Here is a 144,179-nt window from a genome sequence, read left to right on the forward strand (position 1 = left end):
ATAGTATTCAATTAGGCAAAATGATGTACAAAACTATTTGTTGCAAAAATGATGCAACAATTTCTGCTTATTATAAAGTAGAACTGAACAAATCGATTTTAAAATTAAAATATCAACACACAACCGAATTTTTCAATTCTACAAAACAAATATTTACTAGTTAGCACTTATGTTGAAAATCAATGGAAAAAAAGATCAAAACAACAGAATAAACGGCAATATCAGTAACTGACAAAATAAAGTATTTAATAAACTTTAACAGAATTACACCAATAATTCTATTATAAAGTTGATAGTCCCTGGGCATAGCACCTTGTTTCTCATCAAATAGTCCATGCAATAAAGCTGCAGAGCAATCCTGAAAGCATGGTAAAAGTAAAAAGCAACTGAAAATCTAGATTGCAACAGTGGGGATATAGTCAACCAGGCTTTCATGCAGGTTTTAATCTCCTAATGTTTAATTTGTTTGTGTTTTTCTATTTTTTTTAGTAAACAAGAAAACAAGTAATACATGTCAGTAACTTAACAAAATACACATAATAATCTGTTGTTGCTATAGAAACTAAAAACATTTATTTTCCTTAGAATAGATTGAATTCCCAAAGCCTTATTTTAACCTAAGTAATTTACATAGTTCGTAAGAGGTAAATAATCAGCCCACTAAAATATGATAGTCAATGGACTCTTTCACCACAACAAGGATTTTAAATTGGATTCTAGATTTACTCCTTGATAAACACTGTCAGAATATATACTTCCATTACCACTAAAACAGAAGAGCTCCATTCCAATAATCAGCTGGTTGACAATACTGTACTCCTTAGAAGAATATTTATATCAATGCCACAAAAATAAAGGATAAATACGTAAGTAAAGTTTGGAATACAGCTCTTCATTCACTGAATCTTTCTGCTGACTAATCACTCAGAACGTTGTTGATAATAGCAACTCGCCAGGGTAGATGATGTATTAACGGTCTACAACAAGCCATAATTACGTCTGTGCAGTAGTGGCATTGTTAGGTAGGGGAGATATGCTTGGGGTCAGCACTGGAGAACTTGACATACCCACAGAACTGCTTACCGGTTGACCTGAAGGCATGAAGGAAAGCAGTCAGTAAATATAAAAGAATTTCCACAACCTTCTCTATACTTTTGTACTTGTATGATTATAATTTTCATATAAAGATAGGATTTCATAAAAAAAAACAAAAAAAAAATACAAATAAGGATGAATGCACTTCGTTTCTCAAATCAACTGTCATTTTATTAGAAGTGGTTAATACATAAAGAATAGAGAAGATTGTGCAATTAGATTCTAAATTAAGCAGTATACCTACTCTAGTAAAATCAGTGATTTTAGTAAGGTTTTTATTAGATGAAATGAAATTTTTTATTTATTATTCAAAAGGGAAAACAAAAAAGACAGGGGGAAAAACAAAATCATTTGCCAAAAAAAGTTTATAGCTGACACTGGTGCAGGCCAAAGCAATAGCATTTGCAACAAAAGCATACCACAAACCACGCTTAGACTAAGAATAGCTGGTGCTAACCCACTTACTAAAATTTGTAGAAAATTATCAGATAATGGTTTTGAATATCATAAAGCACTAGTAGTTTATCACACATTGGAGGTCATCAAACAATAGCTTTCTATTCACACATATTATACACACTTTTCACAGAAATTAGGCTAGAGAAAAAATGCCCCCACCAAGAAAATTAAATTCACTAATTACTTGTTCTGAACTATTTGGAATTGGCATGATTGGGACTTGATGAAGAAATGACTGAAAATGAAAATTAAATTTTGATTTCCACAGTGTTCAAGCAATCCTAATTTTGGCACAAATGAATGCATCAAGACATTAAAATAAATAATATAGAAATGTCTATCTGGGTGAAATAGAAACTATCTATAGAAAGATTTCAACTAAAATTATACGTTGAAGTAGAAAGAACAGGAGAGACTATTCTACCTCCAATTTGTCCTGAACTAGATACTGGAGTTGGAGAGGAGTGACCATTGATTGTCGACATTCGTCCTTGTTCTTGAACAATAGCATCTGAAAACAAAGTTATTGGCAATTTGTAGAGTAGTCTGTTAAGTGTGGATATGATATGTGAAAAAAATTTGTTGAGTTTGGCTACAAATTAAATACAATTTATGTTTAAGCTTTTAAAATCATTACAAAACATAATTTGAACAGATGTACAGGGATAGAATCTTAAGATTCACACTGGAGTGGATTAAAATGATTAAATAAATTAAAAAGAAAACATCAAGAGCAGCAAATAAATATAATGTTAAGCAGAATAATACGATGGGTCAAAAATGATGAGCTGGACTGTGTGATAACTATTTTAATATCACAGATAAACGCAAATAGCAGCCTCTGGTGCTGTAGAGCACAATATAGTACCTAACCCACTGTAAATTTGTGAAAAAATTTTTATTATTGCCAAGACAGGTATCACCCTTACCTTTAAAAACACAGGCAAATGCTAACAGTAAATAGATGTACCGAAACTGATTCTCCGCAGATGGATTTTGTTTTCAGGAAAATTACTTCCTATTTTCATGCAATAATCATTTTAAAAAATTTTAAGCAGCTTTAATATGTATCACACAGTCCTAAACAGAATAAATGTTGAGGTTATGGAATAAATTTTCTCAATGAGTTTCAAAATGACTTACAAAAGTAAGGATGATCCATAGCTTCTCGAGCTGTTAATCTCTCCTGATGATCATAACGTAATAACTTATCAAGAAAATCCAATGCTTCTGGACTGACTAAATGTTGGTTCTCACTATGAACAAATCTTTCCCAGCGTTTTCTAGAATGCCTGTAATGAGAAAGCAGTTTGTAAGATAAAGACTTACGAAAAGAATCAATTATATAAAATATAAGCTTATTTATAAGAATGTAATTAATAATCTTAATACTTCCACATGCTATAAATATTCAACAATTTTCCTCACCTTCCTAGTATATCATTAAACCTTTGGTCTAAATCTATTTGATATTTTTCTATATAAGCATACAAATCATCAGTGCCTAAAACTTTTGCTATTCTTACCAACTACAAGAAAAAAACCATTTCAATTAGTTCAGTGACATTTGTATAAAAAGTTTCTACAAGAATATTTAGAAATAAGATATTGACCAGAACATGTCAATTAATACAAAATTCAGTTGAAACCTGTTATCAGAAGAAATACTTTGGAAATGTGCGTTCGATTATCAATCCTTCAACTCGATAGAAGTTATAAGAAAAAATATAAACTTCATGACAGGTATCAGTCATTTCAGTAGCCTGTACTTAATACTAACTATCTGTTTTACTCTTAGTGTTCATATACAGTTATCATAAATATACCTACTTGGTCATAATTATCATGGCCATGAAAAAATGGTTCTTTCCTAAATATCATGCTAGCAAACATACAGCCTAAACTCCACATATCTAACGAGTAATCATACATCTGAAATATATTGGCACAAAACAAAGTTGATATTATCATTTACAGAGTTACAGAAAATATCAGAGGTTTATTTAGAAATTAAAAGTGATCAACAGTTAAACCACCAACTGGTTTATAAGAATATTGTGAGGTTGAGTTAAGATACATCTCTTTGGGCAAGTGGTTGTTAAAACTAGAAACTTGAGGCCACAGCCATATACGCCCAGCAGGGCATGCAGCTGGTAAATATTCAAGATTTTGGGCCAAGGGCAATAACTCTGCTTCTGACAGTCGAAAAATTCGAACTTGATCTTCGTTTAATGAATATGTATACACATACCAAATTTCATTTGATTCCATCAAAAATCTAGTTTCTAGAGCGTTTACAAGCAAATTTTGACGGACAGACGTGCCGACAATATACGTATAAAAGTATAAAAACCAAAATGGAAGATGTAAAAGGTTAAAAGATAAATAAATTTCAAAGCACCTTATTCATAAAGCTCTATAATTGTCATACATCACTCAAATATCACTTTTGACTTCTATTGTGGAGTACATACAACATACAAGTATTGGTAGAAAGCACTTTCAATTCAAGACTTAATAATTTAAATTTTGAAATCACAGCAAAATTCACTAATTCCTACATGATGTTTATAATGTTATATCCTTTACCTACATGCCAGTACTCTTGATTTAGCTGTATTTTCTGGACATTAATTGCAGACCACCTTAATTGTCTTTTTTTTGGCAAGGATCTGTCAGATATTAAGTATAGGTTGGAAGAAGACTATCATAATCTAATATCTAGGTAGAACAAAGTAAATTTGGTGCTGTCACTATCAAGGTAACAAAACTACTCAATCACTAACTTTCAAATATTTTATTTATTACGTGTCAAAATATTTTAATCGTTATCTCAAATGACCCACAAAAATTTAAAAAAAAATTTAACTTGAGTGATTAACACCTGTGCCAGTCAATTTACTCTCAAATAAAAAAATAAATTGGGCTTTGGGCCGGAACCTTATCAAGATGTGCTATTTAAACTGTGATAGAAATGTTGGAAACTTGCATAAAATAACCACAAGGTATAAATCTAGCATCTGCATTCAGGGATTCATGGATTTTACAGCTATAACTTAAATATTCAGAATCTATATACAGTAGCATTAACCTGGCATATTTATTCAAGTTACATATACTATTTATTATCTAGTCTACAAAGAAATCTAAACAGCCAACGTTATAGATATGGATGTATAAAATTGCTTTATGTACGGACAAAACTGCCATTTTAATGTTTATTTAATGAATTGTTTGAATCTAAGAAAACTCATAACAAAAACCACTGTAAGTTTTATGAAATTTTAGATTAACTACACAGTACAGTGTTAAACGTAATCAATATGTCAGTAATGAAAGCACACCTGGTAAATTTACTAATACAATATTGATTACCCTGTAATATTCAATGTGCTTATATTTCTTTCAATACAAAGAAAACATTAAGGACATGAAGCACACCAGTATTTATTAAGCATTGTTTTACAGAAGCACTTTGTAAATAAGGGCCTCAATATTCTGGCTTAAGTTTGGTTTCAGAATTGTCAATTTATTTTTTTAATTGTCAGGGACAAACAAACATACTTATTTGTTTACAGTTGTGATCAATAAAAGGTGTGGTAGTTCATATCAAGATTTCACAAGGTCTGATCAAGGTCATCAGCCAAAGCTGAATTCTCGAAAGTATTTTGAACTGCAAAACGTCCTGCTTACAAAACAAGTGAGTCAAAACCCTGCCAAATTATACAGAACTGTATTCTAATGAGTACAATTCTTGAAAACTTAAAACTTACCTGATAATCTAATAAAAGTTCTGGGCCTTTGAAATACCGTGATGCCACACGTACATTATATTCCATGCCAGGATGATAAAACTCAGCTAAACCCCAATCAATTAGACGTAACTGAAAAATTTATGAATTCAATTCTAAACAAATTAAGAAATCACACAGTTTGTTTTTTCCACAGTTATTTCCAAGAATGTAAACATTTCCGTATTTTCTACTCCAGAACATTCTCTCATCCAAGTTTTCATTCTAGCACCATCTGTATTTTGTCAGCAATTTCTGGAAACCAGTTCTCAAAAAATTTAACAATTTAATAACTAAGCTCACCTTTCTGTTTTCATGATCAATCATCACATTATGAGGTTTGACATCTCGATGCATGATACCAAAACTATGGCAGTAATCCAATGCCTGAAAAAGTTAAAAGGTTTTTGATCGTTTTGTAATGTTAGTTTTTATTGAGGTCAAATGACAAATCTTGAGAAATACGATTAAGACAAACAAGAGATTACATCATTTTCAAGGCAAGGGCTCTTCTGGTTCTATACTGGAATAACAAAAATATTTAAAGGGATACTACGTCTTTAGATGAACATAAAATTTTAATTTTGCTCAAATTTGGCCAATAACAGTATATATCCATCAGTGGACTCACCTGGTGTCCTAACTATACATCAAAATCCTTCTATAATCCAATATATTCACAAAATCAAGTAATTAATTATATAACGCTTAATAGATCCATTAAGCAATTTAATTCTCAAGTGGGGTTTTCAGCGACCTTGCCCTCTACTCTTGAATTGACCTCGACATTGTCAGACATATTTTGAAGACAGAATAATAATGCCTCGTAGGAGATTAGGCGACTCCGCGAAAAAGCAATTCATATAATTTAGAATGAATACTCCACTGACACAATTTTTAACAAATATTAATCATTGGCGAAGTTTGTTTGTATACACCAGAAGATGATTGTTTCCTGTTTCAGAATTAATTACCCACTCTTTTTTTCTCAAACTGAACGGACTTATCGCTTGCTCACTTTTTTTAAAAGTTCTGATTATAGTTTTAATGTCTCTTTTTCACACTTGATAAAGTGTGGGATGCATACTTATTTAACCAATGGTCACTATTAAACACACGAATATTAGCCACAGGACGAGTGTATTCTAAGATGCAGTATCCCTTTAAATGGCATTTGAATGCTTCACTACGATTCTATAAAACAACATATATCACTTACTTTTAATAATTCATATAAATAGAAACGTATATCATAATCAGTGAATGTTTGGTATAATTGCTGCAATAAAAATGAACATTATCTCAAATCCAAATCCTTCTCATTCACAATTAACTGACTACAGATTTTAAGACAGGGACAAAGTGTTCATCAAGGATGACTAAAATTTAATGTTTAACCTGCTTGAATTGCCCTTAATGTATGTATCGAAAGATAAGTACATAATTCATAAAATATAAGGTTTTGTTTCATTATCCTTTAAGATGAAATAATTTGGCTACGGAGACAAACTTAAGTAAACTAGATTGGTAGAGACAATATGAACAAGTGGTTGCCTAGCAAGATACGCCCACTTTCCTGATACATTTTCAGTATATCAAGGGTAGCCACCTATCTGTGTCAAATCATACCAAAAATTTAATTTGTGCAAGATATTGTTGATTTAAGCAAACACACATTATTTAATAAAATTCTGACATAAACTGTCACCTCTAACACTAAGAAATTTTGATGCGTTTTTACTAAGTCATGGGCAATAACTCAAATTCCGTTGATCGAAAAGTTGTCAAATTTAATCTGAACTAAGATCTCATCATTATAAATGATCATATCAAATTTCATTTAAATCGGATGAAAATGTAGTCACTATGTTCACAAACAAATTTTGACGCGTTTTTCATAAATCAAGGGCAATAACTCAAAAACCATTCATCGAAAGATAGCCAAATTCGAATTTGTCCAAGATCTCATCATTATATATATTCGCACCAAATTTCATTGAAATTGGAAGAAAACTGTAGTCTCTATTGTGTTCACAACCAAATTTTGACGCGTTTTTTATAAGTCAAGGGCAATAACTCAAAAACCGTGAATAACGAACTTGTCCAAGATCTCATCAATATAAATGAACACACCAAATTTCATTCGAATCAGATGAAAACTGTAGTCTCTATTGCGTTCACAAGCCAATTGTGGACAGGACCGACGGACATTATAATTTGGGCGTATCAAAAGAGGGCATATAAATATAAATGAGATATATAAAGTATTGTTATCAAATAGAAACAACATACCTTAAAATCTGTGTTATTCACATGTTCAAATATAAGGGCAGGAGTGCGAGACTGCAAAAATAAAATACAGGTGTAATAACATTCATCAAGATTTGCTTTGAGAACTTTATTCAAGTACCTTTTACAGATTATAATATTGTCATTTCAAAAGATATAATTAAAGTAATATTAAAGCTAACTAAAATAACTCAGCAATTTGGTATTTAACATATTTCTTCCCTTTCTTTTTGTACAATTTCTGTCAGATACGGTTTAATGACAGCATTTTTTTTTTCTAAATGCATGTATACATGTCAATTAACTATATTTTATTTGTTATGGACAAATAATAATCAATACCAAATGACATGCTTATAATTCTTACCACTGGGTCTTTAACAATTGCAAGTAAAGTGATAATATTAGTTCCTCCTCTTAAATTTTCCAAAATCTTTATCTCTCTTTTGATTTTCTTCTTTTTCACAGGCTAAAAATGATAATATGAAAGTTTTAATGAAGCTCATTATATCAATAGCTCATTATTCTCTGATGAAAACAAAGATCTAACCAGAATCGTTTATAGCAAATGTGATAGTGATATAAATGCGATAGTGAAAGACCAATGGAGCTTCTGATCTGGTTGTAATCTTACTAAAAAAACATTCCACAGATAACAAATATATATTCTCATGTCAATTTGTATCAGCACAGGTTTTATCTGAAAATGGTGGAATTTTCAAAACAAAATCATGAAAATTGAACAAAAAAAAAGAATTTACAGAGTCTGGCAATCTAAGTTGTCAATACATTAGTCTAGGTGGTACCCAAAGTTTAAACATTACCTAAAACAATACATTTCTTACACACCTTTAAAATTTTTATCACACATTTTTCATTGTTTGTAATATTAACCGACTCAAACACCTCACTGTATTTACCACGTCCTAATTTTCGTACAATTTGATAATCATCTTGATTTCTGGAAATAATAATATAAAATACTGAATGTAACGGGTAAAAAAATACATTTGGCACTAATCCAGATTGGTTCCATCCCAAATTATTCACTTATCTTCAACTTGAGGGATGTCATCCAACTAGAAAATCTATATTAAATTCTGACCGAGAGAGTTCAGATATCAGTTAATATGAACATGAAGCATGAAAAGGCTGATATATATTATTTATGAAAGTTATTGATCCAGTAATTACAGAATGAAATAAATGGAGTTTTATGTCCTACTTTTCTGCCCCATGTGGGCTAATGAAGACAGGCAATGCCATGCAGAGTGCAGGCAATACCAAGCAGAGTGCAATGACAGAAAATTTTGCCAAGGCAGCAGCATTAACTTGCTCTTTTATGATTTCCAACTGCCAAATCAATAGAAATCATTAAGGTGCAGAGACTGTAGCCTCAGTTTATTGTCCCAACCGAACAACTACATGTCAGCTATGTGCATCATTGGACCTTCAGGTTAGCGAGCACGTGTCTAACTCACTGAGCCACCGGCTTCAACTTTTAGAACCTTTTCAAATGTTTATATTATTAAACTAAAAATCTATTGATGTAGGCCTACATTATCTGCTCAGAAAATAGAATTGAAAAGTGACATTAGAGCAGTGACATGTGAGCTTTAAGATACACCAAGACAAGTTTTTATTAACCTACGACATGTCTGTGTTTAGCTAACTTTTCACAAATCCAACAATATCAATGCTTTTGATTCCATGCTCATATGAACATATTGTTTTAATAGTAGAACATTGGCAACAACTTGAAAAAAATAAAATAAAGTGATGAAACTTTTAAGCCTGTAACATACTTACCCCCATTCAACAACATGTGATTCGTAATCCCAATAATCTTTAGGTTTGTGTGTGTTGATATCAGGGTACACTCGAGCACGACTTGGAAGAGGTGGCATACTGTCTTTACTTGCTACCAATGATCTACAATTCTTGGACACAAACCTTTTCAGGACAACTAGTGTCCTTCTACTTAACAGGGTAACTGAAAAGGCTTGTGCAATGAAATACCTGTAAAATCTGAAAAATAAAACAAAATATTATAGTCATTAGATTAATTTTGTGGTTAATTCTATAAAAAATGATAAGAAACCAGACACATTCGCAGCACAAAAACCTGTAGTGAGATAGACATGAGATGAGTCATATGAATCATATGAATCTCTCCCAAATAGAAAGATAGAATGAAAAACTTAACAAGGACACATTCCTTGATGAACACCTAGTGCTATTTATTGTTTTCTAGTTTGAAACTGACCTCCATTAGCCTAATATTATGTTCATAATTCTTGTCTAAACATGGACTAAAAAATTGTGTTTAGTCTACCAGAATTATTTTTATTGGTTTCCTTTGTTATTTTCAAAATCCTGCACTTTTCATTTGACATGCTCAAATGTAAAATAATGTCCAAGAACCCTAACAATTCTTTACCAGGCAATCAGTTTATCAAGTCAGAATTTGAGAGTAAAGAAAGAAATGCTGTGTGAGCTCTGTCTACAAAACAATATGTAACTCGACAGTAACAAGACCACTTCAGTAGTTAGCATTTAGTTTATGGATTTCTACTGTTACAAATAGCTTGCAAACAATTTTTTATCGAAATGTTATTATCATGTGAAAAACAAAAGCTCTTATGGCTTATTGAGTTGTCTAATGACGACAAAGCAAACCCTTCGTGCACTGTGATGACAGCATTTCCATACGTTCCTACGCGATACATACCTTTATAATTAGTCCTTTAATTCCAAAACAGTTACATTTAGAGACCAGTAAGGCGAATAAGCCTTACATTGAATTAATTTTTGTGGATTATGTAACATTTGGACAAGGGTAGTCGTTGGTGATACATAGAACACAATAAAATTTTCAGATAAAATATATGGCACTCCTGAACAAGATGGCGGCCGTCTTTCACCCGCGAAGCTGTAACGAGGCTATTTTCCCAATCACGCTAAGAAAATACGAGTTCTTCCCCTTTGACCATGTAAGAAGAACTCTCCACTGACTCCAGACATGACATCTGCCCCTCAAGACAAAAAATGATATTTGGATACTTTCACTGCCAAAATCGCGTTGGACGTATTCCCCTCCTTCCTAGATTGGAAAATGTTTCCAATGGGAGCCCCTTACCCCACCGCGACTAGTAGGCCTACCCTAAACGAGGAGCCAAGGTTCAATGGTAAACCCTTTCCACCCCCACTGAAGCCTCAATTGCGTTCAAAGACCATTTTGAAATGTTTTTCGTTATTCATAAGTCAAGGATAAAACTGACATTTAAAGAACTAGAGATAGCTTGCCAGGCAATAAGGTAACATACGTCCACTCCTACCATCTGTCAGAAATGATCACAAGAAGTTTCCATTAATCTTAAAGATATTCTATAGGAGGTCAAAGGCAATAACTCCTAACCACATTCGAACTTTCCTGGATATTATTAATATATACATGCATGTCAAGTTTCATGAAGATGTGACAAAAACTGTAGCTTCTTTTAAGCCAAATTTGACACATTTTTACCAAGTCAAGTGCAATAACTCCGAAACCGTTTATCCGATTACAACAAAATTCAATTAAACTTGCCCAAGATTTCATCAATATATACGTATGCATACGATTTTATGACCTAGGCCAGTGCATTTACGTGACTAGCCTATGTTCTCAACACCATCTAACACTAAGTTTCATAAAGATCGGATACAAAAAAACTGGCCTCTATCCTACAGGTCAAATTTGACGCATTCTACCAAGCAAAGTGTATTAACACCTAACACGTGCATCCAATTATTACCAAATTCTAACTTGACCGAGATCTTATCAATATAAACATGCATACCTAGATCTGATAAAAAAAAAAATCGAATATAGCCTCTGTTGAGCCTACAAGTCAAATTTGACGCATTTTATCCAAGTCAAGGATAACTTCGAAACCGTTTATCGGACCATTAGGCTACTAAATTCGAACTTGATCTAGATCTTATAAATATTTATAGGCGGCCTACATGCATAATTGATAAGTTTCATTAACATCAGATAAAAACTGTAGCTTGTATCGTGTCTACAAGAAATGTGGACGAACGAATGGCAATTATATCTCTACATTTCCATGTGGGACTATTCTCGTATTAAATGAGATTATATTTTTTTTCGTGGGTCGAAATTTTTTTTACTCAATTCTATGTAAACTATACATACGCGACAATGTAGAGAAATGTGTCCCTTAACTTCGAACCGCTATCAAAAGCAAGTCCAGCAAAATATGCCTAGATAGGACGTCAATCGCACGAGGGGATTTCCTAAGAAGTTTCCCCGAGTCAGGACCCCGTTTCTCAAAAATTGGTACGACTAATCTTGCACGTTAAATAAAGAAAAACGTTATTTAACGTAAAAATGTATTTCTAGAAAATTCTTTCGTTAAATAACGTTTTGTGAAATACGTAAAATAACATTAGACGTTAAAAAAATCGTAACGTTATTTACCGTCTAAAACGTGTTTCTTAAAATTCGTAACGTTAAATTACGATTAAAATTATGCGTTAAATAACGTGCACAGTATGGTACTCGTTAGAAGTCGTCTGCGAACTTTTAATTCCCAAATGGCTGCATTGATTTTATTGCAAGATGCATACCGCCGTAATTTACGACGAGAGAGAGTTTTTCGCGACAGGTCGAACGATCTTGAAACTCTCGATGACAACCAACTCATTTCGAGGTACCGGTTTCCACGAGCAGTTATCTTGGAAATAATTGGGATGGTATCAAATGATGTGGACGAACGAATGGCAATTATATCTCTACATTTCCATGCGGACTATCAGATTATATTTTTTTTCGTGGGTCGAAATTTTTTTTACTCAATTCTATGAAAACTATACATACGCGACAATGTAGAGACAGACTGATTCTTTGGAGGCACATTTTCCAACAGATAACAGATAATCTAACCAAACCAAACCAAATAAACGACTACCATTCGACTACCAATCAACAAGAAATAACATGATCAGAACGAGTTTGGAAGAATGAAGGAGACCGAGTAACTCACGCCACACCATCCAAGGCCGAGTTTCACCGCCATGTCATTCGACCCGAACAGATCTAACGAAGAATCAACAACCAATCCAACAACACCGAATCATCCAATTTGATCCAATCCAACTACCAACTACTACGACCACCAGCAACTACCTAGTTTGCGATATCAGCATCCGCTGGAAGCGAACGTTTTGTCATCTACCTACCTACCTACCATTCTTTGGAGGCACAACTGCGAGTCTTAATTCTGTGGTGGCGCCGTAGTCGCAAGCCTCCCATGGAGCGTCTGGGGAAGCGGAGGAGGGGGGATGATCAATAACGTATTGTTAAGTTTGTCAACCAGAAAGTGGGGGATTACTTTGTAAGAAATGAGGTGTCTCTCCAAGGACGGGGGTCCGGTGACTGCCAACAGATTTTAGATGGCCTGAGGGGAGGGCACTGGCCTAAAAATTATCGTTTTGCATATCAGTCTAGGCACCCAGTACCATACTTTGTTGCCACTCCGGTACCAATGTTGTCCAGTCTGCATCGATTGAATCAACAAAATGCCCTTACATTTTATGAAGGAAATGAGAAATTAATGAACAATTGCATTATTTATTAACAAATATGATTATTTCAACAAATGTTTTTCTTCTGGAACAAAAAAACATCCATATTTTTTCTTCAACTTGGCATTAATAACTTACATATAATTTTCTTGATATTTCTCAATTTTGTATAATTATCCTTAAATTATATATATGAATTATTAGCAGTTGGTAAATTAGTTTTAGGAGATTTTGATTAAAGCCTAGCTGTCATTCCACCAGTAACCAGTATTGATTCACCAGTTATATATTTGGAATCATCTGAGGCTAAGAAAGAAACTGTTCCAGCACAATCTTCAGGTTCTCCCATTCTAAAAAGGAACAAAACATTGCAAGTGACATTTGCCAATATAATATCAAGATAGCTTTTTAGATAAATATTTCATTAATATTTGATAAAAACTGTAGTCTCCGATGTGTTCACTGACAAATTTTGACGCGTTTTCCATCCAATTATAATACAAATTGGTCTTTGAGTATTTATGAGGATGATAATTAGTCATTTTTTGATCTGTTCAATCGATGTCTACAACCTAAAGTTGTATAAAATGACAGGTAAATCCATTCCTCAAGAAAGTTTTCCTTTGTTGTTTAAATAATTACCTGTTCATAGGTATTTGTTTAACTACTTGATTATGAACATTATCATTTGTCCATATCTACAAATAAATTTATAAAAAATAAAATATATATATTCCACTTATCATGAATCCTTTGTAAGAAAATAGCTGAGAAACTCTCCTGTTTATTATATTTCCACAATAAAATTTTATACAGGGATTATGAACTGAAGGATGGAATACGTCTTAAATGTCAGATGGTTCAGGTCCACCTTTATAAAATAATAGACCTTTCTTTTTAACCTACAAAAACAATATACATGTACTTACTGCTTTACTAAAATTAGTTTTAATAATCCCAGGAGCTAATACATTAACTCGAATATTGGACTGTGCTAATTCAGGTGCCATTGCTTTAGCTAAACCCAACAGAGCTGTCTTACTCACACCATAAGGACCTAGTAACTAATAGAAAATATCATGCATAATAAAGAGATTAAAGATGGGTTCCCTCATTTTCATTTATGAAAATCAAAATGCTAATACATCGATGAATAGAAAGTGACGGTTTTCTAATGACTTGGAAAAATACCAGTTTGTTTCAGATGTCCATAATTAATTCATAATTAGCTAAATTAGAAGAGAATTACTAGCAGAATTCCAATGAGTGACCGATCAAAAAAGGTTAAAAAGTATTTTTTTGTTTATCCAGACTGTACATACATGGACATTTATGATTGGTTAAATATGCAATATAAGAAAATAATGATATGATAAAGAATAGATGCTAATTCATTAGAAACACCAATTAATCAAACAGTTTGCTTAATTTGACAATAAAAAATAAGGAAACCCATCTTTAAATGATCAAATATTCCTTTTAGCAGCAAGAAAAAATAGCATACAAGATAAACAAGCGCAATATTAGCAGTTAAATATCAGTACACATCTTAACCATACTGGATTAGAGCAAGTCAAGAGCTGTAACCTAGAAACAAAATTTTTGGGTGTGTTATAATTACTAATTACTCAAATTTGTTTGTTTGCAACAACTTTCAGATGAAAACAGCAGCCTCTTTTTTGCACACAAGAAATGATGACAGAGAGGGCCAACAGCAAAACATTTTATGTCATGTTGCAAATTAAGTTGTTAAATTGTATATTTCAAAAACTATAAAACTTCAGAGTTTACTAAAAAAATTCTTGGAATAATATAGAGCTACTTACAGATAGTGGAGAATAACCAGCTACAGAGCTAACTAATATAATTGATCCACTCCTGTAAATAAATCATTTCAATTATCATACAAATGAATATAATATCAACATACAGTAATTTATTAGCATATCAAAATTTTATTTCTTAAACTAATTGGACTTCAAGCTTTCAAAAATTAAATAAAGTATTTTTGATGTCTACAGAAATTTTAAAGTAGGACAAAAAACGCCATTCATTTCATTTCATTTACAGAGATTATAGAATTCATCTGTTTGACATTTAATAAAGTTACTTAATTGTGATGTTATAATTGTGAATGTTAATTCATCGACATAACTTAAATCGAGTTAACTTGAAAAATTATTATTACCCTCTTTTGGCAATATGTGGTACCGCTTCTTGACATAATAAAAATGCTGCTTTTACATTGATATCAAATATCTGAAAATAATAAAGAATTTTAAATCTTTTTAAAGTAATAATGGTACGTTTTTGTTATTACTAAGTATTGCCAAGCATGCAAAGATACGAATGCAGGCTATGATTAGAACTTTCGATTCGCTGATATATTGTGTTTCCATAAGAAAAAAAACTCAAAATTATGAGAGGAATTATTGACTAATTTTAGATCTATACTTTTAAAGTGGTTTCCAAAAATCTAACATGTAATATAAAGGGATCATCTTATATGAAGAATGAAAATTTAAGCTGAATTGATTTTATCTTAAAAATTCACTTGAATTAAAATTAACTGCTTGTGGTAAACTAATGTCAAAAGGAGACTTTTAATTCATAGATTTTTTTATTACCTTGTCCCATTGTTCTTCTTTAATCTACAATTAAAGAATATCATTTAAAGTGTATACAATAATTTTATTTTTGAATGACATGATTGAAAATGCCTTATATTGTCACCTTTGTTTTAGGGACAAAGTTGAAAAAATAGCAACCTTGCTCAATTTTAAATTGATCTGATTGTTCCAAAGTGAAATCAATTATGTCAAACAGTACTTTTAAAGGGACAGAAGTAAATCATACCTTGGCCTCAAAAAAACTGAATTGTTTCGCTAAATGATCACAGCTTCCCGTAAAAATATGAGCCTTCAAATCTGAGTGTATTCACAAGTGTCGTCCATCTAACAGACTTAAATATTTTAATGACGCCATGTACACATTAGACTCAATTATCCTGCACAGTTGCGACAGAAGATGTCTTGGTTTCAGAGACAATATCAACAAGACTATAAGCTTGTGATCAAAATAAATAAAAAGTTAAATTTCTTGTTTGAGATCCATTTGAAGGAATTATGCTATTTCATACAGTATTAGTAGTTTTGAAGACTATCTATATTCAAATCAACCTCCCAAAATGACGCACCTGCACCTTATACATAATGAATTCATACAAAAAATATTTCAACTTACATTCATCATAGGTCCGAAGTAAGGATTGACTGCTGCATTGGAAACCAAAATATCAATGGCACCAAATCTTTCAATTGTCTGCAAGATTGAGAGAGAGGCAATAATTTTATGACAAGTTACAAATACATGTAGTTTTATCAGGTCAAATAAATAAGATGTATAAACTTAATTATAGTTTGAAATAAACTAAATATATTAGTTACACCTAACATTGAAGTGTAGCTACAAGACACATTATACCAGATCATGAAACATGAGTATGGAAGCTCTAAAATTTTGATATATATACCAGTACCTTTTTCACAAGATTAGATCTATCATTTGTTTTACCAACATGACAAACCATTCCTTCAACTTCCAACTTTTCATTTTTCAGTTTTTCAACTGCCTGTTTTACATTATCTTCTTTTCTGCTACTTATCATAACCTTGGCTCCATCTTGTCCTAAACGTCTTGCTATTGCAAAACCAATACTGTATAAAAAGAAAATGATTGTAAAACTTTAGCACAATCTGACAGATCTGTATTTGACTATGACTTATACATGTACTAAAATAATAATATTACCCCTCTGTTGATGCAGTAACAATAGCCACCTTTCCTAACAGTTTTCCTGCACAACTTGCCATTATAATTTTTAACACTTTCTTTCTGAAGATTTTGCAGCTATGTCTAATCTTATTTCGACTACAGTTTTAACCAAATAGACTTTGACCCTAAAGGTAGGCTGTTAACAGGAGCAAAAAACTGAAAGTAGAAAACCATGTATGTATATACGGAAGCCTTGTCTATAATTGTTTATTCACTGAGTAACATTCAAAATAGATAATGAAATTCTCCGGTCTAAATTTTTTGGCTAACATTCAAGCTGATTTATTTCGTAGGCATGTACCTATTTGTCACAGGACAATAAAATGATCACTTGGAAAAAGTTGATCGTTCTATTCCAATTTTTTTGAGTTAAGAGCTTTTATCCGGTCTGGATAACGCAACTGTGTATAGACAAAACGAGACTGGATGATAGAAATCCTAGGAGCAAAGAAGAAGTTTGATTGGAAGAAATAAAAATAGAATCACTTCAGTTGTAATGTTGATATTATATAGCCATGCTTTGTTTGAGTTATTGTGTCGTCTTTTCGAAAGGTTTGAAGCGATTGACAGAACTTAGGAAAAATACACATGTTATAAATAGATTCTTGTTCAGTTCTCAGAATAGAAAAGGTAATTATTTCCTTGAAAAAACAGATGTCAGGTGGGGAAAAAAGAGCACTAAAAATGCACCAATACGCCTTTTGCTATACACATTGTATTATTATGTTATGTAATATATCTTATGATTTAATATGTAAAATAATTAATAGATGTAAAATGAAATTAAACTGGATTATCAGTTAAATAGCTAGTTAAATCATCAATGATATTTATTTAATTTTCAAATATAATTTGTCACATTTTAGCAATGACGGGACGAAATGGAATAATAAGAGATTATACAACAGAGACAACCAAAGACAAGAAAAAAATCAAGGTAGAAATCAAATTTCAGAGAAACTATAGATCTATTAATTTATATGAAACTAAAGACAATTTCATGAAAATTACTAATCTTCTTTTTAATAGTAGACATACTTTGCTATTTATGGCATAATTGCAAATATAATACGCACCCTGTTGACCGAACACTGTTAAGATAAATAGAAATAATATACATCCATACTTGTAGTTGTAGTCATCATGGAATGTGGAATACTCATTGTTTGAAGCATGTGGTGTAAGGAGACTAATATACACTAATACAACATGCACCAAATGAAACTTGACAAGGATGATATTGAAATATTCAAGATTACAAAAGGTTAATGATGATATATATTATAGATTTGTGTGGAAGGAAATATTGGTAGTGGAAAAACAACATTACTGGAATATTTCTCAAAGTTACCAAATATTGAGGTAAAAGAAAATAGTAAATAAAAGCAATGTCGTATCTGATAGAAAAGTTGTTTGAAATACAACATAATAATATATTCATAAATGAACAAGATTTGGACCAGCTTTGGTACAGAATGGTGTAATTTAGATCTCGAACCAACATTGGATAATTTTTTAATGATCTGAGTCACTGTCCTGATTTTCAACTGGATCAATTGGAAATTAATTATTTGATTTATGTTTATACAAGTTGTTGAAATCATTATTTCAGGTAACAAAAGAACCTGTTGATAAATGGAGAAATATAAAAGGTTTAAATGCTCTGGTAAGATCTTATAAATAATACAGTTACAAATCTTATTTTTGGATACCAAGTCATATATCTTATTTATATACCATACCAGATATATTCATATATCATAACAGTGGCTCCAAATGGACTTAACATCCAGCTTGATAATCAAATGATTCCATTTGTTGCCACCTTTAATCATACAGCTGCCAAAACCTCATCCATCGTCAAACAGTATTACAGTGAATAACAGAACAGATTTCCGAATGTATATACCAAACGACTTGTAATTGCCTATAAGCACAATAAAAACCTTAGTAATTTTCTGGTCCGTGGTAGACTCGATCCCATTGAATCCAATAATACTTGACCCCCCTCTCTATTTTCTAGCTCATTAAGTATAATATATTCTAATCCTTATATATAGATGTTTATCTTTTCAGAACCTATTCATACTCTTTTCTTTTAGAACTGGTAACAAGAAAACTTTCATATTATAGACTTTTGTTTATTGTAGATTACTGTGGTTGTTTTTTTAACTTAATACTAACTATGCTAACTTCACCTTATCTTGTATTGAACATTTATCTCTTTATTTGTGACCTTGGCCAGTGCTTTACATAGAAGTTTTTAGGAACTTCGTCACTCTTAACACCAGATATATTTATATACCATACCAGATATATTTATATATCATACCAGATATATATACCAGATATATTTATATACAATACCATATTTATTTATATACCATACCAGATATATTTATATATCATACCAGATATATGTACCAGATATATTTATATATCATACAAGATATATTTATATATCATACCAGATATATTTATATACCATACCAGATATATTTATATATCATACCAGATATATTTATATATCATACCAGATATATTTATAAATGATATATGTGTAACTTTGCATATCTTTCAATCAGTATTTAAAGCTTTAAATTTAATTTTCGTCACTTTCTCGATATTTTCAGGAATTAATGTATGAAGATCCAAGTAGATGGGGTTTAACATTTCAAACTTATGTACAGTTGACAATGTTAGAGATCCACACTCAACCACAGGTGACATAACTTTCTTGGATTCCCTCAGCAAGATTTTCAAATTATATTTTCATCCTGAAAATTATGGTTTGGCTAGTGCAGTAAACTTACAGAAATATCATAAAACGAAACATCTCAATATACGTTTGATATTTACTATATAGTTTAATTGAAAAATATTCCAGATTATTTTGTTAATATACATGAAAGTTTCAAGCATATGCTTCACCCTTTCTTTCTAACTTGCAGGAGAAAAGAATAAAAATGATGGAAAGATCTATTTATAGTGCTAAATATTGTTTTGTTGAAAATCTCTATAAAGGGTATGTAGGTTGATCAATATGGTTTGTTATTATAAGTAAAATTTGTAATGTATTAGGCTCTCACTTTGGTTTAATTGATAGTACATATTCCCCAGTTAAGTCATATACTTCTGGTAAGTAAATAATATTAACATATAAGAAAAAATGGATTAAACCTATGTAATCCCATATTGATATCAATTGTGTATGAAATAGATAACAACTCATCAAGGCTTAGTGTTAAATTATTTTTGAATTTTTCTTTTTAGTGGTAAAATGCCTGAAATTGAATACATTGTTTTGACTGAATGGTTTGATTTCTTAGTTAGAACACGAGATCTGAATGTTGATATAATAGGTAAAGCTTAATGTTGAAGTTTATGCAGTTGTCTAAGCATGTAAAGCATAATGATCTCTGAACTGGAACTGAAGTACTTGTTATATTGTGATACATGTTCTTGTTTTGCAACAGACATCAATATACATCTTCAAATTGGATTTTATTTGCCTGTTTTTCAGTGTATTTACAAACGAAACCAGAAACTGTTTATGAAAGAATAAAAGAAAGATGTAGATCAGAAGAATCCAGTATACCCTTAGTAAGATAAATAGATTTCATTTCTCTATTTTTATACACCCACATCTGTGTGTGAAGACATATGTTGTAAGAAAACCCATTTTTGTACATTTCCTCTTCTAGCTTTCTGATTCTGATGAAACACATGTATTGGTGAAATCTTTGATTATTTTCATTTTTTTTCAATTTTTCAAGAAAGATTTTGTTTTACAAAATTTCCTAATTGTTGTCAGAGGGATGTTTTTTTTTTTTTTTTAAAAACTGCCTTTTGTAACGAATTTGTAACTTCTTCAACAATTGCAATTAGGAAAAACTTGCTCATCTTTTTTGTTCTGTAATGTCTTTTTTGTTGCCTTTTAGGAATATTTACAAATGCTTCATAATTTACACGAAGAGTGGCTGATAAACAAATTATTCCCTTGCCCACAAGTAGTGGTAAGTTATTACATTATCTTTATATATAACAACTCACAGCTAGAATTTCTAGATAACAAAACATTATGGATATTAGTTAAATTTGAATAGAGGAAATTTTAAATGTGTCAATATTAAGCTTATTTACTGCTTTTCAGTAGAGTGATATCAGTTTGTTTATCTTCCTTACGATCCCACAATGCATAGCATATATCTCCTTTGTACTGAAAGTAATCAGATCTCAGTGACTTATTAGGTTCAGACTGTTACAAAACAGTCTCAAATTATATAAATATTTTTAGATAATGAATGGAAATCTCAGTAAAGAAGGAATGGTACAAGAGTATGAAAAATATAAAGGCGATATTATTGACTGTTGGAAGTAACAACAGATTTTTTAAGTGTTATGTCTATGTCTGCAGGTTCAGAATGTTTTATACAAGTATTCCATGAATTAAGTAATTATATTTAATTTTTAAATACTAATAGTTTTAGTCTTTTGAAGTTTTAGATTTCCTAGAAAGGAAAACTAGCTGTCTTGATGAGGATTGTGTATCCGAAACACATGTTAGCATCAGCTAAAAGCATTAGCTTTTGTCAATTAGATGTGAGTTGAGTCTGTAGTACAGGTGTTTTCAATTTTTTTTCTAAAGTTGAGTCTTCATACTGTAGTACAGGGGTTTTTAATTTTTTTCTTTGCATCATCTCTTTCAGGATACTTGATTAATTGCATTACCCCAACCCTCTTTTATTTCTGGCTCTGGTTTATGTATACACTTACTGAATTCATTGTCCTCAAGTTTTTTAATAATAAATAACATCTCTTTATTTAACTACATGTAGTTGAATAAAAATCTGTATCCATAACATGTGTTGGCAGCATCAGATGATTACTTGTTTATTAAATTAAGTGCTGTTGTTGTGAACTCTTAAAAGTTATTCATTAGGATCAGTGTCAAACACACCAAATTATTTTACTTTATACTGCAATATGATAGTCATTTGTTTTTATCATATTAATTATGTTACATTGTCAATCATTTTGCATATATTATCATGGAACAAATCGTGTATTTTGAAATATTAAAAAAGCGTGTCAATAATTTTGAGAGATTTCTTCTTTATTATTCATTATACAAAAAAAAAGGTAACATACACCTACTACCAGCTGTCAGAAATGATAAAGTCTTTAGTGGTTTAATATGTGAAACCAATCATCCGATTGTTACTAATTTCAAGCTTTACTCAGGTCTCATACCAACTTCATCATAAAACGAAAAAAAAAAATGTAGTCTCTATCAGGCCTACAAGCCAAATTAGACACACTGAATTAATTCAAGGGAGCCGCGGTGGCTCAGTGAGTTAGACGCTTGCTCGCTAACCTGAAGGTCCAGGGTTCAAGCCCGGCATAGGTCGAGATAATACCTTTGGATTTTTCAACCCGGTTTCCCCACCGTCGGTGATGCAAGTAAGAGGGGCTGACATGGAAAAAACGTCTAGTCGTTCGGATGGGACAATAAATCGAGGCCCCATGTGCTACAGGCTGTGCACGTTACAGATCACTCAACAGTTGGAAATCGAAAAAGAGCAGGCTAGTGCCGCTGTCCTGGCAAAATTTCCTTCATGGCACCCTGCATGGCGTTGCCCGTCTTCAAGGTGCAGAAGAGTAGGACGTAAAACTCCATTAATTTCTGAATTAATTCAAGGGCCATAACTCCAAAACCATTCATCCAATTATTATCATTTTTGAACTTGAGATCTCATCTATATATACATGCATACCAAGTTTCATTGAGATCAGATAAAAACTGCAAAATTTGAAGTGTTTTTACTAAGTCAAGGGCAATAACTCTGAAACCAATCATCCGATTATGACCAAATTCAAACTTGACGGAGATCTTATCAATATATACATGCATACTAAGTTTCATCAAGATCAAATAAAAATCTTAGCCTTTATCATGCATACAAGGCAAATTTAACGCTTTTTTACTAAGTCAAGGGCAATAACTCTGAAACAGTTATTATTATGATATTTGATATGATTATTACCAAGTTCGAACTTGACTGAGATCTCATCAATAGATACATGCATACCAAGTTTCATCAAGATCAGATAAAAACTGTAGTCTCTATCTTGCCTACAAGCCAAATTTGACACGTTTTTTTAAAGTCAAGGGCAATAACTCAGAAACCATTCATCCGATAATTACGAATTTCGAACTTGAGTGGGCGTATAAAAATGACTGTAGGTGGATACTCTTATCGCTCAAGGTGAGAAACATTCTGATGCCTCTACTGGAGTCAGCTCATACCTATTCATACGTTCAATATATTTGCTCCAAATAATGGACCCACTGACTTGGTTTAACCAGGTATCTTATGAACATGGGTTAAAATGAAATCAGTGGTGAGGTGTGTTCTCAAAGCAGCGTGCCATTACATATTTTGATTAATATGTACGGTACAGAATTGAAGCCGAGAGAAAATCAAACCTTAGTTGGAAAGAATATGTTCTTATCTCTTTAAATGGGCAACGGAAAAGCATTTGTTAACATGACCTAATTTCCGCTCTACCGATCAGATCAGTTTCAAATAGCACCAATCTCATGTCTTGTACGCTTCCGCTGTGAAATTCTTTATGTGTTCGATACATATTTTTTTTTGTCCCAGATACACTTTTTCTATATCAAACCATGTAATCTATGTGACAGAATCATATGTTAACCTCTGCTCCCTCCAGGGACAAATTTTTTTATATAAGTCCTATTGATTGGATGAATGATTTTATTGTCAAACATTTTATATTTTCAAAAAAGGAATCGAAGTAACAGAATGAAGACCTGAATGATCATTTGATGCATATAAAAATATACAGATATTTGAAAAAGACATGAAGGATACATGAAATTTTATGCAAAATATTAATTCCATGCATTGAGCAGTCAACCATTAATGTATTCCATGATTATTTTTAAAATATTCAACTTTGGGTTTTAGAGTGCATGATTAAAAATATGACTGAATAAAAATTTGACACTGAATATGAAAATCCTCGAAATTAAAAAACTTCAAATTGCACACAGATCTAATAGAAACAGTACAAACAAATAATATTAAAAGTATCAATGTTAACTCATTTTTTAGCTTTTACCATATTGTTTATTTTGGTAGATAAAATATGTATATCTATATTGCGGTCTATTTTGATATATTTTCCTTTCTTGATATCTACAACTGTCATCCATTCTGGAAGGATCTCCTCTAATAATTTTAAATGTTTAGGAACATCAGCTGAAATTAGAAGATTTCATGGTTCAGTTTTTCTCAAAAATAGCTGTCATTTTCAATTAATACGAAATTGCGGCAAGAATACTATTATGCATTTTCAATCAATATCAAGTTCTCTGAATTCCCAAGTTCTTCAAAACACAATCTTCGAACATGAATTATTTATTAGAAAGACCAATTAATCCAAAAAGAAATATGAGGAGATGAAAACAGCAAAATTAAAAAGATTTTTAAGTAAAAGGACTCAATATTCATACAAACCCTGACTGTCTGAGGTGGACACAATAAAAGAGAGAGTTTGAAAGATAAAAAGCTAAACAAAAAGATTACTAGGTTTGATTCAAGGTAGTTTCAGGTTGAACACTCAATCTAAATCAATCTATTAGTATTATGGATGAAAAATTCTCTTACATATAGCTATATTTGATTTTGTACTATCACCTAATTTCTTAATTACTAGTTTCTCTGGTAGAGCTGGCTTCTTTTCTGTTACAAATAATCTAATTCAATGGTTAAGGTAAAAATTATGGATTTGAACTAGGACTGCTTGATAATTAACTGCACAATATTTATTGAAAGTCCATCGATATTGGTTACTTTTATCAAGAAAGAATTAACTCCTTAAACTAACATATTGAACATCAAACTATAAAAGGATACGTTCTAATAATACGAATCATATCAGGTAATCTTTCCATCATATATATCTTTTTTTCTTCTTCTGGATCTCTGGTCATAGCTAATTCTAATTTCTTGGCTTCTTTAGCTCTGATCTATAATACAATATATTTTTCACTTAGTAAAATTATTTTTCCATCCACAAGTTAAAGGTGAAGAAAGAGCTTTTTATGTTATTATCCTGGTACTCTAACAAAAAAGAAAATTGAAAACCAGTGCAGCAAATTCATTTTTCACAGCTCTTGACCATGATAATTACGGTGACTTATTTAAAAAAACTGTAAACTGACCTTTTCCAGCAGTGAGGGTGGGATTCCTCTATAGGCAGCATTATCTGGAACTGTTGTTGGTTTTTCTTCACTTTTTACTTTCACTTTATCATTATGTTCTAATGCTACTTTTTCTAAAGCTTCTTCAACCTAAACACATCATAAAATATAATTCTCTATATATTAAGAAAATAGATAACCATGACATATTTGTAATAACATTTAAGTGAATTTTTCCAATTGCACAATAATTTTCTTCACAGTGGTATGTATAGTATTTTAGTTTTGTTTGTTGTTTTCAGCAAGGAAATTGAAGTCATATTCACTTTTAGCTTGAATAGGTTTTCTTACCATAACCACTTTTGCAGAGCTAAATTCAATCAAGATTCTGTTGTAAGTTGAATCTAAAAATATTAACATAAAATCCCTACCTTAGCTGTCAATTTTCCTTTCCGTTCATTAAGAACATCTTTAGCTGTATGATATTTATTGACTACTGGAGGTTGAGGTAAATCACTAACTTCTATATCAGGTACATTATCTAACATAAATGCTGGATGCCATCTGGTTATTTTATCATCTGGTATATCTAATGGTTTTTCTAGACTCTTTAAAAATTTCTAAAACACAAAAAAATATTTAGCAATTTAAGATTGAATATAGCTAAATTACACACAATTATAAATCAAAATGGTTCACACATGTCCTGCATCAGTCAAGCAATAATTCCTGACAAAAAAAAAACAATTGCATGGAAAATCTGGGGTAATGTATTCCATCAAGGATCCTTTAAGAGAAACGAAAGAAAAACCCTCAAATACACCCTTACAGAATTATCTGTTAAAAATAGACAAGGTTACCTTGTGATGATATTTTACTCTGTTTATCAATTCAGTGTGGAATACATTTCTTCTATTTAATAAATGTGTAGCTGAGAAGTTGACTCTTTCTGATTTGATCTTGTTTTTTTTCTGTACTGCTGTATCATCTGTTAGATTAGCTTCAATAGTTAACTGATAACCACTTGTTTTACTACCAAACATTGGTAAACATGTCTCTTGTTTAAAATGATAGGCTGCAGGGTGGACAGTTTTAACTTGACCAACATGATTCGTCTCAAAATTTCTGGAAATAAAAAACTTATAATTTACATATTTTAAAGGACGAGAAAAAACCAGATGGACATTTAAGAGCCTTCTTTTATCTGTTCGACAGTTAATCTCATCATCAAAAGATTGCTAATGAAATAAAAAAAAAATCACGGTCTTAATCTTTTGCATGTTATATATTAATCAATATGATTTAGTGAATCAAATGATATAATACAGAAATGGTACTGTAACAGAAAACACTTACTTTTTGGTCATAACTTGTACAGCATTCTTTAGTTTAGAAAATGTAATAATTTCATATCTATTGTGCATCATACTAACTACAGTATCCATTGATCGGAAAATTTCAGCCAATCTTTTATATTTTAAAGGTAAATTAAGAGTAGGTGCAGGTGGAGAAGCTAATGAATGATATTTTTCATAGGCCGGAACTTTTATTTCTTTAGTTGTGCTGATGCTGAAATAATTATGATATTACTATGAATAAAATGTCTTTCTACTAAAGGAATCCGCAACAGCTGCAAACCCTCATATTTCAGTCTTGATTTTTTTCCTAGCAGACTTGGAAAATGTCACTCAACCTCTCGATCTATGGGTAGACTTAAATATTGATTTAAGAATAAGTACTATTGCTGGTAAAATAAAGAAGGGTGGAGGTTACTTTATTCTGATATAATTCAAGGCAGTTTCTTGTGAAAAGAATCATTAGACTATGGCCATTTACTGTCCTCAAGCAAATAAATCACTTTAAGACTCAAGTAATGTAAAACCACTGCAGACAAAACTATTACCTTGCTGTTTCTGTTTTTAAGGGTGATGGTATTTTCACTTCAGAAAAAGTCTTTAATTTTGGTGTCTTTTTTGTTTTCTGTATGGTCTTATTCATTTGTAGCAGATGTGCCTTTAACTCTTCCAGTTTGCCACATTTCTTTAGTTGCTTTTTAAGATTTTCTGGCTGCATTTTCTATGGGGAGAAAATAAAAGAACATAACACTACCTACGTGAAATATTACTATTTATCGTCAATGGTAGGATAGACTGGTTTTCCTTTGACCTCAAAACTAATAAACTAATTTTACCTCTTCCAAGGATGGTTTCTGTCTAGTTGAAGTTTGTTGAAGTACTTTACATTTTTCTATGGCTGCTTTTACCTTAGGTGATGATGGTAACTCTGGACCCTTCGATTGCTGAAGTGTGGCAGATTTTGGTGTTGCTGGTAGTGGAGATATTTTTGGTAACAATTCATTCTGAAGCAAACCATTAATTTCTGACTTTTCATTTTCTAGAATAGCCTTAAATTGAAAATTTTGTAAGGAATGAAATAAACTATTTAAAATGAAATGATCCTGTGCTGCCTTCTGTTGATCATAGGCAGAGGAACAGTTGCACTCAAAGAGATGATGCAAGACAACAGCAATTGACAGGAATTATAATGGGAAATAATCAATGAGATATCCTTATCCTCCCAATCAAATCTGAGCCTCTATGTCTATGCGTGATTTGAAAGACTTTGTCACTGATTGGTCAGTTCCATCATACAGTTGTGATTCTTGAATCATTCACTTGAAAATCTATACAACTAATAATCATCTTGGTAAGCTTAATCTGTTCAAAATATCAAAATGACATTTGCACTATTGTTAATTTACCGGGTACAAAAACTTATATATAAGTTAATACACAAAATAAATTTAGTTGAAACTGATAAACTGCCTTAAAAACAAAATCCAAGGTCACCTTTTCTTCCGATGACAACTGCAATTGTTTTCGAACACTTGTTGCACTCTTCACTTTAGATTTAGGCTCTGGAATTGATTCAGGTGTTGACTGAGAATCATCTATGATTTTTTCTTTTCTGCGACGTGGTTGGCTTACAATTATAGACTCCTCTTCCACCAATTTCTTAGTTGGTGTATTTTCAGCCACTTCTTGTTGAGAATTTATCAAGGTTGGTGTTAATTTTGAAAGAGTGGGCACAGATTCTGGAAGGATTGGACTTTCCTTTGGCGAAAAAGCTATAGTTATTAGTTGTTGATCATCTGGAACAACTGTTTTCGCCGGTCGACCTCTTTTTCTTACTGTTGTCGTTTGTTTAGTTTTTTGTTTACATTTTAAAACAACTTCCGGTACAGATTTAGTAATCGTTTCAGAGTCATTATTAACAGTCGAGATGGTTGCACTTGATGACCTAAGGCTCCGTTTGACCACTGATATGTCATCGTCAGTTTGGTTTGCTTCTATCCTTCTTCGTTTGGATTGTTGTGTACCTTTCGAGTTCTTTCTGGCGACGAAGTAGTCATTCACTTTTGACTGCGCCATTTTGTCTTTCATGCATTCCCGCGTTTTTCTCGCGTTACCTAATTTTGGACACAAAACGTACCCAACCAGTTCTATACAACGATCTATATACTATTTATTTAGATTAGTGGTTCTATGGATAGGTGTAGAGAAATTATCAAACTGAAAGTTGTTTCTATCTCAACGCCGAACCACCAATTAACTTCATTTCAATATCATGGCTGATTAAACTGTACTATAAAAACTTTAGTCAGACTTGACTGCCAAATCTGACAGACAATCAAAGTAAATTATTATTAATCATGATATTAATCCATTAAGCTACCGGTATCATAATCAACATCGCGGCTAGGCTAATCATTTTAATCCAGTGTCTTGTTTTGACATTTAATCTCGACATTGAATTGATAAGCTTTCTGGTGAGACTCCTTGACAAGTGAACAATATCTGATTCCATGAAAGCAGTATAATTTCGGGTCGGCTATTTCTTCTTGTTTAAGGTTCTCTTAGTTATAGAAGCACTGGGCTAGGTCACAAGTACGGACTGTGAATTTCGGGATTGGAATACATCCATTTGATAGAAAATTACCTACTTCTGGAGAGATTTACAAGACAAACAAGTAATTCAGAAATGCAAAGCGATAATTGTTTCAGGGAGTTAATGAAAGGGGATCTAATCTACTATGGATTTTGTAAGCAGTCACCAAACGTTTAGTATAGATGTAAGGGAATTCATCCTGGTTGGTGTCTGCTCACAATATCGCCCCTAATTCCCATTTTACCACTATGAAAATAGTTGTAGTAATACTATTCAACAGTAATAGATTAATTGATTACGTTTTATTTAGATTTGATTGAAAATGAATTTGAAGGCACTGAAACACCCACAGAAGACAACCAACAATCACAATCGGAAAAGAAGGAAGCACCGGATATATCTTGGGACTCCATTGCTGCTAAGTTATTGAGGGATAATTACATACTGACTGCTTTAGAGCTGCACACAGAATTGGTAGAAACTGGTCGAGAACTACCTCGATTGAGAGATTACTTTTCAAATCCTGGAGATTTACAAGAGAACGAGTAATTCAGAAATGCAAAGCGATTGTTTCAGGGAGTTAATGAAAGGGGATCTAATCTACTATGGATTTTGTAAGCAGTCACCAAACGTTTAGTATAGATGTTAGGGAATTCATCCTGGTTGGTGTCTGCTCACAATATCGCCCCTAATTCCCATTTTACCACTATGAAAATAGTTGTAGTAATACTATTAAACAGTAATAGACATTAGAAGTTAAATCTATAAGAATCTTGAGTGATTGTACTGTTTATGGAAAACGTTTTTATCAGACCAAACCTTTTTTAAAAATCTTAAAGATTTACCATACAATCATGTTACACGTGTATTTAAAAATGAAACAAAGTTATTTCAAACTTCACTTAGGAAGTCCTTTTAGCAATTTAGTCAAGTGCTTTCTAACAAACCGACGAACAGCTTTAACAGAAAGTCTGCACGTAACAATGAGTACGTATTTGTAACAAAAACTGTTATTGATCACGTTTTATTTCCACTTTCTGTAATATATCAACAATTCAACATATTAATCATAATATGACAGTCTAATATTATTCTCAATCAATATAAAAAAAAACATTACATTAATCTTACAATCATCCAGATTCTTTATATGCAATTGTGCATTTTTACAATGTTTTGAAAATGCAACCCACGTGATCAACAAAATGGCGGATGGTCTAAACCCATTCGAAGAAGATTTGATTGAAAATGAATTTGAAGGCACTGAAACACCCACAGAAGACAACCAACAATTACAATCGGAAAAGAAGGAAGCACCGGATATATCTTGGGACTCCATTGCTGCTAAGTTATTGGGGGATAATTACATACTGACTGCTTTAGAGCTGCACACAGAATTGGTAGAAACTGGTCGAGAACTACCTCGATTGAGAGATTACTTTTCAAATCCTGGAAATTTTGAAAGAACCAAAGATGACAGTCCTTCACCTACACTACGTATGTATATTTCAATTCAAAGGATTGCATTATGCATCATGTGTATCGAATTATCATTTATTCGTAATATGTCTAACTAAAACACGATTCTCAGATTCTACATTCTGCCACTCACTCACTTGTCATACAATTACACAAAATTCTCCTTTAAATTGTGTTCTGATGAACTCTCCCCAAAAGAGCCAAAAAGACTGTAAAAATGGACCGACATCACAAGTTAATGGTTAACTAAGAATATCCCATAATTCAATAAGACATTAAAGAACATTTGATTGGTTTTATATGATATGACCAAGAACTTTCAGATCATGTGTGAATGACATGAAAAATATATCAGAAACATCTTGAATCAGATTGTATACATGATAATTATTTTCTGGCCTAAACACTAAACACAGGTGTAGTTATAGCCTACATTTCCTACTTTCAGCTTAATGTTCACTCTTTTTAAAAAATAAATTTTGAGATAATTTTTTAATAGTTGATAAATAATTATGATATCCAATGATTTCAAAAATTTTATAGCCTAGGAGTATCACTTTCAATCTAATGAATTATATACTTGATTCATATAGAAATGATTGGCAAATTCTCCACTGTGATTATGGAGTAGATGTTCCATACATCGTATTACGAATGACAAGTCTTATTAACCTGTATTAAAACTAAACCCAGTACACTTTGTTTTGTGGGCGTGGAAATCAGATTGGCGGTATTTAAATCTGACCAATCAGATCATTAGAGAGGAAATGAGGTCATGTAAGGTTTTAACTTTCTCTCTGCTTCCATTCTTTACCGAAAATCTTACTCAATTCTGTACCGTCCACATTTATCTAAACATTTAATGACATGCTGCTTTCATTTTGTTTACGTTCGTTCGCAAACAAAGTGTCATAGTAAGTAATATGTCTTGATTGGCTGAAATTTTGCTACCAATACATTAGGGCCAATTTTGATTGGACAATATTTATCTATGAATACGTAATTTTTCCCACCACTACCATAGTCTCAAGAAAGTATGACGAATGAAGGCGTGGTTTGGACACAATGATGTTCCATACAAACCCTTTCTGTGGCAGAGTGGGAATTTAATTGAATATGTGTTTAATTAGAATTAGACCTATTAACTTGGGAGATACATTTAGTATTTTTTGGACTCTTCCAGACTTCTTGTATTTTTTGTTTTTATCTTAATTTTTATCGACTACTCTGTAATTCTAGTATTCCATGTTCATATAATCATATGTGCCTATTGCTTAGAATAATATCCTGTCATGATTCCTATTTTACAGAAAATCAGGCAGATTCTTCATTAGTGAAATTCCGTGGTAATTCTTTTTATGAAAATTAAAGTTTGATAATGTCAAATGGAAATTAAAAGTAAAAAATTATATATCATACATCATTCTGTCATTACAATACATTTAATGACAGAAAATGTTTTATCAAAAAATATCAAATTAATTGAAAAGGTGAATTGAGCAAAATTGCTTCATCTTTGATTACCCAATTGCTATGGTAACTCTTTTAAACATATTTAGAGACAGACCTACTCTCATAGACCTTGCCTTACTTTACCCTACATTCCTTCCTTTGCATTGAATCTTTTTTCTTTGGTTAAATTCTGTAATTATATTAGTGACAATTTGAGACATATTCTTTATTTTCTGTAATCAGCTTGATTCAAATCGTTATGTAAGTTTTAAAGAGAAGCTAATTATATCAGAAAAAATGTCACAATAAAACAATTGAATTAAGTCAAATCAATTACTTTTTTGGTGTAGAATCTCAAAATTTCTGATACTGTTCAATTTAAATATATTTTTCAAGCATAGATTAGATGGCTACAATTAGCAAGTTTTTTTTTACACATTTTATTATGTATTTAAAAAAATCAAATTGTTATTATGTTAAAGATCTTTATGTAAACTGATGGTTATATTGTCTGTCCTTGCACTATTTACTATAATACCCTACATTCACTAACATTAGTTTCGAAGTTTATACTTACTTTCATACCCAGAAATATTTCTGAAGCTCATGAGCAATAAAGTTTAAGTATTTACTATTAAATAGCACATTTAATAGCAACCAGTAAAACTTTGTATGAAATACATTTTGTGTGTGCAGTTTGTAGTAAAATAGTTTATCATTATCAAAATAATAAGCTTATAGTTGCTGATTAACTCATATAGTACTTATATTAAATGGATATACAGCTATCAATATCTACTGTACAAACTCAATTTACACAAAGAAATTTAACTACAGTACTGTACAGTTTCATTTACAGTAGCCCGAAATGCTGTCAAAAAGAGGTTTTTAGATGTAATGGGGTAAAATAGAGCTCGTTCAACATCTCTGGTTCTTATATTCCAATAAACTTGACAACATCATAACATCACTATTAAAGATATCATTTCACTTTGATGATCCCCAGTCATTAGACTAGAAATCAGAATGGTGCCAATAGAAGCTGTATGTGTCCTCAATACATATTCAGAGGCTAGGAGACCTCTGTTGAATTCCTAAAGCATGGTATAAGCTTATGAATTTGTCTATAATAGCATTATGTGAATTTTAAATATAAATATTTTTCAGCAAGGACTTCAAGTGTTCAGACATTTGATTCATTGGATTTTGCTCGTTATTCTGATGATGGAGAGAGACAAGTTGATGAGAGAGTTGCTGGTGAGTGTTCTAACCAAAAGTTATGAAATAGATATTAGATAGATAATTATGACTATACTAGGATGGCTCAAATTTCCACGATAAGCTGTGGAACAATTCATATTTCTGAGACCAAGGAATGGTTTACTCCTGGAAAAGCTGCATCTGTCCTTTAATATATCTGCATCCACTATTTAGTGAAGCATGTCTGATCTTTAGGCCTATATAAAGTTATTCTATCAATAAAAGTTATAAAAGATTACGATTTTTTTTTCAGTCTTGGAATTTGAATTAAGAAAAGCTCATGAAACTATTCGCTCATTAAGAGCTACTTTAACAAGAGAGGCAGGTTTGTATTGGAGAATAGTTTTCATGTTTATCATACTAATATATAAGTATAATCAAGAGTTTATTGATTTTCTATGGCATTTAACTAAAGATTATAGTAGTTCTTTATTAAACCGCACCCTTCAGTATAATATATTTATGATATAAGTTTTAATAGAAATTTTGGCCAATAACTTACACAGGGGATAGAATTTGTTTCCGTCTGTTACATTAAAGTACTTGGTGCTGATTAACAAGGCCAGGCCAAACTAGAGAATATAACACTTTATGTTAGTGCGTGCCTATGAATTTGGAATTTTATTAATACTTGCTACATGTCTTTCACACAATGCTTTGAACTATCCCAGTAATTTCAATTATTATGAAATAACTTATTAAAATATTATAACTTGATTACACTAGCAAATAGCTGTAGTCTTCATTTTTGCAAAATTATGTGATCCAGGTTTGCCTGTTGTCTTTATAACACATAAACTTAGATTTTCTTCCAAAGAGAGCATTTTTATACGCACATGGAGTTATTGCCCTTGACTTAGGAAAAGTGCATTAAAATTTGTTTGTGAACACATTAGAGACTACAGTTTTCAACTGATTTTAATGAAATTTGTTGTGACCATTCATATTGATGAGATCCTGGTCAAGTTCAAATTTGACAATCTTTTGAGTTATTGCCCTTGATTTCATGTGATTTTTATGATGATGAGATGAAATGAATGGAGTTTTTATTTATATTGATGAGATCTTGGTCAAGTTTGAATTTTCAACGATTTCACTCTTAATAATTTTTTGCCCTTGATATTAGAGCTGTGTGATTTTAATAATTTGATGTATTTGGGATATTGATTTTAAACAATTTTGTGGAATTACTACAAACTATTAAAATTTCTTTAATGTGAGAAAATTCGTACTTTATTCACTAAAGACTGTTTTATCATTTTATAAATGTTACCTTGCCTGGCAAGCTATCTTTACGAATTGTATTTATCTTTACAAATTATAAATTGTGTCTATTTTATAGAGAAAGAAATGGTAACACCAGAATTTACTGATACTAGTCAAGGTATGGCTACTGATGATGTGATGAGACCCATGGAGAATAGAGCTTTAAACTTTCTAGTGAATGAATATTTGTTACTAAATAACTATAAATTAACAGCAGTCACTTTCTCTGAAGAAAATGAGGAACAGGTCAGTTTTCTTTTTAAAATGATTGGCTATGTGTATTTTTTCTGTGTTTTGTTGATCGATGAATGAACAAATTGCTGTCTAATAGTTACAGCTTTATTGAGCCATCAGTGGTCGCAAGTAAATTTCAAAATTTTGAGCCAGTAGACATATATTCCTGCAGCATAACACTATTGACATTTTTTTGTTCAAAATATTGAGATGAGAGTAATATAGGTCTGTTTGTTAAGAGGTAAGATGACAGTCTACACTTAAGTACTGATGATTGAAAGATGGACTCTCAATGAATTGGTCTGGAATTTTTTGCCTTGTGAATTAGATATAATCTTTTAGACATTAAAAAAGTATGATGTATTTAATTGATTGGAATGTTTTTAGGACTTTGAAGATTGGGACGATGTTGGGTTAAATGTATCACGACCACCAGACTTATTATCACTATTTCGTGATTTTGGTAATCACATTATACCTAGTAAAGAAACTAGAGATTTTGGTTGTGAAACTGATATGGTAGATGAACATCTTGAAGAAATGGAGGTTGATTTGACAAACTGTAAATTACAATTAGTAAGTAGTAATTAGAACCAGTATTCAACTTAAAGGTTCTTTTGTTGCTTAACATTATGGCAAGAAAACTCATAGTTGTTATCAAGTTTATTGATAAAAATTAGTCTGGAAACTACAACCAGAGATAGCTAAATCAACACCTTACCATATATATGTCAGAGATATTTCTATAAAATATACTTTAGCCTGTTAATATTGATATTGATGTTAATTCATAACATACTTAGAGTATTAGTTCTGAATCTGAAATTTTCTTGAAATATAACAAGGGTTGAATTAGGACCTGCATTGTTCATCATGAAATCTTTTCATACCCTTTCTTTGCAAAGTTATATGGATTGTGATAGAAACATTTTCTTTAGGAACAAAGAATCAATGACTTAGAAGATGAGTTACAGATGCTACTACAAGAAAGAGATATTCTGGCTGAACAAGTTAAAATTCTAAAAATGTAAGTTTTCTGAATTCACACATAGATTGTCATTATTTATTGTAAAAAAGAATACCTTGTGGAACTAGTTTTAATATCTGGCTCTGCACTGATAAATATAAATATAACTATGAATATTTGATATTATTTTTTGGTTTTATTTTAGGGGACCAAACAGAAACATTCCCCTCCATTCCATGCCTGCACCCCCTAAATCAAACCGTTCAGAATCTGTAACTAGTTCTACAAGTTTTACAAATATCTCGGAAACACCAACTATGACTGATTCTGAAGCTAGTTATCAGCCAATCACAGACAGCGAGACAAATTCACCTGGTAGTGATATTAATGAAGATGTTACTATAGTAACAAATGGTAATATGGAAGACAGTTTAAGGTTAGATGATGAAATAAAAACAGATGTAGTTGATGCTGAAGGCAGTGGAAATAAACAGCAATATAAAGATCAGGATAAAACTTTGGTAGATACATCATGTAACAGGTAGTTATATTGTGTTTATATCAGATGATTTGAGTGAGCTTTCATCTCCACCACATCTTCATTAGCCCATAAAGTGCTGAAAAGTAGGACGTAAAAGTCCATTTCATTTCATTTATTTCATTTCATTTATTTCATTTCCATCTACAGCAGAAGGATATTTTTGCTTTAATCATATATATTATATTAATTGAACAAAACAATTGTCAACCTTGAACCATTGATATCAACATAATTTGATACATGTAGTGATTGATTATGTCTATGACCTAGTTGATACGTGTGATTCTCCCAAGTTTCTGTTGATTTCACTATAGAGAACACTACATTACACATTAAATAGTGTATTTCAAACCATGTCTTACAATTTATATATTTATACTGAAAGTAGTAATTTACTTCATGCAAATGTCTGATATAAAAAATGTTGTAGAAAAATGGCAGCTTCATTCTGTAAAGCTCTACGAGAGGTAGCATTCCATGTATCTAATGATAATAGAATAACACAAGAAGTATGTAAGATTAATAATATAGATGATGAAGGTGTTATAAGATTACTAGCTAGATGTTTACCACATATTGTACCTAATGTATTGTTAGCTAAACGTGAGGTAAGATCATTATAAATTTATCTATTCTCTGCTTTTTTTGCAAACTAGGCCAATTTCACATTGAAACTATTGAATTATAGTCACACATTTTGTACAATTAAATATAATAAGTTCTGTCGCTAGTGAGTCAAGTGTGATGAGCTTTTGGTTGTATTAAAATAGGAAATAGAGCTGTGGAATGATTATGGCATTTCCTTATATCATACATAGTATAGTCAGAAAACACATATCTGGCATATATTAACCATTGTTTGATTTCTTTCCATATGTACCCAAATTCTTAAGTGAATTTTAAGCTCTTATTTATTTATATAGGAATTAATACCAGTTATTATCTGTACAGCTATGTTACATACAGATAGTAAAGAAAGAGACAATTTATTAAATATTTTGTTTAATTTGATTAAAAAACCTGATGATGAACAAAGGTGAGTCTGTGACTAAAGTATAATCAGATTTACAACCGTTTTATTTACAGATATCTAGCTAGGGTTTAATTTGAAGCACACATGGTGCAGAAAAGTAGGACGTAAAACTCCATTCATTTCGTTTCATTTCATTTGAAACAGAAGGAGTCCATTGCTTTCTCAGGTCAAATTTATGATAAATAAACGATACTATACTATTCTATCATGTCATCTTACATGTATATTAATTCTTTTTTTTTAGGCAAATGATACTAACAGGTTGTATAGCTTTTGCTGAAACTGTGGGTCCTACGAGATTAGAAACAGAATTATTACCACAATGTTGGGAACAGGTTAGTACAGAAGTGTTAAGTAATGTTGAGTAATGCTTTGAATGTCCATATCCTTGTTCATACTTCATGTTTTCCTCTAGTTTTTGTGTGAAACTGAAGTAGATTTTTTGAAAAACCCATCTGTTTATATTTTATAATGTTATAATGTTATAAGAAATGTTGCATGAATTTTATTGTGATATTATCATTACGTGAACCTCACTTGTATATTTTTACTGATTAAACGCATTTTATGTGTATTTTGAATATTACAGATTAGTCATAAATATGTAGAAAGAAGATTGTTAGTGGCTGAGGCTTGTGGTGCTTTATCTTCTTATCTTACAGTAAGTTGTTTTTTTCTCCTACTCTTACTTCACATTCAGAATTTGATCCTTCTCTTTCTATCATGTAATTAAGACTATTAGGTCTATCATGTATATAATTCTATTGATCCTTCCGATTCTATTTGATGGTGTGAAAAAGTCACTTACAAACGGCATTCTTCCATGTTCTGAAGAAAGAATGGCATGAAAATATAAGTTTGTCACTAGTATCAATCATTGGCCATATAGAGATATCTATACTTGTTTGCATGTAACATTAGCATATAGAACCTCATAAGTAGTGTAATATATTTTGATATTGTTTCAGGCTGAAATCAGATCATCACTATTACTATCCATGTTAACTCAGATGTTAGAAGAAGATAAAGATGAAGATGTTCGTGAGGCTGTAGTTCGTAGTTTAGGTTTATTGTTAGGTTTTATCTGTGATAATGATAAATATATCCAGGTTAGTAATTAAATTCCTTGCTCTTTGCTTTCTTGTACTTTCTAAAAATTATATCTACACAATCTCCAACAGATTTATTTTATACAGTTCTTATGCCATCTTTTAAATATTTTTGAAATTTTGTTAGGCATATAAAAAATTGATAGAAGTTGATAAGAAAACTGATTATAAAGTTTGGTTTATTACCACCTCTATAGTCATTTTAATGTAAAATTAAAGGGTATTGTGCATACACCTATTCTCTATTTCAGGGATTTGAATTGTTAAAGAAATCATTTAAAGATGGTTCAGAGAAAGTTTTAACAGCTTGTCTACATGTCTTTTTACCATCTTTTGCCAGCTGGTCGTACGAATTGGGCAAACTTGAACATCATCTTTTACATTCTATTTTACGAGAACTGGAGGAAATAGTTAAGGCACTTCCATTTTTATCTTTGTGGCTATTTCCTCTTCTACACACTGGCTTCCTGATCTACTGGTTCAAGATATCAATTGTTTAAACAACATTCATAACTTTTTGATTCCTTCTTATCTCAAAGATAGACTAGATATACTCTTAATCAAAGTTGTTATAAACATTCTCCAAAGAAAATGTCAGTGATAAAAACTGTTTGCGAAAATGTTTCAAGGGCTTGATATCTAGGTTGTTGTCACTTTTGCTGATATTTTTGCCCACAATGGTGCTAAAAAAAAAGCTGAAAATGAGCTCTATCAGCTGAATTTTTAAAGTATATTTTGATGATATTTAATATTGGCATTAACCTTGAATCAATATAATTTGTACAAATTTATTAATTAAAAATTTCTCAATTCCACAATTAAAAGTAGAAATCATTTAGCCTTATGAATGTTGATGATGAAATTCTATTGGTGCTGGTTTGTGTAGGTTTTTTTATTCTTCATATATCATTTAGAGACATGCTTTCCTGCATTCCTTCCTCAAGTGAAACATAATTTAATTTAAAGAAGATGGATGTTGAAGATTTTGATGAATTTTATTAATCTTAAGCCAGTAGATAATCTTTTAAATGTATTGTATAATGAGTATATACCTGTTGTAGTTAATATAAATATCTTTCTGGTGTAGATTATTTTGAATCTTTATGTGTCGTTGATAACTTTCTCATTTTATTTCTGGGGTAATAAAATATCAGAACTGTTAAAAAATGTCCACTATTTTAAAGATAAGCATGAACAAATATTTTAGGTTCTGTTTAGAGGCTTTATTTATGTTTTGGGTTTTGGTCTTTACTTTACTGTCACTTCCTTTTTTTCACCAATAAAATCTAAATGTGTTTTAGAAAGTAAATATTATCAATTCAAGTATTTCAACTATACTAGTAATTTATGTATTTGTAAAAGTTAATTAAGTTGTATCTGTGTTTGTATAAATTAAGTACTTTATAGTATTTCGTTTAACAATAGTTATACACTATAGTAGTTTAATTGTATTTTAACTATATTCAAACTAACAGGACATACCGTGTCATCTTGTAACTACTAATACTAATACATCCAATCAAAACTCAGTAAGTTTCATTGGTCAATACTCATTTATTAAGCCAAATTCAAAAACATGTTTCTGATCTAACAGTGTAGATGCAATTTACATTTTTGGACAGCTGGTAAAGATTGTTTTGCCCCTTCATATCATCTTTATGTAGTGAATTATCTATAAGATCATAAGAATTGGTTGGTTTTGGGAAGAATAGCTTAACAGTCAGTGGTTGCTTAACTAAAACTGGGCAAAGCATGGAATCGTTGTGGAATGACTAACATAAAAATAATTACGTGTTAGCTAGATACTGAGCAATCTAATCATTTCAGCCTTGAAAAAGTGTATATCATATTTTTTTGTTAAATAGATGAAATGCATCTTTTGCATTTGATGAACTCGCAAATTCCAATATATACTTCCAAACACAATTCTGGCTTTTTCTAAACAAACAAATTGTATTAAGTTATATTATAATATACCACAAATAAGGGTAAAATTAAATAAATGTATCAGAATTGTTATCAGGGAGATAGTGTGCTCAGTATTAGCTCTCATGTAAGTAATGATATTCAAGGAAGTAAGAATTTTAAGTGGTGTTTTAAATTTTACAGGGTGTTGTGGCAGCACAGAGATCATCAACCTGTACCAATATACCATTAGATGAACATCGCTTTTTATTATTAGTATCTCAACTACAAGAATTAGTACCATTCCTGTTTTTATCCGTCCTAGAATCTGGTCCTTTTCTTAAGAAATTAAAAACACAGAAGCATATAGAACCTGATGAAGGTTAGATATCTTTGTTAATTTACATCAAGTGTTTGACTATTTAAGTGATAAACCCACAATTTAAACGATATATTGTTAAGTCCTTTTTTTGGATTCTAAACCTAATTTCTCTAAATATTTTATGATGAACATTTGTGATACATGTACTCCCATTTCTATTGTGAAATTTCTCAATTGCAACAAATTTTAAATGAATTGTTTTTGAAGAAGAAAAATATCTGTGAGTATTAAGTATGAGTTCTCTGAAACTAGAGTTTGGTGAATTATGTGAACTTCAGTTAGACTATAAGTTAAGATCAATCTTGTTGGACACTAAGAATTTCCTATTATTTGCATCTAATTTCCTACTGTAATGGTCAGGTTGTATTTCATAGTTAAAGGACATGGTAGAATTTTTAAGGAAAATGAATCTTTGTATCTAATAACGAGTATTGTGCATAAAAAACTCAATGGTAACTGTTTGTTATGTTTTTGAAAACAAGATTAGAATTTGGTCAGACTTTGTCTGTAGAGGATTGTAATATATTAGTACTATATTTACAGATGATAGATTTCCTGTATCTAGCTGTAAATTAACAGATATTAATATAATAATAGGAGATAAACAATATCTCTATCATTTATTATCTCTATATGAAGATTATATCAGTGAAGAATGGTATGAACCATGGGACCAATTGAACTGGGTTGTAAATAATTTGTAAGTACTACTGTTGTTTTAAGTTACTCTATTACAGAATGGTTTTTACCAGCTGCTTTATAGCACAGTGAACTGATAAGACATTTGAAGGCATCAATTATGATATTTAGTCATATGGTACAAGTAACTTATTGATAAATGATCATTTTGATAAAGTATCCCAAATATACACATTTGAAAACTCCATGTTCACATTGTCCCATGTATATGTATCTTTGGATCTGTTTTCTGGTTACAAATATAGACAAACAGAGCTTTTTACAGTCATTCTATTGAAAAATATTTTTGACCTGTTTATATTTCAGTATACCTCGTTTATTAGATATAACAGAGGGTATTGGGCTTTCATTTCATAAAGTCATAAGTGCTTTAAGTAGATTGATACATAGAATATGTAGAACATTTGGTGAAACATTTACCAGAACTAAGGTGGGTTGTATTCACAGATTACAATTTTTACCTGACAATAAAAGATTGCTTGCAAGATTCAACTTTAGAATTATCTTCCATTTTTATACGCCCACATGAAATGGGGGGCGTATATTGCCGTCACCCATATCCGTCCGTCCGTCCGTCCACAATTGCTCGTAAACACTCTACAAGGCACAATTCTTGACTGATTTCGACGAAACTTGGTATGGTTGTTTGTAATCACCCAAGGATGAACCCTATTGAAAATCATACGAATCGAAAAATATTTACTATGAGTTATTGCCCTTGTTCTTGAAACGCTCGTAAACACTCTAGAAGGTGCAATTCATGACGGATTTTGATGAAACTTGGTAAGAGTCTTCGTAATCGCCCAAGGATAAACCTTATCGAAAATCAGAAAAATTGAAAAATATTTAGTATGAGTTATTGCCCTTGTTCTTGAAAACGCGTTCAATTTTCAGTTCGTAAACACTCTAGAAGGCACAATTCTAGACGGATTTTGACGAAACTTGTCATGAGTGTTGGTTATCACCCATGGATAAACTGTATTGAAAAAAAGAAAAATTGAAAAATATTTAGTATGAGTTATTGCCCTTGTTCTTGAAAACACGTTCAAATTTTAGCTTGTAAACACTCTAGAAGGGACAATTCTTGATTTTAACGAAATGTGGCTTGAGTGTTGGTTATCACCTTAGGATGAACCCTATTGAAAATCAGAAGAATCTAAAAATATTGAGTATGAGTTACTGTCCTTATTCTTGAAAACGCATTCAATTTTTAGCTTGTAAACTTTCTAGAATGCACATGGATTTTAATGAAATTTGGCTTGAGTGTTTGTTGTCACCAAAGGATAAAGCCTATTGAAAATCAGATAAATCGGAAAAAAAATATTTAGTATGAGTTATTGCCCTTGATCTTGAAAAATCGTTCAATTTGTAGCTCATAAAAACTTGATTCTTGCTGAATTTTGACAAAACTTGGTTTTATTATTCATTATTGCGCTGAAGATTTAATATTTGCCTTCTAGAGTTTTCACGAGGTAAAGATTGAACACGTAGGGCAATAACTCATACTCAATATTATTCAGTATCACCCTAAAGAGTTCAAAAGAAGTGTATGACTTAAGGTTGAATATTTCATACTGGTGATTGTTACTGTACTGCTAAATATTTGTGTTCAAAATCAATATACCTTGCCTGGCAAAGCTATCTTTCCTTATAGCTCTTCATGTGCTTTCATGCTGAATTTTTAATATTTTAACACATGACAGTAGTGGGAGGTCAGAGATACACAAAAAATAAAGATTTATTGAAATATTTTAGGTGAAGCCAAAGTTTGAAGAATTAGTTAGTTTACCAGATGATATTTTAGGTAAGAACAATTATAGTACATTCAGATCTAGATTTAAAATTATTCAGTTTCAGATTAGTCAGTCAAAATAATTTACACGAAAGTAGCCTGTCATTACTCGAACGTTACTCGAAAGTAAGGACGTTCCCTGGACGCAAGACGGTCGTCGGCCCATCAGGATCCAGTGTCCAGTGCGTGGCTAGTGTTTGGGTAACGCCTGTGTCTGTCGAGCGTGTCGCCAATGTTTCTCAGCATAACACTCATGTAACGCTCTTTTAACGTCTTCCTAACGTCTATCGGTGTTCTGAATTTTTCCAGCGTCTGTGTAACATCTGTGTAACGTCTTTGTAATGCACCTGTAAACTACTGGTAGCATTCAGGAGCGTTTGGCAACTACTTGCCATATATAGGGGGCTTGCCACCGCCAGAGTTAAGACCTCAGAAGAATTACAGATCAAGAGAAACACAAGTATGCTGTTGCTGCTCTCATGCATCACAACAACCTCCTGCAGTTGGCATTGCACCAGGCCAAGATGTCCAAGGCAGTCCAAGAAGAAAAGGAAGAGGAGAGGGAGGAAGTTTGGTGTTTATGACAAGCTGATGGCTGGACTCAGAGCTGAAAACCAAGCCTCCTTCCACAACTTCCTGTGCATGCCACCAGAGATGTTTGATGAGCTGAGACAGAGAGTTGGTCCCAGGATCAGCAAGAAGGATACTGGCTTTAGACCAGCCCTCGTCCCTGGTATAAAACTTGCCCTGACTGTGACACCTTGCCTCTGGGGACAGCTATTCCTTGCAGAGAGGTTTGCCATGCCATACTTGATGAGTACCTGGATGAGATGCTGACCTGCCAGAGTACGCCACAAGAGTGGAAGGAAGTTGCTGACAGATTCTATCAGGTGGGAGCTCTGGATGGCAAGCATGTGGTCATTAGATGTCCTCCAGACCGTGGCTTCTTGTACTACAACTACAAGAGGTTTTTGTCCCTTGTGGATTCTGACTACAAATTCGTGTGGGCAGATCTTGGAGGCCTGGGATCAGCATCAGATATCCACATCTACAACTGCAGTGAGCTGAAACATGGAGCTGAAGAAGACCTGAGTGGGTTTCTACAGCCTCTCCCACAATTTACTCCAAATGTTCCATACTTCTACATTGGAGATGACGCCTTTGCCCTGAGATCCTATATGATGAAACCCTACAGTCTCCGTGGTGTATCACAGGAGGAGCGCATCTACAATTACAGACGGTCGAGAGCATTACCTAAGCGTTACAAGAACATTATAACAACGTTGACCTAGAAACTTAATTTGAAGAACGTCAAGATTCCCCAACGTTTCTCCGATTTTTCAAAACACAACCAAACGTCCAACAAAACGCTATAGTGTGACAGGGCCTTAAGTGTGTCTTGTTATATTAGAAAAAATAGCTGGGTTGATAATGAAATGAAATATTTTGATTACAGATTATCAGGTTAATTTGGGTCATACAGCGTTAACTAGTTGTATTATACCTGTTTATAGTGTTGGAGTTTTGTCATTGTTTCATTCAGTAAGTACTGCTATCATTTATAGGCCAATAGGCTATTGTTATCATTTCATCTGTTTAGGAAGGCTAAACCAATTTTATCAGCGGGAAAGACACTGTTCTCTGATCAGTTTATTTCATAGTATTCACATTAATAATAATTGTATAATGATTACTGTACCATTTCTATCATTATAAACTTCATGGCTGCATCCTTCATTCTATATTCCTATTTAGTACAGTCAAGTAACCTAATTTCGTGGAAACCTATTATTCGTGGATTTCCGGAAAGGATTAATAATTTACATGTGCGACCTCGCGTGACCTCCGCATTTGCTCGTTTTGATAAACATGGGTTTTCTCTACAATATCAGCTAGTAGAATGAATCCATTAGTTTAATCCAAGGTAAAATGTATTAATGCATACTTTGACAAAAACAAAATGGCGGATTTCACTTATTACCAAATGTCACCATTTTTAATCGGCCGAATTTCCTTATAATCCCAAGCGGTAATCGGAATTCCAAGTGTCGTCTGCTAGAATATATTCCAACGAATGAAGTCACGTGATCAACTAGCGGATTCTGTGTCAGCAGAAAATTTCTATGGAACACAAAGTGGACCATATTCTTATGTTGTTTAAGTGACTTTTAGCAATAATCACGCTACGTATCTTATTTTATCAGTAACTATTTTTTTTTAAATCGTAGTTCTTTGAAGGAATTGTCACTAGTTATAATGAATTGATATTAAAGATAAATACTAAGAGAAGTTAATTATACCACCCGGTATCCATACAACTTGTTTTTCTAGACTTATTTATAGATCAAACATTGTACACGAAAATAGGTGACGCATTCTGCCGCCGTTGCCGAGTTGGTTGCTCATGAAATATGGGTCAAAATGAAGGATTCATAAAGAAAATCGAAATAAACCAATTTTAATTATTTTATAGAATATCTGAGGAAACATCTGAGACATAAAAAAAAAATTTCGTTTTTTTATCTTTGACGAAATTCGGTGTTGAATCCTTATATCCACGAAAATAGGTTACACAACTGTATATATCTAAAATATCCAGTGTCAATGTCTTGATGTTCAGCTTTGTATGGATACCAAAAGTTGCCAGCTATCCAAAAATAGAGCTATTTCTATTGAAATTTATATTTTATGTCTGGCCCTAAACATGCAGATATCCCATCCATATATCACATCTAAGGAATGGATAGAGCCAGATTTGTCAAGCAAATTGGTAATATGACTGAGATACAAACAATTATTTTGAATAATATTGACTAGATTTTTAAGGTTTTTAAGATGGATTCACATTTTTTTTACAGGAGAAAGATAAAGAATATTTATCTCAGTTTTTAAAGAAAGTTTTATTTACTCTGTCATTTTGTCGTGGATCTTTAGATGGCTTAAAATCAGCTTTCACTGAGTTAAGGTAGGAATATTATTTAAGTTATTATTGAGAATTAATACAGTGTAAATAGTGTGTCATGTATTAAACATCCCTTTAATATTTTATTGAACTTTTCCATACGTATGCATGTTTCCAATTTGTAGAATAACACTGTTTATTGCATTGTTTAGTCTGTTATAGTTTAATAAAATTGACCATACTAATTGGATTATCGAGAAGAAAGAACCTCCTCATTTCTATGACATAATCTGGCGTGAAAAAAATCTCTTTGATTGACAATTTTACACCTTGTTTTATTTGTTATTTTTAGTTTGAAAGAATCAAATCATGAATTATTACTAGTAGTATTATGGGATGGAGTTGTCCATTCTTCACCTCTGGTCAGAGCATCAGCAGCTTCAATGTTTGAGGTAGGTTGGTTTTCTCTAATCTGTATGTTAGAGGTTGTCAACTCCTCGAACTTCAATGAAAAAACAAAAACACACATTCAGATTTGTTTAGCAACAATTTAATCTTAGATTTGCACATCTATAGACCCCTGCCTATAATTACTACCTCCCTCATAACTTACAGCCATAACTCACACTCTGATAGAGTCTTATATGATTTTTATAGAAATTCATTGATTTTTTTTATGTTCACCCTTAAAAGGACAAAGATCTGTGCAAAAGTAGAGTGTATAGCACTATTCTTAGATTGAAAAGAATAACTGCAATCATTTGACAGTGAAAGTCGGTCTAACATGTAATGATGTACATGTATGTATGTTTATTTTATAGCTGCTGATTAAAGGTATTGATGATATATTAATATCAACTCGGGTTGTACCAGCTCTAGTTACTCTAGCAAATGATCCTGAAACGTAAGTATACTTTAATATCATGATAAATAAACTCTGAGGACCTATTATCTCTGTTAGTGTGATTTTATATTCACACAAGAGGTATCTGAAATGATATCAAACTGTGAACCTGGTTTATTTAAAGACTTTATAAGGATACATGTATTCTGAGTGAAGTCACTTGTTGTAACTATCAATTATCAAAGTAAACGATTAATCACTAATCCAATAAAAAATTGATTACATTGTTTCCATGATTAAACTTTACTCTTGTGACATTTATTTACAATGGCATGTAGACTGATATATGTAACTCTATCTGAGGTGCCAGTATTGCCTGTGAGTCTAGAGGGCTGTCAGTTTAGAGGGGTTTCATTGTATATACCTGGATGTTTCTGTTTTAATATGCCCAATGTATAATAAGGATGTATGTATAGTTGTACTCCCAATCGGTCTCAGATTTGATCTGATTTCAATGAAACTTACCATGCACAATATTTATAAATTTAAATTATATTTTCTGATGTGTGGGTTTGGTGACCATTCCTTTCTCTCGGTATAAATCAATTTTAAGCTGTTTCTGAATTTCAAAACAAAATTGATTTAAATTTAGGATCTATGATTGAATCTCAGTTGGAATTTAAATGAAACCATGTTGAATTTAGCTGGGATTGAATGTGACTTTATCTTTATATTCAGGGCAGTAAGAATCTCAACTATACCATCTATTGGTGCTATTTTAGAAAACAATACAAATAGAAGTGTAAGTTTCTCAATTACTAAGCTTTTTATTAAATTTTATTTATTGTAGCACACTGTTAGCTCAAGTTTTACATATACATGATAGTAAATACTGTAGTGGAGAGTTTAGAATATCTGCCAGAAAAAAACTCCTGTTATTTATATCATATTTACATATAAAACACTTTCTACTGCTGTATGGAATCTCATTGATACACATTGTCTTGATGAATTTCAAATTACAATACATGCCTTTCTTTGAATCAGTCTGTATTATACATCAAAGGTGGAATTTACACTTGAGAATGAGCTATGTAATTATTTGTCCTATGATTATGATTTCATTATTCTTCAAATGAATGTGGTGTTTCATTTTGTTTTAAGATCAGTGTTTTATATTAATGAATGAATTTCTTTGGGGTATTTGATTACCACTGATTGAATTAAAGATTCCCAGTTGATCTGTTGAAACAAAATCATTCATCAACGAATCCATTAAGTAATTGATTCATTCAGCTTTTAGGACATGTAGCAATTGAATCATTCAGCTGTTAGGACATCTAGATGTTGGATCATTCAGCTTTTGTTTAGCTTTTGGACTAAGCAATCAAATTTTTGAGCTTTTTGAACTGAGCAATTGAATCTTTAAGCTTTTTAGACAAGCAATTGAATCATTTAGCTTTTTGGATTCAGCAATTGAATTCTTGAGCTTTTTGGACCAAGCTTTTTTGGACTAAACAATTGAATCCTTTAGTTTTTATGCTTTAAGCACTTGAGCTTTTTGGACAAAGCAGTCAAATTCTTGAGCTCTTTGGACTAAGCAATTGTGGCCTTTAGCTTTAGTTTTTTGGGACTTAGCAATTGAATTCTTTAATTTTTTGGACTAAGCAATTGACAATTAGCTTTTTTGACTTAGCAATTGAATTCTTTTGTTTTTTGAACTTATCAATAGAATTCTTTTGTTTTTTGGACTAAACAATTGAATACTTTAGTTTTTTGGACTAAGCAATTGAATTTGTTAGCTTTTTGTATCAAGCAATTGAATTCTTTAGTTTTTTGGACTAAGCAATTGAATTTGTTAGCTTTTTGTACCAAGCAATTGAATTCTTTAGTTTTTGGACTAAGCAATTGAATTTGATAGCTTTTTGGACTAAGCAATTGAATTTGATAGCTTTTTGGACTAAGCAATTGAATTTGATAGCTTTTTGGACTAAGCAATTGAATTTGATAGCTTTTTGGACTAAGCAATTGAATTTGATAGCTTTTTGGACCAAGCAATTGAATTCTTTTGTTTTTTAGACTTAACAATTGAATTCTTTCATTTTTTGCACTTAACCAATTGAATACTTTAACTTTTTGGACTAATCAATTGAATTTGATAGCTTTTTGGACCAAGCAATTGAATACTTTAGCTTTTTGTACTAAGCAATTGAATTCTTTTGTTTTTTGGACTTAGTAATTGAAATATATAGAATTTTTTGAATGAAATTTAGGATATTTAGCATTGGAATCATTTGATTTTCAGGCCAACAAAAAATTGAAAGCAAGTCCAAATATCCTATTGCTGTTGTATCTCCTATTGCTGTTGTATCTCCTCTTGCTGTTGTATCTCCTCTTGCTGTTGTATCACCTCTTGCTGTTGTATCTGAGACATTGTAAGAAGTTTGTAAGAAGTTGACTATGTATAAGTTTTATTAACAGCTGTAATAGACATGTTCTGTTTTTTTTCTTGTCAATTTTAATACAAATTAATTTCTCCTACAGACATATTAGATATTGTTGAACGTATCAGATGTAATTATTCTTCATATAAGAATATAGTAGAAGATAGATGGCTAGATTCTTTTTACTATCCATGTAAATTTATCTTTATCTTTATAGGTTTTAGATAGAGTTTATATGCAGCTACAAACATTTTTTGATGATCCAATGTACAGAGATCAACATGATATGCAAGTTGAATTGATAAGAACTTTGGCTGGTGTTGGAGCAAACACTGAACCCAAGTTTCGAGAGGAATGTAAGTTAAGTTTGTATATTATTTTATACATACATCAATATAAATACACCACATACATTATACATAAACAGGATAGTGATTTATTACTTTGTTTACTACTTTAAAGTGCACAATTTAAGCTATTCACAGTTAAGAAATTACTCCATCTTTCCTACATTTACAAAAGACGTCTTAATTCCTTTTTGTCAAAGGGAAATCTGCAAATTCAAATTAAATTATTATAACCGGGTACAAACAAAGTATTGTCTTTTGATTCGATTGTGAATCAGGTTTGTATTCTGAAAACTGAGACAGCTAGCTGAAATAAATCAATGCTTATATCCTTTTGACCTTGACATGTACATACAGTAGATTAAACCACAACATAAAATACATATTCTATACTTCACATGCAGATTTTCAGACATAACTTCTTTTCATATTTAAAAAACTTTCTTATTCCTAATGCTATCAGTTGGAATGGCATACTAACACATACTAACATTTAACACAAAATAAAAATGTCCCTGGATACAAAATGTTCAAACATTGATATTTACATGTATTTATATAATGTACAGTTATCAAAAATTCCTGTTTTATATCTGATACATATATCTTATAGGAATGAGTTCCTAGTAGACAGAATTATCAATTGCAGGCTTTTTTTCAAGACATTGTAATCCCAATGTACTGATTTAGATATCTCTTACAAGATTGAGATTTACACTGAAAATATTCACATCCTTTGACAAAATAATTACAATCACAACTTTCAATTCATTTCATTGATATTTAAGTATTCTTTCCATTTTGTAAAATTTTATGTGCTGATGGTTGATTTCACACATTAGTTGTAATTTTAGAAGTTCCACTACATCCATCAGAGACTGGCCTTGTACTAATATGTTCCAGGGAATTAACTCTACCATCCATTAACGGTTTAGTTGCCAGATTATTTTTAGATAGGTTGATACGATCTCGTCTCTGACAAATTGAAATTATCTTGAAGGCGGTGTTGATCAATTCTCTTCGGAATCGAGAACTAGTGAATAAATAAATCACAAATTTAAAACTGAGAAAACAGAAATGTAAGATATCAATTATTGTTCGAATAAGATTAAGAACTGAAAAAACTTTATAATGAAGTTCACAAGGTATTTCTACTGCTCCTAATGATATAAGTTGATCCACTGTAATCAATATTACACGTAATGTAGTTACAATAATATAAAATAAACTAATTAATAAAAATGTTGTTTTTAACTCATTCAGTGAGTGAATATCCATAAAATATTTCTCTAAAGTTTTCTTTAATTCAAATTCTACCTTATGACGTTTTCTGACCATAGCCATTGTTGTAATGAAAAACAAAACAGAGACCACGATCAATGGTAGCACATGGTGTACTGCTAAATTCAAAAATGGCCAAACAGAGTCACGAAAAAATTCTGAAAATTCTTCTATATAGATACATTGTGTTTGTGCATCTGTTGGCGCTTCAGGAAATGTTACTAATCCATATGTCCAGAAATGATGCATATTGATACAAGTTAATAAAACTGTAATAAGTAACATGACAGCTTTACCTCTTTCACGAGTACACATTTTATATAATAATAGTGGATAATTAGTCGCAATCATCATTTCTACAGAACTGGCTACAAGAATCCATGGTCCAATATGTAACATGAATTGAAATAGAAATGGATAAATCTTACATATAGCTGCAGACATTTTCATAATTTCATCACTAAGATTGTGTTGGGAAATTATTTGGAACCAAGGATTCCCACATTCCACAAATAACACAAGTAAATCCACAACACAGAGTACATTGAGATATAGACATGATGACCAAACGTTGATACTAAGTTGATGTAAACAGCGCAGTGATATTAAGTTGCCAATAATTCCAATAAGTAATATGATAGGAAAGATGTATGTCTGTATTACCAAATTCACTGCTTCTTCAGTTTTTCCTTCTACAATTGGTTCTGAACATAAACTTTTATATGCATATTCATAATAATCATAATATTCATCGGTCATTATTGTTGTGTTTTTGGCTGAAATAGAAAGTAAGAAAATAAAACTATATTGAAAAGGAAGGATGAATATACAGGTGATGTAGTTATTTAAATTAAACTGAATTATGTCCCAATTGTTCTGCACAATATGATACTTAATACATTATGTTATAAATGATATATGATGATAACGTAAATGAAATGAAATGAAATGAATGGAGTTTTACGTCCTACTTTTCTGGATGATAACGTAAAAAGTAATTATTAAATTTGACTGATAACATGAAAATGATATGATCACTTTCTAGAATCTTACTAATACAACTTTTTTTTATATAAACTCATATAATGAATACAGATTTGTATGACTATGAAAGAAAATTTGAAATTTACAGTTGAACTAACCGGTATAATGCCATATATTTGATCATTATAAATTTGTTACCGTTATTTGAACATAATAAATAAAAGAGAAATATTTGAAATGTGTTTTTTTGTAAAATGTAAAATGATAATATAATAGATGTAGGTTTTTCTAAATTGTATGGAAATGTCATGTGTTTCCCCATGATAACCTGTTTTGAAACAATAATGTAATGTTGTTTTGTTAATGTCATATTTCTCAAATCAATAATTTAACTAAGCTTATATATTTCATATTTTATTTCTTTGCATTATTTCTAATATAGTATATAAATCCATGAAGTCTTATGATATATTTATGTCTGTGATAAATCAGATCAATTATAGGCTTCAAATTTACAGAAATGCATCAGGATTTCTCCATTTTTTTTTTGCTATCATTTAAAGACATATAAATATAATGATATTGATATCTATGGATGTGGACATTAGACATCACTCGGAGAATACTTAACATTTAACTAGTCTTGTCTGAATTTTCTCAAACTGCTGGCTGGAAATATGTGGATGGGGTGTAGTAGCCCCCAGCTTTCTCTGCCAATGTAGAGACAATACACAACAGTGTATGTTTAGTTGAATACAATATTGAACATATTGAGAAGAGATCTGGTCCCCAGGGCAATGGCTGGTTATATACACTGAGTTGATAATACTATATTCTTATAAACTGATATGTTTCTATTGTATTCTTATAGTTTATTTGATTTATTACACAGGAACTCCAAGTTTATAGACCTGTCAAATTCACCACAAAATAACCTACCAAAGATGATATTAAAAAGTATTATCCAAGTCTTCAAAATAATCTTCTTTTAAAATCTAAGATAAGATGTTCTTGATGAAATTTTCTTAATAGTGTATTTAGAAGCTATAAAGCAAGTCAATTCTGCTATGACATCAACTAGCTAATGCTAGGGCTCCACATTATACTTCTTTAATGAGGTCAGAATAAAATTTGAATATGGTGTTATATCAGAATTAAAGTGTGTGGTACTACATGCAAATTATATGGTTAATGGAGACACATTTGTTCAGGAATCTCTATCACATGCAGTGTGTGGAACTCAGGGCTCTGATCATCACCTTGTAAGGGAAATCTAGGTTGAGAAAAGGTTCTCTATCTATCTAGCTCAGGATGGAATCTAAGAGATTTTATTAAATTAGCTTGTGTTTGATTCATTACAATACAACACGTATGTTGTCCATGCTCATTTGGAGTAAGGCCTAAAACATGGGGCCTCTTTCTTCTAAAGAGAAGTAGAAACATCCAGTTAAATAAATAGAAAGCATTTAGACTAACAGGTGAATTGAGAAAAAGAATCTGTACTGATCTGAAATGTTTCCTTTAAAAATATTTATTTTGAATACTGATTTTTTTCTTGCCAGGTCTAATCAGAAACTCAACAACCAAAACAGAAAGAAAACCATCTTTTCACTTCTTTTTACATTTGTTCTGTACTGTTGAGAGAAGTTCTCTTATATAGTTGACTATATTTACTATGTAATCAATGTAGATCAAATATAAGTCCAATTATGAAACATAGTAAGACCTTTAGTCTTTCTGCAAATTCCTTTCGATTTTCTGTGAAATTTTAACATTATTTATACAATACCTCCATTATTGCTAGTCCAAACATTAAGTGACTTCCTTGAAGTGTGTTCATTCTGGATGAAAGTGAATAAGTTAATTGGGAGAAATATAAGATTGTAATTGTTTTTATCCTATTTATTTTGGAACATACTGATTAATATTCCAGTTATTAAATACCTGATTATTTGAGAGTGAAATATTTATGTAAAATTGTCTATATATAGTTATGTGACAAATCTGACAATTAGTTTTGGAAGACATACATGTAAGAACTACTAACATTAAGAGTGAGATTTTGAGTTTACTTGAAGATTGCAAAGGTGACATTGAAAATTAAATCATACAGTGAACCCTCCAAATCAATTGAGAAAGTATTTGAACAATATCCACCATCTTTCTATGAGGTAAAGGATAACATACATTATTATAATACTGTGTTTATTTGAACAGCTTTAAGCTTACCGGTATTCGTTAACATAATAAAAATTTCATCAAAATAAAAATAATATTTATCAGGTCATGCATTTAATTCAATATGAAATAATAATAATCAAATACAAATGAATCGTTATGATTTTATTGTCATTGAAATTTAATTATGTTCAAAATATTACGATAACAAAAAATTCTAACTGTTGAAATAGAGCTTAATCAATTGTAGAGTGATATAGAAAAAAAATATACTCCTTGTTGGAATTTATCAGTCATAGCAACATTTTTAACAGGAGAGATATTAATTAAAATAATGATTGGTTGTCCATTTATATATTGTACTGCGATGTTTCCTTAGTACAATAGTAATGTTGATGTCAAAGTTTGTTAAAGGAAGACAGTTTTGAGATGTCCCCTCACCTCACCTACCTTTCTGATCAGAATATGAATTATATAGAATCAACCTTACAACTATTGATCCCAAACTCTTTTGTTGACCTGAAATTACTGTGTGTGAAAAATGAAATACATATGGTTTCAACCTCATTGCTCATTAGCATAATGTAAAATTCATTAGAGCATGGTCTTTTTATTTCTGAATAAATTACAGTCGTATTTCTTATTCTTCAATAAATACCAGAAGTTTCTCCTTTAGAAGAAAATTCATGATGATGTCATAATCAGTAGCATGTAAGGAGTTCAGTATCAAAATCTATGTCATTGTTGTTTTTTTCTGAATTTTGAAGGCTATATTCTCTTACATTCTAATTTCATTATAAAATACCTGATAAAATATTTCAATTAGTTTGATTGCTTGACAATTCACAGAAATAGATTAATTTTGATCTCTTGTGACAATATTAGCATATAAAGTATAGTTATATTATCAGAAACTTAAGTGAATGTTTTCCTCTTACAACAATATCATTGAAGTGGAAGGAATTTAGAAAAATTGATATGAATAATAGCCCAGAGGACATGACTGTTCTTGTAGAAGAGAAAATTAAATTTCAGCCACATTATCCCATGGTTCCTTTCAATTTTAAATTTTTATTTTTCTTAATGTTTATGTCTTGATGGCTTTTTTATGGTGAATTTCAGATTGCTGGACTTAAAACATCCTCGCTGTGTAGCAAAAAAGATTATCCCTGCCAACTGAAGTTTGATATGAAATTTACAAACTTACAGAAACTTAAATTCTGAATTTACTGAATAACTAGATTGACCCCAACAAGTTTGATCAAGATTGTTACAATAATAATCATTAAGATCATCAACAAATGCTTCCCTATCTAATAACCTCAATATTTTTGAAAAGTGCTGGATAAATGTAGTAAAGTTTTAAATTTCTCTATCCAATAATAACAAGTATGAGAAAAATGAATTTGGTATTAAGAAATAAATCTGTAGTAAAAAAAAAATACAAATAGCTGTCATGATATTCTAGGTATTCAAATGTCATGACTTTTTTCTGCAGAAATTAATAAGAAATATTATGTTCCCTGGAAACACAAAGTATCAAGTTCCATTCCATTTTTTCTAAATATTTGGAACATTTTCATGATATATCCCTTGTTTTGGGCTAAAAGGATCCTATCTATATTATGTGATGTATTTAGCCACATATATATTCTTACCTTTAGTTTCAGTAGGCTCCAAATTTAACACCTCCATATTGTGAAAGTCAAATTGCTGTAGAGAAATATATGTATCTTCCTTCAGTGATACTACTATACTATGTTAACACTATTATCACCTTGTAAATACTCTATTATTGTTATTGCTCAGAACAATTTTTACCAGAACTTGGAAATGCTAAAAATACAACCCAAACTTATCATTAATACCGATTTTCAGTGCTACTGGCCAATATTGAGAAGTATTAACTAATTTGATCAGTTCCAATTATATTAGTATCTTTACATCCTACTATATTTCCATAATTATCACCGTCTGTATCATCCAAAAACACAAGATTCAAATTTAATAATCAGTCACTAGAAGATTATATTCAACAATAACAGTTTAATATATATATTACCTCTAGAAAATAGCATCAAATTCCAGATGTATGTCTGTATTTCCAAGTAAGTTGAATTTATCAGAGAAATTACCATACAACACAGCTAAAAAAAATATTTTTTTCCTATAAGCTTTTTTCTTCTTGAATACCTGACTCAGTTTTAAGTATAGATTCCATAAAGTATAGGGAATTAAAGTAGTATAATTAGAAAATGGAATACAGTCACTTTATCATTATTTCCACTGATTTTAATCTCTTAAAGTGAACATTTCATAATCCATTAGGAATTTTAAGATCTTTTTGTCTACCGTTATAACACAGTTTGGGAAAATCTTCTGAGACACTGGAAAATATCAAATTCTGACATTTTGACATTGATTTTTATGCCAAAAAGTCCCATCAATTTATCTTATAGGCTATACTATGAGTTTTAGACTATACAGGAAAACAATGATGTCAACTTCATTGTAACATTTGAACTGAGAAGAACAATAATCAAATGGACTAAAACAGTTGGAAATGGATGATCAAGTACTTGTCTGTAAAATAGGTATTGAAATAGATAACTTAATTTTTCCACTGTATATTATTGACCTTTTCCGTCTATTGAATTAACTAATGTTAAAGCTCTATACAGTAGGAGAATTTCATTCTGTAATAGAATAACAATGATGATGTATTCCCTACAGGTTCTATGAGAGATGCATTATACAAATTGTAATTTATTATGCCAAATGAGAATTTAAATTGAAGTAACATATAGTACGCTATTTAACAACCTTTAGGTCTCGGAAATCTAACCAATGTCAGAGAGTAATAATCAATGTCCACAAGTGTCAAATTTTGGTCAGATATGTTAAGGTAATATACATCTACTTGGTATCTGATAGAACTGTACCAAGGTAACAAACCTTTCTATGCTTACCAGGTAATTATTCTTTAACACTATACGTGAAACAAAATTTTGATAGCATTTGAAAAGTACGAACATTTGAATATTCTGACTTTTGTATTTCTCTTGGGTTTGAGAGGTTGTTGAATAAGTCTGGTTGAATATTCTCAGTGTTTTCCATGTGTAGACTGCTAGACTGCAACTAAGATTGTAAGTACATGATAGCCAGTGCAACAAGTTTACTCTTTGATGTTGAAGAATGAACATAGTAAAAAAGTATTCCATGTTTTTTTTTAGAATTGATATCCGAATGATGTATTGTGCCAGTAATCAGGGTCTATAGAAATTTTATTTTGATAAGCTTGTATTATAAATGTATAAATTGTATAAATGTATTGCCATTCTACTTGTAGGATAGATACTAAGAAATTAGTAGACAACATACCTATTTTCGTGGATATAAGGATTCAACACCGAATTACATCAAAGTTAAAAAAACTAAAAAAAATTTAGGTGTTTCCTCAGATATTCTACAAAATAATTAAAATTGGTTTATTTCGATTTTCTTTATGAATCCTTCACTTTGACCAATATTTCATGAGCAACCAACTCGACAACGGCGGCAGAATGCATCACCTATTTTCGTGTTACAATGTTTGATCTATAAATAAGTCCAGATAAACACGTTGTATGGATACTGGTTGGTATAATTAACTTCTCTTAGTATTTATCTTTAATATCAATTCATTATACCTAGTGACAATTCCTTCAAAGAACCACGATTTAAAAAAAAAAATAGTGACTGACAAAATAAGATACGTAATTTTTTTGATTTTGATTTATTGCTAAAAGTCACTGAAACAACATAAGAATATGGTCCACTTTGTGTTTCATAGAAATTTTCTGCTGACACGGAATCCGCTAGTTGATCACGTGACTTCATTCGTTGGACTACATTCTATACTTGGCATTCCGATTACCGCTTGGGATTATAAGGAAATTCGGCTGATAAAAAATGGTGACGTTTGGTGATAAGTGAAATCCGCCATTTTGTATTTGTCAAAGTATACATTAATACATTTTACCTTGGATTAAACTAATGGATTCATTCTACTAGCTGATATTGTAGAGAAAACCCATGTTTATTAAAACAAACTAATGCGGAGGTCGCGCAAGGTCACTCATGTAAATTATTAATCCTTTCCGGAAATCCACGAATAATAGGTTTCCACGAAATTAGGTTACTCGACTGTATATACCGGTAACAAAAGGCACATTGCAGTCTAATGTAAATGGTAAATACAATGGGCTACAAACTTTAGTATATAAACGAAAAATATTTTTTAAGCATACCTTTAATGCCATGATTTTGATTTCCTCTTACTTGACTGACATTTATAACTTAATGAATCATAAATTCATCAAATACAAAAATATCAAATCTCTATATATTGTATCATAACTTCAAATAATGAACATGAACAATACTGCTAGAATAATAAATTTCATATCAACTGCATTTATTTCACAAAATAATAATTTCATAATTCAATAGTAATGATCCATGAGTATACAAATGATAATCTTTGTTTTTATTATATTAAATAGATAAGACTGTTTCAGGTTAAAACTTATGACTTGTACCCTCAAAATTTATCCTTGTAATTAAATGGGATCTGTATTTCATAGCTATAAATGCGATAATATAATCAATTCAAGTCTAACCTGGTGATTTCTATTTCTATTCCAATAAAGATATATAAATATTTCATATTTTGTTTATATCTATTTGTTTTAAAGGGACAGATGTGCCATTTTGTGAAATTAGTTTGACTCTTGAATATATGTAAATAGTCCTCAGAAGTACTAGAAATGTACCAAAATCGCGCAATTCCAATAAATAAGAACTTTTGGAAATGAATTTAATTGTTATCACTTACATGATCTTTTATATCAAATTAGTGAATGATCTGTTCCAAGAGATGTATGTGTTTGTGATGTTGTTTTTAGTAGATTAAGATAAGACAGGAATTGTTGTAAGTCTGATAGAGTCTAGCAGGTGTTAGTAAAAGTTAATGTCTATATTATTGTTGTTAAACTCAGGTCTTGTATCTCAGACATTTCATTTCTTCACTAAATAATTAAGATAAAAAATAACTCATATGTCAAACCAAAACAATATAATATTATATTTAGGATAGAAGTATATGATAACAACAGAAAATAACCAGCAGCCAATCCCATCAATATAATGATATATATAGTCCATATGTCAATTCCAAAAAATATAATCATTATAAACTTTACATGTAGACATCGATCTCAAATAATTTAACATTATCAAAATAGCTTTTATGCCAATCCGAAACAATGTAACATAATATTATATAATTACACTTACATTTACACGGTATCAAGCGATTTGATTGGATAACAGCGGTCACGTGCATTTGGTTTATATCTTTTACAAATCATTTTAATTAGAAGCAATTATAACTAGATACCATATTATTTTATATAATTCTTAAGTCTCTTATTTTTATTATTAACTTAATCAATGTAAAGACTGTTGAGATATTTTTATGTAACGGTCTATAAAAAATAAACATTATTATTATTATTATTATTATATCTGTGTAAATATAAGCTCCACCCCTTATCATTGAGTTTGATTGACAGGGCCACTCTACAGCATCATTGTCGGTCCTTCGAACGTTAACAGAGCGGAAATCGATACTTCACTGAATGATTACGGTATTTTCCAAATTCCCTCGAATATGCAAACTCCAAATATCAACAAAATCATGATTTTTGGACTTATTCGAATTCGTCTTTCAATAATTGAACTTTCAATGTGGTCGCTCCGACTACTTTGATGCAATAGACAGTAGACTATAAATAGGTGACCTACTTATTGCTGATTGGCTGTTCTCTAGTCCGTCTCTATTGTTATTTTCAGTTTATCGATGTATAAACAGAAAAAACCTGTGAACTCTTGCTACGCGGATTTATACAGAGTACACAGGTTTTTTCTGTTTATACATCGATAAACTGAAAAAATGTTAAGGTCATTCCTTAAGTAAAATATATATTAATATTTATAAACCTATATGTCAATCCCAACTAATATAACATTATCATATAGCCTGTATGTCAATCCTAAACAATGTAACATTATCATAATATTATGTCAAATAAAATCAATTCAACATTACATTTATAAACCTATATGTCAATCCCATACAATGTAACATTACTATAATATTATGTAGAATGTAATCAATATAAATCTTATATAGCCTGTATGTCGACCACATACAATGTAATCTATTAAACATTAGAAAGCCTGTATGTCAATTCTAAACAATGTAACATTACCATAGTATTATTATGTAGAATTTAACATTATATATAGCCTGTATGTCAATCCCAAACCAATGTAACATTACCATAATAATATTATGCAGAATTTAACATTATATATAGCCTGTATGTCAATCCCACACAATGTAACATTACTATAGTAGATAATCAACTTTACATTATATATGTCACAATGTACATTTATCATGATATTTTTTATAATAATCATTATAAAATTATATATAGCCTGTATGTTAATCCCAAAAATTGTAAGATTATCATAATATTATGTTACATGTTATATTGTCTGGTTGGCTGTGAAAAGTAATATCTCTGATGTTCTCAAAATTTAAAAGGTTAAATTTCAACCCTTTGGTTTAAAATTGATATTGAACGTTAGACTACAAGGTAAAGAGTTTTATGTTTCCAGAGAGTAAATATGTGATATTTATGTTCATTTAATTAAATTTTAGGTATTTCATGAGAAGTTTTAAAGATTTAGCATTATAGTTTAAAAATAAATTGTTTAATTTATTGTAACTTCAACACCTAATCTTTTACTTTCATTATACTCCAGGAAACTTTTACATTTTTTGTGTTTAGATATCCCATCTTATGTAGGTTTCATTGTTTCAGAAACAGTAAAAGAAGTGAATCTCAAGTATTTGATGTTACAAATACATCTGCTATTCAGCTCTGAAAAAAACTATAGAATACTTTCACAATAATGAAATGTTTATCAATGCAGACTTTAACCATGTGCTCTTTCTGGAAAAATAACATTGTTCGTCCTCTGTTATTCAAACCTAATGCTCAATTCACACCAACCGCGCTTTGATGGCGCTTTAAAGCAGCGTACAAAGCGGTACCAAAGCTTGACTTAAGCGCCAGGGTCGTAATAGATCGTTGGAAAGCTTTGAGCAAAGCTGGATATTCGGCAAGAGCGCCAAAAAATTTTAAACTGTTTAAAAATTTTGGGCGCTCTGTCACGAATTGATTAAAGCGCCGAGAACGTATCAAAGCTTAACAAAGCGTAACAAAGTTCAGCAAAGCTTGACTCAAAGCGTAGGAAAGCTTAACAGACCTTCATTCAAAGCGGGGACCCCAGTCTTCACGGTCTGTCACCACTTGATCAAAAGCGGCATGAAATCGGCCATTTCGAAATTTTCCAATGCATAACAGAGCTTAACAATGCACAACAGAGCTTGATAATCGTATCAGAGCATGATTTAAAGCTTCATAACCGCATCAAAGCTTAATAAAGCTTATCAAAGCGTGATTTAAAGCGTAACAAGGCCTGATCAAATCGGGAAATAATTCGTCCCCAAAGCGTAACCAATTCGAATCAGAGCTTATCAGAGCGTAACATTACTTAGGAGATCGTGATATTTTTGGAAAGTAAACACAAAATGATGGCACTTTGCTCACCGATTTAAAGCGCAGCATTCGCCGTTGGTGTGAACTAGGCATTACTAAAGTGCAATATTGAAGCTAGTATGAACTTACATGCCATAATTCTTAAAAATTTGAAGGTACAAATTCAATAGGGTAATAACACACTTACTTTGATCCTAAAACAAGTGATCCCTATGGTTTTCTTAAAATCAAGCAAATCATGTGTATCTCCATTATTCTAAAAGAAATAGAAATATTACATTTACCTTGATGTTTCAAGAATAGACAAATTATGATTCGTACCATAACTGTAAAATGAAGAGATTGTAATGTGGATCTCATCCATGGTGATTCAGTAAACAGATCATGTTTATCACCATTGCTATAGAAGGAATTGTCATCTCTAATGTCCCAAAAGGAAACAGATGATTACCTCTGTTCATGTTTATCACCATTGCTTCAGGAGACTGATCATGTTTATCCCTGGTGATTCAGGAGACTGATCATGTTTATCCCTGATGATTCAGGAGACTGATCATGTTTATCACTGGTGATTCAGGAGACTGATCATGTTTAACCCTGATGATTCAGGAGACTGATTATGTTTAACCCCTATTGAGACTTACCATGCTTATCTCTGATAAACAAATTGTTTATTTCTGGTGATTCAGGAAACAGATCATGTTAATCACGATTGCCATACAAGTACATGTACTGCTTATCTCTGATAAACTAAATATTTATCACCATTGCTGTTACAAATGCTTATCCCTGGTGATCCATGGCATTCAAGATCATGTTTATATGTCAGTTTCTACACTGAGAGCTGATAGATCATGGTTATCCTTGTTCCTCAACGGTCAGACAGATCATTCTAAACATTGAACAAGTTCTACCTGCTGTAAATTTCCACAATTAAAAATATTTAATATTGAGTCACAAAACAATTCATCTGGGAACACTGTTCTTGACACATAAACTACATATTAAAATTGCCTGAAAATGATAATTGTATACATTTTATATTGATTTTTCATTCCAAGCATTTATCATTTTAACAGAATAGTTGAGTTTAAATAATTCAGAATCAGAATGTTATTCTGAGTGTTTAGTCAGTATACAGTTATCATGTTTAACTCTCTTTGGTCTGAGTTCTATGTACATGTCAAGACAATTTGATAAACACAAATGTTTTTTATTGATTCCTGGTTTCTAATTTTATAAACATTGTTTAGTAACATTTGAATCTTAAAAAATATATTACAAAGCATTGCCCATGACCTAGACTTTTCATTTGGCCATAATTTGAAGAAGTATATCATAATAACCTGCTGACCATCATTTGAAGAATTATATCATAATAACCTGCTGACCATCAATTGAAGAATTGTAACCTTTGGACCATCATTTGAAGAATTACATAATAATAACCTTCTGACCATCATTTGAAGAATTATATCATAATAACCTTCTGACCATCATTTGAAGAAATATATCATAATAACCTTCTGACCATCATTTGAAGAATTACATAATGATAACCTTCTGACCATCATTTGAAGAATTATATAATAATAACCTTCTGACCATCATTTGAATAATTATATCATAATAACCTTCTGACCATCATTTGAAGAAATATATCATAATAACCTTCTGACCATCATTGAAGAACTACATAATAATAACCTTCTGACCATCATTTGAAGAAGTATATCATAATAACCTTCTGACCATCATTTGAAGAAGTATATCATAATAACCTTCTGACCATCATTTGAAGAATTATAACCTTTTGACCATCATTTGAAGATAACCTTCTGACCATCATTTGAAGAATTATAACCTTCTGACCATCATTTAAAGATAACCTTCTGACCATCATTTGAAGAATTACATAATAACCTTCTGACCATCATTTGAAGACTTACATAATAACCTTTGACCATCATTTGAAGAATTATATCATAATAACCTTCTCTTCTGACCATCATTTGAAGAATTACATAATAACCTTCTGACCATCATTTGAAGAATTACATAATAACCTTCTGACCATCATTGGAAGAATTAGGTAATTATAACTTTCTGATAATTACTTAAAGAATTTAATAATAACCTTCTGAACATCATTGGAAGAATTACTTAATAATAACTTTTATTTGAATAACTAGGAATATAATAACCGAGATTTCACACTCCCTATCATATACAATATACTTATCTGAAGAAAAGCATCATGATAAAACTCACTAGAGATTGACTATTGTTATAAATACATGTAATATAAATCATATCTCAGTAAAAGTCACTCAGTCTAATTACTTTAAAGCAGGTTGATTTCTGTAAAAGAAGATGAATAATTTTATTATAATGTGTTCACTGGAAAAGTCCAATGAGGATTTTACAATGATTCTTATTCTAATTATGATAAGTTGGTTCAAAATTTCCAACTAAATGATATTTGTATTGATATGATTGATTATTCTGTAATTATTTAGTTGAATTATTCTTGAAATTATAGCATGATTTAAAAGGCTAGTTGTCTTTTTTTACGAGACAAATATACCAAGAGATTTTCTAGTATGTTTATGTAATATCCAGATAGATCAATTAAAATGAAGGTCGTGTGGACATGTTTCAAGATTTTCTATTTGAATCCTGCTGATCTGTTTGTCTAAAGAGATTTCTATTTTAGTAACATTCTACCATCTTGTATCTTGGGAACAACACTCTTATCCATCCTTCAAATTTCATCACAAAAGACTTTTTAATCTATAATAAATAGACATATGGTATTTTCCATTTTCTCTATGTATGTGAAATTTTCCAGTAGGTGGAAATTGGATTGTTGATATTTTATAAGAAATGTAACTTTATATTTTAATATAACAAGAGATTTAAAAATTGCCATGAGATACATTTTCATCACAATTTCATAATAACAAATTCTATTTTTTTTTAAAGGAATTAAAGGGGGCCAAAAATGAATATATACCATTTTATTTATTTAATGATTTTATTTTGGAGAGCTTTTATGCAAGATCTGGAATGGTTTAAGATAACTATTTATTTTTATACATTTTCTTTTTTCATAAATTTTCTTTCTGAATTCAATTTTAAGCTTCTTAGTTGTTTTATGTTTTGTGCAAAGATTTAAAATGATGGTAATTTGTCCTGGTGAAGATAAGAAGTAGGTTAAATGATCTATGAGGACTTGTCAGTAGCAGGTGTAACATACAATATACTGACAATACTCAAATCTTTTTAACCACGCTATATAACAATCACATCTCTTTGTCTTCTTCTCTTTCTCTTCCAGGTTATAATAAACTAACACCTTAGTAAAAAATCTCTTAACGGCCAGTCTTATCTGGAAATATAACCAAAATTAAAATTTGTCTTAAAAACTAATTATGTTAGATTAAGGACTTATAGCTTTGATCGGAATTTCAATTAACTGACACTCAAAACCCAAAGCATATGCTAATCAATACCAACATTTACCCTAAAACATTAGATAAACAGACTCAAAAATCTGACTCTATATAGCATTGGAGTCAACCATGTAAAATATCACCAAGAGCAAAAACTATTCTGTTTTATCAAATTACACGATTTCTCTGATCTGACAATGACAATAACTTTAAAATGACAATGAGTTCAGTCAGCTGATACTAGTGATTAAGCATCATAACTGCAGAAATTCCCTGTAGAAAAGTAGTTTATGGAAAAAAGTTTCTTTTTTATTATTTCTCAGCATTTGTAGTATTGAAGTCTTAAACTAGTATTTCTTAAGCCACTTTTACATATGGCCACTAATGAGTGTTTCTTTCTTGGTCAGGACCAGGCTATGTTCCCATTTACATTATTGTAAAATCAAACTATTCTTGACAAGCTTTTCTCCTGAACTCTTTTTAATTTAGAATTGGTCTTTATTGTCACCTGAATGTAAACAACAGTAATGCCAAATAAGGCATGCCAATATACCATTCCAAGAATGCTTACCTATTCAATTAACATACTCAACCAACCAGCTACTTAATCAACCTACTTAATTAGCAAGTTCTTTCTGAGAACCGTTCTGAAACCACCTTCCCGTTTTGCCAGAATTGGAATGGTTCTCAGAACATTGCCAGATGGAGTTTGTGTTCCTTATAAAAAGTTTCTTTTAAGGACAAAATACATTATATTTCTCTATTCTTTTACCTGAAATTTCTGGAATATTATCCATTTAGTATTAATTATGACACTCATGCAAATCAGTGGCATTTTGTATGTTCAAAACTACAATATGATTGGTAAACTGAGACTTTGATGTTATTGCCAGCATGTAAGTTAAACATACATCTTTTTCATTAAGATGTTTCTAAAACTGTCTACATGATAATTTTAACATGTCAGAAGGTAATTGTACTAATTGCTAAGTTTATTTAAATACAGTCATGTTTTTTTACTGCCAGATAGGTATTTGAGTTGTTGTTTTGTACCGATTAACTTTCACTTAGTATAACTTCATGTCCAGATGAACTAAAAAGCTCAAAAGTTTTGCAGAATATGTGGTTGCTAATGATAGAAAAGTAAAGTTTATATGACAATGATAATGAGTGTTATGACCACTATAAGCTGTTATACATCTATTCTGTCTATGATAAATATATCAAGTGAGATAATATTATACTCAGGTCTCTATCATTATCCTCTTACCATCCATTTACTACTGTTATCTAGAAGAAGACTGACCAAATGACCTGAAGAAACTAGGAAACTCGGTTGTTAATGTGGAATGATCAGGAATCAAGAGTGGAATGAAATTTTCCAGATGATTTCATGTCAAGTTGACAGCCTATTACCTTGTTAGTGAAATTTGAATTGTTTCAATGAATGCTTAGTCAGATTTCAAGAGAATTGGCTTCTTCCCTTGTCTTCTTTTAATGATAAACTGTGATAGTGAGTTGGTGATAGACAATTAAATCAAAGAAATTGACTTAAGGTTCTAGATTTGTCAAGTTGCAGGCATGAAAATAAAACTATAATTTTGATTCTGATTCAATCGTATCAAATCTTTTTTCTCCATATTTACAATTATTCCACTTAAATTAATCTCGCAAAATAATCGCACATAAAGTTCAGAATCTGAATAAATATTCGCTTTAAACATTGTCATTAAGTTCTTGCAGAATTTATAATACACAGTTCAAATTATTATCAGAATAGTAAATACACCACTTGTATAGAGAAAATAAAGAAATGAATAACCAAAATTTAAAAGGATAACAACTAAATTATTTCTCTTTCCTGAATTATCTCTATCCATGTACAGCTCGCTTGAGTGGAATCAGAATTTCAATATAACAAAACAACATTCCAGCATATTCAGAATTCTAACTCTAAAATGTATTTTTAATAACACTGGAATGAATTCCTCTTGTGGTCATTACAATGAATTTTTATTTCATGGCACGTTTAGAATTGTAAATATTAACTTTAAGATGCCAGTAAGCCTAATTTCAAATCTGTTACAAGGAAAGATGCTTTTTTCTTCACCTCTTATACTGCTCTTTTATTTTCCATATTTATCCACCTATTTCTCTCTAAATGGACATGTATTTTTGGTACTAGGTATATAGGGAAAAACATGAAGCTTAAGTGGGAACTGAAGTTATTAACCCCTATGTTTACCCAACCTCTATGTTAACCCTTGTCATTCTGAAAAGTGACATAGCTCCTCAAATTTCTTGGTGTATATACATAGATTTTTAAATTTTTAAAATATAATTAACAAATGTCTAATTTTGAAAATGTTATAGCTTCTTTAGTTTCACCTTGATAAAGGCTTCTTTTCTCACCTACTGCATCAAAGTTGACCTATTTTGACATGATCCATTGTCTTTTATCTTTTAGTAGTTATTTAATTAAATAAATCGATATAATTTAAATATATTTTTTTATTTCATCTTTTCATGTTGGGTGTTTTGAGTGAATTTAGTTGCAGTGTATACCAATGGACTTTTGTATGAAATGGTGTAATGTTAAGAATAACATGATTGTAATTTGATATTGCTATGATTTTTTTCACTTTTGTCATTATGACATTTTCTGTACCCTGGGAATTTGCTGAGTAATTCGCTTAATTCTGTTTTATACATTATTTGATATATACAAATATTGATACTTACTTACATATTATATTCTATATATTTTAATAAACACAGAATAGAAACATACTTACTTATATTTTTAGAATTAAATTATTTCCAATAGAATTAGTATTCCTAATGATAAAATGTTACCATTAGTTTGATATACACAAGATGAAAAAGAAATGTGGCACTGATATAAACGAAGTAAAGGTTGAGAAACATCCACTGGTATCTATTTAACACTTGGTAAAACCTTTCCTATACTAGATGTACCATTTTAATGAAATTGATTTGCGTGTAGATCACAGCACTTGCTACTATAGTAAATCAATGTGTTCACACTCTGTCAAACTAGACATAATCTTGTGTTAATCTCTTCTTTGGAATCCCTTGATGCTTTCTACTGACAATAAAAGTCTTAGAACTGACGTAACAGGAAGTAATTTTCTCAAGCCAACAAATTTCTATAGTATGAACCACAGTCAAAAATTCTTCCACCTTCAACAATTTTTACTCCTAACAGAACTGTAGTTGACAGCTGTTTTCCAGTTTGACAAAGTAATTAAGCATCAAAACTAATCTATAAGTTCCATTTACACAACTAAAAGTCTACATCAATTCAACCAATAAAGAGGCAAAATAATGACCCTAAAGATTTCTGTTTCATGTTCACCATGATGTAAATTGATACAAGGATACATTGCCAGGGGTTTGGCTAAAAACTTTCTTGAAGACAGGATCACCCAGTACCGGAATTGGTACTTGGTATGATAATTGGATTTCTTAAGATCTCAGACAAGATACAACATGACGCATTTTCGATGAACGTTTTTTGAGTTATTGCCCTTGACTTATGATAAATGCGTCAAAATTTGTTTGTGAGCACAATAAAAGCTACAGTTTTCAACCGATTTTGATGAATCTTGGTGTGATTATTGGAATTTATAGGATCTCGGACAAGTTCTAACTTTACATATTTTTGATAAACGGTTTTTGAGTTATTGCCCTTGACTTTGTTAAAACGCGTCAAAAGTTGTTTTTTCCCCTCGATTAGAGCTGTGTGATTTAATTGTTTGTTGTATTTGGCTTACTGATATTGATTTAAAAAAATTTTGTGGAATTACTCAGTATAAATAACTGGCATATATTTATATATATATGTAATTGAATTCAAACTAATAAGATTTCTTCAATATGAGAAAATAAGCATTTTAGTCATTAAAGACTGTTTTATCATTTCTGACAGCTGCCAGTAGGCGTATGTTACCTTGCCTCGCAAGCTATCTTTTATCTTGTAAACTAAGAAATTGTAGTATGTGTTATAAGATCTTTCATAGCAAGATCTGTGGCTGGTGTTTCTCATCAAGATCACCTGATGTCACATAGTGACAAGGTTTTATAAACTTCTTAGTTTGGTATTCATTATGATATAGATATGTTGAGTATCTCCCACCATGGAAATGGAACATTTTGATCTATAAATGGAGGAGGAGCTAGGTTGATTAGAATAGTAGTAATCAATGACTTCTTACAAACAGGATGCTAACAAATTGTTATAATATTGGTGGGAAACTGTTTACAAGTAGATCAGAGGTGCAATTATCATGAAACCAAAAATTATTGTCAGGCTTATTTAAAGATAGATAGATAGATAGATAGATAGATAAATCGATAGATAAATCGATAGAAACATTTTTAGACTCTGTTTTAATATTTCTATATCAAAGGAAATAGAGTACTATTTTAACAGTGAAAATATTTCATACTTGTATTAGATAGGTAGGTGGATATATAGATAGAAACAACATGTTTTTTTAGGTTCTGTTATAATATTTCTATTTCTACATAGATAGATAAATAAATAGATAATCAGATAGATAGATATGCTAATTAAGCATTTAAATGCATGTACTAGTATGATAATGATAATATTAAATTATATATAAAATTGGAATGATAGGAAAATAGAAGTGAATGTTTTTATAATGTGTTTTCTATTGATCTCAAAATCATGAGTTAAATCCTCTGACATTTTAAATTTTGAAATATGTCTGAGAAATATATATGAGTGTGTATATTTGATATTGAACGAGACAACATATGGACTTTTTTCAAATTATGTATCAGGTTTCTGTCAACAAGAATCTGGAGAAATTACTACTAATGAGCAACTGGCTGTAGGCATATTGTCAAGCAGAGATAATTATATTAGACTTGATTTAGTCGATTGTGGTTTGTATCAGGATGATTTTATTTCAACCACTATAAAACTATGTCTTAATACAGATACAACTGTTCAGATTGTCTAAAATAAAACTTATTGTTTATTTATTCATGTTGTAAACAATGTTCAATTCTTGAGTCCAGACTGATTTGAAATGGCTAAAGAGCTGCAGATGGTTGGAATTTAGTTCTACCAGCTGGAAAAATGACATTATCCCCTTAATGTGTGATCTTCTGATTATATCTTTCCCTGAGAATCATATTTACATAATTTTATGTAGGTAAAAGATTTTGCATTAATGCCAAACTATTGCTATACTACATTTAAATTAGAAAGTACCATGTCTCCTGAAATATATTGCCAGACATGTTTAAAATAAAACGACTGAACACATAATTTTTGCATTTGGATTAATAAAATGATTTGACACTTACCTCTTGGGTTTGGATTTGAATTTCTCATATCTTGATCTTGTAAATTTTCCATAATCTCAGAGTATTTTTCCCTTCCCAAATGACCTCCTTTTCAAAGATTTATGATAAATAATAGCATTTCTTTGTTTCTTATTTTTTTAATAATTTTTTTTCAACAAGGAACACTTATATAGTCTACACAAGATTTAAATAAACCAGAAACATTCAATTTCAACTAGCTAATTCCATTATGGGATAGAAAAGTATGAATTCAACCTGTTAGTAAGTTACTGTCTTGTCTCAAAGTCATCTGACAATAGTAACAAATCAAATGAAATGCGAATTTAAATAAGTTTAAGAAATGTTAAGCTGTGTAAAATGTTGAAATACAGAAATCTTGGGTTAAACTGATTATCATAGTGATGTTTGGTTCTCATCAGGGGAGGGAATTAAGTATTCTAATTTTGGTAGATCACTGACATTACCTTTGATCATCACTGATTCCCTATAGTATCATTTTCCTAAACTACATCCAGAATTTTACGAGCAAATCAGATTTTATGGTAATTGTAAGGAGAGAAAATCATTAAGACCTAATACTAGTAAAGTGATAGGTTTTATGCCTTTTACTACAATGTTCAAGCCGAAATTTGACTTGCATCCATTAGGGTCAAAAACTTTGACTTGAAGGAGATTCAAAGCTATTGGTCAACCAAAACGACTATCTAACCACTGATTTAGCTATCCATTCCCATTAAGCAAATTCCATCTAGAATATTTTTCAACAACATAAAATTGAAAGCAAATACTTTTTCTTTTGAAGTAAATGTTAAACTGTTTTAAAAGCTGAAGAAAAAGTTTAACTGCAATATATTTTGAAGTTATATCTAACAAAGAATTTTGAATATTAACATCTCACAAATAATTATGTTGAGAAAATTAAGTTTAATCTAGAAGTAGGAAAGGTTATCTCTACAATGGAAATATAATTCTCATTTCGGAAGAAGTTTATAACTGCATGAAAATTTATTAGACAATTATTATTATGGAATACACAATATAAATTCTAATTCAATTAAATCTAAGATGTGTACAAATTCTGTTCAGTACTTTTTCATGTAACACTTAAAATAGAGTGACATAGTTTGATAACTATAGTTTTTTAACAGAATAGTCCATTAATATGTGATCTGTATGAACCTGTAGTTAAATCAAGATATGTATCATCTTGTATCTATACAGTATTTGTATCTATACAGTATGTGTCTCATCTTGTAGGCCTATTTATATTGTGATAAGCATCATGCTGTATCTCTATAGTGTGATATGTAGCATGTTTGTTTCTAAAGTGAGATCTATATCATCCTGTTTTGTGATCTGTATCATGTTGTATCTGTATTAAGATCTGTATCATGTTGTATCTTTATTGTGATCTGTATCATCCGTTGTCTCTAATTGTGATCTGTATCAACTTAAATCTTTATTGTGATCTATATCATCTTTTAGTTTTTATCTGTATTGTGATCTGCATCTACTTGTATCTGTATTGTGATCTGCATCAACTTGTATCTGTATTGTAATTTGTATCATTTGTTTCTGTATTGTGATCTTTATCATCCAGTGTCTCTAATGTGATCTGTATCATCCAGTGTCTATAATTGCGATCCGTATCATCCGGTGTCTGTAATTGTGATCAATATCATCTTAAATCTGTGTCATTTTGTATCTGTAACTGTGATCTGTATCATCTTGTATCTGTATTGTGATCTGTATCATTTGTTTCTATATTGTGATCTGTATCATCCAGTGTCTCTAATTGTGATCTGTATCATCCAGTGTCTCTAGATGTGATCTGTATCATCCAGTGTCTGTAATTAAGATTTGGATCATTCAGTGTGTCTAACTGTGATCTGTATTGTGATCTGTATGGTGATCTGTATCATTTTATATCTGTAACTGTGATCTGTATCATCTTGATTCTGTATTGTGATCTGTATCATCTTGTTTCTGTATTGTGATCTGTATCATTTTGTATACAGTGATCTGTATCATCTTGTATCTGTATTGTGATCTGTATCATTTGTTTCTGTATTGTGATCCGTATCATCTTGTTACTGTATTGTGATCTGTATCATCTTGTTACTGTATTGTGATCTGTATCATCTTTTATCTCTAATTGTGATCTGTATCATTTCGTATCTGTAATTGTGATCTAGACAAATGTGTATCAAGACTGTGTTCTGAATCCTGTTTATTTGTTGTAATGCTGTATACACCATGGACACTATTCCTTCCTTAATTTTTAAAACTTAATTCATCGGACTGATAATGAGGAATGTTTTTCTGAAAGATACATCACAAGATTTGATGAAGACTGTTAAGGAATAATTTGAAAGATAATAATAAAAGATAGTAATCACATTGAAATACCAATATTAATTACTTAAATTATTTGCACTGATAAAATTCAATTTAGTTGATAAATTTCTTGATTTTATCTGTTATCAGATTTTGCAAAAACTTTGCTATAATTAATATTATATTCTTCTATATTTCTAGCTATATTATATCTATCATTTCCACCTGTCGTCAGCATGAGATGACTTCAGGAAAATTATATCGATTCATATTTTTATTAATTAGTATATTCTTATGGTAAATACAATATTTGATTCTGACTGTATTTACTTTTCAAAATATTATTGTATATCTGAATCAAATATATTACATTATGTCAGGTATAAAAGAAAATCAACTTTTTATGAGGGCTGGCTGAAAAGTTCTTAGGTTAACTTTGAAAGACTCGTACCCGGTAGTTGGTTTTTATATATTTGTCATCTGCATGGTTTGAATGTAAGTCAAGAAAGGTTTTACTGCGGCAACCCTAACAGTGGGCATCTGAAAGGCCAAATATCCCTATCCCTACCCCTACCCCTACACAGTATTTATGATTCATTAAATGAGTGTATTTGTTGATCACAAAATTTTGTTTCATTCTATTGAGATATCCCATAGAACTTTCCAGTCAGCCCTTGTATCCTAAATTGATATCATATTTGATATAAAAATATATGATTAATATTTTGCTAAGCCTAAAACTATATTTACATTAATTCTATTTAAGTAGCATGAGGTAAAAAAAAAACTGCAAAAGTAGTTGATGCTATAATAATAATTGCATACAGGACTAGATTTTCCAACAATAGTGTAATTTCTATCAGGCTAGTTAAAAAAACCCTTCTATTAGTAAGAAATAATTGTCTATTTATAAAAAGAAAAAACTTCCATTAGTAAGAGAAAAAACTGTCTATAAATTAAAAAAACTTCCATTAGTAAGAAAAAAAACTGTCTATTAATTAAAAACCCTTCTATTAGTATGAAAAAAAAACTGTCTATTAATTAAAAAATCCTTCTATTAGTAAGAAAAAAAAACTGTCTATTAATTAAAAAATCCTTCTATTAGTAAGAAAAAAACTTTCTATTAATTAAAAACCCTTCTATTAGTAAGAAAAAAAACTGTCTATTAATTAAAAAATCCTTCTATTAGTAAGAAATAATTGTCTATTTATAAAAAAAAAACTTGTCTATTATTTGTTTATAAGAGGAGACATTTTAAGTATTATATATGATATATTAAACTAACATTCACTATAGTATCTGTAATCTTTTTATTTGAAATTGTCTACAGATCAATAATAGGGAGCAAGTGTTTGTGGAACCAATTATCTAAATTACAGTAACTTAAATGTAAAAATAATATTCAGCAGAGACAAATGTCTGATATTTATTAGAGAGTTAATCTTGTAGAAAATCTACTATTAGATATAGACTATCATTTAGCGATAAACTGTAATTAAGTTTCAAGTATATAATATTCATGGATATATTACATGTTTACGATTTGATATAAAAAATTAAATGGTGTAATACTTTCTGTTATTCAACTGAAGAATAAGCCATTAAGCTGAAGCTAGAAAAAAAAGCTGGGCTACCTTTGAAATTCAATTTTGTTTTTAAAAATGTGCAGCTTTCTAAAACACAAAAAGCAGCATAAATAATTAAAGAGACTGGGTTTAAAACACTACAAGTAAGATGAATGCTCTAAAAGGTTTGCCATAGATCCTTAAAGGGACATTCCGCATTATTTGTAAAAATTATACACAAATTTAGAGAAAGTACCCTTCAGCATATCTGAAAGTTTTCACTAAAAAAATTGAGCCATTAATTTTAAGACTCCAAAAATATTATGTTTTAAATAAATTTGCTGTGGTAAAAACAATGTTAGAGATATTCTCACCAATAGCAACCTGTTTTCATGTGACTTTAGCATCGCCAATATGATGCTAGAAACTTGTCTAGAACAGATGAAAATACTGACAATATGCCCAGATTAAAAATTCATCAATTTAGGTCTATATTCCTGTAATTCTAACAATACTAATATAAAGGCTATATATAATATTGTCTGAATAACATATTATATGGTACACAGTTGGTATCTAGTTTATTGCTTTTTATGTAGATCTGTGTTTCATAATATACATGAGAGTTTGAACAGTGTAGACAAATATAATTAAAAGGTAAAATCAAACGCATACGTGAATTCATTTGATTTCCTCTGGGTTAAATCATCTAATTGACTCAGATAAAACAAACCACAAGACACTTATAACTGCAAATTTCTTTTTCTTTTTTTTGGCACAGCAACAACATATATGAAGAAAAGGTTATGAAACAAGATGATTTCAATAGCCATAGCAAAACATTTATATTCTAATCCAGCAAATAGGCATGGAAAGACATGCAGAATGAGACCAGGCGTTGTAATGCTGAAATGTGATTCAAGGTCCATGTCCATGTCTCTTTATCAAATTATCCATCAAAATAATTTTAATTTAATTCATAATTTCTGTAATGAAGCACTTTAAGTTTTATGGGATAAGTGATAAGTCTGGTTGTTTTCTGTAAAGCCATCCAAAAGCATTACATCCTCTTAATTGTTAGACACAATAATCCATACATTCTAGCCCGACAATTTGAAACAAAACGTCACTCCATCATAAATACTGAGGTCTTGCACATGGGTTGAAGGGAAGAGAAATGAAAAGGACATTTAAGTCCACAAAAATCATTCAAATCATCAGCTGATTCATATGGAATATGCCTGTCAAAATAAATATTTACAACAACAAACAACAGAAACAGGAGGGTTTCGATTGGTTGTCTAAATATTAGAAGGAAAAGAAAGATTTTATATGATACAGTTGCTGTTGCACTATTGGACTAGAAGGATACCCTGTTGTCTGGTAGTATGATCTGATCAAAATGACATTACAATTTCCTTAGTTTTTTTCTCATGATAGTTTTGGTTTTCTTTGTAATCTGGCAAGTCAAATTCTAATGATGTTTTTTTAAACCAATTTTTCGATATTTCATATTTATGACAGAGTTACCTCTTTTGGAAACAATTCTACCAAGTTTCAAGTTTCTACTTGAACAAGCGATCAAGAAAACTTTCAGACTGTTAAAATTTTTAATAATCTCACTTCTCATCTCATTTACATAATCAACAAGTGACTTGCTCACACAATAGGTGTCATTGTATTCGATTATATACATGTACAATCTTATGCAATTGCAACTATTTTCAATCAATTTGTTTCTCTATTCGTCCACTATTTTAAACCATCTTGCAGGACACTTCTGGTTTAAGGTAAAATGGCAGATCAACCCAAATTTTTAATCGCTGCAAATTATTGAGCCCGGTTCGGTGCTTAGATCCAATAAGCAGTGGAGTTGTGGCTGCAAATTGGTTGTAGGGGCAGAAACAGTTTTTGGCAACCCTGGTTGTACAGTTCTATTTAAATAAAGCATTTAAACACATTTTAGGCAATAATGCAAAACACAAAGAACTTCTTACTATTACTACTACTAAGCTTTTTTGTATAATTTGGGTATTACATTCTTTCTTGTTAATGCTTTATCAGCTTGTGAACAGTGGGATATAAAGAGAACTATTAAACTTCTTCTCTTCATAGTTATGGTTTTATATGTTTACTTAAGTTGTCTCCCATAAGACAGAAGTCATAGAAATCTTTGACAGTCAAACATTTGATAATATTTCCTTATCTGATTGTGTGACTGTATTTCCTTTTTTGTCATTTTCATAAGCAATGTAACCAATCAAATTAAAGTTTTGAATGGACTTTAAAAATCTTGAATTTTATTTTAATAAATTGGATGAGTTGTTTCTGTGTTATTGCAATAGCTGCACAGTACAAGGTGAGCGTATACTTTTGTCACCCAGTTGTCTGTTGGTCTACAATTCCTTGACAACATAGAGAGTGTACAGCTCTGATAGATTCTGTCAAACATTCTGTGATTATGAATATTTTCATTGAGTTTTTGATGAATGATTTCTGTGTTATTTCCCTGTACTTGGCCAGAATCCATCAATATTTGCTTGTTTATGTGATAGACTGGTATATATTTTGTAACTTCATATCTTTGTGTATATTGATTAGATCATGTATGAGTATGATTGACCTGAAATTTGGATGAACGGTTTGGGGGGTTATTGTGCTAAACAAAACTGGTAGACGTCTCTGCTACTGTAAATTGATGAAATCTAATTTTAAAGTAAATGGCCTTGATTAAACCTATCAAAATTGACCACGGGACATTTTGATCAAGATTTGGATGAAACTTTGTTTGCATATAAAAACCCCTTTGCACATAGCATTGTAGGTCTCAAACAGAAATTATAATGCTTCAAGTAACAATGGAGTTATTTCCCCTTTTATGTTGTTTGCATTTTAAAGAATATACATATAACCCACCAGAAGATGAAGACAATACTCTATGAATGTGTAGAAGTATGTCTTTAGTTTTGTTTTATATCTATTGCTATCCTAGTTTATTTTTTATAGGTAGATAAAAAGCTTTAAATCAAAAGATAAATGGCAAATGCATATTTAAAACTAAAAATTTCTTTCAATCAAACTTACTGCTTGTTGAGAAAGTTAATCCATGATTTTTCATCTTTTTAAAACATTGCGCCCACATCTTTTCGTGACAGAATTTTCTCAACATATTATTCTGACATGGTGACATTAATGGCAGGAATTTTAGTTCCGGATCTTTCCAAATTCTTCTGGCCATCTTGAGAATCTGAAATAAGAAGTTATGAAATAAGTGTCAGGACAAAGTACAGAACTCTATCTGGAACCTGCCAAATACAGATGACAGAGAAAGAGGTTTTTGAATTTTATTTAACAGCAAAACTATATATGACAAATGATCATACATACATTTTTTAAAGGCACTATTAAATAGATTTTCAAAATGTTTTTCAGATTTTTAAGATAATAGAAAAAAATAGACTCTCTGTATAGTTACTAATTCAACAATTGACTAAATGTATTTGAGAAGTACCATTTTTGTCAGTAGGTTTTTAAAAAATCACCTTTTGACTCTCTTAGATATAAGTAACTTTACAAATGTTATTTATGTCATTGATATGGTGTTTTGTATGTCATTTAGCGCTTAATTGTTTCAGAATCGTCCAATTTTTTCCATATAAGACTGATGGGTACACAAGTACTGGTAAAATATGATCTGTGTTAAATAGTAGTACATTACAACCAATAATCTGTATAAATTTATTCTGAGAAAATTTGTATAGTGCTTAGTTTATGATTAATAAAGGCATATAACAATTTTTGATAATAACAATAAATTTGTAAGTTATGATTTTTTTTGTCAAGTTATGGTATTGATGGATGTTATCATCAAAGATTTAATCTTGCACAAAAATTACCTCAAGTTTTCCTGCAAAATATATCCAATAAATGTCCCGATAGAAATATACAATATTGTTTCACTTGGATGTTAAACAATCTCCCATTTCCTAGATGGTTTACATACAATAACATTCAAAACTAAAAATGATGTATAGTGTCTTTGCAGTGGCGTTCTATACCAATTGTTAAATCCTGTTGCTTTTATGCTATAGAGGTCGGTCCATAAGCAAATTAAGTCATAAAACCTCCCTTTTCAGTGAAAATGTGCTGTTTTGCCAAGCCAGGTCTTATATGTGTTTCCGATTCAACATTTAAAAATCCAACGACAGAAATATTTTAACAAAAAACACAGAGGATTTGACAGTGCATAAGCATTTCCACAGGGTTTTTCCCTACCTACATATGATATTACGAGTAAATAAGAAATAAGATTGCATTAAGAAGAAATGTGACCTTTGAGAAAGTCTGGAGGAAATAAAAATTACTAGAAAATAAAATGTTTCTAAACGAGCAGCTATCATAAAATAGTCTACTTCTTTTCTTTTTAATTATTCCCTTAACATTTCTATCAAGAACTGGTTTCTGATAGAAGTTCAATTTCAAGTTAATCTTGTAACCTCACTTAGTCTCTTGTGATTTGTTTTATGTCAACCACTCTGATAGATTTCAAACAACTGAACAAATCTTGTATGACTTGCTATTGATGCTGCCTCTGAGAGTCAAAACCTTTACTAATTCTATAAAATGGTACAATAGACTTTTCATCTTATTTTTCAATGTAAAACATAAATTCTTTAAAAATTTATTGATTGAAATATTAAATGGTTATAGAAAATATGAATGTATTCAGATTACTGCTGTTTTTCATTGACAAATAAAGTGGGGGCGATTGGTTACTTCTGCTAGCTCTTAAAGGGATCATGTCAATGTTGTTTTTCATTCTCATTTCTGATGAAGAGTCATTAAGTTTTCTGAAGCAATAATGTTCTTTAATCCAGGTTGTTGTTAGAATTATATTTATTTCCTTGTAATGTTCATATTATTGCGGTAGTCAGGCCCAATTAGTACAATAAGACTTGTATGAATTGTCTCAAACTGTAAGCATCTGAACACAATATTGACAGTATATTTACTCATCACAAATAAGAGGCCTATCATTTTATTTGTATTGAAGCAGAAACGATTCATGTATTTTTAGATTTGTGGGTTTATTTAATTTGTTTGAATAACTGAATTTGAATTTTTTGAGAACTAGGGAAACAGATTCAGAAGTGGGATTAGAGACAAGACTGAGTTTTATAATATTAATGACAGGGAAATGATATTAAGTCTTCTTGTGAATAGGGTTGTAGACAGCTTTCAGCTTTACCAGCTTCCACTGAAATAGTTCATTGACTGGCACAAAAAGTTGTTTTTTAATGCAAAATACTAAATAGGAAAGGTTTTAACATATTTGACCCTTGTTTTATACCATTACTCAAGGCATGAATTTCCTTTATTTTGGTTCATTCGTTTATTCACTACACTTAGCCATTTTACTCCTGCATTCAATTTTTTTTAGCTACAACAGGGAACATTGATTTAATGTAAGATTGGCATGTTTGATTATTAACTATTCTATAATTTCCAATGGATATGACCAGGTCCCTGTTTCACTAAACTTCTTAAGTCAAAAATTGTCTTTAGTCTGTCTAACATAAGAAAAACTTAACTGCTATAGGTCTATCCTATCGTAACTATTTTCTTAACTCAAGAAATTCTTTAGAATAGATGAAACTTGCCAATTTCTGTTTTGAGAACTTATTAATATTAATATTAAGTCTTTGAGGTTTTTCACATTTTCCTTGCATAATTTGCATATCTTTGCTATTATAAGATTTCAATTTCTTACCACCATTTTGCGGAAAAATTAGCCAATTTTCACGTCTATAGGTTTTTTTAAAGTATTAAGGGGACGTGAGAGTTTTATGAAATATATTTATTTTCTGTAAATTGATGAAATAAAGATATAAATTCAACAAAACAATGCTGTTCACTGCGTGCGTAAATCCTTTGTAGCTAAGATCTTTGAATTTGTGTAAGATGATCAGAAGTCTTATTTTGGCGTAAACGTACGCACTTTAGTGAAACAGGACCCAGATATTTTGAGAAAGAAATGGTTAAAAAATAATCTATCATCATGAAAGAGGATTGTCTTATTATTTGTTTCTTAGTTAATTATTGCAGAAAGGAACTTCTAGAAATCATCATTACATATTTCCATGCATTTGTATTAGTTGAGAAGTGCTTGCTATTAACTAATAATTAAATCATATTAAAACAAGCGAAGAATACATTCCAACTTGTGATAAATTCTGTTGATCAGAAACTTTTAGCCCTATTTTAGCTGACCTGAAAACCTGATATTAAAATGATTCCAGTCCTTCCAATGGTACACAAATTAGAGAAAAATACATAAAAAAAGTAAACTTGTTTACCAAAGATGTAGTTCTAGAAATATCCTTAACTCTTTTAAATTAAACAAATCTGAAAAGTATAAGAGATGTAATATTTCTATGGTAACTGTTTTGAGAAGATGTTAAATTAATTAGACCTCATGAACTGTATAATGTAAATGTCTTCAATAGTGGTAATTATAATGAAGATTTGTTACCAGTACTAAAACCTCTTGAGAATAACTCTTGAGAATAATAATGTAGGTGTCCACTTCTTTCTACCATTAACAGTATTTCTTTTAACAGTATCACTACGTAAAAATGACCTTGTTGCTTGCCGCAGAGGAAAATGCTCATCTGAAAATTAGTCGAAATAAAATATTCAGGAACAGAATAAACCCCTTAGATAGGACATAGACTGTTAATTTTTGTAGTCATTAATTTGATCGCAGCTGAGGTTGCTCCCAGACTGAATGTTTCCATGCCGTACCTGCTGCACTGCAGGTACTCTGTGCTCTGCATGATTATGCCAGTGGAAATTTTCAATACATCTGCAGAGATCTTTGTTGGATAAGCCAAGCATTAGTTTCCCACATAGTCAACCGGATTTTAGCAGCACTAGCAAGAAGAAACAGGGAAATAATTGGATTTCCCAGACAACAGCAAGCCTAACAAGCTGTGAAACAGGGACGAAAACAGTCATTGAATTCCCAATGTCATTTGCTGTCTTGATGGGAGACACCTTTGTTTGTCGCTATGGTTGCGAGCCTCCATCGTGCTACTGGTAATGTTGTATGTGTTCGTACTAACTGTTGAGTAATGGTCTATTATGTTATTTTGCGTGGTTGCTTATACTAACAATAGGGTTGGCTTTGCGTAATGTTTGTTTAATTCACAAAACTAAATAAATACAGAAACAATGAGGATGTGATTTATTTTGGCTATTCATCTATAATTATTACAGTAAATGGTTGTCAATATATATTATTACATTATTGTATTTCAATTCAATTATTTTTCTCATCTCTTATCTATGATAGACTCTTGAAATATGGCATGTAGCATGTCATAAAACCCATGGAAAAAATGGCTTATTATATTTATATGCTCACATTAAATATTTATTAAGTCAAACAAATCAATAAATGTTTAAGGGACAATATTGGCATTTTCAGGGGTTGATTTGGTACTTGAATATCTATAACTAGTCTTCAGATGTACTAGAACTATACAAAAATCCCCTCAAATAGGTTTGTGATAGGAAAAATGTCTTTGCATGCTCTAGCATGAAATATCCTAATAACATACACACTCAAGCTCAAAGGCACCAAAAGTTCACAGATTTAAATGAAACTTGGTCAAATTGTTCGTAATAAAGAAGGAACCCTATATCAAAAATCAAGAATGTGAGTTTTTGCCCTTGTACTTTGAAACATGTTCAATTTACAGAAGTCACAATTATTGATGTAACGTGTCTAAATTATATATAATTAACAAAGGATGAACAGTTTAAGAAAAATATTCTATATAACTTACTGCATTTGTTCTTCTATAAGTGTTTTAATTAAGCTTGTAAATACTTTACATTTGACAGATTTGGAGGAAACTTGCTGAAATTATTAATCACTTAAGCGTAAGGATAAGCCCTATAGAAAACCAAAATGTTTTTTTTTTTTAGGTAACTCAGCCACCAAGATTTAAATTTACAGATTTATTTATTGAATTGAAATTGAAGTGCTCATGTCATGCAGATTTAATATTTTATCTTATTAAATTAAGTTTAAAGAGATATAAAAAAAAGTCAAATCTATTTTATTTTCTATTCATATGTAAGAGATAATGGAGTTGATGTTACATGTAGCCTGTCACATTACTGATGGAAATAGATGCATAGAAAAATATCTCATATTTTCTATTATTCATTGAATGTCTTAAAAATTTTATCATTCTTGCTTATGCAATATTGATACATGGTGTATAACCTGACAGAATTCTTCTAAGCCTTTGTGTTTTAGAAATTCTTTGCTACTACATGAAATTAACAGAATTTTTTCTTCTCATAAGCTCTTCTTTTTTTGGAAAGTATTCAGTTTTAAACACAAAACAGTAAATAACTTTTTATAATCTTCTAAGAAACTCTGTTCTTCCACAAAAGAAATTTCTGGCAATTTGATATTCAAACAAAAGTTGTTGTGGAACTAAACTCAATTTGCATGTTAAAGAGTACCAAGGGAATTGGAATGGTTTGGAAACTAGACACAAGCTAAACAATACATGTTACAGGGTATTTTTGACTGTTTGGAAACTACACACAAGCTGTACATTACATGTTACAAGGTATTTTTGAAAGTTTGGAAACTAGAAACAAACTGTACAGTACATGTAACAAGGTATTTTTTATAGTTTGGAAGCTAGAAACAAGTTGTACAGTACATGTAACAAGGTATTTTTGATAGTTTGGAAACTAGAAACAAGTTATACAGTAAATGTAACAAGGTATTTTTTATAGTTTGGAAACTAGACACAAGCTGTACAGTACATGTAACAAGGTTTTTTTTTATAGTTTGGAAACTAGAAACAAGCTGTACAGTGCATGTAACAAGGTATTTTTTATAGTTTGGAAACTAGAAACAAGCTGTACAGTATATATAACAAGGTATTTTTTATAGCTTGGAAACTAAAAACAAGCTGTACAGTTCATGTAACAAGGTTTTTTTGATAGTTTGGAAACTAGACACAAGCTGTACAGTACATGTAACATGGATTTTTTGATAGTTTGGAAACTAAAAACAAGCTGTACAGTACATGTAACAAGGTATTTTTTATAGTTTGGAAACTAAAAACAAGTTGTACAGTACATGTAACAAGGTATTTTTGATAGTTTGGAAACTAAACACAAGATGTACAGTACATGTAACAAGGTATTTTTTATAGTTTGGAAACTAGAAACAAGCTGTACAGTACATGTAATACGGTATTTTTTATAGTTTGGAAACTAGACACAAGCTGTACAGTACATGTAACAAGGTATTTTTTATAGTTTGGAAACTAGAAACAAGCTGTACAGTACATGTAACAAGGTATTTTTTATAGTTTGGAAACCAGAAACAAGCTGTACAGTACATGTAACAAGGTATTTTTTTTAGAGTTTGGAAACTAGAAACAAGCTGTACAGTTCATGTAACACGGTATTTTTTATAGTTTGGAAACTAGACACAAGCTGTACAGTACATGTAACAAGGTATTTTTTATAGTTTGGAAACTAGAAACATGCTGTACAGAACATGTAACATGGTATTTTTTATAGTTTGGAAACTAGAAACAAGCTGTACAGTATATGTAACAAGGTATTTTTTATAGTTTGGAAACTAGAAACAAGCTGTACATTACATGTTACAAGGTATTTTTGAAAGTTTGGAAACTAGAAACAAACCGTACAGTACATGAAACAAGGTATTTTTTATAGTTTGGAAACTAGAAACAAGTTGTACAGTACATGTAACAAGGTATTTTTGATAGTTTGGAAACTAGAAACAAGCTGTACAGTACATGTAACAAGGTACTTTTGATAGTTTGGAAACTAGAAACAAGCTGTACAATACATGTAACAAGGTATTTTTTATAGTTTGGAAACTAGACACAAGCTGTACAGTACATGTAACAAGGTTTTTTTTTATAGTTTGGAAACTAGAAACAAGTTGTACAGTACATGTAACAAGGTATTTTTGATAGTTTGGAAACTAGAAACAAGCTGTTTAGTGCATGTAACAAGGTATTTTTTATAGTTTGGAAACTAGAAACAAGCTGTACAGTACATGTAACAAGGTATGTTTTATTGTTTGGAAACTAAAAACAGGCTGTACAGTTCATGTAACAAGGTTTTTTTGATAGTTTGGAAACTAGACACAAGCTGTACAGTACATGTAACAAGGTTTTTTTGATAGTTTGGAAACTAGAAACAAGCTGTACAGTACATGTAACAAGGTATTTTTGATAGTTTGGAAACTAGAAACAAGTTGTACAGTACATGTAACAAGGTATTTTTGATAGTTTGGAAACTAGACACAAGCTGTACAGTACATGTAACAAGGTATTTTTTATAGTTTGGAAACTAGAAACAAGCTGTACAGTACATGTAATACGGTATTTTTTATAGTTTGGAAACTAGAAACAAGTTATACAGTACATGTAACAAGGTATTTTTTATAGTTTGGAAACTAGAAACAAGCTGTACAGTTCATGTAACAAGGTATTTTTTATAGTTTGGAAACTCGAAACAAGTTGTGCAGTTCATGTAACAAGGTATTTTTTAGAGTTTGGAAACTAGAAACAAGTTGTACGGTACATGTAACAAGGTATTTTTGATAGTTTGGAAACTAGAAACAAGCTGTACAGTGCATGTAACAAGGTATTTTTTATGGTTTGGAAATTAGAAACAAGCTGTACAGTACATGTAACAAGGTATTTTTTATTGTTTGGAAACTAAAAACAAGCTGTACAGTTCATGTAACAAGGTTTTTTTGATAGTTTGGAAACTAGACACAAGCTGTACAGTACATGTAACAAGGTTTTTTTGATAGTTTGGAAACTAGAAACAAGCTGTACAGTACATGTAACAAGGTATTTTTTATAGTTTGGAAACTAGACACAAGCTGTACAGTACATGTAACAAGGTATTTTTGATAGTTTTGAAACTAGACACAAGCTGTACAGTACATGTAACAAGGTATTTTTTATAGTTTGGAAACTAGACGCACGCTGTACAGTACATGTAACAAGGTATTTTTGATAGTTTGGAAACTAGAAACAAGCTGTACAGTACATGTAACAAGGTATTTTTGATAGTTTGGAAACTAGAAACAAGTTGTACAGTGCATGTAACAAGGTTTTCATATAGTGTGGAAACTAAAAACAAGCTGTACAGTACATGTAACAAGGTTTTTTTTTAGAGTTTGGAAACTAGGAACAAGCTGTACAGTGCATGTAACAAGGTATTTTTTATAGTTTGGAAACTAGAAACAAGCTGTACAGTTCATGTAACAAGGTATTTTTTATAGTTTGGAAACTAGAAACAAGCTGTACAGTGCATGTAACAAGGTTTTTTTTATAGTTTGGAAACTAGAAACAAGCTGTACAGTACGTGTAACAAGGTATTTTTGATAGTTTGGAAACTAGACACAAGCTGTACAGTACATGTAACAAGGTATTTTTGATAGTTTGGAAACTAGACACAAGTTGTACAGTACATGTAACAAGGTATTTTTTATAGTTTGAAAACTAGAGGCACGCTGTACAGTACATGTAACAAGGTATTTTTGATAGTTTGGAAACTAGAAACAAGCTGTACAGTACATGTAACAAGGTATTTTTGATAGTTTGGAAACTAGAAACAAGTTGTACAGTGCATGTAACAAGGTTTTCATATAGTGTGGAAACTAAAAACAAGCTGTACAGTACATGTAACAAGGTTTTTTTTTATAGTTTGGAAACTAGGAACAAGCTGTACAGTGCATGTAACAAGGTATTTTTTATAGTTTGGAAACTAGAAACAAGCTGTACAGTACATGTAACAAGGTATTTTTGATAGTTTGGAAACTAGAAACAAGCTGTACAGTTCATGTAATAAGGTATTTTTTATAGTTTGGAAACTAGAAACAAGCTGTACAGTGCATGTAACAAGGTTTTTTTTATAGTTTGGAAACTAGAAACAAGCTGTACAGTACGTGTAACAAGGTATTTTTGATAGTTTGGAAACTAGACACAAGCTGTACAGTACATGTAACAAGGTATTTTTTATAGTTTGGAAACTAGACACAAGCTGTACAGTACATGTAACAAGGTATTTTTGATAGTTTGGAAACTAGACACAAGCTGTACAGTACATCTAACAAGGTATTTTTGATAGTTTGGAAACTAGACACAAGTTGTACAGTACATGTAACAAGGTATTTTTTATAGTTTGGAAACTAGAAACACAGCTGTACAGTACATGTAACAAGGTATTTTTGATAGTTTGGAAACTCGAAACACGCTGTACAGTACATGTAACAAGGTTTTTTTATAGTTTGGAAACTAAAAACAAGCTGTACAGTACATGTAACAAAGTTTTTTTTTAGAGTTTGGAAACTAAAAACAAGCTGTACAGTACATGTAACAAGGTTTTTTTTTGATAGTTTGGAAACTAGAAACAAGCTGTACAGTTCATGTAACAAGGTATTTTTTATAGTTTGGAAACTAAACTTAAGCTGACCATGAGGATAAGTTTGTCTATATTAAATGAATTACCCCACTTTAGCTAAAATCTATGTTATTATCGCAAACTAATTAGGGAATTATATTGCTGATCTACTTTTACAGAGTTTATAGATTATCAATATATAATAATAATAATAAAGCACCATTAGTGTCATATTTCCTACAATATAATTATCAATTGGGCTATCTTGGTATTGTTTTATTTTTAGATCATATTAAGGTGATATAAATGTAATCATGTGGGAATTTGAATTCTGCTTTCCATATTGATCATTGTTTATGAATAGTTTGTTGCTTACATTGGGGTGTGCATATGCTTAATCAAAAAGGTGATAATTGGCAATGAAATACTCCGGATTGCTGATATCAGACATGCAAATATTTCAAGAACAAGGTCCATAATTTTGTATTTCTTATCCATACATGAGATTTTTCTTTTATCTGTTCCATATAACTTAAGACTAATGTTCACATTACGTCTTTTGGAAGTCAATGGCTAACATTAGGCTAGATTAGTTTTATTAAATGTCCCATTTATAAGCTGATTTACAAACCAGGATGTATCTGTATGTAATGCAAAAATCTCTAATGATTCTCTTCAATAAATGGCTGTCATTAGAATAGAGAAAGTACATATTGTATATATGAATATTTGAAGTCCCTAGAGAGAAATAATGTCTATATCTATAATAAAGTGATAATGTAGACTGATCATGGTACACTTGACTGCAGATCATTCCTAACAATACTCATAGCAGTTAGATAATTCAATAATATGAAAAACTCATGTACAAAGACTCGATTTGAAATAATGAATGGTCTCTTATGACTTTTATTGTTTTTTTTTTTACAGATGTTAATATTAGATTCTAGGTCTTGATTATGTCATGTAGCAAACACAGTGCTCTAACATAACTTGCATGTGCTGGTAACTGGAGTTAACCAACTGCTCTCTCAGCCTAAGATAAAAGAGAGTAATTTTGGCAATCAGATGCAACTTCTGCCTACAAGACCTAGGTAGTTCAACCGCTGACCATTTCCAGGGATATTATATAAATCACAGTGACTGATATGCCAAAGGATTTTATGAGATTCCCATCAGACCAATAGGTTGATGTTACTAAAGGCTTATGAATTATAATAAAATAATTTAATTTTGATATTATCTCATCTATCTTAATCAATAATTGATATTGGGACAGCTGATAGAGAAATGTCTAAATTAATTACTTAATGGTTGACCTTAGTCTGACTCTTGACTTGAGTCTTGAGACGTGTAACGTAATAACACTTGAACCCTCGAAATTAATTTGAATAACCAACCCTAGCCAAATTCATTCTGTATTAGCCAAATTAATGCATACCCATTGTTGCTGTAGAAAACAACAATTTTCAACATCAATATGTTGCACAGAGGCTAAGTAAAACTGTTGATCATGAAGCAGAAGGTCCTAGTTTCAATATTTATGTAAATTGCGATCCTGTTGACTTTCTGTTCCTGTATTTGCTGGTCAGGAGAACATGAACAAGTGTCAAAGTCCTTTAGTATTGGTTTGAAATCTTTGAAGAAAAAGTTTAGAGTAGGCAGCAGAATATTTCATTTATAAGTATTACTACCTCTTTAACCCATGAAAGTGGAGAGTACTTCGTTCAGATTGGAATGTTTTATTTCAATAAGTACCTCATATAACAAAAGAATATTTAAACTTCAATTCGAATTTTTGCTTTTCTGTACAATTGAAATTACAATTATATGTTTGTGCAGTTCAGGTTTTATTGTTCAATTTCAGATTTTTGGTTTCAAATTGAAAAAGGTATCAAATGTTGATTGATTGGCAATTGTTATGCAGACTGTCTGTTATATTACATGAGTTTTAAGGAATGAATTAGAGATGCAAAAACCTAATTCAAAATTTCTAATGTGCTGACATTTGTTGAAATTGGTTTATCTAATCTGCTCATTGAGTGCAAATGTCTTATCATATAGCATGCAGTAAGTACAGATCTTCAGATCTTCAGATATTGTAAATAGGTGAATAGAAAATAAAAACTTTGATAATTAAGTACTCATAAGTAGATAAATATATATTTAGACTAAACTTCTATGATATTTTCATCATCTTACATTACTTGAAGTCTACCAAAAGTTACTGATGACTAACAATTAATCAAGATTCTGTTCATGATAAATTCTACTCTATATTATACAGAAAAGTTATTTTATTATTCCAGCAAGAAATCAATTACTGATTGATGTACCATTTCTGTATGACCCTTGTCATTAACCATTAGACCTCACTTACCCAGTGATTAATTACTTGTCTCAAATTGCATACTAATCATTTGACTTCTTTTAATGCTCATGATTTCATGTTATTCTAATCTGTATCATTACCAGACTTCTTTACCATGATCGAGAGTAGAACAAGAGAACAGTAATCTTCAGGGTTTTTTTTAATTTTTACTTGACTTTAACATTTCAGACCACATATGAAGTGCAATACATTTAATTTGGAGCTTCTAACAAATCCATAGTTATCCTGCTTTTCAGTCAACTGTCAGTTTAACTTCTTATCAAATTAAAATCAAAATACTAAGTCTGTCTTTAGTCCCAACAGATTTTCTAGTCAAAACAGACAATTTTTTGTAAGATATTGATGTTAGAAGGATGTGTTGAAATATCCTTAAGATTGTTTCTTATGGATATTTTTGTCAATTGCTTGAAGAGGAAAACCAGAATTTCAAAAATCTGCTGAATGTGTCCTGCATAAAAGTGCTTGCTAAACCAACTTTGTTAACTGTAAGCATGCTATTTTGATAAGCATGCCCTGAAAGCTTTGTATGAGGCAGCAAATAAATGTTTTATGGAAGAATTAGAGAATAATCACCTCATGGTGTAACTGTAATTCATGGTTAAATGTTTACCTAAGGTATTTCTCAATTAAAACATATCACAGAATTGTAAAGTCACTTCAAGTCACAAGTTGTCATGAGCCATCCAATTCCTTCTGGTGATATTCAAACAAATGCTCAAGTCATATCTTTGCTACATTGTCATTTTCTATAATAGAACTGCTTGTCATGTTTTTCTCTCTTATGATATATTAAACATCAAATAAAATTATACATTCTGTTTACCACTTAAATTTTTCCATGCCAAGCTATCAAAACTCTCAGACATTAATGATGATGGCATATCAGAAAAAATATTTATACTTATTCCAGATGAGCTATAATTTGTTTCTTTTTATATTTGCAAACAAAATATATCTAATGGGCAGGTATGTGAATACAGTTGAACTACTAAATACAAGTAAATTACATTTAATATCCATGAGAAAAATTTAGGAATATTCATACCTTGTTTTAGTGTAGATTTAAATATTCCTTGTTAACTGTTTCCTCTGACACTATGACTCACTACACAAACACTACTTGTCTTGTGCTAATTATTTCTCTATCAATGTTACATTTACTCCTCAGTGATTCCACAATTTATGCGTTCAATGTTGTTATCAAGTAGAATACAAGCTAGCTTGTAGAAACCAATTAACTGCTTGACCGGTATTCTCTATTCACTCATTCTGTATCAAACAATTCTCCAAGTATTTGTCAATTGTGTGTCACATGTCAGTGGAAGAGATTATTGTATTTCTCTAATTTAAACGACCAGTTATTTCCCATATTAACTATATTTTCATCACAAATAAAAAGTACTAATAACTCAGTTTTTCTTGCGTGAAAATAGTTTTGTACTTTGATCTCAACTATTGATTAATGGTCTTACATTTTGAGATCTCTAAGGGAGTATAGTTATAATGGTAAAAACATTATTTGACATTTGAAGAGTATTTTGAGGTGATAAATTCAATATCATATCAAGTTTCTTTCCTTGTGTGTTTATTTATTGATTGTAAGTCAAAACAGTTAAAAATATTCCCAGATTAAAGATATCATAGATATTTAGAAACAAAGCTAAATGTTTTGACTTACCAAATATATCAGATTTGTTTATTTATGTAATGTTAATTATCTTTCATATTTTGCCAATGGTTTGGGAATTGCTTCTTTTCGATTAAGATAGATTTTTAATGCTTTTTTTGGGCATCTTGAAAATTTGTTTCAATTGATGATGAGACACATTGATACTGTGTAAACACAATTGTTACAGAAAATTTATGGAATAAAAGAAATATGTGTGTTTTCAGTATTTCTTTTGGTCATATCTGTAGACAGTGGATACTGTAAACAGATGTGATATAGCAAGACTGTCATCTTGCAGTTGCTTTGATGTACCATTCTCAAATTTCATACTGAAATATCCGCTTGAAGATGTGAATGTATATTATCACCCCAATTCCTCAGTTTCTAAATATACAAACTGCAAAAATTCTATAGGGGGAAAACTGAATGGTTTTAAATCAAAATGATTCAATAATTAACTTCATAGACCTTTTGATCACCCTTCTATAATCATTGACATCTCTATAATGAATGGTTTCTGTCTTTCCTCAAAGAAATTGAATGATGAAATAGAAGAAGTTACTATTAAATTTATTTGGAATATAAATTCAATAGATCAAACCCATGTGGAATAATCACTTCACTTGCTCATTCTTAATTCAATAAACATCATTCACTTCTTGCTTTCATTTATACTCTTCAAAAGAGAAAACTTTCTATTCAAAATTGAAGGATTGACCTACAGGAATCCCTTAACTGGCCACTTTGCTTGAAATTCGTTTTTTCATTTAATCTTAACCTTATGTTGAAGCTTGAAAGATAACTTTTGTTGTTTCATTAATCAATACAAAAACTCAAATTATATTTTACCTGTTGACCAACTCAAAATAGTCTGCTGAAAGTGGAATACAAATTTGATATCGTTGAATATAGTTATTTATATACATGCTACAAGAAACACATATATAATATCTGTATAACATTCATACATTTTCAGTTCATTAACTTAGAGATATATGATATGAATTAATGATTATCAATATTATAATTTCATCAGCAGTCTGGTCATATTTCTGTACAGATGATTGAACAAGAATAGCAAATATTTGAGGTCTAAATCAATGGTCATGGTCATAATTTCAAATGAATGGGGACTAATTTTACACACATTTAGAAAGTGGTTTAAAACATGATTAAATTGATAGAATACATGTACCTGTGGGTACCTATGTAAAAAAAAACAGTATCAGTTTCATAGAGAACAGTAGTCACTGCTATTTTGTCAAAATCTTCTAGCTAGTTGGACACAATATTTTGTAAGCAGTGCATTATTATCCGGACTGAAGGGGAGAATTACGCAGGGAATTCCCAAGTTAATTTGTTTCAATATGCAGTAATGGACATTGGACTCAATATTATGTATTTCAATCATTATGCTAACATTGCTAAAAACTATATAGGTTATTGTAAACAATACAACATGTAATACATGTCTTTTCCAACAAGCCCAAAAGTTGAAACTTCCAATGTACAAGTAATTCTTTGAAATGATACAATTATGCGTACTGAAAAAACTAAAGAATTTACATACAGGACATCATACACATACACATAATATACAAATATTTTACATTCATATTTGAATATTTGAATTTGAATTTGAATATTTATTATTATTAGATTGTAAATTATATATTACTGACATTTAGTCACATTTTACATTAGATTTCGACACAAGATTCAACTCTCCTATTTTTTTTTATTCACTGTTGTAATCTAACAAAATTTATACCAAAGTTGAATTCTTGTGATGTTCAATGGAACCAATCTCAATGTGTCATGCATAGTCTTTGTCTTAATATTCACAATGAATTATGGGAAAGTGAAACCCAAAGCAGTCATATTGCTTTATCCTATAGAATAAAGGAATTGTAATCTTATTTTAATTCTTCAATACTGATCTTATCATGTAATATTTTATATATTGTACCACTACTAGTTGACTCAATGAACTGTGCTATCAATAGTTATTACTTTCCTTGTTTCAAAATGATTACTGATATAAATTTTATTTTAATATTTTTCAGTTTTATTACCAAGATTAGCTGGAATGGCTTTAGCTAATAATAATACAAGTAACGATACCAAGAGAAGAGATATTGCAATGCAGTTATTTGAAGCTTACAGTGCAATGTCATGTTGCTGTATCCTTTTTTATAAATTTGAAAATTCCTGGAATATAGTCTATTGTAATAGTATAAGTATAGAAACATGCTTTTTTCCATACACAATTAAAAAAAAAAGGAAAGATACCAAACCCAAGCAATATTAAAAGCTTTGGTTTATCATTTAGGATGTTGATTTCGGTCCTGAATGTTTGTAAATAGTTTTCAGAAGTAGCATAACTGCAGAAAAATTGCATAATCACTTCAAATATAGCTCAAACTGGAAATTTCACTTTATATTACTTTATATTGTGGTGTATCAATAAAAGACAAGTCTCCAACAAACACGGATGATTCTGAACTGGTAAGGCTCAAATTTCGACGGTAGCTGTGAACACCATTACTGATTAGCTAAGATAAAAAATTTCCTATTTCTGAGACTGGTATGATTGTTGAAAAGCTGGCGAACCTGTCCCTTTAAGCAATATCAAGTGCTTCATAAACATAAATTCTATGCCATTAACTATGCATCAAATTCTTTATGATATAATAATGATATGTATAATGCTGTTGCGCAAGTTGACAGCTTGAAGGTAAATTTCAAAGAGAAAAGTCTACGTTGTCTGTGAATTTTTTTTTTATTAAAACTCTATCACACATGAAGTATGAAATGATTTGGATGGAAAGAGCAGAATATGATTATTATCAGACATATCATGACTATTAGTGTAAACATATGTCACTTCAAAATAAAGAATAACTTGTAAAATTGTATTGAAATATAGTATTTAGATAATAAATTTGATAATATCAAATATCATTTTTTTAAAATTAATTTAGTATTTGATGCCAATACCAATAAATTTTGAATTCAACTCTGATCAAGTTAAGCCGTGAAAATACTTATGTACTTAATGATACTCTAAAATTTTAAATGGTTGGGGAATATCAGTCATTTTTTAACTTCAGACATAATATCTTGCCTTGTCAGGTAGTGTGTGGGTGATACCAATAGTTGTCACAACCTCTTCAGACATACATAACTATAAAAGGGGTCTGTCCAAGGACACTTATACCCTCCTTGTCCACAATTCTGATTTTTATTTCATGTCTGGTCCTTCAGAAACAAGTTGACCTGATTAGAATATCACTATTGTAAACACTATTCACAAAATGGCATTTGTACTTATAAAATCATATTCATATGTTCAAATTTTTAAGAATAACATGGTCTCCTTAACTACATAAGTTATCAATGATCAGTTGATATTAGAAGCTATGTTACCTGGATTAAGATGTTTAAAACAAGATATGGCTCTGATAGCACCTGAACATGAGGAAGTTGTAGTATCCATGATAAAGGAATATGAAACCAAAATGGATGCCAGCAGATCTGTTGAAAGGTAAGTTCTCTGTAATCTTTCTCTTTACCACATCAACTACAAAAACATTTTGCTTGTAAGAATTTTTAACTTATGAGTTTAAATGAAACACAATCACTTCAAAATTACTATTTTGAAAGCGTTTGATCAGTGAAAAAAAAACATTAAGGTATCTTATTTGTTAAGCAAAAAAATAATACGAGATTTCACTCTTACAAAGCATCAGACATGGTAAGATCAAATCTCTTAGATAGGAAAGTAATAAAGTAATGAATTAGGGGATTGTATATCTCATTGCTTATATTAATGATCATACAAATGTTAAAATCTTCTAGTTTACAGAAGAGATAGACTACTCTGGTAATACATTATATCTAACTTGATCCCTGATCAAGGGGTGACAGAGTACTCAATAATGTGCTTATTCGACCATGATTATATATAATTGGATGTGTATGTAATATTGCCAAATTGGTTTTGATAAGTGTTACTTTTTAAGTAGAGAAAATTTGCTTGGTTAACGGAAAATTCTGGTTAATTGAAAGGTTTGAAATTGATTAGTTGAGGAAATTTTACTGAGAAACACATCTTGGCAGAAAGCTGGTTTTTTATAAATTGTGCTGTTTAAAATTAGTAGAGAGACTTTCAGTAAATTTTCTCTCTAGACCAATCTGACATCAATAGTCAACTAGTGCCACATTCAATTTCACATATTTCTATTGAACTAAAAAGTCTGTCTCAGAAATTCCAAGGTGGTTACCGACTCTAAAATATATACTAAATAGCCTTAAGGTTTAATACATATTACTGTTCAATATTATCATAGAAACATTCCTTTTCAAATTTTTTGGATATTGTGGTTAATACAGTGTCACAATTGATTCAGAAAGAAAGTCACTCAGGTGAAAATTAACACAGAACTCTATGATGATTGTTTTGGTATGCAAACAATGAAGCTAAGCCTATATCCTGCAGACTGTTTAGCAATGGCAGCATCAGCCTCGGAAGGCTAGGGGGACAGATTCAACTGGGGGGGACATTTGTCAAAGCTGATTCAAAATGGGCAACTCAGTTGAGGTGTCATATTTGGAAGCCTCTCATAGAGCGTCTGGGATTTTGAGCATTCTGACACATATATTGAGGCAAAAAAGTACAAAATCATGTATATTTGCCTCTCTCCTCTGTACCCCAGTAGTGCCACCAGTGCTGTTTAGAAATTGATCTTAATGGCCTTGACTGAGATATTTATTCATGTAAAACTGTCAGCTTTCAGTTAGTGCCAACATTAAATGTACTGTGATTTTACATATTTAGACATTTTGTCTCCATTTAATGGAGGCAAGTTGTAAAAAATATTGATTTCTTACTCAGAAGTTTTCTTTCAAACTAACAATAGGAAGAAAAGCACTTCTCACCAAGAACAGTTTATAGCTGTCATATACATCTTTATAATTAAATTAAATATGATGTAATGTCAGAAGAAATCATAAATTACACATTTATTATAAAAACTTTTCTGAAAATATAGAACCTTTGACAGTAAATCATTGAAAGTTATTCGTAGGAGAAGAATGGCTGTCATATTGTTAGTGAGACTTGCATGATTGCTTGTATATAAATAGTTGTATAACTGTTTGGCTATCAGTAACAACATATCTGAACTATCTAATCCATCTGTTAAATGCATTGATTATCCAGAAAGTATCATAGCATACAAGCCTTGGAGAAAGCAATTTTTATGAATATTTTGTTGTTAATTTTGTTTTTTCCATTAATGTCTGTGGGTTGAGTCATCCAATGGTTATGAACTTCATTTTTAAAGCAATATTGAACATGATTATAATTCCCTTCAAATTATTTTCTGTTTTATTTATTTCAGAAGCGGTAGTATAGCAAGTCTGAACAATATGTCTGCCGAGGATGTAAGACAACGTGTCATGTCCAAATTTAAAGACTCAAATATTTCTAATATATTTGGTCGTAAGAAGTGAAGAATATCTGATGAACTTCATCAACTGTACTTTGTGATATTTATTTTATATTGTTATTTCTGTTTTAAAGGCTATTAAGTTTTTTCTGAGGATGGAGTCGGTAATTTTAAATAACACACCATGATTTCATGATTTCAAGATATGTTCATCATAAATATATTGAAGAGTGAATAGTAAAAAAGGCCATAAAAACTTCAGCACCAATTTTGCCAAAATATCAACTTTAAGGAAGAAGAAGAAAAAGATTCTCAGAGCAACCAATATGATCAGCAAGATGACCCAGTTATTGAAAATTGGTATTTTAAAAAAGAGTGAACATATCTAATATAAATATAAGTGATTGACATGTAGATTTCTATATTGTGATAGTATTTCACTGGTACTAATCTCCTTGTCTAGACACTGTCAAAATCTTTCTGTATCTCTATAATTCTTACAAAGTCAGATTGATGATAGAACAAATGAAATGATGTGACTGGTGATTTGTTCAAGTTAAATTTACTAATCAATGTGATCATTTAGAAGCTTAGGTTTATCACTGGCCTCAAATACAAATAAACTTTTAAAAATTTCATACAAGCACCAGCAACAAAAGCAACTGAAAAGGTAACAGATTTCTAAACAGAGTTGCCAGGTTTTGATTAAGACATTTAGAAGCAGAGAGCACAAATAACAGAAAACATAAGATATTATGTTATTGTACTGTATATCACACATCCTTAATAACAGTAATGTTTGAACAGTGTTATACCATAAAATATTCCCTTGTTTTTTTTCTTTTCTTTTGTGTTGCCAAGTTGTTAATTCTCACATAATTCCAATACTTGGTATTTTAACTTTTGATATATTTTTGCATTCTAGATGTACTATCTTATTTGGCTCTGTGTAAGCTTTTTGTAATAGAATGCACTAGACTTTAGTAATTGATTAATATATATTCAAACTAATTCAATCATATTAGATATATTTGATATAAGTATAGTATAGTTATACTTAAAAATATGATGCACAGGCCCTTTTGTTCAGACTCGCGTTTTATGAAATATTATAAGTTATAGTAGAGATTAGATTGCGTTAGAATTGCTTCTGTTAACCAACCCTAGTTTATAGGGGTAATATATTTATCAATTTTAGATTTTTATCAGTATCTATACCAGGATGTCAAATTGTAATGTTTATTATTTATCAACATTACTAATATTGTAGTGTTTAATATTGATCAACATTACTAATATTGTAATGTTTATTATTTATCAACATTAATAAAATTGTAATGTTTATTATTGATCAACATTACTAATATTAGTAATGTTTATCATTTATCAAATTTACCAATATTGTAATGTTTCTTATTTATCAAAATTACTGATATTGTAATGTTATATATTTAATACTTATCAACATTACTAATATTGTAATGTTTCTTATTTATCAACATTACTGATATTGTAATGTTACGTATTTATCAACATTACTAATATTGTAATGTTTAATATTTATCAACATTACTAATAATTTCAATGTTAAATATTTATCAACGTTACTAATAATTTCAATGTTAAATATTTATCAACATTACTAATATTGTAGTGTTTAATATTGATCAACATTACTAATATTAGTCAAATTAACCAATATTGTAATGTTATATTTTAAATTTTTATCAACATTACTAATATTGTAATGTTTCTTATTTATCAACATTACTGATTCAATTACTAATATTGTAATGTTTGATATTTATCAACATTACTAATAATTTCAATGTTAAATATTTATCAACATTACTTTTAGCAATGTTGTAATGTTAAATGCTTATCAAAATTATTAATATTGACAGATCTTAACAGATCTCGCTTCCCATTTTTTTTTTTACTTGTGTAGGATACCCTGACAAAATTACCAACATATTTCAAACCCTGACTTGACAAAAAGTGTCAATAAAAAAGCTGTAATCTCTATTGAACTCTTCACACATACATACTTTCAAACAATATGAAACTGAATAATAGGTGTTAGAATCTTTTTAAATTTCAATACTTAGAGTCTTAAAATAACATTTAATAACCTTTCAAATAATTATATAAGCTGATTTATTTAGATTGTTTAAAATTGCATTGAAGTTATTTTAACTGTCAAGAACAATTTGTTATTTAAAACAATGTAAGTTTTTTTCCCTGGTACTCAATCTGCTATAGAATTAGAAAATTACTCATGACATTTCTCTGTAGAAAACAGTATGCTTCCTGTGATAATAAACATTACAAATTAACATACTTGAGGAACAAATTAAATAGTATTTTTAGACCAAAACATATAATTGTATCTCGTGTTTGCAAGGTCCATCACTAGCTGTTTCTTCTGGAAGTAAAATTTTAATGAAATATTTTAATTGCTTTATGGTGTGTTAGATGTTTGAAGTATGAATGAAGTCTAATTGTTCAATGATGACTTGATGAAGTTAAGAAAAAAGGAACCTACCAAAAGTTATTTTTTGAAATAATGATTTACTAGTAAATGTATATTTAATACATACCGGATATCACTAATATATGTCAATAAATATTGATTTAAGAAAAATGTAATGGTGATGTATGCATGCTTATATTGCTTGCTAGCTTTCTCAGTATGTTCTTCAAGCAAATAGGATTTCAACATCTAGAATCTGCTGCTGTTTGACTGTATTGTCCATCAAAATCATGAAGGGATATGATTCCTCTTTACCAGTTGATAAAGCTTGATTTTAGTTATCTTTATTAGTTTTCCAATTTTATTAGAAGTTAAAACTGTCATTACTTTCAAAGCTCAATTTAACTTTTCATGTGCTGATTTTACCAACATGACATCAGTCATAATGGTAAGGATGTTAATAACGCCATTAAAGTGGTAAAAAGTTTTATTATCTGTAAGTATATTTTCTTGAATTGCAAGAGAAACAAATGTTAGAATTTAATTCCCAAAATGTGAATTATAGCTGATATTAGCCTATGTATTTGGAATAATAAAATTGTAAGATGGATGGGTTATGAGATGAAGGTGTTGAAATCTTGTTTATCATTGCTGAAGGAACGTGGCCTAAAGTAATGTTTATCATGTATGTATATAATTAGCATAATATAAACAGTCCAAATATTGTATATAAGGAAATATTTAATTAATTCATATGGTTGTATTTATTTAGTATTATTATACCAACCATTTTAAATGGTTAGAAAAGGAGTTCTTTACAACCAGATATTGTGTTTGCAATTGATTGAAGAATGATAGCAGTTAAATAGCTTTAATCTGAACTAAATATTTCCACTACAAGCAGATGCAAATACCTGTAACGTACTCAAGTTAAAATGAGGCAAAGAAATTTTGGTTTGAAAATACATAATTGAAAAAAATACACTTTTAACCCTAAAGTGTAAAATGAAATAAAAATCATATACCCTGAAGTTAAAGCGAATAACGTTCTGTCACATGGTAACGGCCTCAAATGACTCAATTACGCTACAGTTTTGCCATAATTGGCCAAGTTGTTAATAAATATTCAAAGCCAGGTATTTTTTAGAAGTATGATATAGCTGTAAAATGAACCTCCTTACTGTTGATGAATAGTCATTATATGATGAAAAAGTCAAAGTTTAAAAATAAGACATTAGTAAACTGTAATGAGCATTAATAAAACATGTAAAATGTCAGCATGTAACCAGGCATGTTTTTCTCTGCTAATGGCTTGCATGGGGAATCTTGTTATTCTTGTGATTAAATTTTAACTACAAATAAATAAATGTCTGAAAGAAAGGAACAAGCCGGTTTACTAACAAAATGTTGTTTGAATAACAAAATTATTTTCCATTTTAATTCAAAACTGATTTTGAATTTAATATGACTGAGCTATTTTCCACTTTTTTAAATCTATTTCCAATTGAAGAGTTTTGCTGTGTTTTATAGGATTTTTTATGTAATTGTTTTAGTTGTGAAAGATATATATATACCGGTAAATGAAACGACTTGTATAAAATGATGGTATTAGTTGTAGATATGTTTATCTTTATGTATAATTTAAACTATTCATTCCACCATAAGCTTTCGTCTTTTTTTATTTTAAAAGTGTAATAATTGTGGATAATGGATATTGTCATTGCCTATGATCTTTCTAAGTAGAAATTTACAATAATTTAAATTTTTGATTGATAATATTATGATTGGTTAATTAGACTGAAAATAAAATGGTATTATGTAATGACATGTCAGTTAAACGTAAGACTTGAATCATTTTTATATGTGAGATTTTATTATATTAATAAATATTACTTTCTCTGAAACCTTAGATATCTTTTTTTATCTACACCTATAGATTTTATTTACGCGTATTTATTTCAGAACAAGGCTCAGAACGCAAACTTAAAAAATGTAACGTTTTACTGCGTAAAATTGTCACCTTGACATCTTTAATGTCTCCTTTTCAATTCCCACTAACTGAAACTAGTTGATTAAGCTATTTAATGGTAACTATTGATGAAGTTTACCTTCCTACATTTCTGAGATTTTCGTGCTTTTGATTGAGTGTTCAGTGACATCACATTGGTCTTCCTTCATATGACGTCGTTAGATGACGTAATTTGTATTATGAGCTTCTCATTCGATGTATTCAAAATGAGATTTTAATAAGCACTATTGTTGATAGGTTCATACAAGGATAACACTTCTAAACTTTAGCCATTTGTTTGACCAATTTACTTCAGTCTTAGAAACAGTAATTTTTTAGGTAAGCTAAACAATAGTAGTGTTTTCTGCTTACTGTCGAAATTTTAGCTTTCAATTGCATGTGTGTCTAAAATTATCCAAGATTAAATGTTAAGATAGTGGACCACAGCCACCACGGCATGCAAAATGTAAATATTCCAGATTTTTCAGCAAGGGCAATAACTCTGCTTCTAACGGTCGAAAATAGCTCAAATTCGAAGTTGATCTTTGTTTTATGAAAATTTATACACATACCAAGTTTCATTTGATTCCATCAAAAAATCTAGTTTTTGAATCTTTACATTACACTCATTGTAACACAAATCTCTGAGTCTACCAGCAAAGAAAATGAACAGCATAGGACTCTTAAGACTGGAGTCTAAAGTCTGTGTTGAACTGTTGCAGACCCAACTGTGGAAGAATTGGCATCAGTATATATTATGTTATAAATAGGCTGAGTAGTATGAAAGAATTAATCCAATCTTTACTCATAATTCCAGTTGATCCAGCTATAATAATCTGTAATACAGATACAGGAAAGATCAATGCCAAGAGGTTTGGCCAGGGACCAGCTGGTGGAAAGGATCCTTAACTGTGAACCTAAGTTGTTATCCTTGTGAAATGTAGTTGTTTGTTTCTTTCTAATTGGAGGTCAAATTTATTAAATTTAATACACATTTCACTCGATCTCTATCACAACTCTTGATAGATTTTGACAAAACTTGGTGTGAGTGTTTTATATCACTTCAGGATGAACCTTATTTAAAATCAGAAAAATCGAAAAATACTTTGTAAGAGTTATTGCCCATGTTGTTGAAAACACTTACAATTTTAGCTTGTAAACGCTCCAGAAGGCACAATTCTTGACAGATTTGGACAAAACTTGGTTTGAGTATTTGTAATCACCCTCTAGAATGTTTATGAGCAATTGTGGACAGATGGACGGACATGGGTGACAGCAATATACACACCCCATTTCATGTGCGCTTATAAAAAGCGAAAGAAATATTTTTAAACATAGTTTTGTTTAATATTGAATATGAAAAATCAGATTGTGTAAGGTCAACATTATAGAAGATATTGATATTTTTTATCCATAATACTATCTCTGATAACTTCATTCATGCTATCCATATTACTTTTCAGAATGGAAATCACATCTTAACTTGTCTACAATTTGATAAATAGGTTTCATATCACTCTCCAAATAATATTGCTTTTACTAGCTCTTAGAAGCTATGACCAAGGCCCTGAAGGCCCAGGTTTGCACACCATATAGTTTTATTTAAGTTCGCACCCAAAGGGTTAATTAACACACCATATCTATATGTACAGTTTATTTTAAATGACAAGACATTTTCTGATCTTCATTGAATGAATTGATCCCATGTGAGTTGAATAATATGTTAATATATGGAACAGATAAAGACTATGTGTTCAGACACATTAATAAGCTGTCATAAGTGTGACTAAATTTCTCATTTACTAAGTTACTATAATAAATGATCATATATTTGAACTAATAAGTCAAGTCAAGTGTTTGCAAGCCAGTTGGGGTCCCAGATGGCGAACAATGTATGTCCATATGCATGATGTTGCTATATTGCAAAGTGAATTGAATGTAACAATTTTCTGCAATGATATAAGGAATTAACATCATATAGATTATAGAACTCTAATGACAATTTTTCTTCATTCCTTTTTAAAGTCAAAGCTAACATATTTAATGGCTTAAGTCTTAATATTGTTCTATATAACCACTCTGTAAAAAGTTATAACTAACAAAAATAACAACATTTAAATTATTCATTAGGATAGCAAATAAGGTAACATGTACCCTGCAGACTGGACTCACATTTTCATTGAAATGCTGCTAGGTCCTCCTCTCAATATGTAATCAGTTGTAGATGAACTTGTTCCTTTCAAGCTTTAAAAAAATAATCACTCCCAAAAATATAGTATCCTTGCCCTTTGGTATCCATAACAATAGCATGTTTCCTTTCAAGAGCTTTTAAAGTCTATTAAGCCCAGTGGACAGTTTTCTTGAATATCAAAAGCATTCATTCTGAATTAACAATTAAAGCCCAATTCCTTCAATATATCTCTCAAGAGAGTTGAAAGAAACGTCTAGGTAAATGTCACAAGGTCTACAATTCAAAAGGGTCCCAATGACTTTTAGTTCTTAAGATTTTAAGGATACAACATATAAAAAATTTTTTGAATGGGTAACAGCATTCAGTGAAGATCGTTTTCACTCAGTTTTTATTACTTACAGGGGCACTCTGACTAAGGAAGGTGGAATATACTATTCACTAAAATGAACAAATTCTAGAAAAAAAAATAAAATCGAAGAGAAACATGATTACTATTTTTTCTGTGGAGTTTCAACTAATAATGGTGATCCATTATAAAGCCAAACTGCTTAATTAACAATAATAAGCACTTCTGTTTTTAATCACCCCTTTAAAACAAATTCAGGTTGATTAAGTGTATAATAGAAGTACATAGCATATGTTAGAATAGAATGAATGGGTAAGTTGTGATGATTCCCATTGGTCTATTTATCTAATTAAGTATATTTAAACAATGGCCAACAAATAAGGTATCATCTTAATCTATACAAGAGAGATATTTTCCTGCTTTTTTTATTTTCAAAATAATGTGAGGAACATACATATTCGCACCTAGAACCTCCACACGGTTTAGAGCCAAAGTCATTAGGTGGGTGAGTGGGGTTATTTTGCTTTTGAATCTCTAAAATAGTGTCGTTATAAATAAATAAAATAATAATAATACGATATAAAATCATTTAAAAAAGATTTTCTTTGCACTTTTATGATGGATATGAATAATAAGTCAATAAAAATCTATTTCAATTTCCTTGACAGTTTACACTATCAACTACTGGAATCTTCTTGCAGCATGAACTACACATGAGAGAAAATAATCCTCTAGAAATAACCATTTTCGACGATTGGAGCTTTTGAGAAGTGGTAAGTTGGAAAAATCAATTTTACATGTGAAAATAAAGTCACAGAAAAGTTGTCAATATTTCATGCGAGGTATGTAATTTAAAGTTACAATAGGAACTATCTGTGAAAGCTAAACTGGTTTTGGGATTGCAGAAGAAATATTCAAATTATTTGATTGATTTTGATTGGTTAATAGACAGTTATCAGGTAAAATTTGATTGGATAGTGGAGATAATAATGGTAATTCTCCACCAATGATTGAAGGTATTATATCAGTTGATGTTGATTGAGGTGCTGGTATCTTAGAATGGAATGTTTCATCAGTCAAGTCATTTAACGACATCTGTAGATCTTGAAATGGTGAAATTCTAGAGTTCTGATGGTTTATCAGGTGGTTTTCCAACACTGACTTCTGTGTGAACATTTTTGGGCACAAATTACATCGAAATAATTTTTCACTGTGTCTGCGTTTTAAATGAATATTTAATGTACTGTTTTGAGCAGTTTTATATTTGCAATATGGACAATTGAATGGTTTCTCCCCTGAAAGAAAAATAAAGATTTTTATTTATATGATGAAGAATTTTATGAAGCGGTGATATTTATTTTATATCTGGCACTATTTTTAAGTATGCTGCTTATATTATATTATCATAATACAAGTTGCCAATAAAAGTATGATAATCAAAGACTGAAAAAATCCCATATCAAACAATAAGAATGTGGGGTAAATATGAGTATTACCAACCAGTATGTATTCTTGTATGAACCTTCAGATGACTTCTTTCTACAGTGGAATAATCACAGTCATTACATTTAAATGGCTTCACACCTACAAAATATTATATTTTATGCTCGTGGTACATATTTTACCCTCTAATCAAATATATGTATGATGAACAAGGAGTTTTGCAAATATAAATATCTAAGCTTACTATATAAAGCGTGTCTAACGTTAATTTTTTTTTATCATTTTTGTTGATTAAATAGGTAGTGATCTTTATTGTTGATAGAAGTTTGCCAAAATTTACGCGTCATAGTGATAGTATTCACTAGGCAGGCATTTTTTTACTGTTGAAAATTGTAACGGAGTTATTGTCATACACCATACAATAAGGCCGTTTCGTTTCCTAAAATTACACACTGATACATAATTCTATCAATCAGTTTTTTTCATTTTAACAATCATCTTACCTGTGTGTTTACTCATATGTTTTTTTAAATGTATTCTTTGATTAAATGCTTCACTACAGCTATCACATTTATATGGCCTGGATGTTGGATATTTTCTCTTCTTAATAGAGTTATCTTTTCCTGCTTCATCTTGCTTGCATTCTATAAAGTTTATGGTATTTGGGTCCAATATTATGGCTGTGGCCATAGACTCAATATTAGAAGACAATATATCCTCTATTTGGTTTGAGGAACTGCTACAAGATTGTTGAACAGTTTGTGAAGTGTAAAATGTATCTGTTCTATTGTGACTAGGTGATACAACTCTACCCTTATTGTTATTATCAACATCAATAGCTTCTATAAATTCTTGGTCAATGGTTAGAATATCTGTATTTTTTACAGGAGTTATTTCCCCTGTACTACCATGGTTGCTGACACAATCCTTCTCACTATCATGACCATTCACAAGTGATTTATCTTTGAACAAGGCCACATTTAAATTTTCTTTATCAGTACTGCCATTCATATGTTTCACCATATGTAATTTACGTTTTTTAGGAAGAACTGAATTACAACATTTGCGTGGTTCTTCATGTGTTCCAGGAATAATTGTAACACAACATTCCTCACTATTACAACATATCCCAGTCTCTCCCTCATTGTTTGTAGTAATATCAGTACATTGATTCATCAAACAAAACTGTGTACCTTGTTCTATACTTGAACTATTAGGACTGGAAGAAATTCTCTCTTCTTTTTCTGAATTACAATGTCCTGAAGCCCTACAAATACAGTTTAAATCTCTTTCTGATAATATCTTCTTCTCACAACAACTTGGTTCTGGAATTGTACTGTTTGAAGTGTTGGAGTCTAGACCACTATCTGATATATTTAAATCAGATATACTTTCTGTGTCTGGTAAATCACTGGACCTTGTTGTCTGGTTAATTCTTGATACAAATATATTAATATTGTGTTCAAACTGCACATGTTTTAACAGTCCTCTTGCTGTAGAAAACTCTTTTAAACAGGATGAACAGCACAAAGATTTAGGAACAGTACCTAAAATGTATAAGTCTTAGAATTATTATTCATTAGTAGAAGTTAATTATGATGACAAAAATTAAGTAGGCTACTCAAAGTTGTTCCAGGATTTAAATAGTATGAACTAAAAACAAAATTGAACATTTATTGATATAATCTGCATACCAATTCAGAGAAAAATGTCTGTATAAAAAAATAATAACATACCAATTCTGTTGTTGGCTTCATTAACATTCTTGTTTAGATTGTTAAACTTACCTACAAAAAAATACAAGTCAAAAATAAATGTCTAAATAGAACTCATCTTATGAAAATGATGGTCACTTAAAAAATTTAACTTCATCTTTCAATTTCTACGGAAAATGAAGCAATAAAATGGTACTGTATGCTAATATTCAGAGTATATATTGAAATATTTATATGAAAGTCTGGATGAAGAGTTGAATTAAAGGCTAATGTTGAAAACATTTTGAAAATCTGACTGTTAAAGAGAAATATAATATAACAAAATGATAAAAATAATGATAACAAAGATTACTTAATTGACATTAACAGAAAAAACAAAAGAAAAATGCTCACAATGATCAAGGTATTATGTGTTCATCTTATACATTGACTGTAATGGCCCACTTTCTTGTTTGATTGTCAGTGATTTGATTGGATTGTACGCCAGCAAGTAAAGCCAACCAGAGCATTTGGTTTCATGCGTACGGTAATTATTTTTTCCAGTCTTCCTGACGAGAGCTCAGATTGGCTGTATTCGCTAGCATACAATCCAATTTAATTGCTGCATTCACAAACATCCTTGTAACAAGACAGTGGACCATTGCAGTCAAGGCATAAGATGAAGAGTTAATACCTTGACCATTGTGAAGATGAAGGAAAAAGAACTAAGCCAATTCCTCTCTCCATGAAACTAAAACATATCTCTCCTTTAAAATGATCAAAAAATGTGATGCACTGATAAATATATTAAATATATACTCTTACCATTAATACATTTTATAGCTTTATGTTGTATAAAATTGGTGATGTTATGTAATGGAAATTCTTCATCACACTGTCCACAAGTTAAATAATCAATGATATTATTATCTCTCATATCTGAAATATACATGATGTGACACACGCATACTGTATTTATTTGATTTGCTTTTACAAACTTGCATGATACAAAAAAAGTGTCTAAAGGTATAAGGTGGATTCGAGATTATAAGAATTAGGAGTACCAAAATCGTTTTTTGGACATATGTTATCTTCGACGTTTTTCTGACTTAATATAATATATATGTACAGTCAAGTAACCCAATTTTCATGCTAACCTATTTTTTGTGCATCTCTGGAAATGATTAATAATTTACATGTGCGACCTCTCGTATTTGCTTGTTTTGATGGGTTATCTCTACAATGTCAGCTAGCAGAATGAATCCAGTAGTTTCAAGCGGGGTAAAATTTATTGATGTATAATAATAATAATTAATAGTTTATTCGTACTATAAGGCCTTTATTAATGTATACTTTGACATAAACAACGGCCGAATTTCCTTATAATCCCCAGGTGTGATCGGATTTCCAAGTGTTACCTGCTAGAATATATTCCAGTGAACAAGGTCATATCCTTATGTTTCATCTGAGGAAACATCTAAGACATAAAAAAAAATTTCTGTTTTTTAAATATGATGAAATTTATTGTTGAATTCTTATATGCACGAAAATAGGTTACAACCACTGTACAGTCAAGTAACCTAATTTCGTGGATTTCCGGAAATGTTTAATAATTTACATGTGCGACCTTTGCATTAGTTTGTTTTGATAAACATGGGTTTTCTGTACAATGTCAGCTAGTAAAATGGATCCAGTAGTTTCAAGCAAGGTAAAATGTATTAATGTATACTTTGACAAATACAAAATGGCGGATTTCAGTTACCATTTTTATCGGCCAAATTTCCTTATAATCCCAAGCGGTAATCGAAATTCCTAGTGTCGTATGCTAGAATGTAGTCCAATGAATGAAGTCACGTGATCAACTAGCGGATTCCGTGTCAGCAGAAAATTTCTATGGAACACAAAGTGGACCATGTTCTTGTTGTTTCAGTGACATTTAGCAATAAATCACGCTACGTATCTTTTTTTGTCAGTCACAATTTTTTTTTTAATCGTGGTTCTTTGAAGGAATTGTCACTAGTTATAATGAATTGATATTACAGATAAATACTAAGAGAAGTTAATTATACCACTCGGTATCAATACAACATGTTTTTCTAGACTTATTTATAGATCAAACATTGTACACGGAAATAGGTGACGCATTCTGCCGCCGTTGCCGAGTTGGTTGCTCATGAAACATGGGTCAAAGTGAAGGATTCATAAAGAAAATCGAAATAAACCAATTTTAATTATTTTGTAGAATATCTGAGGAAACATCTCAGACATAAAAAAAAAAATTCTTTATTAACTTTGACGAAGTTCGGTGTTGAATCCTTATATCCACGAAAATAGGTTACACCACTGTATAATCTTCATAAAACCAATATTTATAGAGAAATTGAAAAGGATTAATTGTAACCATAAATAACTTAATGACATACCGGTATCATCTTACATTCCACCATTGTAAGAGATAAATTATTGATCTGGAATATAGTAAATATATAGGTATCTTGGTTTTGTACTTACCTACAATGGCTACATCAGACATATCTGAAAGTAGGCTTTCTCAATTCTCTTTCTTCTCAAGTTCTTTATTTTATAACAATAAACAAAGTCTGAAAGTGTGGTGTGAAAGATTCTATCCGTTGTCAAAAATGTGTGACGTGTGCATAAGACCATGATGTCATCTATGGCATTACTATAAAACAGTTTGAAATATCTAGCATTTAATGGAATTAATCTGTAATTATTTACAAAAATAGAAACGAAAGTAGGTCTAGTTGCTCACTTCCGCTAAACAATTCGGCACCTACAATTGATTTTTTTTTATAAATATTTTTCTTTTATCTCATTTATCATCAAAATCGTTTGGTTAGTGAATGAGAAGACATAATTTCTGCGTTAACATACTGATAGTATGACTTTCACTCTTAGAAACTTATCTTTTTTCAACACAAAATGAATTCGGATAAAAAGACGAGATGTTTCAAAAATTAATAAAAACGCAGGTCTTCGAATGACCTGTCATGGCTGCCAACATTGATCGAGAGAAAAAAATAACCGGTATTTTGAAAATACCGTGACAGTTATGAGATAAGACCCTCTTCTGCAAGGTAATGCTAATCTCATTTCATAGCTACTCGTTGTCCACATTTTCTGAATCATAATATATCAATTATATTACCTTGACTTCGTGAACATTAAGAAAGACGGCAGTTTGTTATGGTGTTCAGTCAACTCGTCTACAAGTCAACTCGTCAACAGTTAACTCGTGGACAAACTGAGTTAACTCGTCTACAGCCTTGAGTTAAATTGTCAACAGCCTTGAGTTGAGTTATCTCGTCTACACAAACAACTGAAAATGAAATAAAGATATTATTTTGAAAACTAGTGGTGGTTTTGTTTTAATAACGATCAAACGATCGGAAATATGTACAGTCAAGTAACCTAATTTCGTGCATTTCTGGAAATGATTAATAATTTACATATGTGACCTCCACATTTGCTTGTTTAGATAAAAATGGTTTCTGCGTTAACATACTGATAGTATGACTTTCACTCTTAGAAGCTTATCTTTTTTCAACACAAAATAAATTCAGAAAATAGGTGACGCATTTTGCCGCAGTTGTCGAGTTTGTTACTCATGAAATATGCGCCAAAGTGAGGGATTCATACAGAAAATTGAAACAAAGCAATTTTGATTATTTTGTAGAATAACATCTCAGACATAAAAAAAAATTTCTGTTTTCTTAACTTTGACGAAATTCGGTGTTGAATCCTTATATGCGCGAAAATAGGTTACATCACTGTATATACTCGCTTCTTCGGTTGTGACCCATATTTCATGAGTAACCAACTGTGCTACTATCTATTTATAGTAATATAAAACCTCCTTTATTTCAATACGAATTATTAATAATCAAATGGGTGACAAATTAACATCATCTTATAATAATGTCTTTTTAACCCTCTAATCTCTTAATTACTTTATTCAATTGCTTCAATTTACTAGGAACAAACGATGTAAACAAATATTATTAGGCCTCCTACTGTACATGTACTTGGACAATCTTCTATAAAGTGCGTAGACAATCTTCTATAAGGACAATATTTGGCTATGAAAACGTAATATTTCTCATTTGTGTTACCACGGCCCCGAGGAAGTATGACAAATGAGGGTGTAGTTTGGACGCAATGGCATTTACGTATTGATGAGATCTGTGTCAAGTTCGAAATTGGTAATAATTGGATGAACTGTTTCAGAGTTATTGCCCTTAACCTTAAAACACATCAAATTCGGCTTACAGGCATGATAGAGACGACAGTTTTTATCTAATCTTGATGAAACAAGATATGTATATATATATATATTGATATAATATCATGTTTACTCCATTCTTCTTCATTTCATCTGACGACAGTGTAAATTGTGTTGAAATGTTATGTACGTTGTGTTTTCTGTTAAATATTATATTTATTGTATAATTTCTTTTTTCTATTTCTTTGGACTCAGTATAGTAAACCATATTACATATGAATTAATTTTCAGTATTTTAATCATTTATATCAAATTTATGTTCTTTTTCTCTGGACAAGGCCTGTGCTTTCTATAACACCTAAAATAAAACTGCCTTTTATGGGTGTATGTTAATGTGCTGGCAAGGTTTCTATATTAAATCATTATGTTTTTATTTCATTATAAAATCATGCTTACATGTCTCTCAAAACAAGTGTTTGAACTGATTAGGGGGGAAATTTAGACAACTTAATAATTTTACATAATAATCTTTCAAACCTAAAAATAAATATCTCAATTCAATACCTGATCAAACTGGAGATTAAACAAGAGCTAAAATTATGATAAATGTTGACTCTAGTTATGAATAAAAGGTGAACTGAATTGATAAAAAATCATAATAAATCAACATAAAGTTATAAATTTTCACATCAAAATGTTTTCTTTTTCAAAAGTTAAAAGACCCAGAATATAAAGAAAACATCTGCAGAAGAGTAATGATTAGGTTGTAGAAATAATCTTTTGAAAGTTGATCTTCATTTTAATTTAATTTACATAACAATAACACACATTTTGTACACAATATTGTTTGATATAAAAAAATGTTCAAATTCCATTTCACCTGTTTATTTCATTTTCTTGAAATCAGATCAGTTTCATGTTTTTTCTAACCCAGACTCTACAGTACTAAAGAGTCAAAATTAGTATATATATCAGCATGAAATCACATCAGAGTGAAAAAAAGTTTTCTTGTTTTAACATTTAAAAAAAATAGTTACACTATTTTCAGGCTGATGAAAAATGGCTAATAGCAAATTAAATCACTATAATCAGTTATCCATATTGATGAAGAAATCATAGTTGCAGATTACAGTTTGGTTTTAAAGTGCTCCTGGTAAAAAAAAAATTAGATGATTAAAATTGAAATTTTACATTTATATTTAAGAGGTACTGGTACTTTTTAAAATTTCTTTGACATTTATTATGATTATTGATACAGTTTGATTTTTCAATAGAATACATTGTCTCTCCCATTTTTTTTATTTTGCAATTTCTGGACTATTGCTCTTTAAAGATTGGGTCAACAAAGATTTTATCATATATTCCTCTCTATCTCTCCATCTATCTCTCCATCTACAATTTGTTTTTGTAAAATAAAATTGATTATTTATTAAAAGGAGGAGTAATTATCATCATTAATCAAGGCAAGCCATTAATTATAACTAATCAATCTCTAACAGTTTAATGATAAAATCATGGAACTATTGATCTCCTACCACCTGCAAGTCATTATAACAGTCTATTGTTCATTTATTAATTCAATACTAACTATTACCTGATCTTTATTGTTTTATTTCATTTAATTCATTCTTTCCTTAGTAAAACAAATTTAATATTTATAAATGAATCAATTTTATTTTATTCTGAATAGTAGACAAAAAAATTTGAAATTTTACATAGTCATATCTGAAGAAGTGTTAGAAATGAAAAATGAAACAGCCCTATTATTGTTAAATTTATTTGTAGTTTATGATCTTGACAATTGGTATCTGAGAAACATCTGAACTGTGCTGCTCAAAGATTATTTCTTAGTTTTTTCAAATTTTTAATTCAAATGTATTAAATCTTATAAGGGTACATACAAACAGTTAATACAGTAGTAAAAAAAATAGTCCATTTATTCTTGTGCCATGAATTATAACATAAACATTGACAGGTATTGAAATTTAACTCATTTATTGTCATTTATTTGTTTTATTTCCATACTATTCCTGCTGTTCAATAAATAAATCACCCCTTCATTATCATAATATCTCCATATTTTAGCATTTTATGTATTTATTCAATTATACAATACATAAAAAGAAAATTTACCAGTTTTCAAAAAAAATTAGTTACAAAAAAGGCTTATTGTACAGAATTTGAAATATACATGAATATTCTATTCTGTTTTTTCAAATTGAAATGTTTTGTTGAAGTTGAATTACAAGATGCTAGAAATAAGAGTGTATTATCTCAAATTTTAATATCTTTAAAGTGAACAAAGGTCTCAAGTTTTTTTTTCTGGCTGTTTTTTTTTTTAAAAAAAGGCAGGTGCTAGTTCAGAGGTAGAGAGAGTGTGTTGAGCCAATCATGACACAGCTTTTGATACAAACTCAACAAAAGCTTTCTAATGCTCCTTATTGTTAAAATGTGTTGTAAAATTAGTGTAAAAATAGTTAAGTGATCTTGTTCTTGTCATTATATTGTATATTCTTGTCAAATGGTTATAAGATGACAGTAGTTTGGTGTACTTAATATTTGCTAATCTTCAGGAATAAGTATAGGGTAGGCAGACTGGGAAATTATTGACCAAATAAAAACAATTTAATTACTTGAGTGTGCTAAAAAATTGATATCACTACAAAATAATTTAATGAATTGAGATATTAATGATTATTATGACATAATATCTTAAAAATCAATGTATTGAATTCTAGAAGACAATAAATTTGGACAGTTATTTAATGGGAGAAGTGAGGAGAGAGAAAAAGTATTACTGATAGTAGAAAGTCGATGATAATCAAGAAACAGTGTGTATCAAGTTGTCGTCTGTAGGAGACACTTTCCATGGGATTCAGTCAAGTGTAGTGGTTTGATTGTTAGACTCCTAGTGAGGATAAGGGTCACTTAACAGGTGATTTCTAAATTCAATTATTTACATACATTAGTTGAATGTGATACAAAAAGTCATCTTGGTTTGTTGGTGTGCAGATTTAAAATATAATTGAAGGATTTACAGTGATATTTAAATGTGTTTATATGTAACAATCAACAGAATTTAATATTATTCACTAATTGAGGAGAATTGATGTATGAACTGCTGTATAAAAATTATATATTGAACACACAGTGGTTACTGAAAAATATATCCAAATTTATTTAAGTGTGAATTTTACTTTTTGCTTGTATTCTTTTTAAAATGATGATGCCTACAGTAGTTATAAAAAATACATTTATACTATAGTCTATTATTCTGTGCAGTAAAATGGAAAATTGTCATTTTCAGCCAAGTTTGGATTTTATTCCTTATCATAATGTTTATAAAAAGGTAAGCTAACTTTTTAATGTTATTTAGCTTTATTTTTTCTCTATAAGTCACAGAGTTTACAAGTTAAAATCATTTTGCTGCCAAAAATAGAGATTAGGGTGGTTGAAAGGTAACAAATTAATATCCAACAGAAGGCACTGGTACAGGGTTAAAACAATGTTCACAAGGTTAATATGTGTAGTGTGAGTATTTGAAAGATTTGTTTGCAAATTGACAGTTACTTCAAATATTTTGCATATTTTCCGTGCAGATTGTTGAAATATATACTCTTGTGCTGATTTGATTGTTGTAAATTGTATAATCTTTCTAGACTAAAATATAATTTTGAAATTGTTTTTTGGAACTAGCTTAAATATAACAAGAATTTGTAAAAAAATAATGTCTCCCTTTGTTGAGCAAATGTATCAATGTATATTGGATTTTCAATTACGGTTAAGAAATGGAGTAATTCTTGTTTTAAAAATTGATTTTCTTATTACAATTATAGAATATAGTCTGATTTTCAAAGACAAACAATATGTTTTTGAGTTTTTACTCTACTTTTAGACTATTATATAGATATTTTCAAAAAATACCCAGTAAATTGGTGTATACTCTCACTTTATAGGATAATTGACTGCAATCTCATGATCCGTTTTTTGTATCAATTATCATAAAGAAATCCACAAAAACTACTGACAATATGAAAAAGAGATAGATCAAGTAAACCAAACGCATCACCAACTGAAATTGATACAATTTCCAAACTACCAGTAACAGTGGTGGCATCAGCCTCCCTAAACTAGGGATACAAATAGCAGACTCAATGGTGAAACAACTGTCGAAGCTGAATTCAAAATACTGCAAATCTGTGGAGGCGTTATAGTCACAAATGTCTCATGAAGCAACTAAAACGGTCCCCTGAAGAAAATTATTGATTGCATTTGATGCATTCTGACACATGCTACTGACCAGTAGGTTATACTTCAGCATCGTTTGGTAGTTATTTTCATCTGTTCCAGTTGACAAGTTTAAAGCCACAAAAACAAATTAGTTGTAGAATGGCCAGGATCAGCAAATCTTAAAGTTTTCTTTTGATGAATAAATGTTATATATCTTGTATGTACATTTTTTTTCTTATAGTCTGGTTTCTGGTGTACACTTTATTGTCCCTTTGAAGGTTTTTCAAATAAAAGCGAAAACCCATTCTCTAACTGCATTTTTTTGAGGTTTTTATGTGAGTTTAGAAAATTACCATGTAGGCCTATATTCTGAAGTGATTTTCAAGGCTTATTCTATGTGTTTTCAGTTTCTGTATCAAGGTTGTTTTTTATACACCCACATTATAATGTGGTCGTATATTATCCTTGCACCTGTTGGTCTGTCGTCCACAATTGCCTTGTGAACACAATGGAGGCTACAGTTTTTACATGATTTTAATGAAAGTTGGTGTGATCATTTATATTCATAAGATCTTGGTCAAGTTCAAATTTGAAGATTTTTCGATGAATGGGTTTTTTTTGGTTTCAAGCTCTATAGTTGAACACAATAGAGACTACAGTTTTCATTCGATTTAAATGAAATTTGGTCTGATCATTAATTATGATGAGATCTTGGACAAGTTCAAATTCAACGATTTTTCAATCAAAGGAATTTGAGTTATTGCTCTGACTTAGAAAAAACGGATCAAAATTTGTTGGTTTGTGAACATAATAGAGGTGACAGTTTATGTCAAAATTTTATTAAATTTTGTTTGTTTGTTTAAATGAACAATATCTTGCACAAATTAGATTTTTGGTCTGATTTACGCAGATTGGTGACCGCCCTTCATATACTGAAAATGTATCAGGGAAGTGGGCGTATCTTGCTAGGCAACCACTTGTTTCCAAAAGTCTCAACTAATAAAATTTCAAGCTAACTTTTGTCAAAAGTAAATTTTATACGCCCACGGGGGCGTATACCCATGTCCGTCAGTCCGTCGGTCCGTCCATAATTGCTCGTAAACACTCTACAAGACACAATTCTTGACGGATTTTGACAAAACTTGTTCGTAATTACCCAAGGATGAACCCTATTGAAAATCAGAAGAATCCAAAAATATTTAGTATAAGTTATTGCCTTTGTTCTTGAAAACGCGTTCAATTTTTAGCTCGTAAACACTCTAGAAGGGACAATTCTTGACATATTTTAATGAAACTTGGCATGAGTATTCCTAATCACCCAAGGATGAACTCTATAGAAAATCAGAAGAATTGGAAAATATTTAGTATGAGTTATTGTCCTTGTTCTTGAAAACGCGTTCAATTTTTAGCTCGTAAACACTTTAGAAGGCACAATTCTTGATGGATTTTGACGAAACTTGGCATGAGTGTTTGTTATTATCCAAGGATAAACCCTATTGAAAAGCAGTAAAATTGAAAAATATTTAGTATGAGTTATTGCCCTTGCTCTTGAAAACGCGTTCAATTTTAAACTCTTAAACACTAAAAAGCATGATTCTTGCTGGATTTTGACAAAACTTGGTTTTATTGTTCAGTACTGTGCGGAAAATTGAATATTTGCCTTCTAGAGTTTTCACGAGCTAAAATTGAACATGTTTTCAAGATCAATGGCCATAACTCATAATCAATATTATTCAGTATCGCCCGAAAGAGTTCAAAAGAAGTGTATGACAGAAGGTTGGATATTTCATACTGGTGATTGTTACTGTACTGCTAAATATTTTTATTCAAAAATCAAAGCTGCCAGTGGGCGTATATTACCTTGCCTGGCAAGCTATCTTTCAGAGTTGTAATGATTTCGTTAACTTTTACAAGACTTGAATCCTTTAAAATATAGTAACTGAGATGATTAGTTCAATATAATTAGAGTATATATAGATTGTTATTATCATTAGACTACCAACTTCTAACTTTATTACACAGTGACATTAATTTTCATCTTTCTCTCATTGCCTGTCACTCATTATTCTTACCCTAATCAATAACTCTGCCTTTATTATAACTCACAACATTTCTCTAGAGACTCTCTATAATATCAAATATGATTCATTATATTTCATTATTATCACAAACTAACTTTATCTTTAATCAGCAGTAAAACCAATTAGTTCTAATAACATTTTAACTAATTACACTTCACAGTACCTTCCTAAAATATTCTACCAAACGATTTATACAGCAGATAGTAAACAGTTATCTTTTTCTGTAACACATATTGACTTACACTAGCTTAGTACTTAAATATCAAATTTAGATTATGATTAAATTGTGCTAAGTCCCTGTAGTGAAAAATGCAAATTGATTTAATTGCTTTTCTGCTATTCAAAAGTAGAAGTAAGTCTCTTGTCTGCAACTTTTGCAAACATTGAAGCACCTTTTTGCTTTACTAATTAGTGCAAGTCAGTTTGGGCATTTTGTACCACAAAGATGAGGCTGTCACATGAAGTTGGTCATTTCATATTGTACTACTGAATTTACTTTGAATACATACAGTATAATGTGTTGTAACCAAAACAATTTTCATCATTTCTAGCAAAGTGATCTGTATCTTTGAGTAGCCATGTTACAGTTTTGAGACAAATAAGTGCCTTTTAAAGTGACAGCAATCAAACATTTCTGATCAAAATAGTATGGTTTATAATATGTTAAGTTCAACTGAACATAATGGCAGTAATGTTAAGGACTAAATTGATCAATATGTCCAGTATCAAAATTGACCTATGAAGAGTTTCAAGGCTTTGGATGTATCCTTTTAAACATAGGCTTCACCAATTTATGTAACTTTTGTGTGATTCTTCATGTTGGTAATAGAACTATTCTGCTTTTTTTGTAAAACATGCTGGATTTTATTAAATAAACTTTCAGACACGTTATGGGATACATTTCTATAGAATGTGGTTTATAGCTTTCACGAAATTGAGCAAAAAAAACTATTGACCTACAAAAAAAGCGGAATGTCCCTGTATGGGGAACTTTTGAACTTTCATGGCCTCCTCTTCAGGTGAGCATGAATTTTCTAAGGTCATTGCTATATATTGGCACAAATAGAGATGGCAAAGTTATTTCTTTGATATCTGTAATGAGTATAATTGTATATTATAGGACAATGTAAGATTTAGATGTTAGATTGGATAGACAGATCTGTCAAATTAGAAATGTCTCTATTTTACTGGTGGCACCAGTCATTGAGAAGAGAGACCTAATAGCTAGAAGCCAACTAGATACAAACTAAACAAGATAGTTCCAGTATAATTACTGCCAATATTGATTAGCATAAAACTTCACCCCTTTTCCAATTACACATGATGGTCTCTTCGATTTACTCCTTGCCTTAACTTTATTCTTTTATACCATTGTTTTTCTTGGCCTTAGGACACCATTTTCATCAAATCATTTGACAATGTGACAGGAGGTTTTTGTGTTGGCAAACTGTAGTTGTTGAGATTTCTATTGCCTTTCGAGATAAATTAGATTAGATATGCAATTGATTGGTGGGCTGAGTAATTGAGTTAGAACATTGTTGTTTTTTCTTTTTGACATCAACACATCTTAATACCAAGTTGAAAGTTTCAATCTTATTTTACAAGCATCTAATATCATTTACTCCACACTAATTCAATCAATTATTGAAATTTTTCTCTCCTTCAATCTCACCAAATTTAATTATAATCAAATGATTTAAGGTTTTATGAGATATTTAAAACCAGGTCAACATTTTACAGTTTTATATTTCAGTTTTAAAATTCTTGTTTTTAGATAGATTGTTTTCTTGAAAACTGTATATTGTGTGACTGAATTAATCATCAGTACCTGCTTATTAAGCATCTTTAACACAGATTCTCGCAACCTGAATTATGTAGCACCTTTTCTGTGACAGACCCGGAACATGACAATCCACTGACTGTCTCTCTTGTGATCATTGCTGAGATCACAGTAAGTAGGAGGTATGTGTCCCACTGAACTAAAATAGTTTCCTGTTTGATGATCTGAGTTGTTGGTTGAAATCATAGGTATGGAAAATCACATAGGATAGGACAGTCAGGACATGAAGTTATGCCTCTTATTTCTAGTGCAAATTCTTGGTTTTGTATTTTGTTTATCAGTATATTGCTATGTGACTACCAATGATGTTTTTACCAGTTAAATGAAGTGGAGTTGTGAAAAACCATACAATATTGATGAATGTACTCCCTGTTGTGAAATTGATATAAGATGAAGGCCCCTAGAGAATTGTTTTAAATATTGACTACCAAGTAATCATCATTATATTTAGTTTTTCATGAGAAATCTTAATTAATACTATAAAAAATATAAAACCATCAATAATAAATCATATGAATTAATTCATTAAAACAATTTTTTAAACAAAACATTTTAACAGAATTTGTACTTCAAATAAGGTTTTACGGTTGAGACATGAATTATCTTAAATTTATTCACCAAAATGACTTGATTTAATGCTTAAATTATTCCATAGTGAATAGAATGGATGGAAGAAAATTCATCAGAGGTTGCTTTGTGTTCAAAACCACAACGTAACATAATTTCTAATTGATTTTTACACTCTTTGTGTTCAATTAATATCCTGCTTGGCAAACTTCCTTCCTTTTAAAAGAAAAACATCAATCAGTTATGTCAATCAAAGAAAGAATAGAATTTTTAATTGCTTTACAATATTCATTTCATTTAATCACAGTCTTTTCATGTTATCAGTCACTGTATGATAATTATTATTATGTGTATAATTCTAAACGTCAGTTTACTGTGTAATGTGATCAAATTACACATTATCCTATTTTATTTTAAAAATCTAAATTTGCATAAGTTAATAGATGTTGGTAGTTAGGGTGACTGAAAACTTATTATGCTTTGGTCAGTTGTATCAAATCTGAGGGAGTGTTCTAATATAACCATAGTTTTCATTGAAATTTGAAAAAAAGCCAACAAATTAGGAAAAAATATGGACTTTGTTTAACATAAAATGTTAATGAAACAATTCCATGATATTATGCTTCATATAAACATTGTTTTTCATTTATGAATAATTTTTATCGCCTCATATAAACCTCAATTTTAAAGTATTAAATTCGCATATTATCACAATGTCCACAAGCCATTATTATGATTTCTAGGCTCCATTACAAAACAATGATTTATATGATGTGATTCTTTAATTCAGAAATCTAGGCAAAACCCTGTTTGATTTAATTGTTTTGTGTTTGTGTATCTTATCTTGTCTTACGTTCTATAATTAAACATGTATTTTTTCAAAAAGTTTGTCATATTGTTAGGTGATTGATAAAAATATGTCATGGTAAACAATTGGTATTGATTAATTGACATCAATAAGTGTGTAGTATGAAGTTGAAGATTGTTGATATTAGTATTGTTAGACTGAAGATAGTTGGTAGTAATTAGTCGACTAACGATAATTAATCAATATAATTGAGATTTATTCATTGATAGAAGATGTAGAATGAAGGAAAAGGCAGATGGAATCATTGATTTGAGATTGTCAATGTAAATACAATTCTTATAATCACAGTTCATTATTACTATTGATAATTGTCTTCAAAAGTCAGCCAGAAGAGCTCTTTTTACTCTCTGGTATCTGTATTAATAACTATTTTATTGGTGTAAACTCATCCTCTTTAATATATACATAAATACTCTCCTGTCATTAGATGGACTCTGTCAGAATCTGAAAGCAACTGGATAGTCAAGGATGGCCTGTACTGGCAACAACTGGGAGAATCCATTTTGTTGACCAATGAATGGGCCAAACCTTATGTAAATACTCATTTCCATATCAGATTCTGATGAAGAGTTTTGACAACAAGCAAGGTATCATACTGTTTGAATTTTAGAAAGACTAAAGACTTGTTTGATATCGCCCATGTTCTTTTCTCACTGATTTATTAATAGTAGTAGGATATTATCCACAGTTTATTCAGACCAGTACTTTGCAAACTTTAAACTCTTTCCAAGTAGCATGGTGGCTATTCAATTACAATGATATCTAGATTTGCTAATATAGAAAAGAAATTGATTTTTTCAATGTGACCATTGTTTCTATTGCTGTTAATTAACTAGAGTATTATCAAGATCAACATTTTATATCAAATGACTTGGTGCTAATGGTATCATAAACTTCCATTTACAGTCTCTGAATTGTCAGGAACCTTTGTCCAAAAACACTTAACATGTCAATAGACTGGCTGTCATTGATATTTGTGATGATTGGTTTTAGAAATATATAATGAGTTGTTTCAGATGGTTTATTTCTTTCATTCAGAATAAAAACAGTTTGTAAATAATCCCAAATATCCTGTGTACCCCTTAACTCTACTTGTTATTTTTATCATCGAAATGTATAAACTCTTTTGTGTATTGACAGAAAATTACCTCACTAATTTAGGTTAGCTGTATAGGTTAAAATAGGGGTCAACAATCAGGGATGTTAATTTGAACTCTAGTTGTCAGAAATGTCTGGCAAAGTCAAATGTCCAAAAATCATTAGCTTCAGTAGCCCATAAGTCTGTCTTTCCTCAATTGCCCATAAGGACTGTAAAAAACACAATTTTTGATGAAATTTGAAGACTAAACTTGTGGAATTGTTCACCCTATTATAAGAATATTTAGTATTAATTATGGCCCTTGTTCTGCAAAACAATGAAATCATTAAATGATAATTATAATTGTATGTTTGTATAATTTCAGTGTTACAGTAATAATAATTATACATACAGAATGAATAATAATAATAATAATCAAGATACCACTGATCATTTTATGTCTGGAACTGTAAGTATAACTTTTATTTTATTGATCTAATGGATTGCTTTTTATACGCCCTTACAAATAGTTAGGGATGTTTATTGTAATCACTCCATCGATCCGTCGATCCATCCTTTCATGGAAATATCGTGTCCGACTTAGCTTATTCATTCTGTTAGCTATATTGCTACTCTACAGGCTACAATTCTTCATGGATTATTTTTATTCAATGTCATTATGAAGAAATATCCCTATCAATTTTGATGATCTGATCATTTTTAACCAAAATAAGGTTTCCAACTTAGCATATTCAACTATTAGCTATTTAGTGCAACTTTTCCACTCTCTTCAGGCAACAATTCTTTATAATAGATTCTTTTGATTTGTATATGCCCACACGTAGTATGGAAGCATATTGTCGTCCATCTGTTTAAACTTGCTTCATGGTCACTGTACAGGCTACAAACAATGATTGGTACTTGCAATCAAAGCTGCTGGTGGGCTCATTTCACCTTGGTTGGCAAGGCTATCTTTAACGTCACATATTTACCATCTGTTACCTTGTAAAAGAGAATAGATAATATTATATCTCTATAGGTATTTTACCCTATCAAACAATGAGGGCTTAAAAATAGTCAGGCATACCAACTGTTCATAATAACATGAATCAAAGAAAGTGTTAAATGAGTTGATAGTTGTCGATTTATTATCCACTTTTACAAAAAAATGTTTTTAAAAGTTAAGTAACGAAAGCAGTTTTTTCGAATATTAAATTCTTTATTAAGACAGATTTATTGTGATCAAAGTTGTTTTGCTAAAACTTTCATGATTTTTCTGTATGTCAGAGTATCCTTTCAGTTGCTACTCATTAATGTTTGTGTAAATTCGAACATTAGTTTGAACAATTGAAATGAGGTAATATATTGATCATTAAAATGAAACTTCCAGTGATCAAACTAAAGGAAGTGGTATAATTATGAATGTGTAAACACTCCTATAGTTTATTGAAATAGAGTTGATAAGAGGATTGGAATCGGCTTAAAGGTTAGCCCTATACAAGATTAATCCATTGTTTTATTTCTACATGTTTCATTAGATCTATAACACCTGATGTCAGTCTGCACCATTGTTCTTCTCTTAATATATATTATTAACATACAAGGTCTTTAATTCACCAATAAGTCAGTAAATACGTTGTATTGAGAAGTAACGCATCAATGATGTTAGTACAGACAGATGGCAAGCGACCAATGATCTTCCTCTTCTTTATACCTCCTAATATAGCTTCAATAATAGAGAGTTAAACTGCTTGAACAAATTGTCACTGCTTGATGTTGAGGATTTCTTTCTCTCAGTGTTTCACAGAATAAAATATACTGATTGTATAGTTTGATACAGATTTTATATCCTTTTTATCTGCTGATGAGAGAGAAATTTGTCTTATTTTATGTGAAGAGTTTGATGTCTCTATTTATGAGTAAAGATCAATGACTCTGCAATGACTCAATGTCTGTTTAATACAAAGCAACTGTTATTTGAAAATTGTAAATTAAAAAAGTTGTGATGAATTTTGATTGTGTATTTAAGAATTTAAGAATATTTGAAAATAGCTTCGCCATCTGCTTTTCCCCTATGTGATTTTTTCTGTGAAGTAATGTCTTTGTTTTTAAAAAATTGATTTCATCTTCAAAGCTGATTTAAAATTATTTGAAGCAAACATTGTAGAAAAGCAAGATTTTTAGTTAATTTCCATCATGAACACACAAACATTTTGAAAAAAAATCGAGCTCATTTTGATCTATTTGATATGAGCGATATAAAAATTGTAAATTTTAGAAAAACTATTCATTTCATTTTCATTAGTAAATATTTTAATAATCAATAACTCATTTCAAACAAAAATTATGTTAATTAACCGAAAAGAATTAGACTTTTCTTTACAACATTATGATAGTTTGAATATTCATTAGATTATAATATTAATGAATTTAAAAAAATCTTTTTTGTCTGTTAAATTATTTATAACATAGAATGTAATATTTGATTGTCCATGAGATTTTTTTTTCTGTATGGAGCACATTGTGTTCAAATGAACAAAACAGGATCTGTCTGTATGTTATTGTACTAGAATAGAATAGAAGCATCTTATCATCTTGTCTTTTCTTCCCATCTCAACGCTTGATTACAGATCAACAACTAAAGATGTCTTCACATTGTCTTTTTACACAACATATGGTCATAGAACACAGATGGCTTGAGACTTAAAATACTATTTACTAAAATATTGCTCAATACTGACTGTGATATATTGCTTCCTTCAAGTGGTCACAGAACAGAATTTAATCTCTATCTGACTTTGAGATGTTTGATGATGACTAATCAGGTGATCAGGAGATTCTGGGGAATATTATTGGAAAATTATTTGCATCAATTGAACTAAGAAAAATCAGTTATGAACTTCTAATTAATATATTAAAAACAATTTATTCCCTTGACATAGCAACATGAAACACTAATCAGTTAAAATGTTTAGAAGAGAATTTTTGAAAGAGATCTTATGGTGAAATTGGTTATAAATAAACAAAATTTCACCATTTTTTCTTGCTCATGCTGAGAACAGTGCCTAATGTAGCCAATTTAAGACCAAATTTACCAATCTAAGTACATAATTGTACAATGAGATAATGGATAACTGGTAAAGATTTTTTAAAAATAACCTTAAGGATTATATGATCTCAGGCAGTTATCCAGTAAAAATGTGGGTGAAATTTTGGTGAAGTTCACTGAAATATTACAAATGTTGTCACCTTTTTTGAAATTTTGACAAAAATTTTAATGAAATAACATTTAAATTTTCATGGTTATTTTACTGAGGTTATCTTTGAGATTTGTCCTCTTTTTATGCTTGAAAAAGATATGATGGTGTTGCAAAGTTCCATAAAATGATCTATCTCTGAGATCAAACCAACAACTGATATTCATGTTTCTTACTGGGAAAATTATTAAAACTTTTAACATTTTGCACTTGATGATTAGAATGTTAAGTTTCAAAGTTTGATGAAAGTCTTATGGGTAACTCTCTGTTATTGACAGTATACAGTGCTATGGTGGGTTTTCAACCTGTGCTATGGTATTGGTCTTAAATGAAACGGGTATATTATTCTCATTGGCCTACAAGTGAACAATAGGATGAAAAAGGGATGGTTTAAAGGTGAATTATTGATGAAGTCTCATCATTTATTTAATATACCTGTTCTCTTCTCTAGTTCCCATAAAATGCACCATGGTAATAATAGGAGAGTAAATGGCTCAATGATTTCATGAGAGATTTAAAATTGTGTACTATTTGTATTGGTCAGTATAAAGTACCATGCTGTTTAATATATTAGTACTTGTCTAGTACAGATTACTATTATTATAATAGCTACCCAAATACCTACTTTATATCCTTTCTACAATGTTGCTGTAAAGTAATGACAAATTCTAACAAGATATTAAAGGATACAGTGTGTTTCTCTTTCCAGTTGCAATATTTATTAGAGAAATAATTGATTGGAATTAGATTTTTTCTGATTCATTGAGGAATTTGTTGTTTTTTTCTCTGTGGAACTAAATTGATGTTAATCAAGAGATTGGGAAATTAATGGGTAACATTAATTATTGTCAATGGACGTAAATGGAATTGGATATTTTTTTAGAGAAGCAGTGAAAATTAATTTTTAAGTGGTAAAAAAAAACCTGTCGAGAGTTGTTGAATAGGATTGGTTATTGATTGGAAGGATGTCAAATCATTTAAGAATAGTTTGACAATTTAATGTGTAAATTGGTCCAGATTTATTGACTGGTATCATAGTACTCTTTGTGGATAAAGACTAGAGATTCTATCAATTTATCAACCTCTCTTATTGATTATAGTTTTATTATAATGGAGGTAAGTACAGCTTTTCAAAACTTAAAAACAAAGGTTGAATTATTTTTTGAATATTTTGTCAGCTTTGAATAATTAGTTTAACACAGCATCATTATTATGTTTCATCTGATATATACTGATATACATGTATTAAATTTTTATTTCTTCACAAATGCATGTGATAATACATGCTGGTTTAATAAGTTTTAGAAATTTTGTGTCCTCACGTTTGAATTTCTATGCTATACAAACTGCTTTTGATTTATTGATGAAAACCAGAAGTTATGTGTGTTTTCAAAACTATGTAATCTGGTGTATCATCATCATGCACACATTTTCAAGGATCTCTCTGATTTTAAAAATTCTGTATTCTCAACTTATGTTCATTTTACTGAATTTATGCATTAATTTTAGTGAATCTGGTGTGAAACTGGATGAGACTTATGATTCTCAGACATTTGAACTGCCCTACCAGACATGTCCAGAAATTAGAGCCAGATCCACAGCCCTGGTCTGAGGAAAGGCAATGTGACTAACTTGTATTTGATCTTCGCCTAGTTTGTGATGATGATTGGCTGGTTTCGACTATATGGGCTTTAATAGTTCCTGCCTTTAGTTAGTTGAGGTTTTAGTCAGTATGTTCCTTGCTTGGCTGGTAGGTGTGTGGGGTTTTGATTCAAACCTTTCAAGATTTGTCCAGTTCTGACTTTCAGCCTCATGATGGTTAAATGAAGATTGATTTCATTTACTTTGATGGCTTTGTAAAACTGAATGATGATCAGTGCCATCTAAAAATCAATACAATTATAATGACTTAGAATTATTGCTTATTAATTTCATCCAAAAGCCATTACGCTTAAAATAGAGTGGAATTTGACAGGAAAATAGATTTCCTTTAAACACTGTGCTATTAATCATCATAGTTAAAGTGAAAGTAGTGGATCATTATTAGATAATTAATCACAACAATCTCATTAATTATCTTAATTATTTCTTCTTTAATTATACCAAATTAACATATTCAAATTTTAACTGTCTGCAATGCAAGGTAATTGTCTTAAACTTTGTTTTTTTTTCCAAAATAGTGTGTAAATTTCATCAAGATAATTTAAGGCATTCAACCTTGATAAATGTTGGTAATTCTTGGGATTAAAAGGTCAATAATTGTTTTATCATATTTTAATTGCTGAGAAATTGTAATTATTTTGTAAACAATTGAAATATATATCTTGATGTAGTATGAAGAAGATCACTAACATGTTGTTGAGATGATATTGACCAATCAGATATTAAGAAGTTATATAGATACAAGAATCACTTACGAACTGTCTTACAACAGGCCCCACATCTTCACAATGTCAAACTCTTACAAACTGAATCTTTTACCTTGACTGCAATAGCAGCTTTTCTTGTATCACAGAAGTCATATTGGATTGTCCACTTGTGAAAACAGCAAATCAGAGCCCACAACATATAGACTGTAAACATTATGGATTATAGTTTACAGATTTCTGTTAAGGGCTCTCATTGGCTGTATTCACAATCGTACTATCTAATCAAAGCGCTGCATTTACAAAGAAAGGTGGTTATTGCAGTTAAGGTTTAAGACAGAGTTTGCAATAAATATTTCTATTTTTGAAAGTATGATTATGTTGTTGACTTGGTTAATGTACAGGTTTCTTTATGTAATGATGTCACAACGTCTAAGGTGGTTGTAAACCAGCAGCAATATTCAAATAAGCCAATTGAATCCAATTATTTTTTCAGACAAAGTGAGCATATTATTTTATTTGTAATGTCTCTAATAGTTTTGTTTAACATAAACATGAAATTATGATGGAGTCAAAAATGATAATACTGTCCGTCAAAATGGCTAAAAATGAGGGAAAACTTCTTTATATGGAAACTGGAATTGTTGATGGAGAAATTTTTCCAAGAGATTAATCATATTGTGTACCTTAAAGGTGTTAATACCTCTTTATAATTAACACCTGCAAGGTTTTAACACATTATATTTTTCTTCTCAGCAGGCAGCAGAAATTGTAACAATCATGACAAAAAAGGGTTGTTTGCCTTTAAACAATGAGTGGCACGTATCAGACAGCTGTTTAATACAACATTATCAGATCTAGTTTAAAATTAGACATCTTCATTTCATTCTGCCTCTCTAATATCATTCATTATTTATCTTTACACTTTATCATATTTCAATGCACAACTATTATTATTTTAATTTTTTGGACAAAAAATGCAAACAATGCCTTTCAGAAGTTTGACATTAATTTATATGTTGTCCTATTTTTCAGGGTTTCCAAGTGCCAAGTTTTGGTGATGAAGATTTTGATTTGTTGAGTCAAGTACCTTTAATGCTACCATCAGAACAACAGCAACAAGGACATGGTGTACCTACTGAGCAAGACATATTTAATTCCCAGAATACATCACTGGCATCACAGATGATGAACAATCCAGCAACAATGGCTTCAAATATGTCTCAGAACTCTAACATCTTTTCAAATTTGGAAAATACAGCTAACTTAAATCCCACATTTCCACCACAGAACTTTTACGATCCGGACATTAATATGAGTAATACATTCCAAGGAAATAATCCAAATTATGGTGAGAATAATATGTTCCAAAATGTCACCATGACCACAGGACAAGCTATGTTTCAAGGACAAACAAACCAAGGACAAATGGCTACTGCTGGCCAGCAGCAATCATTAATGAATAGTACCATATCTAATACAGTAGGATATCCTGTACAAGGTGTAACAGGGGGAGTTAATCAGGGTTCACCAATACCTGGAACAACTAAAACCACCTCACCACCTAGAGAAAGTACCAGTGAAGATAGTGATGATAGTTTGCCATTGGCTCAGGTATTGTATAAATTTTTACTTTAAATTATGGATGAATTCAGGGATTCATTGGCTTTATCAACTTGTAGAACTTAAAAAGATAGGTTCAAATAGTTCCCAGCTGCTAGAACAGGGTGTCTTGTGTCAATCTTTAGAATGAATATCACATATCTGGTTCTGTATCCTCAGAAAAAAATGTAAGGAGGGGGTGACAAAATCTAAAGTTAAAGATATCCAGACTTATTAACTTTCCCACATGAAGTTGATTGTAATAACTTGCTTAATCAAATCAGTCAATCAAATAAATTCAATTTATACAAATGTAGATGAACTGAACATCATATATAGAGCCAAATATCCCAAAATATGGCTAGTCTTAAGTACATCGGCACAAGATGGCACAACAAATATTATCTAAATGTAAATGAATTGTTGCATTGGATCATCTCTGTCAAACCAGAATTTGAATTATACAATGAATCTCTTTAAAAGTGAAATTTAGGGGTTGATGTACAACATGGTTTACTTTAACTCTGCAGAGTGGTTCATTAGGTGAACTATTTGCTTTATTTTCATTCATAATGTAAAGATTGTTACTAAGTCAACTTTAATTCCTTTTAACTATTTAAAATGAATTTGAATTGTGAAGATTTCCATTGATGCAGAAGAAGAACATCTTATTTCAATATTGGTTGAAAATTAAATGTCTTCATCAAATACTTCAATACAAGTGTCAAATTAAAATAAAAATTATAATGGTTTTCCTACTGTTAAATAAATGTCGAAGTAATGGTAGAAAAGAAAAAAGATTTTTTCCAGTCTGTGAAATATAATTGCACCAATGCATTAGTGACCACATAAAGAGCCCATTAAGAAAGTTAAATGTGAACTTGTAGTATTGAAGAAAGATTTGTTTTATTAGAAAAAGTCTGGCAGATTCAGTCAAGTAGAAAGTAAACAAAAGCCATAAAAGGATTTGAAATAAAATGATGTTCTGTCAAATTTGAAAGACAGAGTTACTGTATTTGATTTGAAAAAGAGAGAGAATTTGCAGCAGACTTTAACAAGACTTTAACATATTTTAGGCAAAAATTAACGTTGTAAAAATTTATTAATGTGTCTCAGATGTTAAGGGAAAATATCTTTTAAAGAAATTTTGATTTGGAAGTTATATTAGTACTAGTTTTTATACTGAACACACACATACTAGAAAAAAAACATTCATTATACGGCAAAAATACTGAAAAAAAACAATTAGGAATATGCCATTGTTGTGGAATGAAGATGCTTTGAGAGGGAAATAAATGAAATTGATGATAATATTATGAATCACTAGAGATATTGTTAGAGAAGGAAGAAAAGATATGAGATTCTATGATAACATGTCAAAATTAATATTTACTTTCTGAAATGATCATTATTTATGCATCATATTTTCTCTCAAAACATTCTTCCCTTTTCTTTTTCCACATTTTTATTTCTTTTTCATTAAAAATTGTCTTTGTATAATGACATCAATTATCAGATTTCTTAATTAACATTTTTGACCTTTAATTAGTCCATTAATAAATCAGTGATTGATTTCGTCATATTTTCAAGGAACATTAAAGTGTTAAATTTACGAAATTTTGATGTGACTATTAAATTGTCTGTTCCATTGAATTTTTTAGAAAATAAAGTACTTGTTATTTTTTTTAAAAATATTTTCTCCTCTTCATCTCAATTGTTCTTAAAACAATTTATTCAGTCATTTAAACTCCGGTTAATAGGGTAGACAAAAAATACAAATGGACATTTTCTTAGGACAGTTTTGTTCAGAATATTTAGTTTGTTATTTATATGTGACTCGAAGGTGCTATTGAATCCATATAGTTATAAATATATATCTGGTTATTTTTTCAGTTAGTATCATTAAAAAGACAAGCAGCTAACAATGATTTAAAGAAAAGTCCTGTTCCTTCACCAACAAATAAGTCGCCTCCACCAGCTAAAAAACCTAAAACACCAAAACGTAAAAAGAAAAAAGATCCAAATGAACCACAAAAGTATGTTAACATCATATCTTTTTATGTATATAGAATCTCTGAAAGGAATGCTGCCACACTACAAATATAATCTCCAGAACCAGGAGCTTGAAGCTATTAGGTTGAAAAATGACCTTGAAATATATTTTCTCAAGCATTGTGTAGAATAGAGATGTCTAGCTTAACAGATAATAGATATATTCATGTTTCATAGATTCATTTGAAATTTGTTTAATTTCAGGCCAGTGTCCGCATATGCTTTATTCTTCCGTGATACACAAGCTGCTATTAAAGGACAAAATCCAAGTGCTAGTTTTGGTGAAGTTTCTAAAATTGTAGCTGCTATGTGGGATGGTTTAGATCCTGATCATAAAAATGTAAGTTGAATATTTGTAACTTTCTAGTATAGCTAACTGACGTTTCAAAGATATGAAATACGAAGGGCATTTATCATCATTGGTAGTAGTTTTGTTAAGTTTACAATATATTTTGAAATATTGTAGGGTTATAAAAAGAAGACTGAAATGGCTAAGAAAGAATATTTAAAACAATTAGCAGCCTATAGAGCTAGTCAAGTTTCATTGGTAAGTAATGAATGAGATTTTATATGCATTGAAATGCAAAGCAATGATCTGTGTATCGTATTGCTTGTGATTAATGCCACAGACAAACTCTCCTGCACTCTCTCAAGATGGTTACTCCCATCTCAGTCCAATGTATCTGAGTTCCTTAATAGTGAAATGATATATCTGTAATGAAATATATAATAGCTTTTTCATTCACAGGCAGCAGTAGAGGAATCTAGTGGAAATGAGCAGTCTCCACCATATCAACAACAACCTATTCAGGTTTCTCAAGGTAGTCCGACTTTAATGGGGGACAACTCTCATATGATGGTGAATACTATGGATCAGATGTCACCACCACAAGTTATTAATTATAGTCCTCCTCATCATCAACAACAACCATTAATACACCATTATCAACCATCTCAACCGGTTCAACAAACAAATGTTTCATATCAACCACAAAATCAGGTATACTATTAACTTCAATTCTATCTTTTCTTGAACTGTTTATTTACAATTGCAGACATGAGAATTTGAGGGAAGAAAACTGAAAAGTCATCTGCCACAATAACATGAAAACAAACTCTAACTCTTTTTTTTACAAATGGTTTGTATTGAATGTTACATGATATAAATTACTATATTTTGACAGGCTAATTATAGTGGTAGAATTAACAGTCAATGTATTAGAAATGGATGTGGTAATAATGCTATCAACAGTCCCTGTTGGGATGAAGAATATTGTAGTAGTGAGTGTGTAGTCAGTCATTGTAGGTATGTATTCAAACTATGTATTAATAACTCAACCAACACGCTAAAAACTCAAAGTTAATAAAAAACTAAATTTGGAAAGTTGTCATATCTATAGACAAAAATGTAACTTTCTTTATATGTTAAAGTTCTACTGAGTTAAAGTTATTTATTTCACCAAGATAATGCAGACTATTATGATGCAGACTATTATGAAGTGATAATGTAATCAAGAAACTTTCAAAAAAATTACGTACATTTCTTACTTTGTCACATTTAAATTTTTTGTTCTTTCAGGGATGTGTTTACAGCATGGGTTGCTAACAGGCAGGCAACAAGCTCCTTCCCAGTAAAATAACCTAAGAAGATTCTCTATTGTCTTTGTATATACTGTAATGAAATTATATATTCACATTCAATTGTACATAGCAACTTATATATACTGCATTTAGTTTTGACTCAGGAGATGGTCTTATAAATGAGATGTACATACAAGTCAATTTAGCTTTTTATCAGAGTATGTCTTACTTCAAAAATTAAAAATTGTCAACAAATAATGTATTTGATTAATCAAACTAACATTTCAGTCAGTCAGTAATGAATGATATGATAGGGAGGGTTTCAGATGACAAGTTTGCTACATATAGACCATAGATTTAACTTTGTTCCAAGGTAGAAAAAGTGCAATTTTATATAAAATGATATCAAATATTATACTTTGAACCAAAATAAGCTGTTTTGTTTAATAAATAAGGTTTCTGGGCATTCAAATATAATAAAAAAACACCATAGTTTAAGAGACAAAAGGTATGAATTTAATACTATTTTATAATAAGAACTGTTATGTTTTATTTCTGTATATGAATATTTTCTGTACTATTTGTAAAGCTTTTATTATGCAATTTCAATTTTGATAACTGTAATGCAGGTTACATTACAAGCTTGTATTAATGTTATTTTAAACTGCCAATCTCTATCATTTCGAATTTGTTAAGTATGTTTATCATGAAAATTTTGAATATGATTTGTTGTGTATGATTCAATACACTCTATTATATTATTCATAACCTGTGGGAGGTGTGATAAAGATGTTTTTTCTCTCAAATTATTTTATCACATAATGTCTATGTAATTCAGTTTGACATTGATGTTGCAACACTACCAACTCTGAAACTTGGGTAGCTCAAGATATCTTACTTTAGCAGTGTGAAATACCATTCCCCTCATAGTTTCAGTGGTTTCCAATGCTATTTCTTATTCGGAAACTTCCAATCGGAAAGGTATAGAATACATTATCAAGTTTTATTTAACCTAGTGAAGTCTGTCATGTCTGTTTCCAATTTCTTGTTTATTGACCGTAGTTTATTCAGCCATTCAGGCATTTGATTTATAAGGTGATGGTTCCATACAAATTTCACAAATAATGTTCATGTGCATACATTTTGTGGTATTACTCCAATTTGTCTTTTTACAGCTTAATGAGTGTTTGCAACAAGTATCTTACTTATATCTGTATTGTAGACAATTTTAAAATCATGGTGAATTTGCTAAATCAATAATCAAAATAAAAATGATAAACAGAAAAGTATATAGATTTATGCTGTGGATTCCTATAATTTACCTTCACTGTCCTAATAAAACTTTCTGATACACAATGCCTTCATATTTTGTGTTGTACCTATAAAGAGAAGAACAGATAACACATTATCTGCTGAAGAAATGTTTATAGCCTAATCCCTCCCACCTATCCTAAAGCCCTTATTGCAATTGTAATCAAGAGTTTGCAGCTTATTATAGATAATGGGCAGACCTAGTTGATTTGCAAAGATGAGGTTCTGATAGATTGAACTATGCCCTGGACAGTGCCTGTTGCCCTATTTTGATGAACAAGTTTGTTTCTATTCAAAAGGATTAGGCCTACTGCCGTTTGACTTGATAAATAACTAATTCAAACACTGCTGAATATTTGGTACTTGATATGTGATAACAAACTATAAATATTCCCAATTCCATAATACTGAAAAAATCATATTCTCTTATTAAATTCAAATTAGCAGACAATTCGTACTAACAGGATAATTTTAAAGAATCTCTCGGATTAAAGATGTAGTTTTATAAACCAAGGGGAATAACTCAAATCAAAAAGGTCCTGGCGATCAAGTCTTGTTTATTTTGAGAAGCCGGATGTCCTTAGGTCCTCAAAAGCGATGAATAGTTCAGGAAAATTGAAATTCTCTTTTCGAAATTATTGTCTGATATTACGGAGATTGATTTAGATAAATCTGATAATGGCTGTAGATATAAGAGAACCTGTCAAGTTTGTAGAAGAGCCAAACACTCACCTGAAGTGTCCAATTTGTAGAAAATGTTATGAAGATCCAGTCATAAATGGCAATGTAAATTGTGGACACACATTTTGTAGAGGTTGTACACAAAATTTGGATAAATGTCCAATAGATTCTGCGCCCTGTGATTCAGATAAATTAGTTCTGAATAGGTAATTACAAGTTTTTATGTTACAAATACTGCTGTAAATTGTATTGATAAAATTAATCCGTCAGTTCAATTTTTTTAGTGCTAGGCTAGTACAGTGGTGTAACCTATTTTTGTGGATATAAGGATTCAACACCGAATTTCGTCAAAATTAAAAAGACAAAAAAATTTTTTTTATGTCTTAGATGTTTCCTCAGATATTCTACAAAATAATTAAAATTGGTTTATTTCGATTTTCTTTATGAATCCTTCACTTTGACCAATATTTCATGAGAAACCAACTCGGCAACGGCGTCACAATGCGTCACCTATTTTCGTGTACAATGTTTGAACTATAAATAAGGCTAGAAATACACGTATGGATACCAGGTGGTATAATTAACTTCTCTTAGTATTTATCTTTAATATCAATTCATTATAACTAGTGACAATTCTTTCAAAGAACCACGATTTAAAAAAAAAAATAGTGACTGACAAAATAAGATACGTAGCGTGATTTATTGATAAAAGTCACTGAAACAACATAAGAATATGGTCCACTTTGTGTTCCATAGAAATTTTCTGCTGACACGGAATCCGCTAGTTGATCACGTGACTTCATTCGTTGGATTACATTCTAGCAGACGACACTTGGAATTCCGATTACGGCTAGGGATTATAAGGAAATTCGGCTGATAAAAAATGGTGACGTTTGGTAATAACTGAAATCCGCCATTTTGTATTTGTCAAAGTATACATTAATACATTTTACCTTGCTTGAAACTACTGGATTCATTCTACTAGATGATATTGTAGAGAAAACCCATGTTTATTAAAACAAACTAATGCGGAGGTCGCACAAGGTCGCTCATGTAAATTATTAATCCTTTCCGGAAATCCACGAATAATAGGTTTCCACGAAATTAGGTTACTCGACTGTATGCCTTGAATAACATGATGACAAAAATCTAGAGAAAATGTCACCTTCACTTAGGTCCAGTTTATCTGAAAGTATTTTCCTGTTAATATTTGTGTTTAACCATTAATGTTTTTGGTGGTGTAGGGAAACATACAGATTTAAGTAAAATAATGTCAAATGTTACATTTGGACACAGAAAGGTAGCCTACTTAGTTGTGGACTGGATAGCCTTTTGTGAAGAATTTGCCGTTCAACCGATATTTGTGTGGAGTATAGATATCAGTTGACAGGCAAAGTATCAAATGCTTGACATCACCAAAGTTTATCCTGTCCACAAGCACCTGTGCAATTGGATAACGTCAAAGGCAAGGTATCCTTTTCCCTTTAATGACTCATGAACTACTATACCAATTAAAATACGGAACACAATTTTATGGTATATTGTATATAATTGTGTTCCGTTATTTAATGTGATCTCTACCCCTAAATGTCGCTAAAGGATTACTAATGCCAATGGGCAAATTTGAAATTTGGAATTTATGAAGCGATTGTAATCTAGTGTGTTATGTTGCAGACTAGTAGTTGGTCAGATAAATGATTTGTTGATACATTGTCCGTATGGTTTGATTCAGCAAAATAATGAATGGATTGAAGATAAAAGTGGTTGTTCAGAACACCTAACTTTAGGTTTGTCAATTACACATTTTAAGTTGCTGCGTGATATTTTGGCCCAATAGTATCAAAATTGATTGGTTGAATATTAGATAACCCTTAACAGGAGATGCATAACAATTTCTTCAGTTAGGAGATGCATAACAATTTCTTAAGTTCATGTATAGCAAGGATCTACAGAAAAAGAGGTTCTCTAGCACACTTGGTTAGATGGTTCTTTACAGCTGTGGGTTCCAATCTCGATCAGCGTGAGATCATACATAAATTCATTTTTTCAGGAACTATAGATGAACACAGGAAAATTTGCCAGTATGTTTTAGTTTCATGTAAAAATAATAAAGATTGTGGTAAATATCGACGCCAGGATTTAAAAAATCATCTTCAAAACTGCCGTTTTAATCCATGTCCCAATTTTATGTATGGTGAGTATTTTGTGTTGTTTCACACAAACAACAAATTTGTACCTTTTTACTGATTTGCATTGATACATTTCCAAATTGTAAGAAGAGTATTGATGCTGGCAACAGCAACATAGAACAGTAATTGTCTCTTAAGCTGGTCGTTTGGGACTTCAAGTGTTTGTACTCAATGCCAATGAAAGCAAAAACTTTGTAGATTATGTATTTAATGATACTGAAATGCTTGTTGAACAGATATAAACAATATGACTAAAATGAAAAGATTCTAAAGCTATGAACTCTATTCATGTGACAAATCATTTTTCAAATGGCAGAGAAAAGGGGCTTACCGAAGAATACACAAAGAAATCTTCCAATCAATACCAAGATAGATTCAGCCAAGAATTGACGCATGTCTATACTGTTAAAAATCTTGGCATTATTCCCCTATAAATGTTACATATTTTTCTAGGATGTGATTTTAGAGGATTGTTATCAAGTATACAACAACATGTAGAAAATTGTTCATTAAAATCACCTAGTAGTTCCAATAATAATAGCAGAGAATTACTGTCTAGGGTAAGTTAACTTCACTGTATATAGTTATATAATCTGAATAGCATAACAAAAATCTTAGTTCAACTAGACCTCAATATTATGGTGTCTAAATAGTAAACCTACATTGAATTTAATATTTTGCAGATTTGAGAGTGTAAACTGAAAGGAGAGTGCATTCTGCATGATTATACACCATCTTTCCTTCATAATCACATAAAGTCAGTCTAATTAAACATAGACCGAACTTTCATTCCGTTTTTCTATCAGCTTTTATTTCTAATATAGCTACTTCAGTTAGGGTCTGAAGAGTGTTCTCTGAAACATTCGTCAAAAATACCTTTTGACTTGACCCTGCTTAACCAATCAAATTTCTTCTCCAGCGCTGGCATTTTGTGAGAGAGTGGAGGAATTTGATTGCTTAAAGCAGATGTCATCAGATTAAGTCAAAAGGTTATTTTTCAGAATATTTAAGAGGCCAGTCTGAAGTGGCTATATTAAAGAAAAGAAAGTACATGTAATAAAAAATAGAACGAAAATTTGGTCTAATTTTAATTAGACAAATGGTTGAGCTGTCCAATATTTGTCTTTCTTTTAATCTATTTGTACACCTTTTGTCGACCTTTCAGACAGTCTATCTGGAAAGAGAAAATAAAACCTTAAATAAAGAGGTTAAGTGTTTAAAAGAGAAAGTTATATTTCTAGAAAGTGGTCGTGAGGAATTGTCTTCACAATTAGCTACTTGTATAAGGTAAGTCATTGATCTTCAGATATAATTTATATTTTTCTAAAATTCACTGAATATATTTATCAATTTTTTCATCAATTTTTCATAATTTTTCTTTCCATTTTATATGCAATTGTTTTTGGTCAAATAGAACTTTAAAAATTACAATTGCAATGATGACATTGATATGGGTCACCCTGGCTAGGTGAAATGCCTCGGTTCGCTGAGTATCTCTGGTCTGACTTTACTTGGCTCTTGACTCTATATGGAGCAAATATTTCACCCTGGATAAATGGCTAGCTTGGTTTACAGGATTGGCCTGTTACATGTAAACAGACCTTAGGTCTATAGTAGAACAGACTGTTAACATATATTTTAGTTCTATAAATGGATTACAACAGAAAGTAGAGGTATTACAGTGTATGATAGAACAGTCAGTTAGAACAGGAAGAAAATCTAGTTATAATAAACATGATTCTTTAACAGGTAAATAGTTTATATCATCAACCAACTATTTCTCCAGATATTTTCTTTCTGAAATGCAAGCGGGAGTTGACAAGTGTGGTATAAGTTTGTTTTGTTATCATATTTTGAATCATGGCTTTGTATTTGAAGGTTGAGTTTTCATCAATTTTAAGATTTTGACTTGCACTGAACAACAATGTATATCTGACCTATATTTGGATGTCTGAGGCTTGCTTTTCCCAGATATTCGAGCTGCCATCTATCCAAAAATTTACCCCAGTGAGCATGTCCAGCCTTGTTAATAACAATTGATGTAAGATAATCTATGGATGAAAAATGAAATAATTCTATGTTTATCCAGACATATAATTGTGGATTTTTTTAGGTTCAAATAAAAGTTTATCATCAATCCCCACATCACCATCATCCAGTCCCACAAATACTACTAAATTTGAACAATGGGAAAAACCATTTCAGTTTAAATGTATTGGTACACTCAGGTAAGTAAGGTTATTTTCACACTTTTTGTCTGAGGTGTTTCATCATTTGCTTCAAATTTTGTGTGTATGTATGATTGTTGTGTTATAAATTTTCATGGCTCATCTAATCAAATATTTATTGAAAACTAAGATCTTAACCAGACGTATAACTGCACTTTGAGGCTATTGTTTAATACATTGTGTGCATTTTCAGTTATCAATGCAGGTAAAATGAAGTGATAAATGATCCTGGTTCTTGATATTGGAAATACTCAATAGGAGTTAGATTACTTGTACATTATTCCTTCTTGTCTGTTTTTAAAGGGGTCATCAAGAAGTAGTATGGTGTTTAACTATTTATCATGGTAAATTATACAGTGCTGGTACTGATACAGTTATAAAAGTCTGGGATTTGGATGCCTTGGCTAAAGGATGTATAGATAATCTTAAAGGTCATAAAAAACGAGTAAGAATATATTATGATCTCAGATCTGTAGATGAGTGTCTTTAACACATTTGTTCATAAAGTATGATGTTTTTTTTAAATGACAGGTTTAATGCTTGCAAGGCCATGGGTATTAAAACTTGATTAGTGTCATTGTGGAGATACTTGTTTCATGTGATGTTTATCATTTAGGTAATATTAATATTTGGTTTTAACGTTGTAGCATTAACATTTAGATGTTATAGTGAATAGGTAATCAGAAATGTTGAATTTTAGATTCATTGTTCATGTGTGGATGGAGGATATCTCTATACTGCTGGCGATGATCTATCTATTATACAATGGAACTTAGCTAGTGATTCACATAAGAACTCTATCATTGAGGTATGTACCACCTTTAGACTCATCTGGTTTTGTTAAGTGAGGATTTTTTGTTTCACATTATGATGCATGTAAAGAGGAGAAAACATATGATTTAATTAAAATTTTATTGTTATGATACCTGTTGCAGCTCTGACTGATATTATTTCTCTTTTTAGAATGCCCATGATAACACAATCTGCTCAATGTTGATACTTTCAGATCATTTATTTACTTCATCATTCTCTTTAATCAAGGCAAGTAAATATTTATAAACCTCTTATTTTTTTAAACATGAAAACGATTCGAAAGAGGTTTTCTATATGCCTGCTGGGAACACTTATGTAACTCTAATTGGCATATGCTTACATCTGAAAATTTGACCAGATTTGACAATACTATTCAAGCTGAATTGGTTAAACCATAGTGAAGTAAGCTTTCACACAAATTTGTATACAAGAAATCTGAATAACTTAAACAGAAGCAATAAGAAGCCTAGAAAACTTCTTAATCTATACATAGTTCAACTATAGGAAATCTGACCCTCAGTATCTATTAATCTGTTTTAATCATATGAAAAATTCTATTGATTTTGAATTACAGTTTGACAAAACTCATGGATAAGAAAGCAATGTTTATCTTATTGTATTTTATAGATATTTTAATTTGATTTTAGGTTTGGAATATTAAAACATTAACATTAAAACATTCCATATCAGGATTAAACCATTGGGTAAGAGCCTTAGCTCTCAGTCCTAAAAAGGTTAGTTATATTTTGGTATTCTAAGGTTAGGAACATCAGCTGGTTATGGTTTCTTGATTAAGAGGCTAGTTGATTACGTTGGCAAGATGTGATTTTTTATGGTAATTTTTATACGCCCACATCTCTATGTGGCCGTATATTGTCAGCACCCCTGTCCGTCCGTCCGTCAACATTTGCTTGTAATCTTGAATATGCTATTACTCTCTTAGTTTTCAACCTATTTTGATGAAACTTAAAATGGATGGTAATGGTATGAGTATACATATTCATAAAACTAAGATCAAGTTCGAATTTGAGCCATTTTCGATCGTTAGAAGCAGAGTTATTGCCCTGTCGGTCCATCCGTCAACATTTGCTTGTAAACGCTCTAAAAACTAGATTTTTTTATGGAATCAAATGAAATTCGGTATGTGTAGACATATTCATAAAACGAAGATCAAGTTCGAATTTGAGCTATTTTTGACTGTTAGAAGCAGAGTGATTCCCTTGCCCAAAATTTTGAATATTTACCATCCGCATGCCGCGGTGGGCGTATATGGCTGTGGTCCACTATCTTTATTCTTGAAGGAATTCCATGTGAAATACAACTTAATTCAGCATTTTCATTTTCTTGATAACCGGAATGTTACCGGAATGGTTATGTAATTGCACTAAAATGATGTATTTTACAAGATTTTTTAGCTTGCCAATTGATATTATAGGAATGGTTATATAATGGTTCTAACAATGCAATCAATATCTGGGATACAGCAACATTTGAATCAGTTAGCAACATTAAACATAATCTAGGTTCTGTCTATTCACTAGCTGTTACCAGACAATATATCATAGCTGGTATGTATAATGTTCTATGTTTTACTGATAATTTCTAGTTGAACTCTATACTAGATAAGCTAGATAGAAACCAGATATGTAATGCAGAATGGACAAGGGGCAGAAATGGCTTATTATATTAGCTTGTGTGAAGATACATAATTTGTTTGATCCATATTTTTAACTGGAAATGGAGAGGATCTTGTCATTTTATAAGATCTTGATATGCAATGTGTGAAGCTAATAATCCCTGGGATTTAAGCAAGATTGCTGAATCAGCACAATTTGTCCCCTGGACAAACACCATGTTTGGCTCAATATTTGTAGCCTTAAAAAGTGTTTGACTTTATAGAGATGTGTTATTTGTGTTTTTATTTGATTTATCCATTGTTCCAGGAACATTTGATCAAAATATTCAGCTGTTTGATGTTAAGTCTGGCGAGAAAGTTTTTAATTTAAAAGGCCATTTTGGTGCCATCACTGGAATTGTTCCTTCACCATCAGGAAAATTTTTATTTTCTAGTTCACATGATTGTATTGTTCAGGTAATTGTTCATTGAAATATTTATATCATAGTCTATGGAAGGGAATACTAAACATAATTTTATTGTGTAGAAAATTTTGCACTTTGGACCATTTTCAACAACTACACAAGTATACATTCTAGATAAAACTACCAGTGATTGACAATGTTAGAAAAAATTAATCTGTGTTTTAACAATACAATACATAACTATTGTTTTATTGAAGCTGGTTCTACCCCTTTAATCTATTAATTTCAATGTAATGGTCTAATATATTTCAACATATTTGTGGTATTTAGATGTGGAATTTAGAAACATTTCTACCAATACAAACATTATCTAGACACCAGGGTAGTGTAAATACATTAGCTTTATATGGTAATATGTTATTAACCGGTTCTGATGATAAAGAAATTAAGGTAGGTTTGATATATCTTACTCATATCTCTTGATCAACTCATATCAACCTACTAATTACAATACCATGTAATGAGGGTGTTATTCTGTTAATTAATGAACAGATATATGATTTAATTGGAAGTAACTGTACAATTTAAGGTGTAAATATGAAGCATGTCAAGCTAGTCAAATACTCGCATTATTTGTTTACAGAATGAAAGTATAGAATACAATTATTATCAAGTGCATTTCTATTAATTGTAGATCTACAGATACTTTCAGAGTCCATTATAATCATTGATCTGAGAAAAACTATAAAATGGCAAGACATTGTTGAAGAAACCAGTGTATGAATTATGTGAAAGGACTTGTGATATTCAATGGTCTTGTATTTCACGAAAGCATGAAATACATGTGGAGCATAAAAACCTATTAGGACAGAGTGGCTATTGTTTAGAAAAGGAGTAGAGAAACCATATAAATTTTTATATTATTAATTTAAATATACATTTTTTTACGTTTTTATTTTTTTAAGATCTTTTTGTATAAAGTAATGCTTTAATGTGATAGTTGACTAATAACAGGTTATTTCCTGATCAGGAAGATAATTTTGTAATCTATTATGTATATAGCCAAATATAGCATTCCATTCAGAGGAAAAAATCAATATGTAAAAGACATTTTGTATCAGATAGAATAAGGAATTATAAATGTCTGGGAATTTAACTAGAATAGGGCTGGGCGATATTGGTTCAAGTTGATATCACGATATTAAGCATTAATATATTAGGATATGGGAATATATCAAGATATGGCGAAATCAATATTTTTTAATCAGGCGATATTATTAACAATATAAATTCCTATACCGGTATTTATCGTGATAGGGGTATATTGCCCAGCCCTATTCTTAAGAACTCAAATCAAATGGACATTTCTTGCTATTTTGTACCTGGAATAATTAACACCTGACTTGTGATTCCATGATAATAATGATTCTGTTTGCATTTTAGTATATTTGCTTGCCTATAAAAGGAAGGGATACTATAACAATTGAAGATAGGAAACAAAATTTATTACACATACAACCATGCTTTATTTTTTTCTAATAAAAGTTCTTTTGCCATTCTGGTGAAATTCTCTCATACGTTTATTATTAATACCAAGTTGTGCTGCTCTACTTGTAACATCATTGATAGCGAATGGTGAAGTTCCAGCTATATAATCATAACTTAAGGGATCTAATTTGACCTGTGAACGTCTTGAGGGATGTTGTTGTGGCATTGGTTGATCTTCTACCAAGTATGGATTATTTGCATGGCGACCACTTCTAGGCATACCCAAATTTTTCTGAAAAATCAAGAATTCGATTAAGTCATGTACAATTCCAACCTTTAATCATTCCTTGCTGTCCATTGTTCTCAAATTTGAAGGCATGATATAAAAAAAAAATCTTCTTTTCACCAATGCTTACTTTGGACGAAAGAGCTAGAATTAAGTCTTCAGAGTTGTGCTATACATTCTTTGACATGTAAAAGCATTTAGTATATTCCGACATCTGAATACTTCGATATTTTGTATTTGTGATGCAAGTCAATAGGCAACAGAATTGCTGTGAAAATAAGTATCACTATACTGCTAATCCTAAACTCTGCTGCACATGGCACATAGGTCCCATTTCACAAATAATCTTAGGATCAATGTGCTGTAAGTATACTACTTCTATTTAAAATTTGCACACTATAAAAACTTCAAATAAAACCATTACTAGGTACTTACATTCATTCCTTTAGTACAATTCAATTTTTTAGTAGAGAAATAATA

General features: G+C 30.5%; 8 protein-coding genes across 8 annotated transcripts in view; 4 read left to right on the plus strand and 4 right to left on the minus strand.

The window, feature by feature from the left end:
- LOTGIDRAFT_184685 (hypothetical protein) overlaps positions 1-10,554 on the minus strand; it is a 10,602-nt gene extending 48 nt beyond the window's left edge. Inside the window, exons 1-13 of the mRNA XM_009068424.1 lie at positions 10,366-10,554; positions 9,444-9,662; positions 8,484-8,595; positions 8,002-8,103; positions 7,638-7,688; positions 6,565-6,624; positions 5,649-5,732; positions 5,328-5,438; positions 3,385-3,486; positions 2,983-3,083; positions 2,698-2,846; positions 1,979-2,065; positions 1-1,091 (exon numbers count right to left, since the gene is read on the minus strand). The exon at positions 1-1,091 is cut by the window's left edge and continues 48 nt beyond it. Of these exons, the coding sequence (XP_009066672.1) occupies positions 994-1,091; positions 1,979-2,065; positions 2,698-2,846; positions 2,983-3,083; positions 3,385-3,486; positions 5,328-5,438; positions 5,649-5,732; positions 6,565-6,624; positions 7,638-7,688; positions 8,002-8,103; positions 8,484-8,595; positions 9,444-9,541 (1,155 nt within the window). The 5' untranslated portion in view covers positions 9,542-9,662; positions 10,366-10,554 and the 3' untranslated portion in view covers positions 1-993. The remainder of the gene's footprint in view (positions 1,092-1,978; positions 2,066-2,697; positions 2,847-2,982; positions 3,084-3,384; positions 3,487-5,327; positions 5,439-5,648; positions 5,733-6,564; positions 6,625-7,637; positions 7,689-8,001; positions 8,104-8,483; positions 8,596-9,443; positions 9,663-10,365) is intronic.
- Positions 10,555-13,258: 2,704 nt separating this feature from the next.
- On the minus strand, positions 13,259-17,415 carry LOTGIDRAFT_211528 (hypothetical protein). The gene is made up of 10 exons (XM_009068425.1): positions 17,362-17,415; positions 17,037-17,216; positions 16,765-16,942; positions 16,470-16,547; positions 15,854-15,877; positions 15,415-15,485; positions 15,053-15,104; positions 14,156-14,290; positions 13,869-13,924; positions 13,259-13,576 (listed from the first exon to the last, which is right to left on the minus strand). Exons 2-10 carry the CDS (start codon positions 17,096-17,098, stop codon positions 13,462-13,464), a joined length of 771 nt encoding a protein of 256 aa, XP_009066673.1. The 5' UTR covers positions 17,099-17,216; positions 17,362-17,415; the 3' UTR covers positions 13,259-13,461.
- Positions 17,416-18,347: 932 nt separating this feature from the next.
- On the plus strand, positions 18,348-21,166 carry LOTGIDRAFT_109002 (hypothetical protein; the record flags this gene model as incomplete). Its single annotated transcript, XM_009068426.1, has 7 exons — positions 18,348-18,422; positions 18,673-18,726; positions 19,694-19,783; positions 20,012-20,085; positions 20,334-20,422; positions 20,584-20,663; positions 21,002-21,166. Coding segments are annotated over 7 exons (627 nt in total), but the record flags the coding sequence as incomplete, so codon positions are not given.
- Positions 21,167-30,446: 9,280 nt separating this feature from the next.
- Positions 30,447-94,841, plus strand: LOTGIDRAFT_108770 (hypothetical protein; the record flags this gene model as incomplete). Its single annotated transcript, XM_009068427.1, has 25 exons — positions 30,447-30,738; positions 33,340-33,429; positions 33,686-33,757; positions 34,775-34,944; positions 35,320-35,508; positions 35,871-35,959; positions 36,117-36,433; positions 36,882-37,048; positions 37,364-37,476; positions 37,718-37,808; positions 38,063-38,134; positions 38,442-38,582; positions 38,834-38,992; positions 40,710-40,869; positions 41,413-41,569; positions 41,875-41,998; positions 43,324-43,372; positions 44,817-44,902; positions 46,219-46,325; positions 46,615-46,714; positions 47,084-47,166; positions 47,845-47,908; positions 49,768-49,906; positions 93,357-93,473; positions 94,684-94,841. 25 exons carry the CDS (start codon positions 30,447-30,449, stop codon positions 94,839-94,841), a joined length of 3,306 nt encoding a protein of 1,101 aa, XP_009066675.1.
- Positions 94,842-104,904: 10,063 nt separating this feature from the next.
- Positions 104,905-105,807, minus strand: LOTGIDRAFT_56553 (hypothetical protein; the record flags this gene model as incomplete). Its single annotated transcript, XM_009068142.1, has 3 exons — positions 104,905-105,056; positions 105,262-105,345; positions 105,708-105,807. Coding segments are annotated over 3 exons (336 nt in total), but the record flags the coding sequence as incomplete, so codon positions are not given.
- A 25,221-nt stretch (positions 105,808-131,028) lies between these two features.
- Positions 131,029-131,644, plus strand: LOTGIDRAFT_109021 (hypothetical protein; the record flags this gene model as incomplete). Its single annotated transcript, XM_009068428.1, has 3 exons — positions 131,029-131,066; positions 131,287-131,422; positions 131,549-131,644. Coding segments are annotated over 3 exons (270 nt in total), but the record flags the coding sequence as incomplete, so codon positions are not given.
- Positions 131,645-134,652: 3,008 nt separating this feature from the next.
- Positions 134,653-142,408, plus strand: LOTGIDRAFT_108875 (hypothetical protein; the record flags this gene model as incomplete). The annotated part of the gene is made up of 15 exons (XM_009068429.1): positions 134,653-134,861; positions 136,330-136,442; positions 136,706-136,849; positions 137,298-137,369; positions 138,014-138,124; positions 138,459-138,527; positions 138,958-139,072; positions 139,376-139,517; positions 139,773-139,880; positions 140,036-140,117; positions 140,169-140,170; positions 140,533-140,619; positions 141,321-141,453; positions 141,829-141,977; positions 142,256-142,408. 15 exons carry the CDS (start codon positions 134,653-134,655, stop codon positions 142,406-142,408), a joined length of 1,689 nt encoding a protein of 562 aa, XP_009066677.1.
- A 1,002-nt stretch (positions 142,409-143,410) lies between these two features.
- LOTGIDRAFT_211535 (hypothetical protein) overlaps positions 143,411-144,179 on the minus strand; it is a gene marked incomplete at its 5' end in the record, with an annotated part of 4,965 nt that continues 4,196 nt past the window's right edge. The window contains 2 exons of the mRNA XM_009068430.1: positions 143,411-143,705; positions 144,135-144,179. The exon at positions 144,135-144,179 is cut by the window's right edge and continues 97 nt beyond it. Of these exons, the coding sequence (XP_009066678.1) occupies positions 143,451-143,705; positions 144,135-144,179 (300 nt within the window). The 3' untranslated portion in view covers positions 143,411-143,450. The remainder of the gene's footprint in view (positions 143,706-144,134) is intronic.

Source organism: Lottia gigantea (genome assembly GCF_000327385.1).
Source record: "Lottia gigantea unplaced genomic scaffold LOTGIsca_9, whole genome shotgun sequence".
Taxonomy (NCBI): domain Eukaryota; kingdom Metazoa; phylum Mollusca; class Gastropoda; family Lottiidae; genus Lottia; species Lottia gigantea.

Coding starts and splice junctions, on each gene's coding strand:
- LOTGIDRAFT_211528 (XM_009068425.1), bottom strand. CDS start 17,098: ATGGCAAGTTGTGCAGGAAAACTGTTAGGAAAGGTGGCTATTGTTACT. Junction 15,878..16,469: donor ACTTCGGACCTATGATGAAT/GTAAGTTGAAAT, acceptor CTTTAATTGTAG/ATTAAAGAAGAACAATGGGA. Junction 13,577..13,868: donor AAACAAATACCTATGAACAG/GTAATTATTTAA, acceptor GTTCCTTTTTAG/AATGGGAGAACCTGAAGATT.